Below are 117,351 nucleotides of genomic sequence, written 5' to 3'. Positions count from 1 at the left end.
CAGGGGATAGTGACTTGCTACAGTACATCTTCACGCCAGCTCATGTCTCTACCCCTGCCACTGCATGTCATGGATATTAAACTCCAAACTTATCTCTGTTCTCCTTCACTTCCTGATCTATATCAGTGTGTATTTCAGGGGTTATTGAACTATTTTCTCATGAAGGTCAAATGCTTTTTAAAAATGGTGCCAAACATTCCTCTATGTTGTCCATATAACAATGTGTGAATAACACAAGTGCATATGCGTAAATAAAGTTGATTCTTTCTCAAAAGAAGGGTAGCTATTACTCATTCTTTTGCTCATGGGAAGCATGCTGACAGTGTGCAAATTCAGCCCTGGACACTTGACAAATTCATGCATCAGGCAGCCAATCACAGAAGAAACTGTAAGTGTTTTTTGACTAGACTGAGCAGAGCCAGCCCAATCCAAAGGATATAAGCAGCTCAAAGGCTATGGCTGGCTTTGGTTTTGACGTAGTCATTGGTATTTTTACATATTTCTAAAGTTTCTTGAAAATCGTTTATGCTTCCTTTTAACATCAAGCCAGTTGATGACTAATGTCTCCTTTTCTGTTTGTTCCCGCAAGCTGTCTGTTCTAAAGCTGCCTCACAGCTTCTCATCCTGTCTCATCTGTGACCCACTTGCAAATGGTTTAAATTTCCGTTGCTGTCTAACGCGGCACATTCTGTCATTATTCTCATATCTATTGTAGCACATCTCCATTGTTTGATTTAGAAAACAATATACAAATAACATCTTAATGTGATATCTTTCTACCAAATTGCCTACAAAAACATTTGGAAACTGATGGCTCTTTTTAAAGACATGCCGTTTGCAGGCACCCACAGTGTTTCTTGTACTGTTTACATAGTGTTTACACATTTCAGAGTGTATTACCTAAGAATAATACAGTAAATATGATATAAATTTCAAATATATGGCATATCCATAATGTTTGGGACAAAGACATTTTTTCATGATATGGTTCTGGACTCGAACAATTCTACATTTGTAATCAAACAATTTGCATGGTTGAAGTGCAGATTCTCGGCTTTTTCCAACAGGGGATTTTTACACGTTTTGGTTTCACAATATAGAAATTGAGCACTTTTTGTACATAGTTCCCCTCATTCAGGGCACCACAATGTTTCAGGACAAATGGCTTCATGGGTAATTTTGGTTAATTCAGTTAAATTCCTTTGTGCAGGTATAAGAGAGATTTCAGAATATAGACATGATTATAGATTTTCTTATTGCCTTTGGAGTCTGTTATTACCATTTGTCAACACAAGGACCAGTGTTGTGCCAGTGAAAGTCATAAGAATAAGAAAAAACAGCCAGAGAAATAGGCCGAACATTAGGCTTACCAAAATTTATTGTGTGGAATATCATTAAGAAGAAAGCAAGCACTACTGAGCTCAGTAATCGCAAAGGGCCTGGTAGACCAAGGAAGGCCTGTACAGAGAAGACTTCACAAACAGAACTACAGAGGCTACACTACAAGAAGCAAATGGCTAGGTAGCTACATTGCCAGGTTACAGTTTGCTAAGAAGCACTTCAAAGAGCCTGCAGAGTTCCTGAAAAAGCTCTTATGGACCAATGAGACTGAAATTCTCTTCACAGTGATGGCAAGAGCATTGTGTGGAGGCCAAAAGGAACTGCCCAAGATCCAAAGTGTTAAGCACTTAAGCGCTCTGATTGGGTCTTTGTTTAGTCTAAACAACTTTCTTTCCCCATGTTTTTGCAGGATAAGGCACTCAACTGACTTCATGCTTAAAGGGCCTTCACCTACCAGCATCATAGTGTAGGGGAACCTGCTGCAATCTACATTCCTTCAAAGAATTAGATGGCACATTTGGCAGATTTCATGAATCAACTTTTTCAGGGTCTACAGTTTTTCAGGGTCTAAAATGTGTAAAGAGCTACTCCAGTGCTCCAGGCCTCATTTCCCTTGTTGTGATGTTAAATACAATCCACTCTTAATCCAAGAATATTGCAGTGTCAGGTATCTCTCAAGCAGATCATGATCTCCAACTTCACTTCACTGTGAATATATGAAAATGTAATACTATGGTGTCAAAAATAATTCAGCTAATTTAATTTCATTAAATTTCAAAGTAATGGTAGTTGACTACCAGTAGATCAATGAAAAGAGTGGATAAATCTGAATGCAGCCCGCTTTGAGAGGGACAAGGATGACAAAGTGATCTTTTAGAATGTTGGAGATGAGAGCTGTTCCCAGGCTTCCCCATTGGCTGTTCTTGCTGTGAGAGACATAATTGCTTCTTCCAGCAAAACAAGCACGTCATTGCTCAGTGAACCAGCAGACCACTGAGTTGCTCTTTTGCACAGAGAAATGGACACAATCACATAGAAAGACACACACATGCAGGGAGTGATAGGAGAGAGAGAGAGACAGAGAGAGACAAAGAGAGAGAGAGCATTGGTTAAATGTTTTTCTTCTCTTTTATATATTACTGTGACCGCCTATATTACTAGGCGAAAACAAATCATTTCAAATTTGCACATCATTTGGATAATCCATAGAATGACGGTGCAATGGAAAAATATCATTGGCTCCTCTGAGGTCTTTGTTAAGTCTGTTACTGCTAAGCCATACATAAATGTGACAGTGTATACTTTTGAGCAGTTACGCTGAAATGTGCAAACTGTAAAAGTGTCAATTTAACTCTTATTTTAAAATGAATGCAGTACGTATGGTCCCTATTGCACTCATATAAAAATATATTAATATATTGCTAATATAAAAATATTAATTTAATTTAAAATTCCATCCATATGTCAATTAACTAGCAACAGGTCTAATAGCTTGAGTAAGGAGAGGGCAGAAGAGGTTGTCAAATTGAGTTGAAATCTGTTCAACTGTGCAATTCAAAATTTAGTTTCATTTGTGTACCCATATAATTAAAAATACAAGTCATCTAACCATCTGCTCCTGTTTGTATTTGAGCATCTGTGCTTAAGCCATGCAATTTGCTGTGGCTGTTTTCTAGAAAAGTTCCCTAATTTGATATGGGGAGTTACTGTATGAATGCAGCGTGTTCTGTATCATACTACTTGGAATATATATACCACACAGAACCATAATCAGTGATTAACTTGCACTCTTGCTCCTGGAAATAGCTCAGTGGCTATAGGCTTGTAGCTGGCTATCACATACTCCCCAGAATGGATAGTATTCACAGGAGATTTTAGAGCTGGGTCTCATAGTGTGTAACCATATATAAACTCTGACTCTGGTCATCCACCGCACCTAAAGAGAGTAGGACACACCACTGCCTATGTTAGTATTTCAACGTTCCCAGAAGGAATCTCATCTATTCCGTGGGCTTTTTTTTTCATTTTGATAAAAAAAGTTAAAAGTAGCTTTCTTATTTTGATGCTATGGTTTGCAAAACATTTCCTAGAAAACATTCCTCAAGTTAATTTTGTCATTTGAATAATATTCCCCATGGAAAGTTATACTGTTGCATGAAACCTGCTCCCAAAACCAGTATCTAGTACTGAGTTTCAGTTTCTAAGTGCTGAGGAATGAAACATGTTGAGACAAGTGGCATTTGTTTTAAAGAAAAATTCTCAGAGAGTAAAATCTCAATATATATGAGCAGTCCTGGTATGTATTTAATTATTGTCAACAGACATTTCCATGGGTGATTGCTATTGCCAACCGCCCAGTTGGGTTCTTTCAAACACATAGCTCATGCTGGTTTTTGTTCCAGTTGGGGTCCTTTTCTATAGGTTAGACAGCTATTAATTGAACAGTAGCATTGATTTAATGTCACTTGACAGGCATCTGTTTGCCTGGGAGGTTTCGTGAAAGAACTGGGTGGTTGCAGCTTACAGGAAGACATGAGTACCTGTAAACGCATTGTTTTGCCCTTCGGTTATTGTCGGTTGGCACTGTGCCTATGTAGCTCTCCAGCCTATATAAAGTGGTAATCACTGAGGATTAAAGAGGATTAGCCCTTAGATATTTTCTTTCAAAAGCCATGATTTATTTGGGTGCCTTGGGTGATACAAGGATACCCAGATTCAAATAGAGAGCAGACATTATGCAGACCATCATGCTATCAATGCTATTTACCAGGCTACAGCACACCGTCAATAGGAGTATGTCTGTAGCAGTATTTAAAGATATTCCGCATTTGTGTCCCTCAAATGAGTAAATCAAACTAATTAAGGTTAGTTACTTGTGCCAATAATTGCTTCAGGACCAAGAACAATTATTTCAATAAATCAGCTTTTCAAGGATCACAAGGTCCACAAGGGCTGGATAAAATAAACAAACTTTGTCCTTAATTGTCTTTAATCTAGTACAACACACTATCACTGAAAATCTTTCTCAGAGGATCAAAATGATCTGAGGGATGGAGAACCCAAAGCAGTAGGCTATTTATTCACTTTTCTTTGCAGATTATCTGTGAAGAGGTCATGTATTCTAGTCTGTGCTGAATTAATGTCTCAATGAAGCCCAAATAATCAAAATGTTGGTGGAGCAAAGTACACGCGCTCACGTGCCCCGGGTTGAGAAAGATTGCTCATCATTACGGAGGAGCAATTTGTTTTGCCTGGTTTAGGCAGAAATACGTCCATTACCAGCGATGGACAGTAGATGGCACCCAATCCTTTCTATTAATTTGCTGTCTCGACTGTCCATTTAAAGTAGGCTATTCGAAGTTACCCTTCATATGTAATTACGATATGCTGTATATTGTAAAGTGACATACATACTTTGAAAAATACAGTTTTATGTTTGGCCCAGTTGTAGGACTACGTCGTGAATTCGTTATGCTTTGAAGATAGACTAAACAATGATCTTTTGTCTAAGTCAGCAAAGAGGAGGAGTTTAATAGCCTATTGCGACAATTGTATGACGAATCAACGCCATTAGAAGCCACAGATAGTAAAGTTATCTCACTTACAGTCAGGTAACTTGACATAGTATTGCCCTTACAAGTTTTCAGACATGCTACGGATCCAATTTTTGCTATTCAGTATTTGTCCCCTTGAGACAAGACTGCATTTCTTCGCACAGCCTACAGCACGATACAAAGAGATAATACCAAATGAAAGCCATGCAGAATTCACTGACAAATAAGACTTGACTGATATTTTATGGCCTAAGCAACTTTGACGTGTCTCAATAGTCTATAAAACAAGCTTATATTTTTTCTATCTGCTTCACACAGCAACGATTTACAATGAGACGTGTCTATTTTTAATTTACGACTAGACATACGTATCCATTAAAGTAGACTGGCTGCTGTATTCAAACTTCACTGTGTAGTTTCGCCTGTGTGTAACTAGGTGTCGTACGCGAGTTGTTGTGTGTAGCTACATTGGGCAGCGCAGAGATTTTTGTTGAGTAGTACGGGAGTTGCATTTATGAAACCACACGCTTGAACAGATAGCAAGCGCCTCATACACGCTGCAAGCCATATTCACACACTGTCCACGATCCGAGTGTTTCTTGGTCGTGGAAAGGAGGAAGAGTACGCATTATCTAGTCATTAATTTTCCCCTTATTTTTTATTTTGTGGGGACGGAAGAGCAGAGCGGAATATTAGGGTCGGTTTCGTGGACTTGTCGGAGCGATGTCGGAGTTTCTGGTGAATCTACTCGGAGAGCGGCTTGTCAACAGCGAGAAAGCCGAAGTAGACGTGCAGGCGCTGGGCAGCAAGCTGTCCTTGGTCGGGCTCTACTTCGGCTGTAGTCTGAATGGCCCTTGCAAACAGTTCAACGCCAGTCTATGTGAGTTTTACAGCAAGTTCAAAAAATCATCGGAACACAAAGACAAACTGGAAATCGTCTTCGTCTCATCCGACCAGGACCAGAAACATTGGCAGGACTTCTTACAGGAGATGCAATGGCCGGCGTTGCCTTTTAAAGACAAGCACAGGAAGGTAGGCAGAGCCGAAATACGGTGTGAATTAGATCAGAGTTACTTTCCTTGACATCTCACAAATCTGATACCTATATGTGTCAATTAAGTAGCTACGCTCTTCTTATGGCACGCCGCACAAGATAAACTTGAATTTATTTATGTTAAACAGTTGGCAAATTTCTGGGGTTGTGTAGAATTAGTTGTTGTATTTTCATCCATTATTGAAAAATTTTCCTCTCGAAATGGTAACAACCAACCCCTGCTAATTTTCCCTAACAAATATTAGCAAGTTGTCATTTTATTTATTTATTTATTTATTGAAAGGGTGGCGGCGTAGGCCTAATTGGTTACATAGCCTACACTTTCTGGTTTCCAAGTTTTTGATTTCGGTTTGCAGTAGGCTATTAATTGAGTAGTCTTCAGATAATCGCCTACCGTCTTATATCCTTAAGGTGACAAAAAAAACTTAATGCCGGATATGCCTTTACTCAATCGTGTTAATTTTGTTGTATTAGTAGCCTACCGCTTTTATTCGCCGTCTTTATGTTGGATTAATTTTTTATTTTACATTTTACACAGCTATTGATTGGGCATATAATTGCCCGAACTGTGTATTGGTTAAATGCAAAGGTCAGCGGTTTACATATATATTTTGAAATTATTTACATGAAAATTAATGCATAGGGTATTTGATGTAAATGGATAGGACTATTATGGGAATTGCCCATTCATTCAGTGGTGAATTTTCATACTTGTCATAATTCGGAAGTATTCCCCGGGAAACGCCTTCGTTATGCGATTATGCTATTGTTTTACCGTAATAGCATTGTTTGTTTAGGCTATGCAACAGGGGGTAAATATATGTGCTCTCAAAGTTCCAACCCAATCGAAATGTTTCATGGATCATTTTTTTTATCGAATGATTAAATTAAATTATAATTTTAACCAAATAGGCTATTACAGGAGTGTGTCTGTCTCGTGGAGGATTGCATTAAGCTTTAGCCTATTTCCAAAAGCTGACAGTGATATTTGGGCTTTTCATTTTTTTGTTTCGTGGCCTATTTCTTTTTTCAATTCGATAATATAACAGATATTGAACAGAATTGTCGTTTCACTGCAGAAAAGTAAAATGTATGGTCAGAAGTTGCCATTTTGGTCCTGACGTAGGCTATAGGTATGCAGCATTGTTAACGGTTGTTGTGGTTGATAACCCGTGCTCCTTCAGGAATGGCCAGGATCGGCACCTGGCGTAAAATGCCTGACATAGAAGGCTGCAAATTACGATCGCGGTGTCGCCTTACAAGGTCGAATTCTGACATACACCGTAAATACTCCCTGGGTCCCAAGCATCTTTCAGCAGTGCTTTTTTTTCGTGTAGTAGGGATAAACATAGCTACCAACACACAGATATTGAAGAAATTGAAATTAAAATGGCAATATATATTAGGCTACTGAACGTGGAAGGGACAGTTTGTACTATGATATGATATCTTATTCATAGCTATTTATGATTTTAATTATGACAAGGGATGGGAAGAAAGATAGGCCTCGTTCTTGGAAATCGGGTTCATAGGTCACATTTTGTCAGAATTATGGGATGTGAATAACTTCTTGATGCTGCTCATGATTTTTTAAAATTTTTATTAAAGATCTATACTCAAGCGTTTAAAACACTACTGATATTTAAACTGCGGTTTTTTGTTAGTGGGCTTGCATCAGTTCTGAAATATGATTTGCTGGCATAGCAGGGATAGACTGTGCCATTGGAATAGACTGTGTAGTAGGCTACGGCCATTGCATAACGATGTGTGGGCCTTCACCATCACCTCCCCTCCTCCTCTCCATTAAAAATGCTGCATAACGCTTTTAGCCCGGAGCAAAGATACCATTTGAGAAAGATAAACAACGCACAAGCTGTCCCACCAACATGATGTGTCACAGGAATTCATTAGGTGGTGCATTCATGCTCGTGCATGCATATGTGTAAGTGAGAGAATACCTACGGCTGTAGCAGGAGTGAATGTTTTCCTGTCTTTTTTCAGTATGAATTCTGCATGGTGAGGACTACGGCAGTTTTTTTTTTTTTTGGCCCTAGGCCTCGACCTCAGCTGGCTGGCCTCCCCACTATGACAGGAGCTCTCCACAACCTGAAGCTTTGCTATGGCGTTCCATACCCCTACAATCACACGAGGAACACAAATCCCATTCTGTAGCTCGACCCATTTGACTGCCAGACTCCTTTCATGCTTTTCTCTAAAGCCACCAATAAAGCAAAAGTCCAGGGATAGATTCTGTACAAGGCAATCCAGATGGACTGTGCATACACTGATTCAGAACAGGTTTGGAATCAGTTGCACATGAGTAGGTTTTTTTTCTTTCCTCAAGGAAGCATTCTCTACATGAATTGTTTGCATGTATGTTTCCAAGCCTGTGCTGTAGCGAATTACAACACAGGAGCTATAAAATAATTTTAATGGGCTTTTATTAATTTAAATGTTTTGACTGCTCTTAGCCAGGTAGGAACTGACCTCTGGCCTGTGAACATTTTGTATATGTCCAATCGAATGATTTTTACAGTTTCGGATTCTATTGTTTGACGATACATCTGCAACTAATATGACACATCATCAAATGTATGATTATAAAATGGCAGAATATTTGAACATATGCCCAAATCCTCTACGCTCCACTCCCAGCAATCCCTGTGGGCCTTTCCTGGGGGAACTAAAAATGATGTGTTTTACTCTTTATGAACTGGGAGTGAATTTTCTTTAGAGATTTTTTTTCGGTTCATGAATAGAATGACTGAGCGAGAGGGAGCTGGGGTCTCTTGCACTCTTAGTTTTATGACTGTGGGCTGATGTAGGCTGAAGCAAGCCCGCGGTTAATGCTTTGCAGGTTCTCAGTGAAGGTGTGATTTTTATGTGCAGCATCGGCCCCAGGTGTAAAGACGAGAATAACAGAGAGGTCGAATGCGGAGCAGGAGAGGGATTAATTTTTTTTTTTATCCATTGGAGCCAGTAGGTCATACTGTGCATCATTAACAGAGAAGGACACCGTGCAAAGTCTTGAAAGAGTGTGTGTGTTTGCATAAATGAGTGCATGCATGTGAGAGTGTGTGTGTGTATGAAACTGTCCTTTATGGTAAAACCTTTGACCTGGGAGGTAAACCACACTGTGCAAGCATACAGACAGTGGCAGACAGAGACAAAGACAGACAGACAGAGGCAGACAGACAGAGACAGACAGATAGAGGCAGACTGAGACAGAAAGATAGAGGCAGACAGATAGAGGTAGACAGGCAGAGGTAGACAAAGACAAACAGATAGAGGCAGACAGACAGAGGCAGACTGAGACAGACAGATAGAGGCAGACTAAGACAGAAAGACAGAGGCAGACTGAGACAGACAGATAGAGGCAGACAGATAGAGGTAGACAGAGACAGACAGATAGAGGCAGGCAGAGGTAGATAGACAGTGCAGGCTCAAGTTCTTGCATGTGTTGTACATTTGGTTGACAGGAGAAAGAACAGGAAAGGTCTGGAAGCCGCAGTGAAGCCAGCTGTTGTTATAGGCTGGAAACCGTGGCATGTGTGAGGGCCTGTACTGTATAAAGCAGCACGTTCTGAATTCGCACACTTCTTGACTCCCATAAAGCAATGCTGCCTCCACCCCTCCCCAGGGTTCTACTGGTCTTTAGGGTGCCTAAGGGGTCACTCAATTACCCCTGTCACACTGTGAGGAAAAATCCACCTTTAATGTGTTATGGGAGGACACAGTCCTTTCGCACCACACAGAAACAGTAAGATTGTAGATAAGCCCTCAGTTCTATGACTGTCACAATATAAATGACAAAGCACACTGGGAAAGTGAGGCCTTCAGTGAGAGCCTCTGTGAGTAAAATGAATTAAATAAATGAGCAGCATCAGTAAATTGACAAACAAGTTTTTCTAATTGGGCCCGTGCATTTGCTACAAACCTTAGCTTCTGGATATTTTTATCAATTCAAATGGATGGGAGGGTGGGGAGTGGTGCTAGTTAAAAACTTAAACCGCGGGCCGATTTTGGCTGCCTGTGCTAAGGGTATTGGAATGAAACGTATGTGTGTAAATGCCAGATCCCTGCAATTAGCACTCCGCGGGTCCACTGATCTCTCCTTTATCTGCCATTCCTGGCATTGTCGAGGGAAGTATAATGGATTCATGAAAGATATGTCGGGAGGGCACGTGGCTCAGAGCACGATGGCTTTGCCGTTAACTTTTTTCACTCTCTTTTCCTTTCTTTATCTCTCTTTCTTTAAGCGTTCCTCGTAATGTATGTCCTCCCTACATTCACATCAAACACACGTCACTGTCCATTATCGCCAATGATCTATTCATGCAGAGGAGAGGCTGAAATGCAAAGGCCCAGACTGTCAGCATTAACCCTTCCACAGCCAAAGTGTTGCTTTATACATCATTGCCATTCACTCTTCCTGTATTATTACCAAAAACAAAATTTCACTCACCTCCAAACATTGAATTGAATGAAGAGATCATTTTTGTAGTTACACTGATTTTTTTTTTGGTGGGGGAGGATAGGGGGGAGCAGATGGATTGGGTCAAATACTTTCCATAATATTATCTTGAAAGAAATGTAATTTTCACCATTATTCAGAACTAACTTATTTAATGTAATTAATTATCTGGGGGAGTTACTGGGCTGTTTTCAAATATTTTACCAGCATCTAAAGAGTTAAAGCATTTCAACTGTGTATTTGACCCCGATTGCAGTAGCAGCACACCCCTTCACTACTTTTGGGAGTAGTTGGCAATTTAAGAGCAAAGACATTAATCTTTGCAACAGATTTCACTTGGTTCTCATATAAGTCCTGCCCACGCCTTATGTATCCCTTGTAAAGTTCCTTTTCCACAGGCCATTTTATTTGCGTTGGTAGATATTTCCCAGCCATGTTTCAGAACGGACAGAGAGGGTGGCGGTTTCCCCTGTTTCGGAAGAGAGATGACAGAGACCACTGGTGGGCTCTCGCTGGGGATGTGGCATCTTGGCTGGCATGGCTTCACAAGGAGAACTTAAAGCTGGAGCAGGAAACCTGTGCATAACCCAGCTAGCGTTCACCAAATCTGCAAATTCCATCTCTGTCAGCGTCAGAGGCTGTATTCACAAACACCTCCTAGCTCACACTTATAACAATGAGACAATACATTTTCAGAATTTGTACTTGCACTTTTTTAACATTTTTATATTCCCCGGTATTTTATTGTTTTATTGATAATTGGAGTGCCTAACTGAATTTTGGCCTGTCTCATCATTGCCACTTCCTCCTTCAGTTCAGGAAGGCGTGCACTAGTGCGCTCAATTGCAGTCCTGCTTCTTTTTCTGCTGCAGTCCACCAGCTTAGCTGAGCAGTCGTAGCCAGGGCTGGATAACTGCATGTTCAGTGCTGCTGAAACAGGCACGCCGCACACATATTATCCACCAGAGGGGTCACTGTTGAGTAGTGAGTTAGAGAAGGCCTTGCCAAATTAACTCACCATCTCTGAGTGATGCTTTTATCCAGTTATACCTTCTCTCTTCCTGCTTCCAGTCGTAATTGGCACTGACACGATAAGAGAGTTTGATTTTATGTTGCGGAGCGAGCCATTGCACCAAGGTTTAGTGCAGGGATTCACAAGTCCAGTTCCGGGGAACCCGTTTGTGCACTGTGCTGGGTATTTGTTAAAACCAGTTATTGAGGCATAATTTTATAAAGCCGCAGTGTAATCTGGCCGCAGTTAAGCGTTTTCACCGAGGATGCGCATGGAGTCTGTAGCTGCATGAGCTGCGGCTCGTGACATGATCAAAATGTCAGATGAAGTGGGTGATTGGATCAATTAGATAATTAAGTGAAATCCTGAAACGGATCAGCCCTCTTTGCGCACCCCCCACGTACAGGATGATCAGATTACCCGTAGAGTGCAGTGTTGTGTAGCTCCAGCGCTGAATCCATCCGTCCCCACAGCAATTGTGCGCGTGTAGATAGAGAGCGCTCTGATTACATTTGGGCCTGCCTTTAGGCTGGCTGTCAGTGGGGTGCTACCGATCTGATGGGACTGCAGCTCAGTACACAACAAAGCCACTGTCTCAGTGCGGAAGGTGAGCTCTCACTCAGGTTGGGTCATTTACTCAAAAGGCTGCTTTACTCTAAAGCAATTTGCAAAAGGGGAAGTTTAGTTTACAAAAAAAGTAAAAGATTAAATAAAACGTTTCATATATCATTTTTGTTAAGCTTTAACAAAGTCGTGTTTGTTTGGCTTAGTTTCTCGACCTTAATTAGAAAGGACTCTACATTCATTTCGATTTATCAGGTTTTTTTTTCCAGGAATGAATCTTGAACTCACCTCAGTGTATATGTCCCAATTTTTTGTGGCTTTTATATCCATACAACTGGCAGATGTCACTAAACCATACATACACAGTCTTGAGAAAAATTTGTTTCCATTTCCACATGTCCATCTGTTGATTGGGATAACTCCATAGAAATGTAACCCAAGCCATCAGTATGCTTGCAGGGTTTGGGCCTCTGCTTTTGGCGGGAGATCAAATGATTGGCTTGCTTGCCTCTTACTCTGATTGGCCATATGTCTGGTTCAGTACCAATGGGGGAAAACCCTAGCCCAGCTCTATTCTTTTATGTTTCCGTGACACTCCTCTCAGCAACCGCAAGGCAAAGTTGGTGGAATCTTTTCTCATTTCCATGGCAACTCAACAGAAATCCCTGTTCCAGTACTGGATTTTCTGTTGAAGTGTGAACGCACCATTCAGGTCATAGTTTTGATCCGCTTAGCCTACTCTAGTGAATTTTGCCGTCCCTCTGATTGTAGACGGCTAGTGAACAATGATGAGCAGTACTAGTTCATCAAATGAAAAACCCCATTTTAATCTTGGCCTACTGGTTTGTTTATGTTTTTTCATTTAGTTGCAAGTATTGCTTTAGGAGCAGTTAAGTCATATGAGGTGACCAGCCCATGTTCCATAGAGAACAGGGAACAGGGCTGTGGCCCACAAACAGTTAATGTAAATCCTTTACTTTAGAGTTAATTGGCTGAAATTTCTTATAACTTTATGGAAAAAGTGCACACTGCTCCACCGGGCTTTTAATAACCAGAAGCTGCGGAGTTTGTCAGATTTGTGTGCTCTGTGCCCTGTACTCTATGCTCTGTTCTCCACACTATGCGTCTGTCATAGTTCCTTTGGGTGGCCACTGGAGAGGTGTCCCAAACCGGCCCATTGTGACCGCACAATGGAAGTGAGATTCTGCGGAAACCAACTATGAAAGAAATATTGGAACATTTTGGTTGCTCTTTTCTGTTATGTTTACGTAATTCTGTCCTTCCTCACTCAGAGAACCACAATTACCAAGACACTATGTGATATATAGGCTACATTGGCTCGGTCCAGTGAACCGCTGTGGTTGCCGGAGTAATTGTGCAGACCAAGCCATGGGAAGTGTGTTTTTTCTGGTCCTCTGCGTATTCGGGAACCACAGTGTTCAGTTACTGACTCACATAGTGCTGCGGTCACGGGTAAGACTTCCCATGACAGAATGACGTTAGAACGGTGGAGCACTTCCATAGCTTCTGTACTTACTCTTGAATCAACATTACGCGTGATTAGTACGATGACATACTTCATTTCAAATCAATCCATATTAGCAGACGCCCAGCGCTGTATGTCTGTCCTAAGATTCCTTTTTTCCATAATGTAAAATAAAATGTACTGTTTCGTTGGTTGCAGTTTTCAGAGGACACTGTGGTTGGAGTATGTTAATATGGAAGTTTATGAGTCGAGAGAGAGAGAGGCTAGGACAGATATCTAGTTTATATATCTGAGAAGATAAGATAAGAATTAAATAAAAATAATAGAATATTGGGATTGCTTCTCCGTCTGCGAAGCGTGTGTCAACTTTAATGCCTTGCTCTCTTTGAGATGCTTTGGTCAGCATGCGAAGCAAAGCTTTCGTTACCCTGCACCTCTTGTCTTAAGTGGGTTTATGGGGGTGGGATTTGGGGTCATGTCCCCCAGCCTCTAATTGCTCCCAAATGCTGGGCTACAGCAGTAGCTCCCTAATAACTGCAGAGCCCTGGGAGAATTACCACAAACGGCTGCCGTGTTGTATTCTGTATTTTTTGTTCCCCACAAAATTGACTGTAACACGTATAATTAGTCAGGTCCTCTGGGCATTCTCACCTCTCCTGCATTTCCAAATTGGAACAAATGGGAAGCGTGGGAGAAGTGATGGGTGGAGGGAACGAATGGATGTAAGTAGATTTTCCTGAAAAAAAAATTGGGTAGCTGATCGGAGTGAAAGACAGGAAGTTCAGCCAAGTGGAAGGACAGGAAATGCTCTTAAAACACAAACCCAGCCCTCTTTGGTCCCGTCACCACAGTCTCCCTGCTCCTCGCTTCTGAGGGTGGTATCTCAGGCCAAGTCTTTTTTTTACGAGATGCCTGAGGTGAAATTATGGGTCTTCTCCGAGGGAAATATTGACCCCATTGTGGCCAGGCCTGCGGAAGCGCTTGGCCAGCTACTCACTGCCACGTCCAGCTCGTGAAACCAACAATTAATGACCCCCTGCCCTTCCCCATCAGAGAAATGACTGTTCTGCACTAAAAACGTGCTCAACTCTCTACCAGGCGCTCAGCTTGGTTGTTGTTGTCTTCAGTTTTTCCTGCAGGGGAAGTTAAGTGGGCGTGCGGATGCGTTTGGTCCCACAATCCTTCGTAATCATCGTGTCAGACTTTAGCGTATCACATTTATAACTAAAATAAAGGCCCCTTGTTAGAAAGCCAAATGAGTACGTAAGCTGAAGTGGCCTAACAATACTTATGAGTGACTGTTCAGCAATGCGGAACATCTAAAAAAACACATGCACGCACACTTTGTGACCGCAAACACGATCTGCTTTTCAGTTCGTCTGTTTCCTAATTTTTTCCCACCTTCACCTGAAAAGACTTGAAGATACCTGAGATGTGGTATGCGTGTCTCCTGTTGTCCTCGCGCTGAACGCTTGCCAGGGAAAAGCGAGCCCGGCGTTTGACCGAGAGCTGCTTCGCGTGACGGCGAGTCTGGGCCAGCGAGGCAGCGGCTCCGCCACCCGTCCGCCAGCGGCCCTGCCCAGCCGGAGCGTTGGCGCGGCAGCCTGTCTGCCGCGCACGTCTGGCAGGCAGGCGGAGAAGGGAGGCGGTGCCCTGCTGTGGTGGCACAGGAATGACATCACCGCCAGCCCAGCGTGACCCAGACTGCTCTGTGGAGAAGCACTTTTCCCTGTGGGTGAGGAATGGGATTTGAGCAAGACTTGAAACCAAAAGACGGTGGAAAACCTGCAATGTTGGCTGCTCTTCTGTGGGTGCTAACTTCTACCCGTCTTTCTCAAATGCGTTGCATTTCACACGTTTAAAGCTATCACGTCAGGTAGTTGTTTTCTGTGGTAATGGCAAAGAACATTCCTGACAGAAACCATTACAGATTTTAGAAGTTAGAAGACTAATGACTTACCATTTCCTTTGACCCATGGAGAGACGTGCCTTTTTGGGGCGAAAAGGGATATTTTTTTGGGAGATGGGATGTTTGTGTGATTTAGCAGGGGTTGGGGAGTCTGTTATGAACTGTGAAACGTGACTCTCAGCAATTTTCACGATTGTTAGCCTGTGTGGAGAGGGAGGGAGAGAGAGAGAGGAAAAGATAGGCAGAGAGGGAGGGAATAAATGAGAGGCAGGAGGGGAAGGAAGCGGCAATGGCTTCTGCTCTTTGCCTAGACCTTTATGTGTGTACTTCTGGATAAGAGCATCTGCTAAGAGTCTAAACGTTAATGTAGATGGAGGGTGAGAAGGTTCAGAAGGCAGGGTTCCAGAGCTGCTTGGTTCCCCCACGCAGGGCTGGGCCGGGCTCTCGCCAGCGAGTCTGGGGTTTCGGGCCTGCTCTACTACAGACACTGCGGTGGCATGAAAGGAAGGAACTCGCGTTATCTTTGCTTCCCTCGGAGCTGCGTTCCGTTCAGTCGAGATCCAGAACTTTCCATTCCCGCCCATTTCCTCCGCGTTCCCGCTGGCCAGAGCGTTCAGTGCAGGTCTGTCAGTGCGCTGTCGTTAAAATCACTTACAGGTGCTGCCGGCAGGGCTTTCCTTTACAGATCAAAGGTTAACCAAAGACTGGCCTCTTACACCAAGAGTTCAGAAGCGGTGAAAGGCCTCCCGCGGTTTCTCCGACCATCCAAACGCAACGCATTGGCCTTTCAGCTTGAGCGAGGCTGAGCCACACTTGCCTCGGCCTGAGGCTTAGAGCTAATTAGCACCCCCTCGAAGGCACCAGAAAGAGCTGCCCTTGTACCCTCCTCAGGGTACAGAGACGTGGTGTTTCAAGGGGGCTGGGTGGTACATGTGTCTGTTACCCTTCTTGACCTGCTCTAACGGTCTGCCCCCCCAGGCCTCCAGCCCGAGGATTAACACGTCCTCCCATTAGTTTGCCATGCTTTACGGGTGCCTTCTTCCATTCCTTCACTTTCCAGAACAGATGTGAGGGACAGAGGGGGTCCCCGCTAATCACCAGCACTGGAGGAGCTGGTGTGTTTCTAATGAGACTGGACTACACCACATTGCTTTAATCTCCTTGCCCTTCAAAGTGTTGATGCGTTGGACCAGTGAAGTCGGCTCTTTTCTCCTTGCCTCTCCCAGAAGCCCACAGTGTTTGCCTTCTATCTCTCCCACACTGCCCATCCCTAGATGTGTGCGATTAAGGATATTCTAGATACTAGGGAAAATGTACTTGAGGTAACTTCAAAGTGGCTCGTACAGTGACATTTGCGTGCCTCCAGAGGTTGTGCATGTGTATATAACCCAATTATTCTTCAAGAAATTATGTTTAATCTTTTTTCAGTTGGACCAGTTTTTCTATGGCTATGCACAGTTGTTGCACAATTTCCTAAATTGTTGCACAATTTCCTAAAGCAGCAGGGTCCTTGGGAGCTGAAAGAAAAATATACCAATACAATATGGAAATTGTTTTTATGTTTTGTTGAGAATTAAAGTTATGAAATTAATCTGGTTAATGTTGGTGTACAAGAAGCTTTGGAGTTTCTTGAAGTGATTTTCTTGCTTTAGACCACAAACCCCTGCATGCTTTGATACCTGATCCTGTAAAGTTGTTCTAAGCAATTTTCTCATTCTAGAAGATATGGACATTGATTAATAGAATAGATGTAATGTGGGTTATGTTAAAACATAACCTTTGGGGGCCCCAGGCAAATGACTTTGTTGCTTAATAGCTAAATACGCCCCAGATTGTGGTTTCGGTTTCAGAATCATTACGTATGATACTTTAGATACTTAGGTGGCGTCCAGAAAATTCTGTATGTATCTAAAAAGATACTTCTTCATTGTACACAAAAACCATCTTGGCCAATCGAAACGTACACTCATAAACTAATAACAAAGAAAGCGATCTATGCCTTTAATCATAAAATCTGTATTTTTAGCTGCAGAAAGTCTGGGACGTAAATTAATTTTGACGACAGGGTGTCAGCACTGTTCATTGTCTAAACCTACATGAATGCATTTATACAAGTCACTCGGGGTAAGGGTGCTTGCTGAAGGCCTCAGTATAATGTAAGCGTGATTCACGCTGCCTGACATTGTGCAGTGTTGCACTATAAATCACTACAGCTGGCAATGGCAGAATTACGAGTGCTTGTTTCTTTATCTGGCCGTCAGTGACCTGGATTTGCATGCGTGCACACGCGCGTGCATGGAGTGCATGCGTGCACACGCGCGTGCATGGAGTGCATGCGTGCACACGCGCGTGCATGGAGTGCATGCGTGCACACGCGCGTGCATGGAGTGGCCAACATGCGTACGACTGCTCAGAGCCGGTATTCATTACATTACATTACATTATAGGCATTTAGCAGACGCTCTTATCCAGAGCGACGTACAACAAGTGCATAGGTTTCATGATGTAGAGGCGCAAAAGAAACACTAGAGTCAAGTAAGGATCGTAGTGCCAGAAGTGACCACATCGATCAGGATTTCTTTGGGTCAGCATAGCCTGTGTTTTATGGATTAACTCAACCTGTACTGTAATAGGTATCTTAACGTGTTCCTTGGGGTTAATGTACAAGGTTAACTCAGCCTGTTTCTCAATCCTAAATCATTCTATACTGAAAGCATACTTACTTTAAGTGTTAGTTTAGCTTGTGTCTTTGCTAAGCCTGTATTGTAAGGGTCAGGTTATTTTGGCCATGGACTATCTGTTCTGTAATGTTAACTGTGTAGTGGAAAGTGTAGCCCATGCTCTTTCTCAGGGTTAACTCACATTGTGCTGTAAGGGTTAGCTCATCCTGTTTCTCCGGGTTTGCTTTGCCTGTTTCCCAGGGTTGACTCTTTACTGCAAGGTTAACTCAACCGGTTTCCCCGGGTTAACTCAGGCTATATTGCAAATGTTAGCTTAGCTTGTTTCTCATGGTTGGCTCTGTATTCAGTGAGGCACACAGAAGACTCCTCCACTCCAGAGTACTTCATTAGAAGGCTTTTCAGCGGGGGAACTTCAGCTGCTCGAGGCAGATTGGAGCTCCAACCTCTGGTGTGAACTGCAGCTGTGAGGCTTTTTTGTGTGGTAATAAAGCGGTGCTGTGTGACGGCATTGTTCCGCGCTGACTTCAGATCTGCAGAACGGTCGAATGTAGGCAAGAGCGCGAGAACGACGGAGGTCGAGAGGGAAGAATGGGCGGAGGACAAGAGAGGAGCGGCAGGAGGGGAAACGACAGAGCGTGTGCAAGTGGGGTCAAAAATAGGGGATACACAAAAGGGTGGTGATTGATAATCAGATGGCGGGGGTGGGGGCGAACACTGCCGGAGAAGCTTTGTGTTGACTGTCTGTTAGATGGGAAGAGATGGAGATGGAGTAGGGGAGATAGAGTGGCCATAGCTGGGGAAACCTTTAGTCACAGCCCATGCTTGCTTATGGAGTGACAGGCGATCGGCTGAACAAAGATATGTGCTGGAGCTCCTCCCCATATGTGCCTGTGCGCATGCTTCTATACATTGTGTGTGTGTGTGTGTGTGTGTGCGCGCGTGCGTGTGCATGTGTGCATGCACACGTGTGCCTGGGATGCGTGTTCACATGCAATGTGCAGATCGGGTCGCGTGTAAGCAACGCGGCTGCTCCGTGCTGCTAGCACACACCGCTGAGGGGCCGCACCGAATGGCCTCCCCCATTGTAATGCAAAAATCTGAGAGTGTGTGCAGTGGAGCGATGTGAGTCTGCAAACATGCACCTGTGGGCCCCCCCCCCCCTTTCAGTAACCGGCACGGCAGGGGCCTGGGAGCAAGAGGTCTGCTGTAGGTCTGCAAGGAGCTTTTAACGGGGGTCCTGTCGGAGAGCGATCCTCTTGTACGTGTCACAGCATCACCCCTATCGGCTCTACAGTATCGGTGTCCTGCGACAATGTCACCATTCACCACGCCTTTGTTTTGAAATGCTGTTCAAAGCTCCAGGGAAAGGGGGTGATGGGACTCGCCTGCCTGGCCGAAAGCGAGGTCTGCTGCAGGTGGTCCGGAGTGAGGGGGGAGGGGGTTGATGAGTCATTGTCGCTCGGTGAATCTTCATCCGTTTTGTTACCGAATCCGACGCAGAATGTGCCGTGCTGGTTCCCTTTAACGAACAAGGACCTCTACGACGCATTATGCCGAGAGTGTAGCAGAGGCAACCCCACTGCCCCCTGCTGGTTTTCTGTATAGCGGCAATGTGCTTCAGCTGTTAATACAGAGAGGAAAGGAATAAACACAGATGGATAATTGCTGGGTTGAATGGACCATTTCACGTAAATCTGCCCTGTCCAATATGGTGCGTTCAGCCCACGCTGCAGTGCTGTCTCTGTTGGTGGGCCGGCGCAGTGTCCGTCTGTCCGACCGTGTGATTTGTGGGCCTTCTGGCGTCCTGCGCCGGTTCCCTGAGGCTTTAAGAGCGGAGAGGAGCAGCCAGGCTGGAACACAAGATTCACTGTTGACTTCTAAAGGGAACACATTGTTTGAAGTGTCAGTGTTGTTGCCAAGTGCTGGTCCAACCCCTTCTCTAGATCTAATGAAGGGTCATGCAGAGAGGAAACATGCCATAAAAATAGCAAGAAACAATTATGTGACAGGGAGAGAGGGGTGAGGGAGGGAGAGAATGGGGGAAGGGAGAGAGGTAGCAGGAGGGAGGGAGAAAGACGCATTGGCAGAAACTACGGCAGTAAAACGTGCTTTCCTCTTGGCAGGGACTGAGAGATGGAAGGATGGAGAGGGGGATGTGAGCGGGCCGCGGGAGGTGATTAAGTCACAGGGTGATCTGTGTGACGCCCTAACGGCAGGATGGATTGCAGAACAAAGAGGCTACGAATAGCACAGGGAGGGGAGGAAAGCCGGGCCGCATGGTGTGGATCTGAGATGGGAGCTGAAACAGAGAAGATAAACCTTTGAGCCATGCTCCCTGGAAGGACTGATGATGTCATTTTTCCCTAGGAGGAGGTTTTCTCTTTTTTAGGAGTTGTAATTTTCTCTGAGTTTCCTCTCTTTTTGTCTTTTTTTTCGGTCTTGGTGCTTTTCCCTCGTTTGATTTTTCCCCTGTCCTTTTTTTAATTCTCTGCTTTTCCCTCATGCCCAAATTGCTAGGCTACTAGGCTGAACGACTGGCCCTACTCTCACAGATGAGGATGTTTTGGAGGGAAACAGCAGGTTGGTCAGCTACTCTCACAGATGAGGATGTTTTGGAGGGAAACAGCAGGTTGGTCAGCTACTCTCACAGATGAGGATGTTGATGTCAGTTCCCGTACACCAGCTGCTTCTCAAGTAGCGGTATTGAGGACCAATGTGCGTGCTTTCTGCATCAGCATTCGTTTAGACACGATGCGCTGCACGTACCCATTGTTCGGGTCAGCCTACGCCTTCTGGCTCTTGCATCCCAATCATTTGCATATCTGCAACTCCACAAGATGACAAGTTAAGCAGCCCCTTATCATTTTATCTTGATTTTGTACATTTAAATTTTATTTAAATGTCTGTCAGAGAAAACATGAATGTAAATCTACATTCACTGTAAGGATTTAAATGGATTAGATGGATTAAACACATTGACCCTGAACTGTATTAGTATATCTAGTCACGGCCAGATTTAGGAGGAGGTGGGTTCCTGATGTTCTACCCTCCCTACTCAAAGTGCAGAAGTTTACTGCCAGGCTTCCATCCAGCACTATAACATGATAGTACATATGAAAGCATTCAAACAAATGAAGATAAACACGACACAGATTTCTCGAGATTTTGGCTAATGTCGCATGTCGCCTGTTTGTCTGTCTTTTCAACCCATTGCTCTGTAGAAATGTCTTAGAGGTATTTTGAAATACTGTAAGCAGAATATGTGTTTGCTCTAAAACAGTTTTTTTAAACTTTAAAGTGGAAAAATGCAAAAATCTTAAATTTGTGTGTGTCTCAATTGAGATGGATGAGAAAGCAAAGAAGTAAATGAAAGAAAATGTGTTTGAAGATATTTATGATAAAAAGTAGTACTCACTGGAAAAACAGGAAAATATGTAAGACATAGGCTTGCATCCATAAACGAAAAATATAGCTAAGTCCCTGATACAGTTAAATAGGTTTTTTACTTGTTTAAAATACTAATAAAATTTATTAGCTCCTTGTAAATTAGCACTTTGCCAAAGGCTCTTAGCCCTGTAACTTCCATTCAAAATGGGTAGCAGGTAGCATTATATTCATGTATGTAGCAATATCTTTAGCTAGCTAGACATTGTGGCTTTACTTAAAATGACTGTCACTTAAATTACATATTGGTACAAATCTATCGAAACCACATCAATCATATTGTCCATTTGGGTGACCAAAATATGATGATTGGTTGCCCAGTTGGGAAACCATATTTAAAAATAAGTGTTGGGCTCTGAAATCCTCAGGGGAAGCTATGTTGTGTGTTTTAGAAGTGGTTTGCATGTATAAATACGCTTTGAGGGGGATCTCAGATTAAACACTGCCTGAGGCACCAAAATTAACGCACCGCTGACCACAGTTCACGCCCTTGATCACTTTTGGGTTTGCTAATTTTTTAGACCACAATCTCCATCTCTTGTTCCATCTTGTTCCTTAAATATGTTTTCATACCCTTCCACCCTTCGAATAAGTGGAAGAGGGGTGGGAATATAATGAGCAGGGGATTTATGTGCATAGTAACGTGGCGTCACTCAAATATGCAGAATGACATTTGAAGTATAATAATAGAAGAAGCTCAGCAGCTGCTTTCTCTGAGGAGGAGCTGGCAACACCGGCTTCATTTCTCTAAGATGACTCAAAAACCCACAGCAGGGGACCTTGTTACAGCACAGAGCATATCCACAAGCATATGTTTAGAAATTGTACAAACCAACACAACAATTCCTGTTCAGTTTCTTTTCAATGAGGATTTTTTCCCTTAGTTTTTAATGACTATACAATTACTTTGTACTTTTCTTGGTGTAATAAAAATAAGTGAAGCAGTTACTTTTTTAAGTATGGTTAGTAAATGTTCTTTATGTTCTAAGATGTAATGAATTTAATGAAACATTAATAAATGAGTGTTGTTGTTTTTTTTCCTTTTCTTTAAAAAAGAAAAAAAAGAAAATGGTGAACCATGGATTAAATTCCAGCTATAAATCGAATGATGGATTTTGAGAATCAATTTACTCTTATAGCTATGTGTGTGTATCTGAAATTCAACATTTGTTGTTTCATACTCATACTCTTCTCCATACATCCTCATGCTCAGAAAATGTATGTGTTCATTAAAAACTGTAAATAATTATTTAAATTTAAGGCATAGCCTAATTAGTTTTGGAGTTTAGTAATAAATGGCACTTAATCCTTTATGGTCTAGCAAATTGCTACTTGCATTTTATTTTAAGGTTTACTCATTTTACATGAAGGTAAAATCTTACTGCTTTTGTGTATCTATGTTACACATGCAAAAATGGACCGTTTTCGAAATTGAAGGAAATAAGCTTTTCAAAGTACACATTTCCTTCAAGCCCTCCTATGTGAATTCCCTGCCTTCCTATGTGAATTGGTACTCTGTATTCATGCATGCGACCAAAAGAGAACCCATAATGTAATTTCTAAGTACAAAATTACAACTGCGTAGGCTAAGATACTCTTTCATTGTATGTGCTGACATTCCTAGTTGAAGTATAGCCTATGCGATGATGTCCATGTGTGTATTTCTCTGTTTCCCCAGGAGTGGTATGTTATTGTGGAAACCAGCTCACAGCCAAGCATGTGGTGAATGCACTCAGTAGAGAAGTGGGTTTGGGTTTGGGAATACCTAGAGTACCACTTGGTGGTGGGCCTGAGGTTAGAGCCAAAGGATATTATGGTTTAGGGTTGGCATTGCGTATGATCGTAATAATTCATTTGGAACCCTTTGTAGCATATAGCGAGGATGTAGAGGTTGTGAAAAGTAAAGGAAGCCTCCGTGGAATCATCTTAAAAAGCAGTCCTATTGCTGCGTAGGTTTAATTGTGCTGTTCTCATATGATGTCAGTGCGAGGACCCGTCAGGATCGTGCAGTTTGACATAATGCGTCTATGTACTATGATACCAAATGCTAATCTGTGCCTGGTTTCCATAACTTGGCCTGATGCAGTAGAGGGTTTAATAAAATTGTGTGGTTGTAGTTTGGGGGTGTGGTCTAATAATGATTGTGATGAAATGTGGGCGTGTCAGTGCTGCTAATTCATCAGTCTTGTTTGTTTCGTCAGTATAAAAAGCGAGTTGCACCAACCCCCCATTCCACAAGTGAAGCATGTGCTTTTTTTTTCTTTTAAAACTAACCGCTTCCTCGGACACAGTCACGGTCGAGTCATGGATATTTATTTTACCCTGGAACTTAGTTTACTTTGGAATTTCAGTAATCCCGAGTGTGTGTCTGGTAATTAGTACCATGTTGTGCTTCCACAGGAAAAACACACAGGTAGGGTTTTTCCTCTGTGCAAAACGATGACAAGGTGAACCGGTCTCCGTGCAGCAATCTCGTCATTGTGAGGGAGGACTTCCAGCAGGGGAGGAGGGTTGTGTGTGTGTGTGTGTGTGTGAAAGAGAGGGAGAGATGGTATGTGTGTGTGAGGGTATGTGTATAAGTGAAATCAGCTGAGGAGACAGACACAGTCTTTTTCTCTCTTTACTCTATCTGTTTCCAGCACTCTCACAGGACCTCTCCTTCTGTCCTTCCCATTTCTCCCCTCCCTCCTTCCATCTGCCCCCTTCTCTTTCTGTCCTCTCTCTCTCACTCTATCCCTCTCTCCCTCCTCTCTCAGGGGTGCAGTAACTACAGGGTAGTGCCCCTACCTGTGCTGTAGTGTTCCTGTAATTGTAGTGGAGAGAAAAGAGCAGCAGGAGGAGCAGGCTGTGCTCAGTCCGTTTTCCTGCTTCTGGATAAGCCTCCATGTCCCCACTTCCTCTCTCACGCTAGTAAGCTCATGCTGTAGTGGTAAGGGGTGGAGGAGGGTTGTTGTTGGTGATAAGGGGTGGAGGTGAGTTTTGGAGTTGGTAACATTCTGAATGACTGGTATGCCAGTGAGAATCCCATCACTGCTCAGTATAACATCAAAATGAGTTGCACAGCTCCCCTACAAAACATGGCTGCAAGATGCTTTTACTGCCTGTGGCTCCAGCTCAGCGACTGTGGGGCAATTGTGTAATGGCATTTACAGACCCCAGGATCTCTCTTCAGAAATCAATGGTATGCCATCTTCTGAAAACAGCAAATAGAAATGTGTTCCCTTTAGGCAGTGTCTTTCTGGAGGTCACATGATCAGCTGCTCTGAAGGCTGCCAGGTGGTGGCTGTGGCTGTTCCATGCGCTGTTCTCTGTGCAGGGTGGCAAGCGGATCTTGTTTTTATGTCAGTCTGAGGCTCCCACGCGGCTGAGGTGTCTGCTGCTGGTCTGATGTGCTTTTTACGCTCTGCTGCTCTGACAGTGCAGACCCTTCAATGCTGCTGCTGCTGTCCTGTATTTGCCTGCCCACCACCTACAAAATGTACTCCTTTGTGACCTACCAGCACTGACCACAAACGTGTGTGTGTGTGTGTGTGTTGGGGGGGTGGGGGGGGGGTTGTTTGTCTGGGAGCGTTTGTGTGTTGGGAGGGGGGGTTGGGCGGTTGTGTGTCTGGAAGTGTGTGTGTTATGTGTCCTCAGGCCAGCGTTCAACTGACACGCAGTGGATCCAAGCTGCTGAAAATCCTTGGCTTTCTCCCAGAGACCCCAACCTGTGGCTCTGCTTTTCACTCGGATTCCTGCACGCTGCTGCAGCTCCCAGGGAATTCTGGGAATTCTGAAGCAGGTCTGCCCAGGCAGAGAGGGAGGGGGGATGGAGGGAAACACAGGACCGCAGAAGGATAGACAAGAACCTAAAAATAATGACAGTGTCGTGTGAGGAGTGTCCACTCTTCTTTAATCTAGAGCTTTAATTACGTTCCTCGTTTCTATCTCTGTCCAACTTTCACTCACAGTCTACCAGAGTTTGCATTTTATAACTTCCTTTGGATTCAGACCATTTAGTTTGGCCTACTGGTACAGAAGTGAAGAACATGCCTTGGTTATTTGCTTTCTCACCCTCTCTCTGGATTATTTAACTCGAAATATTTAGCAGGAAGTTTTATGTGGAAGTTTGACAGTTAAAGTGCCGTAACTGCTGGCCCAGAGAGAAACTCATGTACTAAGCCTGCGTTTCTGACTGTGCGTTTGAGCCGGAGTGGACTTTTCTTATTGTCATGGTTTCACAAAAGTGCTTGACCAGCCCCCTCTAACTCCCCTCACACACTCACACACTCAGGACTAAACTCAATTCCCTTTAATTTGGGAGTAATTCCAAACGAATGGCAGACGTGTAGGTCATCGTTGGTGTGCGGCCTGTGGCGGGCGAGCGGGTGCATGCGTGTCGCAGGATTAGCAGCAGTCTCTCGCTGTGCGGAGGCCTCGCTGGGGTTAAGCCTCTTTCCAGTGGCGGCTGCTTTTATTGAATTGCGGAAGGCCTCTGCAGTCTGGGTTTTTTTTTTTTCTTCTTTTTTTTCTTTTTTTTTTTTTTTTGTTTGGAATCCTATTTTGTCCCTTTTATTTCCTATTGGAGACGTTCTTCTTGATTGAAAAATGTAATTATTCAATCAGTTTTTCTCATTAAAATAGTCTTCTCTGCGGTAATAAAACTGTGAGTGACAGGTGGTAATTGCAGATCAAGGACTGAGGGGCAGAGGGGACTCTGAGAGAGTATGGAAGGGATTACCAGTGTGGTGGATGTGCTAGGGGCTGAAATCCTTGTTAAATCAGCTCAGTTAACTTAAGTGTTGTTCCTCTCCTTAGAGCCCCCTGAAATACATCTGTCCCCCTCCTCCCCAATGCTGGGCTGAGGCATCTGTAGCAGTCTTGGGCGGGAAGCCAGCCTTATAGTAGGACAGGCAGAGGCAGAGATAGGCTTCCATGGGCCTGGAATCTGCATTATTAGAGGCAGGCTGTTGTCTGGGACACCACGGTCATCATGGGCAGCCATGCCGGGTGCCCCATGGGTTCAGAGTTTCTGCCCTATCTGCGTCTGTGTGCCACACATTGGTGGTGGTACAACCGCACAGAGGCAGTGGTACAGCCGCACACAAGCAGTGGTATAGAGTGGTACAGCCGCACAGAGGCAGTGGTATCAGCCGCACACAGGCGGTGGTATAGAGTGGTACAGCCGCACACAGGCAGTGGTACATCCGCACACAGGCAGTGGGACAGCCGCACAGAGGCAGTGGTATAGAGTGGTACAGCTGTACACAGGTAGTGGTATAGAGTGGTATAGTTGCACACAGGCAATGGTACAGCCGCACACAGGCAGTGGTACAGCTGCACAGAGGCAGTGGTATAGAGTGGTACAGCCGCACAGAGGCAGTGGTATAGAGTGGTACAGCCGCACACAGGCAGTGGTATAGAGTGGTACAGCCGCACACAGCCAGTGGTACAGCCGCACACAGGCAGTGGTACAGCCGCACACAGGCAGTGGTACAGTTGCACACAGGCAGTGGTACAGCCGCACAGAGGCAGTGGTACAGCCGCACACAGGCAGTGGTACAGTTGCACACAGGCAGTGGTACAGCCGCACAGAGGCAGTGGTACAGCTGCACACAGGCAGTAGTGCAGCCGCACACAGGCAGTGGTATAGAGCGGTATAGCCACACACAGGCAGTGGTATAGAGTGGTACAGCCGCACACAGCCAGTGGTATAGAGTGGTACAGCCGCACACAGCCAGTGGTACAGCCGCACACAGGCAGTGGTACAGCTGCACAGGGACTGAGCGGGGCGGTAAGAGACTAGCTCGATGTTCTGTCTACAAGCAGGCTCCCTGTGTGGTGACATCACCTCACAGCATTAGATCACACTTTCCCTCTGGCCTCCACAGCGATTAGCAAAGTGCTGCTTCCATTGTGTGCAAAATGTACCAAAGATTTATTGTTTATTTATTGATTTATTTTTATTATTATTTTTTGCTCATTTTCCGCACATCTTGACTGTTTGGTAAGCACTTTAGTATTCACAGTAGGATTTTAGATTTGCAAAATAAGAAGACAGGACTTCACAGAAAGGATACAAGCCGAGACTTGGACCTATGGTCCTCCTGTTCAGTCTGGCTCCCTGTGGACTGAGCCGCACGCTACCCCCTGCCGGTCCCTTGATTTTGGCTAAACTTGCGGAACAGCTGCTCTTGACGTCTCCGCGAGCGAGCGCCCGGCCCGGCTAATCCTCCGCTCGTCGGCGATCGGCCGGGGGAGCGCTAATGGTGCGTTACTAAACCGCGTCTCGGACTGCCCAGCGCACGCTGGCTCCGCCAAAGCACCGGAGGGGAATGCGGCCTGCGTGGCTGTCCCGCTGTGAGCTAATGAAACGCACCGCCGCTGCAATTATGCAGCTATTCGGGTTCAATCTAGTGAGCCGGACGCTTCATTGGAGAGAGACGCTGTCTCACTTATTTATTTGTTCTTCCCAAATCCCAGAAATGAAATGAAGTGACATGCAGAAGTAACTGTTCTCGCAGGCAGTCTTGGGGCAGGGTTGCATCAGGGCAAAGTAATCGCTCCCTGAGTTCACTACCAGAGCTGACTGGGCTCTCTGCTATTTCCACCACTCTCCTTGTGCCCCTTAGATACAGATCAGCGGCGCTTAACCGGGCTGATCCCTGTCTGTCTGAATGCTGTTATTGTGATATTATTCCTGTCAGGCCACTGTGTCAGTCCAGGAGAAGACAGGTTATGGTGACAATGTAACTCTGCATCGTGTATGAATGACAGAATATTATCTGCCTTAGTTAAACATTTTGAGAGCTGGATGAGTCTGTGAAAGAAAGTTCCTGAGATATGGGTCCAAAAGGCAGAATTAAACCATTCTGTCCATTCTGCCCTGTATAAATTGTCATATTCAACAGGAGGCACATATTGAATGTATAAAATCTTATATTTAATGGTACGAACCCGTCGTGGTGGAGGCCTCAGTGGGGTTCAACACTTCAAGAGGTTTTGGTTTTTGTTTATTTCACGTTAGCCTGTTTTTTTTTCTCCCCCTTTCCCTTTGCGAGACTCTCCGGTATAGAAATCTGTAGTCTCCAACAGTGCCGGGAAGCAGCAGCTCTTTTTCAAAGGGGGTGAACTTCTAACAAGTTGAACAATGCTGCTCTCATCATCCGCCCCTCGACCCCCCCATACCCCCTCCCGCCCTGCCGTTTGTGATGAATGCAGGGGCCTGAGCATTGCAGCTTCTTTAAGACGGAAAAGCGGGAACATTCCTCTGTCGGGGTGTGTTTTGTCACTGGGGCCCCTGTGCTGTGAGCGCATGCTGCTTCGGTTAGCGTAGCGCTAGCACCCGCGCGGAGCCGCAGACTGATGCAATAAATTGTAACGAACGAGGGTGCAGATAAAAGCGGGCCAGCAGCTGATCCCCAGATGATTCTGCTCCAGCGCAGGCCTTGTGTGAATCTCTCGCATTTTATCTCCGATTTTCCCTCGTATTTTCCCCCTTATGCAATGAAAAGAGGACGTTCTCGACGGACAGCGGCAAATACTAGTATGCTCACCAGTACAGCGTCAGCTCATCTTACGGAAGTGGAGAAACCACCTTGAGCCATTGCCTTGGAAATGGAAGAGGGTATTTTCATGTTGTTGCCGATGCAAGTTCAAGTTTGCAGCTGAGCTGTAAATGTAGAGGAGTGGCCTTTATCGTCTCTAATGGGCCCTGGCGCTCTTGGCGCTTTGTGAAGAGCCTGGCCGATCAGGCTTTTGTCCAGGGCCCGGGTCTTTTATTCAGCCCTGACAGGAGATTGATAATGCTGTCGTTATTGCTTAACCCACTTACTGCCAGTGGAAATTGGGACGGGCTGTACGTACGTGCATGCGTGTGTGTGTGGGTGTTTGCATGTGTAGGTACGTGCGTGCGTAAGAGGGTGGTTGTGTGGGTGTGTGCATGTGTGGGTTTGGGTGCGTGCGTGTGTGGGTGCGCGTGTGTGTGTGAGTGCGTGGGTATGTGCATGAGTGCGTACGTGCGTGCGTGCATAGCAAACTCGGGAAAGGAGGGAAATTGCAATGGGGAGAAAGTGCAGTGGGGAACCCTTGGGAGAGGCCTGTGTAAGATTTATGGGTTTATGTGGAAATCTGGACTCCTGGACAAGGTGGAGCGTCTTGGAGGAAGTAGGTGATTTATGAGCCCTATATTCTTTCAAAAGTTTTTTTTTTATTTATTCATTTATTTTGTGGACTGCGAGAGCCAGTTTTTTTTTTTTTTGAGCTTTAGGCTTTCTTGATTTGCGAGACAAATCCTTTCGGGTCATTTCTTTGTCTTAAGAGAGGGAGAAAAGAATGAAAGTGATCAGAGGGGGGAAGAAGGGAACAGATGAATGTGTGTGTGAAAGTGTAATCAACTGAGGGAGTCCTCGTCTGTCCGTTAGGTGATTAGTGGGATGCAGGGAGCAAAGGATGCCCATTCAATTAAGCTCCAAAACGAAACTCATTTAGATTCAATTAAGCCCTTGTTGCCGTCCCTTTTTGTGGTGTGTGGTCGAGGGGATGGGTTTGTTTTAGGGAGAGTGGGGATTTAGCTCTGGAGGACAGAAAAACTTCTCACGGGGTCGGTCGGTGCAGTCCTAACAGACTCCAAACAGAGATGATCCAACCCAGACCCGTCCATCCCCAGAGAACCAGAGCAGACCACCAAGGAAGAGGTAATGGGCTGAACAAGTGAATGCTGTTTTCTGCAGGGGGAAAAAAAACAAATGTGACCATTGTCTCTCCGAGTCCGTTGCGTGCCAAAAAGTGCCTAATTACTATACTCCTGGTGTGGAGAAAATGAGGGGTAGAGGGGGAGCAGCAGCAGCACAGTGCTTTTCTGTGGTGTTGGTGACGATGCTCATATTTCCATTTGGTTTACAGACTCCGGCTGTTTGGAAGACTTTTGTTCAGTACAGGTTCTCAGAATTATGCTGCGGCCGCAGAAATCAGTGTTGCAGTTTTGCATCCAATTTATATTCAGTATTTGCCAATTTAAACTATAAATGCAGCCAAGTGAAGCTTTTGTATTATTGCAGACTTGTGTTATTTCATGCTTTTGCTTGTATGATATCATGTATGATACAGTTGCCTGTTTTTGTATTTTGCATTAATTTGCCAAATTAACTCATTTAACTAATCATATTTTTAACTAATTTATTAGTGAGATATTTTGTTGGTTTGTATAATTTTTATATTGTGTGTTGGAGGCCTTCATCTGAAGAGACTAGACCTAAAAGGGAGGTTGGCCGTTTTAAGAGATGTTTTTGTTTTTTTTAATGACGGTGATTCCTGTAGAATTAATGAAATTGAGGCAAATGAATGCTTCGCAGCAGAAATCGCACAGAACTAGGGCTTCTGAGTGAAGACTGGGTCCTGTCGTAGGTGGGCTGTTGGAACCGTGTAAACTGTTCAGCAGTGCGCATTCTGCACCCAAACTGCCAGCCCATCTCCTGGGACGAACCGCAGAACTAACGCTCTGGGTGTCACAGAAATAGCAGTTTACCAAATAAACAAAAAGCACCGGAATGTTCCCACGACAGCTGCTTTACTTTTAACCTTCGGCTCAGCCGCCATGCCGCGTCCGCCACCGTTTACATTTCAGCGCTCCGTGTTGCAGAGCCTCGTTTTCACTGTTTATCGCTTGTCTCGTGGTCCGGGGAGTCGCATGTTGTATGTCAAGAACGTGCCGGCGCGGTCAGCCTCTGAGACTTGGCGGTTTGTGAAGCGGTTTTGTTTTCAGGGGCAGTAGCCTCGCTTGTCAGTCTCGTAACTTTGCGGTTCTTGCCGCTTTCGCGCATGGAACGTAGGCGTATTGACTTTTCCAGAATCGGCAGTGGCTGGTCTCGTTCACACCCCCGGCGACCGTGCGCTATTTTAACAGGTTGCTAGCATTCGCGCAACAGTGGTGGTCAGGTACTATGCTGTCAATGGCGCACACTGTGTAGCTACCTAGTAAAGTATTTATTTGGTGTGTTCCTTACACTTTCTTACTTTTCCAGTTGGAAGAAATAACACAACTGGATCCATTAATATTTCAGTTTATATCACTAGGGCTTTAGCCAGCAAGTTGCCACAGCACAGCTGCATCATGTGGAAACGGTCACTAAGGCCGACCAGGCTGACTCGGCTTACATGGCTGTGCTGTGCCATCAAAGCAGTGGTCAGTTATTCCTTTTGACAACTTGTGATCCTGTGTAGGTGGGGCTCCAATCATGGATTTTATTTCCTGAATTGTGTGCTGTTATCTGGAGTGTGCCTCAGAATAATGATGAAGGCGTGGATAGCCTCGAACGCACAGCGTTTTAAGAGTCCTGCTGGGTTATACCTGTCAGTCCTGCTCCCATATGCAGAGCAACTCTGGCTAGCCTGCTGATTTTCTTGTTGACGTCTTTTGAAGTGCCTTCAAAGTAATGGGCCTCTGCCAGCTTTCTGCAACTCGCATTTCATTTTTTATTCCTCTTTTATATTGAACATAATTTGCTCTCTAGTCCGTCTGGTTTTCGTTTGTAAAACTCGACGGGGTTCAGTGGTTTGCAGTACCGTCTGTCCAGCATGCTCTCCTGCATTCAGAGTCTGTGTTGGTGTGGATGAGTTGGGTCCCTGTGGTCAGTAGAAGGATCACCACCATTTTGGATGTGTTTCCAGGAGTTCGGTGTGAGTGAAGGTCCATGCGCTGACACTCTCCTGCCCATTGAGAGTGATGTCTGGGGTCTGGCATCTTCACCTGTGTGCTTAAGGCTGAATAATGGGGAGACCACAGGTGTAGAGTGCACATTTGTACATACGTGCACTTGGGTGAGCATTTGTGTGCACATTTTTAACTGGAGACTACACGTGTAGAGTGCACATTTATGTGTAAATGCACTTGGGTGAGCAGTTATGTGCACATTTTTTGTGCATGCATGTGTCTGGGGTTTTTTTTCCTCATTTTGCAGATGTGAGAGCACTGATTTGATTACCGTTGTAACTATCTCTAGTTCTAGTGGTGTTTTTTTTTAACCATGCTAAATACAATTTGCTTTGGCTAGAGGTGTCTGCCGAATGCCTAAATTCCATAAATTTCAATGTGATCGAGCGGTGTATGCACGACTATAAGGAAAGGGGAGTGTTAAATTTGCTCAGGGATCGAGGAGTTCAGAATCTGCACCCGGTGGCTGAGCAGTGACCCGGGGAAGGACAAGGAGAGAGTGCCGAAATCCAAAACCCGCTGCAAACTGACGCCAGCGCATGCGAGATGAAAGGACTGATAAAATCCCAGGGAGCGGGGTGAGCTGGAAATGATTCCAGCTTTGAAGTCATTGCGTAGATTTCGGTCTGATGAAGGTTTACCAGAGTTCAGCAATCATCTGATTCCTCTCCCCCCAGTGCGGGTGCTTAACACCTTCTGTCTCAGGCGCGGATGTGTCTGACTGTGCTCCACACCTGACTGTGCTGTTAGCACCCTAAAAATGGCGCATTAACCCTCCCCCAGCCAGCAGCTGAGTTGTGCGGTTAATCAGTATAAAGCAGTTCTGCTCTATGACATCGCCGCCATAGCAACTTCGTCCCCCCCACCCCACCCACCCACGCACCCACCGAGGTCACTGCCGATGCTGGTGTCCATCTTTCCCTTTTTGCACGTGCGGAACGCAGCCAGGAGTCCTGAGCCATTTCATTCCAAGCTTGTTCCCGTTACCCAGAAGCTACTCTGGGGTCCCAGAGGGCCCAGCAGGACGCGGCTGTGTTACCCGTGTTACCCTCTCCAATCCTGTTACGTGGAACGGCCTGTAATGGGATCGGCCCGTCGCAGTGGGACCCTGGCGGACAGGGCCCCCCGAAATCAGGGGCAAGTGTAAAAAGTGTTGGCCTAATAAATGTGGAATTCTTACATAATTTCAAATTATTTCCGTCTACCCCTGGAAATGCACACCAGTTAGGATTGAAATGCTGTCCGGTGGACAGATGTGTTGTCATCAAACACGGTTTCCTCTTTCTGTTTGCTCTCTGCCTTATCTGCATGTGCTGGGTATCTGACTACCAGCTCGCACTGCCTCTCCCTGTCCGTCTGCCTCTCCCTTTCTTTTTGTTTCTTTCCGTCCCTCTTTCTGTTTCTTCCTCCCTTCTTCTTTCCCTTTGTCTTTCCCCCCTCTATCTTTTTTCTGTCTCTCTCACCCCTTACCTCTCTTGCACTCCCTCTGCTTCTCTTTTTCCTTGTTTTTTGTCTCGTCATCTCTCTACCTATCTGGTTTTTGTAGAATACATATGTTTTCTCCAGTTTCGGTCTTCAAAGTTCTCCACTATGGATCATTTGACACCTTTGACCCCGCTGACCCTTGACCCCCCCAGATCTGTAGTGCAAAGAGTTCATTAATTCACCATGACTGACCATTGTTTGCTCTCTCTCTCATACTGACCGCTACCCCGCCAGCCCCCCTCAGTCTCTGCCCCTGTCCACACAAGTTCATTTAGAAAAAGAAATAGAGGGAGGGGAGAGTGGAGGAGGGAAGAGTGAATGAGGGATGAAATTCAAGGCCGCACTGCCACGGCCCTCACAAGCAGCGTGGTGGAAAAAGAGAGCAGTGATTTGCTGAAGCGGATTGTGTTTTCTCCATTACCCCTCCCACCCACCCCTGCCCCCCTCCCCAGCCCCCCTCCCACCCACCCCTGCCCCCCTCCCCAGCCCCCCTCCCCTGGACAGACAGATCCGTGTCGTTACAGATTTATTGCACCTCTCCGCTCTTGTCTCTTTCACCACGGGCGGTGTCCTACATATCCACTCTCAAACTCACAAACAGGCATCCTATACGCTCCACCACACAGCTCCACCTCCTGAACTGGCCTGCCTGCAAAACACTATAGGTACATTGGTATATGAATTGTACATTAGGCATGTGCACATGTATGTCTGTGTGTGCGCATGTGCATGCGTGGTCATGCATCTGTGTGCATTTCTGTGCATTTCCTCAGACCGCAGTATCCACCAGACCACAGTATCCCTCAGACCACAGTATCCACCAGACCACAGTATCCCTCAGACCACAGTATCCACCAGACCACGGTGTCCCTCAGACCACAGTGTGGAACGCACTCGTACTCTCTGTGCTTTCTGTCAAAGCAACTGCAAACGTGCAGAATGGGGAAGCTGCAGCTCACTGATGCTATCATTGCAGTCTGTAAACTAATTTTCATGAGTGCAGAAGCCTGAGTCGTGGTGTTGGAGGCTGTTATTTGTTTGGTTATTTTTAGAGCACAAATGTATCAGTTATCAAATTGACCATGAGTTTTGAATTTCTGTGAAATTCTGCCCTGTCACTGTACACTGGCTGCTGCTCTTAGGTATGCAGAAATATACATGAACCTCAGTATTCATAATATGTAAAATATTTACATTCTACGAAATGATTATTACTGGTGTATGTATTATATTTGTGTGTGTGTGTGTATAAAATATAGTTATGTGCTTTAAATGGTGTTTGATGATCGTGAAGTCCTTGATATGGAAGCAGTGATGACCGAATACTGTGGATTTCATTCGTCTTGCATTTGTCTGTTTGGATTCGATAAAGAAAGCACATTTTTCAGTGTGAAAACCACTTCAAAGCGACACTTTGACAAAGCCGTTGAATGGATCCCTTTCTAGAGAGAGTGTGGTTTTCCAGCCGAATAGGACTACCTACTTAAAATCCGATGTGTTGGCAGGTTTTTAAACGGTTACTTTCCTCCGCGGACGGATTGCACGACACTATCAAACGCTCACCATTGGCCTTCACCACTCTCCTCATCCCCGAATGTTGGAATTCACTTTTAAGGTTTAAAAATAGTGAACTCTGTGGCTGACATGCCTCAGAAATCTACTTGCTGAATTATTATTTTTGTCATTTTTTGCTTCCACTCCACTGCATTAGTCTTTCTTATTAAATGGCAGAACTGACCAGCAGACCGGCCATTATTTTACAGCAGGACAGTTCTTGATAGAAAGTCTTTTATCTGTTATCTGACCACAGTGGAAGGGACAGTAATTTGATGTTGTGTTATCTCCAGCTGTCCTCCATTTCTTGTCTTATCTGTACCACTGAAATGCAGGGCTGTTCATTTTTATTGATTTAATTTATTTTGGGCGGACATGTCTGACAAAGCCCAGAGCCTCTGAATTGGGACCAGATAAGTCCTAAATTCAGGGCTTAGTCCTGTCTGGTGACCTCTTCCCCTCCACAGTGGGAGGGACTTCAGACATGTTGCCTTTTAGGTCCTCTTAGTTCACAGAAAAATGACACAACGGGTACACAATGTAGAGCAGGTAAAATCTTCCAGACTTGTGTGTGCGAAGAGGTGTGTGTTTTCCTGGTCCGGCTGTGTGCAACCATCCATCGCGTGGCAGTGTGTGTGCGTTCCCCTCTCTAGGAGGTGGGGAAGGCCTTGAAGAGGAGGCCAGTCTGGTGCTTATTTAAAGGTTAAGTGTTTAAAGATTTCTCTTCCCGTGTCAGTTTTTATTTTGCTGAGCTGGGTCTGGGGGGTCGGCGGGAGCAGGGGTTGCTGGGAGTCGAGCGTGCAAGCCATACGCTTCAAGGCCGCGTTCCGGCTGGCTACGAGCTGACCTCTGACCCCCCCCTTCGCTATAGATGTGCCGCGCAGGTCACGGGCACAGACACTGCTGTCCATCACTCAGCCCAGAGGTGATGGGAGCCCGATGGGCCCCGCCCTCAGCTGTCTGCACCCCTCCGTTTCCCCCTCACCAGAAAGGCTGGCCACGCCCACGCAGCCCAGCCACGCCTCAGAGTCCAGGCCCGCCGCCTGACACTCATAAATCACACAGACACAGGCCTAACACTAGCCCTGTGTTCCCTCTCTCTATCCCCCCCCCCCATTTGCTTCCAATACTGATTTTGTCACTGTGATGGTAAATGGAGGGTAGAGTTGAAGTGGGGAAAGAGACAGGAATGTGGAAACAACGTGTGTAAGGTTGTACTTCACACGACTGACATTCTGTCAGAGGAAATCTGAGCTGGCGGCGTGTATTTTTGAGGGTAAATTTGCGGATGTGTGGCAGAGAGAGAGAGAGAGAGAGAGAGAGAGAGAGAGAGAGAGAGACTGAGAGAGAGAGAGAGAGAGAGAGGTGCGAGGCAAAACACTTTTTTCCCGACTCGTTCGGATTTAGGCGTCTGCGAAGGAGTCGGTGGGGAGCAGATTTGAAGATCAGCGATAAAGCCGCGAGCGTAGCTGTTAGCGTGCTTCCTAACGTGTGGGAGGGGACCGGAGGAAGCGCGCCACTGGAAGGGGACAGTGTCGCAGCGCGGCGTTGGCGTCGCACTCCTTAATTATGCAGTGGCAGCGATTTCCCGCCCTCCCCAGAGAGAACGCCTAAACGGATCTGGAGGAGATTGTGGTCTGACATCATCGGTCCGTTTGGAGGGTTGCTGTGCAGTGTCTAGAATGCGTTAGCCTAGCGCGCGCTGAAGAAAAACAGAGCTCTGGATGACATACAAGCTTCATTTCTGCTCGCATGTGGAGTTGTGCGTTCACAGGACACGGTGTTAATGATGACTTGCGCCTTATATAGCCCCTTTCATGAATCCCAAGACACATTACAGTGAGGGTGGGGGAGGGGCAGAGTAGCTTCAACCCATGCTGATGCTTAGCACCCACTGGAAAGATGCAAGCCACCCTTTTTTCTACTAGAAACCTCACCACTTCAGCTAAGCATGTGGCAGACTTACTAAGCGACTGAGAGACAGTTAGGCAGGAAGATCAAGAGGGCTGTTCAGGAGGGCACGTGTAGCACAGACTTAAGGTTTTTTGAGAGATGATGAGGACAGAATGAAAAACGAACACACCGTATTCTCCATGTTTGTTTAAATCCGTTGCCAGGCTGCCAGACAGCGCATCAGCAGACTGGCTTCTCCCATCCACTGTGAAAGTGCCTTGTCTCTGTGTAGCCTGTATATGTAGGCCTACGTATGTGTATGCAGAGTGTATTTAGGCTTAGGCCTATTGCGTGTAGTGTTTCAGTGGGCGTACTTCATAGCTGTTGAAAGTGAGGAGATATAGGTCTGTTTATAGGGAGAATGGCAGGCAGCGCTGTGCTCGCTGTCAGGTCTGCGCCGCACGCTGGTTTCAGGGCGACGGGCTGAATTCCAGAAGACAATGGCTGCTTTCTCATTCTCTCGCCGCCGGCGACTGCGCGGAGAATGTGCTGACGGGGCGTCCCGCGCGGCGCGGGGCTGCTTCGGCGTACCGCTGTTACCGTTGCGAGGATTAACGTCCCGCGCTCTGCCAGGACGGAATAACTTGGGACCACACCAGACCAAAAGCTCGTAAGAGGGGGTCTGAAAAACCAGGACCAGACCAAACGCTTGTAAGAGGGGGTCCAAAAATCCAGGACCAGACCAGACCAAACGCTTGTAAGAGGGGGTCCAAAAATCCAGGACCAGACCAGACCAAATGCTCGTAAGAGGGGGTCTAATTAGGCACAGAGTGTGGAGACCAGGCCATGTGGATCGCTCCCAATCCACCCAGTAATCTCCAAGACACAGAATGTATCCAACAACATGCTTAGATCAGGGGTGGGCAAGGAGGGTTGTATCAATTTTTGGGTTTCATGTCAGCCCGTTGCCCTTAATTATTCAGTTATCCCAAACATTTACATTTGATCTGACATTTCTGTGAAATTTGTTGATAATTTCATGGATGACTGCTTAAATCTGTTCTGTCTTGTGGCCCTAACTGAAATGTTTACTGTGGTCTGATCTATGAGTGACTTGGCGTCGGTGTGTGCACCCGCGTAGCGAATTCAACCACGGTAACTATTGGAAACAAAAACAACTGCCTGCCCTGGCCTGGCCTGGACCGCTACTTAACCGCACTGAGATGTGATTTATTTTTCCGAGCGGTACGTGTGTGCTAGTGGGATGTTCCTGAGTTGATACAGGCTAGGCCTTACGGATCTTTGTTATTTAGCGTGTGCTCTTGCTGTTTTTCACTTTCGGTTTATATTAGCTGCCAAATTGCAGACATGTAATTTGTAATTATTGTTATGTATTACATAAACATGCAATGTGTATCAAACGTGAAATGTGTGTTATTAAACATGCAATGTGTGTTATTTATTGTTATGTATTCACCTTGTTGTTCATCCGTATACATTTTAATGTGTTTTGATGTGTAATGTAACTGGGTCTGTGAGCCAAATACAAATTACCATTTTTTAACCAACGTGCACAATAAAACTGAATGGAAATGAATGTGAACGGATTCATTTTAAAGGGCCGTGTCGGTCTGTGCGTGCACGCCTGCATGTTTGTGTTTGCGTGCCCGCGTTTGTGCCAGAGGAAGGGAGATATTCTTTGCGGCCCCGCGCCAGGCTCCGCTCTGTGAACGTGTTAGATTACCTTGTCTCATGAAAACCTGAGAGATATGAATTATTTTTGGCCAGCGCTGCAGTCTGTGTTTTTTTTTTTTTCTTTCCTTTTTTCTTCACGCAGACGTGAATAGGACTATTGTGCGCGAAGTGATGCCAATCTCGAGCGGTGAGCAGCGGCAGCCCGGGTTGGTGGAGAGCCAGAGCCAGGCAGGGACGGCCCGTAGGGTGGTGTCTCGGCTTGACGAGCGCCTGCGAGAATGCTGGGAAAAGGCATGTGAAGAGGTTGCATTCACAGCCAATGCTCCGTGACTCTCAGTTCACTCCTGCTTGTAGTTAAACAGCGCATGCAGTGAGTCTCACCTGTAACAACTGCTTGGGTGTAAATATTTACTTCGCTAGCGCCGCGGCCTAATGGAGAAGCATGCTTTATGAGCCACCAAGATTTGTTTTGTTTTTTGTTTTTTGGCCTGGAGGCCTCAGAGTGAGATTTGTCAGTTGCCTAATGGTGAAAACCCTTAATATTGTGCGTGTGTGTGCAAGCATTCATGTATGCAAGTTAGGTCTGTGCGTGCGTGCCTGTGTGTGCGTGCGTGCGTGCGTGCGCGCGCGTGCGTGTGTGCGTGCGCGTGTGTCCGTGCGTGCGTGCGTGCGCGCGCGTGTGTCCGTGCGTGCGTGTGTGTGCGTGCGTGTGTGCATGCGTGCGTGCGTGCGTGCGTGCGTGCGTGCGTGCGTGCTGGGCCTGTCGTAAGTGCAGGAAGCACAGCGGCCCTGGATGGGCTTTGGGAATGCAGGCAGAATGCTTAAAACCCCCCGGAGGAGGCTGAACCCCCTGTTGTTCTGACCTCTGACCTGGCTGTGCTGTGCAGGGAAGTTTGATAGTGAGTCCAGTGCATCCAGGGCTCCAATCTCCCACTGAGGTTCAGCGTTTTCTTCCTTTATACAGTTTAAAAATTCATGCTTCACCCGATCCCTTTGGAGTGTGAGATTTACAGCCCGGCAGATTATTTGCGCATCGCCCTGAGGGGGGTGGGGTTTGGGCAGAGGGGTGTACATGGTTTCCCTCCTCTCTCACCCCAGTGACCTCCCCTAAATCCTCTGACACGCTGACACCCAATACCCCACACATCTGACCGTTTATCAGTCAACTGTATCAACTGGGAGGCCACAGTGTGCCGTGACATGCCCTGTCTGTGTTAGTGACCAGAAGCGACAGGCCATTCGATGTCTGCCACGAGCGCCACCAGCTCTTGAACCTTGTTGACCGTGAACATTTTCTGCGGTTGAATAGGATGTTACAATAACATTGTCGCGGAAGAGGTGTGGTCAAGATCTGTATTCCGGATGCTGGAGGTTTTTGGTCTTCATTCTGTCCGTATATGTAAGAGGTAAACAAAGTGCAACCATTTCTGAGACCTGGTTCAAGGTTAGGGAGTGTCCGAAGACGACAAAGCAAGGCTTCCGTCCAACAGATGTGACTTTCATTTCACCAAAATGGCTTTCCCATGAATTCCTCCAAGAAAGCCGTTCAGACTTAGAATACTGCTAAATAGATTAGCAGTCTTGAACTGTGTCATGTCTCTATGGTTTGAATAAGTATAGCTAAGCTAAATACATAGTATGATATTTGATCTATGTTTTTTTTAAATGAAATCTACATTGCAGAGCTTGGTTTGCTAGGTCTCATTTCTTTTCCTAAGGTCAGGAAAAGTTTGGAAAAAACGCTAGTTCTTCACTTGTTTCCCAGAATTCTTTGCAGTTCCTCGCCTCTCCTCCTCTCGCTCTGCTTAGCCTAGCAGACCTACAGGAGTTAGAGCCACCTAGTGGTGTGCTCTGTAGAAAAGAAAACCAATAAAGAAAACCACTGTAAAGTTACTGACTTACAAGATTGTTGAAAGTTTCATGTGATGTGCATAAAACTGTCCTATCAAAAAATGACAACCCAAATGCACATATGCATACACGTGACTGCCCTGGTGTTCACAGCAGACAGTTTGCACTGGATTCTAAGCTGTGGATCTGATTTGGTCTGATATAACTGTGCAGTTTTTGCATGCAGTCAGGAGCTATTCCGGTCAGTTTGTTACTTTTCTTGTGGAACTTGGTGGAGCTGTCTTCCCTCATAGCTTCCTGATGGGATCAGTGCGTCACGGAGAAGCTTGACTGGACCATTAAGGAGGATTTCTTGCCAAGTTACTCCACAGTGCCGAATGTGGATCATATTATGGGTCCTATGAAGCATGCACCAGTGCATAAGAATGCAGATTGTAGTATTATCGTTATTATTATTATCATCATTATCATCGTGCGTTAGTTATTTCCGTTGCACTTGTAAAAATAATGTCTAATTCAGTTTTCCTTTAATATTGAATGGTTTCTGTGGTGCAACTGCTTAATAACAATGCAGCTGTTTCATAAATAACGCTCATCTAGCTGTGAATTTTTCTCATTCTGTGAATATGACAGTGAAGCTGATGCATTTGAAGCTGAAATTAGAAACAAATTTGCATTAGCCCACCTGCTGGCTGGCACAAATGTAGCATCACAGCCAGGCATAGGCTATATCTGGATAACCCAAAATTTGCTCCGCAGTAGGATGCTGGTTTTCTTTCTACAGTAAATATCCTATATATGATATGCCCATGGGGTCTCACTTTAATCTCAGCAGCCATTGGCTGAATGCTTCAAATTGAGCCACTCCTGTAGAAGTGGGGCACAGTGAGGGTGGGAACAGTGGGAGCTGAATGGTGATTGGAGATGACTAGTGAATAAATTCTGTCCATATGTTTGCTGTAAATGCAGGAACGTGTTATTTCCAAGGTCTGTTTAGAGTAGACCTCAAATCTATTGTTGCGCATGACCTGCCAGTCAGACAATATGGAGACAAGACTTGTAACCTTATATCCTTCTCTGTTTGTTTTGTGTGTGTGAGAGAGAGCGAGAGAGAGTATGCTTGTGTGTGCATGTATTGTTTCTACATTCAATGGAATGAGTGTGTGCTGGATCTGTTGTCATTACATATGTTCCTGTGACTGCTGGGTATTGTTTGAATGTATGTTCACTGTGCGTGCGTGTGTGCACGCGTAGGTGTGTGTGTGTGTGTGCATGTGCGTATGTATTTGTGGGGTCTGTTTTCATTACGCAAACCACAACCGTACATGATCTAATTAGTTTGAGAAAAACTGTAAACGGTGGCTAATGCATGCTGTAGAGGGTAAATGCTGTGTGAGTGCACCGTCTGTTTTGCTCCCTCTTCTACAGACCATCAGCAAGGTCTCTGTGGGGGGAAATGAGTGCATTTCATCCACACTGAATATTACAGTGTGTGTCCCAGCAGCGTTGAGCCATTAATAAAGTCTCATGTGAAAAAAGGCCATTGACTCCCCTGCGTATACTGCACTACACGCATGCGCAGTGTCCTGGCAGTCCGTCTGGCTTTCTGTCTGTGCATGGCCTTCACAGAATTAGCGGTACATTTTTCCACTTGCTCAAAGAGGATAAAATGGCTGTTCCAACTGATCGGCTCCAAGTGTTTGATCGCAGAATAAAACCACAAGTGAAATGTAATTATTACATTTTTTCTGTAAATTCAATAATTTTGTTTTGGAAAAACATTTCTGGAGGTGTGTTAGCCAAAGGTATTCAGAGGGTGAATAATACTGAGTAGTGGTATTTCATGGTTTTTCTATGACTGTGATCTTATCACTAAATTGTCCTAATGCATGTTACATGTGGATGTGGGTGAATTTGCTCATGTGGGTAAGCTTGTGTGTGTGTGTGTGTGTGTGTGTGTGTGTTTGCGCGTGTGTTTCTGGTGTCTGGTTCTTCCATCCAGATGGATTAGAGAAAGCCTCATCCGCTCTGCTGTGGAAAAGCTTTTTCCAGGGAGCCAAGCAGGAAGTGTGCTCTCGCAGTTTTTTTTCCCAGGGAGCTATGCAGGGAATCGGATTCGGACAAAAGCAACCACCGCTGCTTTTCAGCGTTTAAACCTCAAAGTAGGTTGTTTTAAGAAGCTTAAGCGCGCTCGTAAGGACGCGCGCTGCTGCGCGCTCGATGGCGCTCGGAGCCGGCGCCGCCGCTGGTTTCCAGCCAGGCCCATTAACGCGGGCCGGGGGCAGCGCAGGCCAGGGCCCCCTCCCAGTCATAAACCTGCTCGTTAATGACGAGCGACAGCTACGCAGCTGCTCCAGTCGCGCGCTCTGCCCCTGCCAGCCTAATGCTTTCTGAATGACTCGGCCGTCCGCGCTCTGAGTGATTTACCGTCCCTGCAGCGCTCCTGAGCGGCGGCCAATGGCTCCTTCCCTCGGCCCGCTCTTACCTCGCTGGCCGCTCTGGCAGGCGTAGGGCCCGGGTGGGCAGGGGGAGGGGGGGGGATCCTACATGGGGCGAGGCGAGACGCTGGCGCGTGCTCAGAGAGACGGGGCGAGGCTCAGCGGAGAGGAAGACGCCTCCATTGCGATGCCCGCCCGCCTGTGTGCTTTATGGAGGCGCGTCCGTGTTGTGGCCAGCTCCCCAGACGTTCGAGGACCTTTGAGTGGGACTGTGTCATCGTGCTTCCCGTTTAGTGATGCAGATTGCTCTGAATAAAACTGTGCCTTTCTCAGAGAGTCCTTGTGAATAAGCGGATCTGCAGTGCTCAGCATTGCAGCCTGGCTGAGATGCGGACATCTGAGCTGTTGGGAGAGAGGCTCCTAGTCTTTTGTTTGCTTTGTGGAGGTATGAAATGGAACCTGCCGGCTGATATCTCTTAAATCCCCCTCTCCTAGCCTGCCCTTCACATTGGAGAGACCTCCTTGGCCTGCCCCTATGTATTCCTCTCAGCCAATCCCATCAGTACCAGCACTGTGGTCATTTATGTGTCATCCCATAGGACCACTGGACCTGGTGTGCACTGGCGTGGTCAGAATTTGATTCCAGACTAGGCGCATTACTGCACTGAGAATCAGTGATTTAATTAGAGTGGAGGGGCTCATTTTCGCTGTAGAACTGCTGAGAGTCTCGTAAGCCTGGTCTGAAGAAAATAACCCTGCTGCCTGTACAAATTGCTCCAGAGACATCGGTATGCGTACGTGTTTAAGGAACGTCGCGTGGGCTCGAGCCAACAAAAAGAAGCACATCGATTTGAACATATGTTTTTGCTCCGGTGTATTATTTCTGTCGAGTGATTTTCGGATACGCACACCAATGAAAGGGAGATTATGGGACACCCTGTAAATTCTTAACAAGCGCCATTTAGCTGGGGCAGTCAGCCCCTATGAACATCAACAGGGTCTGTCAGGAAATAACTTGACTGTGTAATAGGGCAGGAGTGCAAAGGAAACAACAGGCCCAGTTTTTTTCCCCCAAGGGTTTGCTAATCGTAAACCAAGCTATGAATGAATCCTCATCTGGTGTCCTTTGGGGAATTGAAGATGTGAACTGCATATAGGGTACCAAGGACATGTATACACTGGGGGTCGAAATTACCATTCAAGTTTTGGTAGATAAACAGAACAGGCAGCGGTACTCTGGTTTAGTATTCACGTCTTAGGGTTTACTGCAAAAAGTAAGGATGTGCAAGAAGAAAACGTTTCCAGACCAGGTTGAGGAATCCTGTATTCTAGATCATAATACAAAAACATAAAAGGACATATTTCTGAAATTCTGATATTATTTGCAAGACAACATCTTGGTTAAGTGAGTCTCTCTCAGACCTCAAACTAGCAGGGAATTTCTTTAATCAGTTAATCAAACCGGACATTACAACCACAAACCGGACCTGTACAAATAATTTTGAAACATTAAACATTCTAGTCGAAAACACAACATCTGGCAACCCTAGTTAGCCCTTGTCCGATCATCTGTGTGCTATCAAACGCATGTTTATGTTTCTGGTACTAAATATGACTTTCTCACAGATCCGACCTGACGTTTCTAGAAACATGTTTTTTTTAGCACATTTTTCTTTTCTTTCATTTTTTTTTTGACTGCTTAACATTTGTACCATCATTGTACTAGGGGTTTGAAAGCTTGTCTTTAGCATCTGCTGGAGCCTCTCTCGCTGAATTATTCACAGATTAGCTCTCATCAGAGTGAGGGTGAGAGAAAAGCAGCCACAGCAATACAGAGCGGGGGCAGCCGGTCAAATGTCTTTGTGTTGAGTGGATTTTCCAGTCGCCCTTGCTTTATGAAGAGTTTTAAGAGGACCGCGGGGGGTGTGGGGGGGGAACTGTCCTTTCACATTGCACGCTGCCGAAAGATGGCCTCGTTAAAGTTGAATCGTAGCAACAGATGCGCAGCTAGCTCTCGGAGCGAATACGCTTTGGCCCTGTGCTCTGCTGTTCTGTTGAGCCTGGCTCGTTTTTTAAAGCCGCCTTTAACCCCTCCATTTGTACGGTTTCTAAATTTCATCAGATTCTCTGTAACCGTCTCGACAAATCCCCAGGAAGGACTGGGAAACGCAACAGGAAAAATGCTGGGTGACAATTGGCAAGATTGATATGATGGGAAAGCTTGTCTAGTGTAGGTAATTGTTGGCAACCTGCTCCGCTGTTCAGTTGTGAGTCATATCTTCAGCTCTTAACCGAAACATAAATTAAACATAATGAACTTCAGCTGAAACATAATGAAGGAAAACAGTTGGCAGGTTTTAATGTACTGATGATGTTCTGGATTGAGCAAAATCCTGTCTTTGTTTTCTCAAGTGTTGGCACGTTTTCCTTTTTTTCTCTTTTTTTTGTATAGCTAAGTGCAAAATGAAACTATGTATTTTTGATGAGCTTGTTTGAAGAGAGATGTGCTTTTCACAGCACAATTTCCCCCCACCTCCCCATTTTAAAGTTCCAGTTTTTCTTTTATATGTGTAAAGAATAATTTAAAGACACAGTTGCAGTTCGTAATTTTATGACTCTAGTTCACCCTTAATATTGTGGTGTGTTCGTCTTTAAGAAGCACGGCATGTGACTTATCTCGGAGGGCTGGTGTTCTCCGGGTGAGCATGCTGTAAGGGCGGGGGCCTGGCCCCGGCCTCGTTAATGCTGGGCAGAAAGGCGATGACGGCACAGCTTCATTAGTGAGCGACAGGCCTGTGTCTGCTGCAGCTCCTCTCTGTGAACCGGAGAGGCTTTAATGAGGCCATTGCCTCCTGCAGCTCTGTGCTTCATAAAAACCCCGCCTCGCTCTGGACCTGCTCCCGAGAGCCTCTCATTCACAGGAATTTAACCCCCTCCGCCCCTCTCTGTCCCGCCTTCTCCCTCTTCCTCTCATTCTCTTTCCCTCTCTCTCTTTCTCCTGCCTCCTCTACCCCCCCCACTCCCTCCCTCTCTTCTCCCGCCCACCTCTCTCTCTTTATCTCCGTCTCTCCCTCCCTTTCTCCCTCCCCCCTACCTCTCTCACCCTCCCTCTCCCTCTCTCCCTCCCTCCTACCTCTCTCTCCCTCTCTCTCCCTACAGATGAAGCTGTGGAATAAGTATAAAGTGACCAGTATCCCGTCCCTGGTGTTTGTGGATGCTGCCACAGGAAAGGTTGTCTGCAGAAACGGTCTGCTGGTGGTCCGGGACGACCCCAAAGGTGGGTGTTGGCCTGTATTTTTTGTCACCATCTTGGTGGGAAAAATGGGTGTCAACCCTTAAGGGGAAGGGGGGGGGATAACACAGGGGGATAGGGGTGGGAGGGACCACTCCTCTCCACAAGCCTCTTGTCAGAGCGGGGATGAAAAGCAGGAAAAGCTTTTCACTCAATGCCAAATGCGGGGTATATTCTGTAACCAACATCTTAATATTTTGACTCAAGCTGGTGAAGCCGTACTAAGACTCTTCCTGTGCAGCAAGGAACCGTAGCGTTCTTCATCTCCCCGGGAACAGCAGGAGAACAGGGAAGAGGCCTAGCGGGATGTCACCCGCAGTGCAGATTGGATTTCACATGAGCGCAGTGACACACTCGGACCGATTAATGAATACCATGCCTGCACTGTACTGCAGTGTTGTTTCCGTTAAAGATGTTACACGTAGATCTGCAAGAAACCTAGCTTAAGGGAAATTTCTCCACATGCACACAGACACACACACAGACACACACGTATCTTCTCTCTCTCACTCACACACGTATCTGCTCCTGTCTCTGTCTCTCTCTCTCTCTCAGGCACACCATGTATCTATTCCTCTCTCTCTCTTATGCGCACCCACACACACACGCACACACATTTTGGAATGTTAATGTGTGTAATGGTAGGATAACCTGATACATGGGAGCAAGCACAAATCCTGCCCTTTTTCTTGTCTCTAGTTTTAATGTAAAGGTCAGAATTTTGTGATAGAGTGTCTGACTTTGAGGGCAGGAATTCACACTGAAGAGATTTTCAAAGCTGTCATTACTGCTTTTTGTGAATGATGGGCCTGGTTAGTAGATGAAATACAAAAAAAATGTTGATTCTGGGGTTTTTTTTTTTAAGATGTGTTTAAAATTGTGATGAACTAATGTATTTTCATATCATCTTCCATAGTCATCTAACCCCTTCCCCTCCAATCTCCTCACCCCTCCCTCTCCATAGGCCTGGAGTTTCCATGGGGACCCAAACCGTTTGCGGAGGTGGTGGCGGGGCCCCTGCTCCGGAACGGCGGGCAGACGATAGAGAGCAGCTCCCTGGAGGGCTCGTACGTGGGGGTGTACTTCTCAGCCCACTGGGTGAGTGTGTCCCCCGGGCCTTCGGACCCGGAGCAGCAGGGAGAGACGGGGGGGGCTGTGGGAAATTCCGCTAAAACATTCCACACTGCTGTTCCCCAGCAGATGGGAGGAGGCGCTGACTTCCTACGACAAGACGCTCTCAGCGGCTCACTGAGCAGGTGGCTTTGCAAACTGCCGCTCTGGTCAGAATGTATGCCCTCAGGAAACCCAGAAATGCAGAAATCCAAGTTTTCTACCTGTTTAGCTGACTTGCCTGCAGCAAGAGCATGCTAACGCTAATACTTCTGCATCAGCTGTGACTACTTGGACGGTGACTTATTGGTTTGAGCAGGCCCACAGTCAATGCAAATGAGTTCCAACTGTGTGGAGATATCCTGCTTTCAAGTGGAGCTCTACCACCAGGCTGAGCAGTTTTGCCAATACAGCAGCTTTGGCAATGATAGATGTGTTCTCTAATGTCTGTCAATCGGATGCCAGAAAAATCTCTGTCCAGCCAGACAGACTAACTAAATTGACTTTGATCTGCATTGTCGTGAATGTCTTTGAGGAGTCTGGTTTTGAACTGGTCGAAGATCACAAACGGATGTCTCTCTTTCCTGGTCAGTTGTCCTAGCTGATGACAAGTTTGTTGTTTCAAGTATCTTGAGGCCCAGTTGAGGCTCTTTAGCGCTCTCAGTTATGGAAGGTCTGTTGTGCCTTTCAACATAGGACAACACCCTAGAGATTATGTCCTTACACTGTTTGCAGATCTTGTTCAGAATATGGATGTATGGCAGCCAGACCAGGGGGTATAATCACCAAAATCTTAAACCATGTTCCTCAAGCCAGCGACATGATGCACTTTCAAAGCTCAGAACTATAGATGATGAGCTGGGTGCTTTCTTTGAGCCTGTGTCAGGCTTGCTCACAAATACCGAACCACCAAAAAAAACAGTATGTTGTCTAGATGGGCCAAAACAATGCAATTTACAAGTTACTTTTACTATTTCTCAAAATAAGTGAGGTCTTGTACTCATTTGACTAGGCAGTAGTGTGAGGAGTGGTGGGGAGGGAAAGCGGAGGGGTAGGGGGGGCAGGGGGGCTGAAGAAAGAACGCTCTGTTGTGGAACGACGATGATGATGAAGATAATGGTGATAACGATCTTACAGCTTGTGTTCAGCATTGGAAGTTCCCTTCGCTGAGCACATCTGAGGAAAATTGTTGTGATGATGGTGGTGATGAAGAGGATGATAACGATGGTGAGGTCGACGATGATGATAGTGGTGGCGTGGATGACCATGATGATGGTGATGAAGATTATGGTGGTGATATTGATGGAGGAGGAAGGCAGTCGGTAGAGAACAGTAACCCTGTAGTCCTGCAGCAGCAGTAGTATAGTGTATGTAACAGTAGAACAGAGCTGGGACTGTAGCGGGGACATGGCTGGCCAGTAGAGCGTGTAATGGGCACAGGAAGAAATAAAACACTTGAGTCAGTAACGGCAGCGAGTGAACGGCAGGAAACGCTTCACCTCAGTGCAGTTATTCGGGCTGCGCCCCGAAGGCGAGGCCCCAATCTCCAATCTCACGTCCCTGGCCCCGCAGGCCGTACACTCTGCTACGGGACATTAAGCTCTGATGCCCCTCCCCTGCCGCTACCTGCAGCAGGAAGCCCCCGGGCCCTGTCACTCCCGCGCAGTGATCCCTCTCTCCTCTCACACATCAGTCACACGCTCGCACTCGCAGAGCGAGCGCCGTCTCGCCGCCCTCGCCGTTTCCCCACAGCTTTACGCGTTGAAAAGGATGAACTGGAAAGGCCATTGTGTCTGTTTCTGTGCATAGTGTTAATGCCACACTCCACAGCTCTGTCAGACTACCCCACCACCCCCCACCCCGATCAGAAAAGAAGCGTCAGTCATAGGATACCCCGCATCTGGCCTTGGTGTCCAGTTACTGTCAGTACTTTTGTCTTTTTCAGGACTCTGAATGACCTGAAGCAGTTGGATGAACTGAATAGTGGGGGGTTAGAGTTAGGGTTGGGGGGGTTGTTCCCAGAAGTGTTCTGAAAGAACTGCCCCATAAGAGCTATATGTGTTTGTGTGTGTGTGTATGTACCTGGAATCGTTGGCTGTCTCAGCACGTTTACATGTGTGGACCTGTGTGTTGGCAGTGCCCTCCCTGCCGCAGCCTGACGCGGGTGCTGGTGGAGTCCTACAGGACGGTGAAGGAGTCGGGCCAGAAGTTTGAGATTGTGTTCGTCAGCGCAGACAGGTGAGACCATTAAACACATCTGTGTCAGCATGCAGTCTGGTTAGATGGGCCTGTATACAACGGCCAGGGAAACTGGACCCAGGAGGGGGAGTCTCTTCCTGTTGGGAACTGGGGTGTCTCCCTGTCAGAGAGATTGGGTACAAAGGGAGGGGGGGCGGGGGGTTTTCCTCATAGGGGAACTGGGTACAAAGGGAAGGGGATGTCTCCCTGTAGGGGACTGTGTATGGAGGGAGTGGGGGGGATTTCACATGCAGCTAAAAGACACGGCTTGCGTTTCCTGTGTCCTTCACGCAGGTCAGAAGAGTCCTTTAAGCAGTACTTCAGCGAGATGCCCTGGGTGGCGGTTCCATACGCTGACGAGGCCCGCCGGTCACGCCTCAACAGGCTGTACGGAATACAAGGTACGCCCTGGCACCGGAGGCGGGAGCGCGGCCAGGGAACAAAATGGACTCTTCAGTCTCGGTTCTATCCGACTGTGATTTCCAGTAAAAATGAGCTGAGTGTTCCTGCTGCTGAAGCGGAAGCTTTAAAATCTTGCGCTTTTAGTGGTTTGCTAAATGTTGGGTTTTTATCTGATTGTGAGTTCCGGTAAAAAAGGAGCTAAGCGTCTTCGCTTGTGCGCCTGGGTCGTCAGGTTTGATCGTTTTCAGCGAGTTCTGGTGGAGGCAGCGGGAGATGCAGTCAGTGAGCTGTGGCTCGCACCCTCCCTCCCTCTCCTGCCTGGAATGTCCGGAATGCGTCCGGGCTGAGTCTGCCCCCCCCCCCTCCCGCTCGCGCTCTCACCCCCCCACCTTGCAGGCCTGCTGTTCACGCCGCCTCCCCTCTCACACACAATGGACATTCTGTGTCTGTTTTTGATAAGCCCTTTAATACTGGAGCAAGATTCTTATCTGGTTAAAAAAAACAGTTGAAGGAAAAAAGGGAGGGGGATGAAGGGGGGAGGAGAGGGGGGTTTGATGGGGGGAAGAAAGAAAAACACTAGAACAGTAAACACAGCAGGAGCTTGTGTCCTGAAAGAGCTCAGAAGCCCTGCTGCAGTAAAGGCCTGGTCAGGACCTTAACATGCACCACCCTGCCGCCCCCCCCCCAGTACTACCCTCTCTAATTAGGCCTGTAAGAACGGCCCTCAGTCGCACTTATAGCTCTCTCTCTCTCTCTCTCTCTCTCTCTCTCTCTCTCACGCAGGCATCCCCACCCTCATTCTGCTGGACACGGAGGGTCACATGATCACGCGGCAGGGCCGGGTGGAGGTGCTGAATGACCCGGAGTGCCGGCTCTTCCCCTGGCACCCCCGGCCCGTCCTGGAGCTGAGCGAGTCCAACGCCGTGCAGCTCAACGAGGGGCCCTGCCTTGTGCTGTTCGTGGGTGAGGACCCGGGGGGCAGGGCTGGGGGGTAGGGGTGTGGCCTGTGGTTTTTAAGAGAAATTGAGCAAGTGAGGAGTAATTACAATTTTCTATGTAGGCGTTTAGCTGGCTCTTTTATCCAAAGCGGCTAACAGAGGTATCTAGGAAACATCCCCTGGGCCTAGATTTAAGTAACACTATAGTAAAATCAGTGCTGTCGTAGAGATTCAGGCCACAAAGGCAGAAAAGGGTTTGGGCAGGCTGTCCAACTCATTGCACTGATCAAGAGGGAGAGGCCTTCTTTAATGCTCTGCTACTAATAGTGGTGAAGTATTATATTCATATACATACAAGTGTTATATGGGGTATTATGGCTACAAATCTGATCTTAATGCTTATAAATCCAGGGTCAAATTCAGTCAGATCACTAGATTACCGTTTCTAGATTAAGCTGAGCCTAGATAGTGAAGTTCTTAAAATAGACTCATTATGCAAACGTTGCTGCAGCGTCTTTAGAATATTACATATCTGCACTGTGGGAACTGCTAGGCCCAAGTCTCCATTTGTTTAATCTCTGATCATTGGATATATGCTGTGAAAAACTGACATCATCGATCACATTCTTTCATCCCTTTCTCAGCCGGTTTGGTTTACATTGATTGGTTTGAATTGGTGTGCTGTGCATGTGGTGAAAAACTAGACTGTGGTGCGAAAGGCAGGCTGCGTTCGCTTGAAAAGTTGACACAGCCTGCGTTAGGAACCGTGGGAATACCATAGCCCTGCCACTGACCCATCTCGCTCCTACATCCTTCCCCCTTTCCTCCTCCTCTTCCTCCTCCCTCTCTCAGACGCAGAGGAGGAGGGCGAGCTGGAGGCAGCCAAGGGGCTCATCCTGCCCATAGCGGAGAAGATCATGGCCAAACACAAGGCCAAGGAGGAGGAGACACCTCTGCTGTTCTTTGTGGCTGGAGAGGTCAGTGGAGTGGGGTGGGGGGTGGGGGGGTGGAGCAGAGGGGGCACGTGGAGGAGACCCAGTGCTGTCCTGTTACCTTAAGATCCGCCCCCAATAATGCTCTACACAGGCCCCAAGTCCTGGGCCATGTTCGAAACAGCCTCCTACTACTGTGTCCTCAAAATATCTGCCGTCTGCTAAAGATACTGCCTACTGTTTAGTGCATATTTTTTGTCCTCAATGGGCAGTATGCGAAAAAATATGCATACTATTTTCCAACAGTACTGTGGAAGTGTTGCAGGACATCCTACCTTTGTAGAAAAAAGGCCCCGTCTTTTCTTCTGTGATTTATGGGACCCAAAGGTGGATCCGCCTCTTCCTCTCTGTGGGACCTCCTAAAAAGTATGGTTTACTTCCTGAAAAGTGTGCTCCCAAATCAGGAAATAAGTATATGGTCCTACTCAACAACTTTCTCATCAAGTGTATTCAACTTATGTACTGAATAGTAGGAAAGTACGCTGTTTGGGACACTGCCCTGCACTCAGATGCAAATGCAGAAGAGGTCCCTAATAGCACCCGCTGCTGCCTCTAATGGAAAAATGAGTAAGTGCCGCAGACACAAGAGATCTTGCGTGCGCATCTGTGTCTGCGTGTCAGTGTGTGAGCTGACTTTACCATCTGGCCTGGCTTCATGTAATCATATATTGCTGAGGATTAACTTAAGCTGAGTGGGGCACCGTGTAACTGAGTACCAGAAAAGGAGAATTTCACCCGAAAATCAATTTTTTTTCTTAATAGTAAATTGATATGTCCACTGGTAATATGGTAAAAAATATCATAATTAAAACATACCAGTTGTCTAGATGGCAGCCTCACTTCCCAGATAAATCTGCTGAAGTGGCCTGTTCTGCTTCACCACACCCACTCTCGGTGTCGTAGCTACGCACAGCTGGTTTCAGAAGCAGGATGCAGCCAGTGTCTAGACGGCTTCAACTGTTTTTATTTAACCTTACGGCAGCAAAGGGATCAATAAAATAAAATAACATGGAATTAGGGTGTAGTTTCCCCTTAAAGCCTGGCAGGTGAAGCACGAGTTGACCTGTCCGGAAGTGAGCTTATGGGGCCCAGTTGCCAGGTGGTGACTTCCTTTCTCTCTCTCTCTCACACACACATGCACACACACACACAAAGAGCAGTTTTACTGGGGGAACCACCCCTCCTGTTCCAGGCAGGCCGGTGTTTTGGTACTCACCGACTCTTGTTTTTTTTGCTCGACCCTTTTCCGATCCTGTCGAGTTAGCGACGAGCGGTAGCCGTGATTTCCTTCGTGAGCCGGTCCCTCCCGTGGGCGGCAGGGCACGGAAGCCCCCTGACTGATCCCTCACGTCACCGCACACCCGCGCTGCCCCGGGCAGCTCCCGGCCCGCACATCTGTTCCATACCGACCCCACCTCCCACGCTCCGAGCGGCCCAGAGGCCTGGGGCTGGGCTCATAGACTGACAGAGGAGCTTGTGGCTGACATAGGGACAGTTGTCTTGATGGACAGATGTATAGACAGAGGAAGATAGGGACAGGTGTGTGTGTGTGTGTGTGTGTGTTTCTTTGTGTGTGTGTGTGTGTGTGTGTGTAGACACACAGACAGACAGACAGACACAGGTGATCATAAGGCATAGGAACAGTAATGTGTGTGGTCAGATGGACAGACACTGTGGGATGTATAAGGCATACTGTACAAACAGCCGTGTCTGGAGATGGACAGATGTATAGACCGAGGAATATAGGGACAGGTGTGTGTGTGTGTGTGTGTGTGTGTGTAGACACACAGACAGACAGACAGACACAGGTGATCATAAGGCATAGGAACAGCACTGTGTGTGGTCAGACAGACAGACAGACTCAGAGAGACGGATAAGGCATATTAACAGCTATGTGCAGACAGACAGACAGACACACGGATGCATACAAGCCACTGCAGCTGCGTGGTCTCTTTCATTTGGTGGTTGTCATGGAGACCAAATCTGTCCAGCAACTTGCCCAATGCTCGAACTTTCCGAGATCCAGGTCATGTCTGAAAGACTAGATGGGCCTCTGCAGAAGGGCAGCACATGGAACGCCACAGGGCCTTCACACCACCCACTCAGCACTGCCCTACCCTGCAGGGCTGCCCAATCAGAGCCTCTGGTCTTTGCGGGCCTGTATGATGCCCGTTGTGTGAGGAGTCCTACTGTGACACAGTCGGGAAGGTGAACTCGGCATTGTAAATCTGCTTAATCTGGTAAACATACAAGCTCTGATGAATGGCTTTAATTCTCGCCCCCGCGTAATTCGACTCTGAAAAGGCGACCTCCTCTTGAAGGAGGGTTTAATGCTTGGCTGTGAAGGAAAGATTGGGTTTCTTTCGTGCGCTGTTGGATGCTGCGAAGGCTGCTGCTAGATCAGAGTTTCCTTATTTCCGTCCACTGGCAGCGTTCTCTGTTTTGAAGGGCCTCCCAATTTCTCCATCAAATTGAAAGGGTGGCTGCCGTAGCCAGAGGAATTGAACCTTTCCCGGGGGGTTTAAAAATAATTTGGCAGTATGGGAAAGAGCGCTTTCTTTTTCTTTCTGGTAATCATTCTGTCATCTGCCAGATTCACGGTTGAAAAGGCTTTGCGTTTGTGTTCTCCCCTTTTGAGTTTCACGCAGCGTGGGATGTTTTTGTGCTGCTACCCGAGCAGTTAACAGCCCTCATTTCTGTTCTTTCTCAATTCACAATGAGGTGTGCGCAGACAAAGGAATCAGAAACGTGGAAGTAATTATTCCAAGAAATGGCTCATTGCATAGTAGACATTTACAGAAGCACTAAAATCTTACTTTTTGTGCTTAGTCATTCAAAACTAATGGCTGAGCTTCTAACATTGAAGAGAATTCTGTAAATTTGGACTTAAATTTGATAACTACACTGTTACAACCGCTGAATGCTTTCCTTTTAGGTTTTTACATATTACCGCTTAATGTGTTAATGTGTGTATGAGTAAAGCACAGAAAAAATCACTGTGGCACCGGAAATACTTCCACACTGAAGCTTTCAAGGACAGGAGTTTTGGCCTTGTGTTCCAAACACTAAAACACTCATGCCTCACCATCTGCAAACAGTTTCACAACAAGTTGAGGTCATACTTTTTGGTGGTACGCTTGTCCTTTTAAGGTTATAAAGATGCCAAAACGAACCGTGAACAAGTTAGGTATGTGCAGTTTTGCCTATTAGGCTGCATAGCTACCAGTTTCTTTTCCCTGAACACCAAGACCAGAATCAACCAGAAAAGAGCCACCAAGATTTTCAGTCCTGCCTGTGCCACCTGGTGGTCATTGATGGAACTGTGCTCCAGTGGATTCTCTGTGTGCATACTCTCCAAGATGATCTGTCCAAACCCCTGCCACGCCCAGGGTTTAGTAGATCTGCAGATGTCAAACTGTATAATCTTTTCATGTTGTAATGATAATACTTTATTATTTTCCTGGTTGGGTTTCTCTGGCTCTGATATGAATTCATTTGAAAGGTGTGATGGTGTAAATCCATATGTTTTCCTTGCCAATGCGTTCAGCCTGGTTAATTTAGTCTTCCAAAGTCCTTTTTAAAGCCTGTCCAAGAAATACATTCTCTTAGTTTCTAAATCTTTTCATCCTTATGTTTATATATCCTAAAGGTGCAATGGTGTGTTTGTCAAGGTTACTGCTGACTGGAATAGCAGAGTGTAATCTGAGTGGTTTGAAGGTAAAAGGTTGCATTGAGCCTGGGGGCCAGGATTTGTGAAAGGGACAGGGTGAAGCATACAGAGAGCCCTGCTCTCACCCCCCACTACGGAACTAAAGCTACTGTGAGAGCACACACACCTACACTAATCTCACACACACTCCTGGATTGCCCTGCCCCCACCCAACTCCGTCTGTTTTCATCAGTCACAAGGTGCATTCAAGAGCAACAAAACTTTAATGTAAAGGATGCTGAACTGAGAGCCTGTTTGGGGAACATTGCAGGTACGGAAGCAGAAAGGTTAAGAGAGTAAAACAAACGGCACTTCATATACTGTGGCCAATTACTCATTGACATACCCCACCACCAGCTTTGCAGAGCCGATGTTCCCATCCCAACGACACACCCACAGAACATCTCCTGAGGAATGTAGCAAAGCATACCAAACCGTTAAGAGTGAACATCCTGCTCAAGACCGATCAGAACGAAATGGAATATTCTGGCTACTGAACGAGTTTCTGATCTCTCTCTTTACGCAGGACGACATGAGTGACTCGCTGCGCGATTACACCAACCTGCCAGAGGCGGCGCCTCTCCTCACCATCCTGGACATGTCCGCCCGTGCCAAGTACGTCCGCGACGTGGAGGAGATCACGCCCGCCGTGGTGGAGCAGTTCGTGAGCGACTTCCTGGCAGAGGCGCTCAAACCCGAGCCCATCTAGTGCAGAAGCGGAGGGAAGGAGAGTTTTCAGTTGGACTGCAACCCATTCCTCCCCCACCCGCCATCCCCGCTCCAGAATCCTCTTCCTGTCACCTTCCCCAACCCCCTCCATCTCCCTCACCCCCAGACTGTTAGAACAGAGCATCACTTTTTTTTTTACAGACATGTCAACCTTTATTTTTAAACCTGTGTGTCCTTCAGTCCTGAGGTCCTTCTCTTCTGTGATGTATTGCGCCACCTGCAGGACTTTTTCTTCTCGTTTTCGGGTGAATTACAGGACTTAAGCCAAGAACCATGCGCCGTCCCCAGAGGGCATCACAAACTTAAGTTCTTTCTCTCTTGTTGCCTGTTAGTTTATCAGAATTTTTTGTTTTTCTTTTTCAAGAATCTGCTTTCTTGCCAACCAGTTATGGAAAAAGTTAATTAAAGCAATAAACAGTTAAACTAACAAACTGAACTTGATATGGGTATCCTGGTCTCAGCTTTTATGTTTGATATCTCTGGCTGTTCTGTATGATTAAAAAATGCTGCTGAGGGTTTTCCTAGTAAAAAGAACATATTTCTGCTTGTGTTTGTGATCTTGACACAATTGGCAGCATCGCTTGCCTGGTTAATAGCTTTACGGTACTAGAATACACCATTGCCAGTACCATAGCAGGATCAACATGATTGTGCACTCAGCAAGATGCATCTGGGCATTTTCAATACTTCATTTATTCTAAGTTATTTGAGATCATTTTAAGTTACACAAAACATGGGCACGGATATCCTGTTTTGTTTGAATCTATCTTCCCTAATATTTCAGACTACTTATCTTGGTTTAAATGTGCCAATTTACTTGCGTTATTCTGTCTGGCAAAACCATCAATCTGAATAAATAAAGCCTTACTGATAGTTTTCAATCAACCTTCCAAGTCAGATCAGAATGTCCTGGCAGAATAATCTTGATATGTACTGAAATATTTTTGTCAAGTAAAACTTGAAAGCAGCGTGTGGCTGCAAACAAATGTAATATCAGATTACTGAATCCAAATCCCGATCAGAATTAAATTGATCCTAATTTAACTTTTTGACAACTGGTATTTGAAGATGTAATCCGGATTGAGTGACATATCTGATTTTCAGAGTATGGATTAATAGAAAAGAAATTTGTGTGGATTATTAGGTATTATTGGGGAAACCCCTCATTCATTATATATCCATCCGTGATCATTATTTGGCAGTTTTTATAGTCTTGGCAGCCTTTGTCTCTTCATGTAAGCGCCTCTAGCTGCTAATCGCTTCAAATCTGTGGTGTCAAGCCTGGGCAGAGACAGTGAACGAAAGGAGGTGTTACCAGAGATTTAGAACTGCCCGGTTTCATATGCAGAACACCATGACAGAAAGCTGCATGGACTAATTAGGGATTTTATATGAATAACCCCTGCATGCATCACTCCATATTAGACAGAATCTTGGAATAAAGATGGTGTTGCTGTGTCCGATCTGGAAATCCTACATTAAGGATTGCATATTCCATTTTGTAATGTTAAATTCACACAATATAAAGATATACGGATTTTAAAGCTAAATAAAAACACTTCCTTTTGATGTGAAGTACACTGTCATTTCTAAACGAAAGCTTAATTTGAGTTAACTTGTGATTGGCAGGGCATTTAACCGACGCAGTTTATTGGTTCTGGGCAGTATAAAAAATAATTGCTTTCAGGATTTTTAAAACTGAACAAAACAGGCTTAATATAATTGTATTTGTTTTCTTCGATTCTTTATTTCAGGGGTAACAAAGTGTAAGTGCATATTTCATGATGTCACTAAAATGTCCAAATTGATGTTTCTCTGAGTTTTCTCCCTCATACGTCCACAGCAGGGGACACTGTTTCAGCAGAGCGCAATCCTCAACTGAAAATGCAGAAATTCTCCTTCTTAAAAAAAGAACTCCAAGCTTAATTGAAGCATATCCACAAACGTGTGGTTAGTAACTGAGCGCACTGACACAAACACAGATCCTTTTCTGTTTCTCCTCAGTGAGGATTTTTTTTTCTTAGTTTTGAATTAATATTTTTTCTTGGGGTAATAAAAATCTAAGCGAAGCAGTTATTTCAATATACCATGGGGAGGCTGGACTGTACACTGGGAGCCACAGCCATCCTGTTATTGTGAGATGTACCATGCCTGAAACTTGGCAATGCAGACATTTTCCAGCAGTAGAGTTAACAAGGGAGGAAAGCGATTACTTTTCCAAACCCACTGGCTGGATTCAGGAGGAATTATGAAGTGAGTGTGATGGCTAGTACACAAGGGGACTTGCAGTGCCTAAAGCGGGAAGCAAATTTGGAAAAAAGCACACAAATATAAAACTGGAATATTTATAGCATGTAATTTGGCCTGCAGTTTACGTAGTCCCTTTAGCTAACACATGAAGACGTATTGTTAGCACATGATTCAGTTCAGGGAACAGAAATCCTTGAAGTGAGTATGGAGGCCTTATTTCTCTGAAAAAATAGATTATGAGGGAAATGGTGAGATTAACAATATAAACAGACACAAACCAATACAAGCCCTGAAGCTGAGTCAAAGAATTTATACACAATCATGATGCTGAATACAGAAAACGCAAAAACACAAATGAGTCACGGTCATGGCATTTTGATTCTTGATTTCTCTCCAGCCTGCCCTGCAAGTATTGTAAGCTGTCGCTTGCCCTCATACAGAATAATGCCAGCCGCAATAGCACAGTTTAGACTGTCCACCCCTGTAACCATGGGAACACAGAGCCTTCTGCCATCAGTTCTCTCAGCTAACTGAAGGGCTTCCAGGCTGAGTCCGTGAGTCTCTCCACCAATCACGAGCGCGGTGTGACTCTGGACCCAGTTTGCGTGGTAAAGCTGGCTCTCTACGGCTGGGAGAGAGAGCTTGGGGCGTTCCTCCTCCTCCTCCTCGTCAGAATCCGACTCGTACTCGGCACCGTATTCCTCGTACCGCATGTTCTTGCGGTTGGGCCTGCTGCTCACCCAACCGTAGTCCCCAGCTTTTTTTGGTGGCCCGGATGACTCCTTGTCTCCATCCGTCTCCATTCCACTGCAATTGTCAGCCAGGTGGACAGTCACCGTGGTCGGGAGGTACTTGGGGATAACTTCCCAGTCCAGGTTGGGAATGATGGGAACACGAAAGTGGGCGCCCATCGCTGCTCGTAGTACTTTCGGCTCCCAGACATCCACGCAGCCTGTGCGGGGGTAACAGCACATAAGAACAGCACTGCAGCCAGGAAATAAAGCAGGATCTTTTGCATTAACCTCCTATGTATTGGTTATCAGAGATTTAAGAAAAATTGAGAGGGGAACCATTTCCTTCAAAGTTCAAATTTTCAGAGTCAAATTGTTTTACAACATACTCAAGCAATAAAAAATGTTGCATTGACAGCATTCAAGTATAAAATGACAGTTGTAGTAAATGTGAAATCTAGACTACTGTGTGAGTTTGTGTGAATGGAGTACATTCATGAAGGACTAAAGCAAAATATAGCATTTGGCCCCTTCTACCAGTTCTGTGGTGGGCAAGAACTGCTCCTTGGTTTGTTGCATATGCTCCAATGGTTGTACATGACACGTTGCTATGTTTACAGTAACAATGGTTCACTAAGGTAAATCTAACCTTCCTCACCCCAGGGGCTGGTGACATACCCTTGGTTAGCAGCACGCTTTGACAGCCTGCAGCAGCCGCACAACGCAGAATGGTGCCAACGTTTCCAGGGTCACGCACATTGTCACAGATCAGGTAAAGCGGCACCGACTGGTTGCGCTGTTCTGGCGGGAAGACTAGCCTAGACGCATCTGGACGCGCAAATATAGCTGTATAAAAACAGAGATGCAGGTCGTAAATTACTGAAAGGAAACGCTATCTCAGGTCCAATATCGCTGCACTAATTCACTGTCACAATTATTAATACATTCAACAGTTATTTACCAGTAATGAAAAGCAGCAGTGGCACATGGTGTAATTCATTAAACATTCTGATTTATAAATTAATATATTAAGACCAATTAATACATAAACTCGTAGATTTTACTCCATTGTTGCAACTCCAACATCCGAACGGTGTAGCCTTCCTTCCAGGCGACAAAAAAACTTAATCCTTAACGCACCCATAACTCCTTGCGGTGTCACAAGGTCGGACCACATCTTGATGTCCTCGAATTTCACTTTAACCAGGCTGGCGCGCCGCAGCTGTTCCAGAGGCAGCTCACGCAGCCGCTCCACTGTGCTGAAGAACAGAATCTGCGGAATGCCCCCTGCCGCCAGGGCGTCACAGATCAGACGCTTCCCCTCTAGGAGCACCTTTCCCTGTTGTTCCCGAAACTTCCTGGAGCGTGCAACGCTCACAGCTCTCCTGTAAAGACAACAACACACAGTAAGAACCTAAATGCCACTAAATTAACGGAGTCCTTTCATCCTAAAGTGGAAAAACTAAATGTCAAAAGTAGTGATCATTTGAAGAGATTAACCTGCCTGGCGCAAATGATTACTGAAAACCATTTGAGTTACAAACGGAATTATGTTTTAAAGTGTCAAATCATGATGTTTCCAAAAACTGAGGTGTAAAGGTAAGTAACGCTTACAAATTAAACGTTTAAAGTGTACTGATGTGATGGCAAGCCAAATACAATCTAAAATGTAGACAGTGATCAAATTACCTAACTGTATGTGACTGCCTAACAAACACATTTTCTTTTGCTATTCGTGAAATCCAAATAGCCACGATAATGTGGCTAAGTAGCCTCCTTACGCCAATCTCTTGTCGCCAGGGAAGGCCTTTTCATATCGCAATCCGGCCAGCTCATCATCAACAGAGATTTTGTCTGTCGTCGCTTTCACGCTTCGTTTAGGATCCCTCCAGACATCCGAGTTTACAAACTCATTGATCTCTGTTTTCTGTTTGTTTTTCCCACCCGATTTCATTGCAACATAGGTCTGGTGGCGCTCTGACCGCTGGTCAACGACTCTGACATTGTTTTGTTTTGTTTCTGTCCGCTTTTCGACTTCATCCTCTGGGTGCAACACCTTCACTGGACGGCGTCTTAATGCGCGTACGTATCTCTTCAAGTCGATACACGGGTTCTGTTTACTTGTAATGAATGTAGCGCTAACTTCTGATGCCAAGAGACGACAGCCCATGCTTCGTATGAACGCCGCCATTTTATTTCGAATAGGCATTCGATTGATTGTGTCTAGTGTGTATACAGCGCCTACCAGACATTGCTGTCCGACCACTGAACTGTTCATTGTGCCCACTGAGTTTATGCAGTTCTTATCGTCCCCGACCCACAGACAGTTCTATGGCCGATAGGCCGACCTTATCTTTTAACCTCCTTGTACCCGACAGGCAGAAACATATTCTATGTCTACCAATTTAGTGCAACCACAGTTCTGCGAGTGCAACTTCCTAATGACATTGAGGGAATGAGGAATATATTATTAAACAGGAACCAAAATCAGGCCAACAAGTAATTCTGTGTTGCAGACCTACAAAACGAAAGAAATATGTAATCATAACCAAAGTATGCCTATTCGCCTAAAATTTCACAGTTCCATTGACTATACTATGCAATGCATTTAAACCATATGCCTACTATTATAGCCTTATACTTTAAAAATCTTTTTTTCTTTACAGACTTTCCTTTCTCATTTTCCTAAAGAGAACTTAAAGAGCCCTGCACTCAATTTTCTTCAAAGACAGAATGCATTTGTACTCAAGGCTGGTATAAGCATGTTGCTCTTCAGGTTGTCATTTTTCATCAGAGAGAAAGCTGCAATTACATTTTGGAATCAATTCAATGAATATATTGTCAACCTCATATGTTCTACAACACAATGCAAGCAATGTTTTTAACCAGTCTGTCAAAAGGTTGGTATGATGTTTTGCTATCAAGTTGCTGGTATATACATACAATGAATTAGGAACTGGAGAATGTGTCTGCACAAACACCATACTTTGCGAAGCCACCCTTTGTTACATTACATTACAGGCATTTAGCAGATGCTCTTATTTAGAGAAACTTGCACAATGTTTTACGTAGCATTTATATTGCGTCCACTTACACAGCTGGATGATTCAATGCAGGTTAAGTACCTTACTCAAGGGTACAACGACAGTGTCCTACTGCTCACCATAGCTTCCCCATTTTAAGAAATTTGTATGTGTCAAAAGGCCATAGCTTTACAATGAGGCAAATTTACTGGCCACTTGGCATCAAAGTATTTAGCATATCAAAAATTAAAGGCCAATTATGAATTCAAAAGTTTTAAAGTGATACTTTGCTTTCATTTAAAATATAATTTCAGTTGAAGTGTATGATATAAATTGGCCCAGACATTGATGTAGGTAGGACATGGGATGTAGACCATTTTAGACGTTCAGAAGATTTGACAATCTGTCACATTAAAAATGGCTGGTATTGGGGCATTTGGAGGCTTGTGGTGTGAAGCAAGGAAACACTTCAGGTAACTCCAAAGCAGCTTGCACCGTGCTATGCGTCCAGAGGTTGTAGATGCGTATATTGCCTGATTATTCAAAAAGTACATTTAATATTATTTTTGGTTGAAACTATTTATATTCTATGACATGCAACCACCCAAGAAAAGAAGTGCCAGCACGAATGCCCACACACACACACACATACACACAGACTACATCTTGCTATTTTTTATTAATGATATTTTAGGACGGCACATACAGTCATACATTCCATAAGTATTTGGACATTGACAAAGTTATTGTTATTTTAGCAGTCTACCACAGCATATTGAAGTTGAAATTAAATAACATGAGCTCAAAGTGCAGACCTTCAGCTTTAATTTGAAGGTATTTACATCCAAATTGGTTGAACGATGTAGGAATTACAGCACTTTTTATATGTGGTCCCCCCCTTTTTAAGGGACCAAAGGTAATTGGACAATTGGCTGCTCAGCTGTTCCATGGCTGGGTGTGTGTTATTCCCTCATTATTTAATTAACAAGTAAGCAGATAAAAGGTCTAGAATTGATTTCAAGTGTGGCATTTGAATTTGAAATCTGTTGCTGTTAACTCTCAATATGAAGCCCAAAGAGCTGTCACTGTCGGTGAAGCAAACCATCATTAGGCTGAAAAAAAAAAAAAAAAAACCCATCAGAGAGATAGCAAAAACTTTAGCCAAATCAACTATTTGGTATATTCTTAAAAAGAAAGAATGCACTGGTGAGCTCAGGAACACCAAAATATATAAAATGTATAAAAATGGTTCTAATTCCGACATTGTTCATACAATATTTTCGAAAAAACCCTTAAATTAAAGCTGAAAGTCTACACTTAAATAACATCTTGATTGTTTCATTTCAAATCCATTGTGGTGGCGTACAGAGCCAAAATGATGAAAATTGTGTCACTGTCCAAACACTTTTGGACCTGACTGTAAGTAAACAATTCATGTCAAGTGTCATGCATCCATGATGAATAAAATATTGTGCCTCTCGCAGTTGTGACTGAAAAACACATTGTATTACAATGTAGATGCCTATTTAAAAGTTAAAACTACTATTTGGTGAACAGCTGTAAAACAGAAATCTCCCTTGAATCCAAAACAGTGTGGGATTAATTGTTCGATCAAGCCTAATTCATTAGAATGTCAGTTGGAATGAAAACAGGTGCATGCAGTGGGTCCCCAGGACCACTGCTCACATCTATATAAAGATCTCTCATCTCTCCTGTGCCCCTCTATGTCAAGGTATGGGTTCACTCACCTACACACTGAGACTGCATGCACCAGGGAGGACCATATGTGCCTCCACTCAGTTTGCCTTGGAGGCCATACAAACAGCAGATGCACATTCACTCAAGTGCAAAATCAGCATTTGACAAGAAGAGGCCTCTGATTCACCATGGAATATTGTTTGGCTCTTGACCAAGCACCCCATGCTCTGCTCTGTATTTTAGTCAGGTTAGCCCGGTCACAGTCCTGATTGGATCAGATCCTTGGAGTATGTTGAGTTTTTTCTGCGTTGCACTACTCTGTATTAGGCAATGGACAAATGGGCCTGTCACAAATGTGTAACTCTTGCTTGACCTATGGAATGAATTAATTCTGCATATGAATGTAACCTAGATTAAATCCCAAAGGACATGTTCACATGTTGTATGTGGAAATTAAAGTACAACTGTGAGCGCGACCGAAATTTGCGCAACTGAATTATTGTTGGCACTGCTGAGTCTTATAAGGAACCTGCAAAACTGGATTTGCATAGGTCCCGCTACACCAAGCAAGGCACGACAATCACGTGTCATCAGTATGAAAGCAAGAGAATATATTATGTCAGACATGGAAAGGGGTGGATCTCTGAAGAGATAAAATACCACAGTACAGGTTTTTAAAAAATCAATACTGAATTTGATTATGTGCTTGGTGAAAATTGATTATTTAAAAAAAATTTTGAAATAAAAAAACATGCCTGACATATATTACTACATAATATTGCCAATGTAACATGTATAACCAGTCCTCTATGACCAATGTCCAATATGTGTACAGCTGACCCATGTGTCAGAGAGACAAGGTAGCATATTGGAAAATTCTGCAGCCCATCCTGCAAGTGCTGCGTGCTCTGGCCCAGCAAGCGTTCAGCTGATGAGCCCCAGGGTAACTCTCCTGTTTATTTCATTCAGTGGGAATTCTAGAGATGTGCTGAAGAGAATGGCCACACCCTCTGCTACATTTTTTACCCAGATGCTCCAGATTCACATCCTCCTTCATAACGTGCTTTTCTCTCTTCATGATCTGCAGAATACAAGGCAGTGAATTATTTCTGCAATTTAGGTGATGGTTATTTTCATGTAAAAAGAGAGATTCAGTCATGTCCTCTGTTGGTTTTTAGACAGATCTGAATAAAGACATTGCTGCACAGTGCTTTCGCTGCGTAGCCTAGTTATTTGGTACTGAACTGGTTGCAGTTGTTTCATCTTCCCGTGCTTTCGCCGGCATATTTAAATATTCAGCAGACATGCATGCTCAGGGAATAATTTATTGCTCTTCTGAAATTATTCATTATTCAAGGAAGGTCAGTGGTCGGTGCTTTTCGGATATGCCTGCATATTTAACGTGCTGGAGTAGGATGGGTGAAATGGTCGTTACGTAGCTCTACGTAGACTATTGGATAGCAACGACGTGGGCGGGTTTGTGATTTACGTCTGCACTGTTGACTACACAAACGAAGATTATCTTGTTTATGTCGGTGCATTTAGATAATAGGAGTGATTTTAGACGAATGATTCGCCCTATAGATTACAGTTAAACCAAGTTTAAGTAGCAAATAACTGGAAAGATGTTTTCAAGTAGGTCATAGCAAAAAGATAGTCGCCGTGAATAGGAATATCGTGCACATCGTGAACTAAAAATGTCACTGATTGACAAGGCGATGAATGATAGAGCTCACAAAATAAAAACTTAACAAATCAGGTAAAGTGATGGGAGCCGACATTAGTAAAAACAACAAGGTAAGCGTTGTGGAGCATCCAGTATTTTGTCTGTGTTTTGAACTTCACACTTTCCTGTCCTATTTTGCACGGTATGAGCGATCTGGAGACGTATAACGGTAACGTTAATAAACAAATAGGGACTGCTGTGACATTTTTTTCGGTTGCAAATCAATGTTAGTTTGGTATATAGCGCCGTGTCTTGATAAATATTATATTCTAGTTGAAGTTCTTTTCTTTAGAAACATTGTATCGATATCAAATGCACTAAAAGGTCTATCATGCCTAAACATTTTGTTGTGTTTTAGTCCTTTTTATTTCGATATATTTCAATGGCTTTCGTTTCAACCCTACATTTATAGTGGTTTCTTAGTCTTATGCGATTTAATCAAACTGACTAATTCCGCCTGTTTAATGCGGTGGAATGTTTAACGTGATGACGCGCACAGCGCCTCCAGCGTTATGGGCTCTCACATTATGTTCACATTGTGCTCACTGTATGTTGTTTTCCATGATGTCAACTTCACTGGAACTCACTGGACAAAGCAGCGTAGTGTGATGCAAAAAGAGATCACACGCCATTTATATCGCAGTACAACTGTAATAAGGAAAACGGTTCACTTTGGTTTGGTTTATTATTGTGAAACTGACTTGTTTCAAAACTGACTGGATTCGTTTTTAAACTGGTATAATTTAATTTGCAGTGGTAAATTTGGTGTTGATCCTGTGGGTTCTATGTCCCACTGCAGGAGCAGCCTCCGTCCGAGGAGGGGCGCTGTGCCTCAGGGTGGAGGGGCTTCCTGTCCAGTGTGGGCATCTCCGTGTCATCGGGGCTCTGTCGCCTGGGCGCGCGACGCATGATCCGGGAAAAGGGTGCGCCTCTCCCGGATGATCACGTGTTCCAGTCCATCCCTGGCCCAGAGAGGCTCCGGATGGAGTGGTCACTACCTGGGTTCATCTCCATGTTCCTGCCTGAGTTTCCACACCGCAACGTCCCAGGACACGAGCATTTCCAGGTGTCCTGCTATGTTATCCCTACACCCCATTGTAATAGATATGCACACTGACTATATGATTAATTTCATTCATTTAGTGACAAGAGACAGTTTGCAATCTGTGTAACAGCTTGCCAGATCATATAATATAGACAGAGATCCTTGGGGTATTTAAGTCCAGGCTTGACACAATGCTGGATTTGTAGTGTAATTGGTGAGCCTAGATTGGCTGGATGTCCTATTTTAGTCAGTATTTCTTCTTATGTTGTTATGAATTTCCACGACACTGTAATGTGTTATCTCTACCCCCATTCTACTAGAAAATGCACTGCCCATTTGATGACAGCTAATATTGAGAACTTTGAAGGTGACTAGGGGGGACTTCATAGAAGTCATAGGGTTGCCACACTGGTCTTGGATATTCAATTGACTTTAATGCGCATGTTATTCTACGTTGTTTCCTTGCGATGCATCGGATGTACAATTTAAAAAGGCCTGTGATTTTCTGCTTATAAATCTGCTTTGTGTAAACACTGGCCTGGAAACTGGCAGATGGAGAGCCAGGATTTCTACAAATAGACCAGCAAGCATTTGGCTTTGGCTGGCACTTGTACTCTTAAACACCTTGCTGATCTTCATCCATTACATTACATTACATTACAGGCATTTGGCTGACGTTCTTATCCAGAGCGACAACAAAGTGTATAACCATAACCAGGAACAAGTATGACGAAACCCCTAGAGAGAAGTACCGGTCCAAGTGCAGGGAACAACCGCATAGTTCAACTTGGACCCTGATGGTTAAACTGATTAACACTAACAACGAGAACGGCAACAACGCAATCTATGGAAAAAAAATACAAGTAGTCGTTAAGACAGTTAATGCACCTAAGTCACTTACGAAACAGCTGCCTAGTTTACAACCCTAAGCTTAGTCATTTACAGGGGGGAAGGGAGGGATGGGGAGAGGTGCAGCCTGAAGAGGTGAGTCTTCAGTCGTCGTTTGAAATGGGTCAGTGTCTCAGCTGCTCTGACCTCCACAGGGAGGTCATTCCACCATCGTGGGGCCAGAACAGACAGGAGACGTGTTCTGGAAGTGCAGGTGCGAAGAGGGGGAGGTGCTAGGCGTCCTGAGGTAGCAGAACGGAGGGATCTGGCTGGCATGTAGGGTTTGAATATCTTGTGGAGGTATGCTGGGGCTGATCCCTTGACTGCCTGGTATGCTAGGACCAATGTTTTAAATTTGATGCGAGCTATAACAGGCAGCCAGTGGAGGGTAGTGAGCAGGGGAGTTACGTGGGAGTGTCTGGGGAGGTTCATCCAGTCATTTGTTTTGTCTTCTAGGTTCTGGGCTGCATAGCCAAAGGCTCCTTTGGCCCTATACTGAAAGTGAAGGACAGGTCTAAGCAGAAGACTTATGCGGTGAAGGTCAGTTCATATTTTTTCCAGTCCTGGGGTTTATTCATAAAATTATTCATTTGGCATTTTGTAGCCACTCTTATTCAGAGCAAGTTGCATAATTTACACACCATCCATTTCTGCAACTGTGTATTTACTACATTCAGATTATGTACCTTACTTAGGGGTACAATTACAGTCTCCTGGGATTTGAACCCCTAACCTCTGAATTGCAAGATCAGATCTTGTAATTAATTTTACAGCACTCACACACAGCTGTAGCCTTCTTAGCCACCCTAGGCGGGATTGTGGACTGGGGGTGGGGGGCGGGTGGTGGGTGCCTTTGACTGTCATGGATGCAGTGCATGGATTCAACCGCCCCCTTCCCTTCATTTGGTGCCCCACTGCCCACCTAGATGGATGGCCTAGAACCAGCTCTGACTGCACTGAGGGCCTGAACAATGCGCAACAGATTCAGCCGGTTTTTAACCACTGTCAGAACTACAGTTAATGGCCCATACACCTTCTCTGGGTGTTGTTTGGCCACGACTGCGGCTAAATTGGGCCAGTTATCCTTGTGGATACCGGTGGTCATGCCCCTATGCAAGAAGTGGACAGCAACCCAAAGTGCAGTATTATGGGATTTTGTAATGTTAAGCAGTTGCCATTTTTCAGAAGAATTGCAAAGTGCAGCACACATGCCTTCCAGCAGATAAAGGTATCTAGATAGCCATTAATGTTGTGAGATGTCATTGTGTGTATTATCAAAAGTAAAGAAGCAAAAATGCACATGCAGGAAACTCCAGCACTAAGTCATGCACTAATCATAATAAGGTACAGTAAGCCATTGCCCTGGAGGGAATAATTCCGTCTGATGTCACAAGTACAATGCAGTGTAATCCGTTTATTCAATGGTGATTCAAATCTATGTCCAATCACTGGCTCCCATGACGATAGTTAAAATCCTAAATGAAATTGAAACCATAACCCCCTTTGGTTTGTCATGATGGCTACTTCAGTTCAAGAGGGATCTAATTCCATTTTTGTCATGTTAGATTTCTTCTTTATTTGCTTGTCTTCTATTTGTCCAAGTTTTTATTTGTGTCTGTTTGCTAGGTTATTCCCAAATCTGAAGTTTTAAGACAAGGGGTGCTAGAGCAGTCGAAAGAGGAGGTCATCATTCAGGTACGTCCCAGTTTGGTGCTGATGTGTTCTTCCTCCCTTTCTGACCGGTCTTACAGCTGGAAGGTTACCGCCCGCTCTCTTCCGTGGGTGTTTAGTCTTGCAGGTCCTGAGTGTCAGGAAGACTGTTTACACACCATGGGCATATCTTGCACTGCCCTGAATTCACACAGTTACAAAAAAAAGAATACATCCTGATTCCACAAGGGAACTGGCAGGCTTTTCCCAGACAATGTAGCAGCCCTAAAAACCTGTCATTGGACTTGGGCCATTAGAGGGAGATTTGAAATGCGTGAATTGAAATGTAATGCCCTGTGATTTTAAATGGGTACATGCGTTCTGCAGTTTACCACGGCCAAGCCCATCAGTGCCCATCATTCCCACTGCACTGAGGTTTTAAATATTCCTGTGACTTCAGGCATTTTCTATTGACGTGTAGAATAACAGGGTTATTTAAGCACCTCTTTTGTTTAAATGTATATAATCCTCGACAGCAGAATGGGAAAATCTAGCACACTCATTACAGGAGTGAATTTCAGTACACAGTAAGTTACTTTTGGCACAAGGGTGATATTTTTTCTTAGTAGCATATTATAATAAAGAGAAGGTTTACAGTACATAGGGCTTACTGTATATATTTTGATGGATTATATAGAAACCCCTTGGAAGCCAGAGCTGAGAAGCCTTCATTGAAGTCTCCTTGCACTCGGGGCTTGGCTGGTGTTAACTGCCTGTGTTGTTGTTGTACTGACTGTTGCTTTGCAGAGGCAAGTGCGGCACCCTTTTGTGCATGACCTGCAGGACTGCTGGCAGACACAGCGCCACCTCTACATTAGTGAGTGACTTGCGGTGCTTGTGGCCTAGTCCAGCCCCGCATCCCCCCCCCTCGCACCGTCCCACCTGCCCTCCTGTGTGCTGGCTTCTATCCTTTCCGTGGCTGCCACCAGGAAGGGGTCCCTCCCTCCCCTCCCCAAAGCAGCTCTGTCTGACCCCCGCCACAGCCCTGCCTCGCCAGTCACTCCCGTCATCACTCCGGACACGCCCTGCTGGGGGGACAGTCAGGCCGCTGATTCGCTCCAATGTTCCCGGAAGCAGAGGACGGAGATGCGGGGCTGTAGCAGGGTGGTAGTAGCGCTGTAGTAGCTTAAAGGTGCAGTAGCTCTGTCATGTGACTAGTGGGGCTCCTCCGTGCCCTCAGACGCAGCGCGGCTAGGTGTTCCCCCAAAGCTCGGCGCACACCTCGAGAGCAGCTGCCTTTGTGCCTGTGCCTTTCTGTCCCCGCTCTGATTTTTCATTTTTCCAGAGTAAAGCAACTCTCCTCCCTGTGTCGGCACCTACACCTAACGCCCAGTCATAGTTTGTCGTCATTGTGCTGAGTACATTGGCAGTGTAAGAGTTGGATAGTGTAATGTGATGAGTCATTCCTGATTATGTCAGAAAAAACATTATGAGTGAAGGGGAGTGGCTGTGCTGTTGATGTTAATTCATTTCATTCTCAGCCCACAGTCAGTTAGTTCCTCCTCCCCCTTTGCGGTCCAGGGAATAACAGGTTCTTTGGGCTGTGGAATAAAGCTGTCAGTAAAAAACCCAGGCGAAGCCATAGCAGCACTTTTTCCAATGGGTGCCATGTGTTATGTGCACAGCCTCTGCTAATCCCACAAGTCTAATACCCGGCTGGATTATCTGCCGGTCTTGGCACTTAAGCCACAGTAACTTTTTCCATTCAGGGCCATGCTTAGATTTTCTTCCATATGTTATTGGTTGGTAATCCTACTGTGCCTACCCATAAGTGGGTTGTTTGTGAATGAATCTTCTCAGTGAAGAAGGGAGAATATCTCCAGCACTTGTGATATTGTGAAAGGCAAAGTGTCGCCTAGCAACTGGCGGGCCAGAGAAAGGATAAGAGTTGCTTTCAGCTTTTCTGTGTTTCGCGCCTTCAGGTGTGGCCAGAGGTTGGTTTGTGCATTTCTCAAACCCTGAGCACTCCTCTATGGCCCCCACTGCCCCCACCCCACCTCCTGATGCCCCAGACTGACCACCGAAGGGCAGCACTCTGTTTCCCCACACTCCCTCACTTCAGTCCCTCAGTGATGACGGCATTATCCCTCGACAATGTCACCTCACCCTGTACCACACGTAGCATTGCAGGGACAATGCTAATATGTCAGCCTGTGGATAAATGGGTAAGAGTTTACTTGACCTATATACCACAAAGCTTACATAACACCACTATAAAAATGACATTGCTGCATGCTGCATCATCAAGTATGCAGCATGCAGCAATGATTTTTCAATCAATTATGAATCTCTTTTATAAAATGCACATAATACATTATGACAGTGTCACATGCTGTAATGCTCTGATGACTGGTTATGAGGGCTATGCCATTACATGTATGACATGTTTGTGACAGTGTTTTTGTAGTCTTTATGGCATTTAGGTCAAGTTAGTGTTAACAATAAATGGTTGTGACTTTTGGCACATTGATATGAAGACCAAACAAAATTTGTGAGCATGCAAGATACAAACTAGGACACTATCCACAAACATTTTTGTCTGCAAAATCACAACCAGAAATCATGATACTGCAGAAATAAAATCTTGAGGAAAAAAGTCTTACCTTTATAGGTTAACCTTGGATTCAGTGGTTGTATGTCTGGTGGTATCATAAGTTTCTAACAACAATAGTTCATTAGGAGGGATACAGTAGACTGCTGCTTTTGAGGATTCAACTGTAAGGTATTTGGCAACAGATGTGCAGACTTGCCGAAGGAAATGTAAAATCACAACCAAAGCAATGTTTTAATCAAATGCCTGCAGTCAAAAATGAAAGCTTAAATGAGTAAGTTGAATATTTTTAGTGGATCAGTAGAAAGAGGTTCACAGAGCAGAATGCAACAATAAATGTCAGCTCTGATAGTGTTTCGAACTCAGTGAAATTGCACTCTTATGTCTGTTTGAGAGAGTGCAGCTTCTTATCACACACAACCTCCGTTGGCAATTCGGGCTTGCACAGACACAAATCAGAGGAGGACGGTTTTGCAGGCGCAGCAGGGGTCACCGGTCCACCTTGAGACCCTGCAGTTCATCAGGCTGGAACCTTTCTATCATTGGGTGATGCCACAGCCAATTGTGCATCACCTTGTGGTGCTGCTGGCTTTAGGCCAGGCTGTGGCACACTTTGACTTACAATTATGCATACAGTTTGTGGCTATTAGACTGTTAGACCTTTAGTTGTGGATACAGCATGTGACTTTGATCCTGTTAATCTATTGGCACATGGCTCTGGAACTTGGGCCTATAGGTATTAATGCTGTTTGTTATTGACTGGTTTTCATCAGCAGTCTCACAAGATGCCAGGCCAGTTTTTACTTGGGTAGCTTCCATTTTTTCCCCTGTGCGGGTTTATTTTACACCAAGACCACAGACAGCAGAAGAAGAAGAGAGGACCCATGCATGCAAGTGATCCACACTTTCCATGAGACAGAGGGGGCAATGGCATGGAAGATGGATTTGAACCATTTCTTTTAAAGATTTTGGTGGACTGTCTGAGCTGTTGGAAGACAAGATCAGGACATGATCAACACCGCAAGGAAGCTGATCCTGTTCATCCCATTTTTAATGGAAAGCTAATAAAACCAGATCCTCTGCAGTACCCTTTCGCTAACCCAATGGCACCTGCCAATGGGTCAGGGTATGTGCTTCCTCTCCCGATTGGTGTGTGACTGTGCGTCTTCCCCCACAGTGTGTGACTACTGCAGCTCAGGAGACCTGTACACCTACTGGATGCTGATTGGACAGTTTGACGAAGATGCGATCAGGGTGTTTGCAGCAGAACTGGGCTGCGCTCTCGGTGAGTAGAGTAGCGCTCTTCCTGGAGATGAGATTGACAAGCGACAACCCCAGTGAGCTTGTGTGTAGTCTCGAGTATTTAGGTATACCCACGGTCTGGGAGACTGCAATCTGGCGTTTCTGTTCTGCTGTTAGTGCAGATACTGCTCTTTATTTATGGGTTCTTTGCCTCCTTTCACCCTTTATTCTTTCATGACTGGCAGGCTTCCTACATGACTTTGGAATCATTCACCGGGACATCAAGGTGAGAGTCGCATTGGAAGTACAGATTGCTTCGAACACTGGAATAAAAGTATTGAGAAAGCATTTTGATGAAAGTTATGATTTATGTTGTGTTTTGCTATTAGCATGTGAGTTAATGCATTCTGTGTGGTTTGTTTTTATGGAAAACACTTGTCTGAGCCTTTTTTCTTTTTTCAAGATGGAGAACATCCTCTTGACTGATCAAGGTAATAACACATACACTAAAACCAACACTAGAGGGCGGTGTAGCCTAAGAATTATTGAGAAACATTCTGGAACATTCTGACTCCATGGTCTTTGGAATCGTCCATACAATCACAGTGCTCATTATTAAAAACACACAGCGCAAATATAGATATAAAATTATTAATAAAGCTGATTCTACTGAATTGTAAAATGGTGGTGTCTTTGAAAGGAAACTGTCATTATTTGGAATGGATTTAAGCAGAATTATGAATTTGGTGAAGGCTTTGTTTTTTCTGTTCTGTGTGGTCTGATACAGGACACCTTCGATTGGCTGACTTTGGACTGTCCCGTCGGCTGGAGCAAGGAGGAAGGGCTTTCACTATCTGTGGAACAATCCAGTACATGGGTGAGAATTTTATGGGCTGAAATGATAATTCGCTCAATAAAAACTTGAGTGTCAGTATATTCCCCCCGGTAATTTATTTAGGAATTATATTTCTCTAAATGGTCATGTAGATTGTGTGATGCATTTAAATATCAGCACAGTTCAGACTGCTAAGTGTGCACTCTGCTCTACTGGCACAGCCCCTGAAGTCCTGGGTGGGGGTCCCTACAGCCATGCAGCTGATTGGTGGTCCTTGGGCATTCTGCTCTTTTCATTGGCTACAGGAGAGGTAAGGCCATACACAGCTGCATGCCATTTTGCATTGTGTATATGCATCTTTTCAGTGTGTTTGTGCTTTCATACTGTTATACATCCGTGGTCTTCTTACTGTTATTCTTCTTATAATTATTATAGCCTTAATCATTATTTAGGAAATAAATAATTGGCTATTTGAATTAGCATCCGGTTCTGTCCAAATATATGTGAAAGTCTTCACCTGTAAACGATGAACTCTGTTACAAAGTCACATTTGAAGTGAATAGTAATGAGAGATTTTGAGATTTCAAAGTAAGGACATGGTTTCTGGGCTCTCTGCTACCCCTCTATAAAATACATTAATTTCCCCCTCTTTGAATTGTTGGCCTGGCTCAAGGTTAGGCCCAAACTGAAGTGAATTGTAATGAGTTGTGCTGAAGTACGTGTGTTCTGTTTGGCCTCTCTGTGATGCTCCCAGTTCCCTGTTCCCCCGGAGCGTGACCACTGCAGCATGCTGAGGAGGGTCCGCAGCTTCTCCTACGAGATGCCCCGGACCTTCAGCCCCCCGCTGGCCCTGCTGCTGACTGAGGTGGGCACTCCCTCTCTCCTGGGCCCTGGTGGCATTGGGGCGCAGATTTGAAGACGCATACAGTGAAATTAGTTGTTTGTTGTTTATTAATTAAGTCTGAAAAGCATTTTGAAATGAGGGTAAATAAATGAGGGTATTCTCTGTCTTTCCCTAACCCCCCGGCTCTTCTCCGTTGCCGTGGGCGACGCAGCTCCTTTGCAAGACCCCGACGCGGCGCCTGCGAACCCTCGAGCGCTTCAAGAGGCAGACGTTTTTTCGGGGCACCCCTTTCGACTCCCACCTGCTGCAGAAGACGCCCATGGAGCTGATCCTGGAGCTGAAGGAGCACCCCGACCGGCCGGTCAAAGCGCAGCGGGGCATGAATCAGGACGCCTTCCAGAACTTCGACTGTGACCTCCTGGACTCCCCCGTCAGCACCACAGACCTGTCCCCCGCCCTGGTGAACTTTGACCTGAGCCGAGCCCCCGCCCTGGCCACCGCCACAGATGCGGCCTTTGTGTAACGAGCGACTGGCGGTGAGTGAGTCAGCAGGCCCAGCCAAAATTACAGCTGTGTGCTTTCAGGAGGAGGAGTGAAAATGCAGAGGTTCTGAGTGGAGAACATTATTCACTCTTTATTATTATTGTTTATAAGTTACTAGATTAGTCTCAATGAGTTTGAAAATCTCTTATAAGAGAAACCTAGCTGAAATAAAAGCACAGTTACAGTGACCAACATAAAGCATAAACATGGTATGATTAGTAGAAAGCACGAGTTGAGGTTCCATAGTTGTTAAAGTCATGAGTAATTCTTTGTCCATGATGGACAGTGTACTGATTCTATAATGTTGGGAAACTGTGCCAAGTGCTTATGTCCTGTTTCTTATTCTACTCGATCCCAGTAAATTATTTCAAATTTTCCACCTCATTTGTCAGAAATAAAGCTGAGATTACATTTCCCTTTTGCAGCTTTTGTTTGCAATAAAATCACTAATCTCAGGTTATAAGGCTTTTAACCTTCAATGAAGATTTAAAATAGTTTTAGAAACATCACTACAACATTTTTGTTATACACACAAGGGCAACATTTGCACAGAAACAATTATTTTATATACAGAACAGACTTTATTTCCAGGCATAGATTTGTACTTTGAATCATTGCCTATGCTTTACCCTAAATGTTTATGTACAATATATTTAGTGCATCTAATTAGAGCTTGAAAATTGAAGTTTTTTGGAGCAAGCACCTTACTTTTTAAGTCAATGTACTATAACGGAGGATATGCAAAGCACAGAAATTCAGGTATCTTCATCCATCGATCAATCCAGTCTTCCAAACCACTAGATATGTTTGAAACAAGACTGTCTTGCATTGCTGCTGTATTTCTGCTAATTTTTCAGGCTGTTTTATATATGAGAGAACCGTTTAATCGTTTAGTAGTGTCTGAATTTGGAATTTTTAACAGAACACTGCCTCCTTTTAGTGCCAGTGGATGCAGATTGGAATACTGTCTTAAACAGATTAATGTGTTGTTATTGTATTAAAACCAAAACTTTTGTTAATGTTGTTAATGTTATGCAGGGAAATATTCATAGACATTCCTAATCAAGACCACTGCCTTGCTTTGTCTTATTTTGTATCTCTGTCACAGGCATGTGTCTCTGTTAACAGCCTTTTGACATAAATTAAATTTGATATTATGTAGCAGAAAAGGAAGATGATGCCATTAGCATGATTTTTCATGTATCAACTGTGAAATTTTTATAATTACCTGTAGAGAAGTACCTCCCTTTCGATCAGATCTCATCTCAAATGTCTGTCTCTTCGGTTTAACTGCCAGATGCTTTTTAATGTGAATTATATTTGTGTCACGTGTCAGAAAATATTATTGAATATTATTACTGTATGTGTCAAGTTGTTGCCACTAGGAAATGTCATCGTTTGTTTTGACAATATTTTTTTTAGTTTGTGTCGTATTAAAACATTAAACATGCACATGAATTAAAAGATTGTGTTTGCTTGTGCGTCAATCAAGGGCATTTTATGGCTTATATAGTGTATTTTGACTATTGTACATGTTGAATGTTTGAAGCTATTGGGTACAAGGTAACTAGGTAAATTGGATGGACGTTAAGCATTGCGACCTGGAACCCTGTGCATGAACGCTGGTTACAAAGCAATAAGGGTACATTGGAACAATACAAAGAACTGTCCAAAGATATATAATACATGCTCAGGGTTTTACTCGTGGTCCAGTAGAATTATCACTGTCAAACCTACAGGGTACTACTGCAACATCCAAGTTCAGAAGCTTCCAGGAATGGGTGTGGGGATCTCCCATCTATAAAAGTCCCTGTCAGGCTTTGCTGGCTTGGATTTGCTATTAGTTCAACAGAAACTAAAATCTGGAACTAAAATCTCTTGGATTGAATTGGGAGGGGGGAGGGGTCTTATAGAAAGTTAAATATAACTGCAGAAGAGCAAAGCTGAGTGGTGCTTTCTATGAAAGTGTGTGTGTGTCTTTGAAATGCTCGCTCTTTTCTCTTGTTGGTCTGATTTTAGTGTGACCTATTTTGTGGGAACAGCAACACCCCATAAGGGAGTGAAATTAATAGGTATTAAAATAGAAAGTTATATAAAGCATCTTCATTGTTATCATTTTAAATTGGATAACAAAGGAAAAATATATCACCCACATTCAAAAACATATTAAAATATGTCACATCCCGAAAGGAAGTAGCTAATTATAATGTAGAACCTCTACATTCTATGTCTAAATTTAAAATTCTTGAAAGACCAAATAAGTGTTCTTTGAGTACCTGGGTTTCTATCATCATGCCCCAGCTTTCAATTTGTAAGAAATATATTAAAATGAAAATTTTAGCATTTAGCTTCTCTCCATATATTTATTTTTCCTCATAACCACGCACCATGCATCATATCTATTGGTGGGAAAATGAGGTTTAATCAAAAATGGGTGGAGCAACATATGCCAACAGTCACTGAATTTAACCAATCATTGTATTTGGCTATAGAGAGGACATACTTTTGACTGGTTCAAAGTCGATGATTGATGGTTCATTGTTGTTGGGTTAATGAAACATCACTCTCCAATCACCAGTTGCAGCAATTGTTGCATTATGAATAAAATTACTTGTAAATATTACAGTTGAAAAAATGATATCCAATGAGTCTTCCATTTCACTTATCAAACATCACACTAGCTTATTTAAAGCCTCTCTCTGTCCTTTGAGCAAGTATTGGCTGTTTGGCTTTTATTCTGTTTGCATAATTAATATTTCATACACAAAACACTGTTGTGAATGGGTCTGGTCTCTTTTCGAACTTCATTCGTGTGGGAGCTGGACAGTGTGTTCCTTTGCTGTGATTTACATCTCTGCAATGAGTCAGCACACTCTACAGCGTGTGGAGGGCCCAAGCATTCTTTTACAGGATTTTCCCCCTTTAGCTTACATTAGTGCATTATGTCTGACTTCACGATTTATCCATTTTCTCTCATTATTCATCAGCTTGTGTTTCAGTCCTTTCTCAACGGTAATTTTGTCTCCGCTGCTGATCGTTCTTTTGACAGATTGGTCATAGTAATGACCTTTTTTTCCTGTCCTTGACAACAAATCGCAGTGATCTTGATTTCAGCTCTTTAGATCCAAGAAATCCTATTCCTGCATTGATTGATTTGGCTCATTAGTTCATGTGTGAGAGAGGATTAAGTTGTATGTACATGCCACCAAAAGACAGAGCATAGTTTTATATTCATGATTTCATGTACATTTCGGTGTCGTAGCCTATTTAAACTCCTTTAGATGAGTGATTGAAATGACTGAATGGGAAGATGGGAATTTGTTTTTGACAAGAATTTCATAAGAAACATTAAAATAAATCGCATGGACACAGAAATTGCATGATCGACGTGAACGATTGATTGATTCCGTGGACATCTGTACACAAAGTTGAAATAATTTTGGTTCGTTTGTTTAATGTTTGTTTGTTTTTTTGTTTTGCTTAATTGAAAGCAATCTTGTTAAGATATAACGATATCCTTAATCATGATTAGTTGCAGATGGTTATAAACTTTGCTGCATGATTTGCTAAAGAAACTGCTTTATCATGATTCAACCCATGCCATGTAGCCTGTTATTTCACTCTGGTATCAATGTTGTTACAGCCCAACCCATATATCATGAATATTTAGTAATTCTAATGAGGTCGTGACTGTACGCCCCGCCCTTGAATGGGAAGGTTTTGTAAGAAGTCACGTAGCTCTGCAGCATTGAAGCAGCGGTCCTTCCTCGGAGCATCTTGTGCCTACACCTCATTCTGCAACGCATTGCCCAGATCGACTCAAGCACTTAAATTCTCATCGTCTCAGGTAAGACGATATACATCGGTCACTGACGAATGAAATGCACTGCAATTAGTAATGGTGCATGTTAGAGCAGATGTGTTGATGATGGATTAGCTAGTCAGGTAGCAATAGCTCGGATTTGATTCATTTAAAAAAATCAGGTTGGAAACAGCCAATCAAGGTATCATTTAATAAGACAGAACTTGTATATATAAACAATGTTTATTACTTACAATGCAATGGCCTTTCGAAAAACTAGATGTAGCCGCAATTTCGGTACCTCGAAGATGAGAGATGAGTGACTCATACAGGCTGTCATCGAGAGGAAGTCAAAGCGAACAATCTAACTGTGCAGCTATAGTAATTGCTAGTCGCCGGCTTGCTACACTTATGTGGGCATCTGACCTGCATCATTGTTTAGTTGTTTAGTTTTATATTTTCGTGAAATCGAAGCTTTTAGTATACTAAGCATTAAGCGAACATATCGGCTAGCTATCAAGCTATTTTCTTTTGAAATACGGAAGGGACATTATAGCTGATATATTTGTGCGTTACTTGGTTTCTTATTTTGCATAACTTTAGGGCAGTTTAAGTTAACACATCACAGAATTTCAAACCTCAAGATTTAATTTTTTCGCATGGAGTAGGCTATATGTTGTGCAGCTCAGTGATGATGGCGCAGCAGGTGTGCATACTCAGACGGGTCTGTGGAAAACAGCACGTACACACGACGTCACACTTTTAACATTCGATAGCCCTCATTTCTTGATGTGGTCTAATTTATTTTTATTTTGGTGGCGTCTTCATTCGAAATTTACACATCTCACAGTCCTGTATTATAACGTTAACGTCCCTTCGTTAAGGATCAGAGTGATGTTTTTGAGGAAGACGCAGCATGAAAATAGCGACGCTGCGCAGTATCATCTCGAGGCTATTTTACTGACTCTCACGCTTTATGCCATGTACGGAGCATGGGGTTTACGAATAATTAATAGCATTCAGTACGAATTCAAAATGGTAGTATGTGTTGGAGGAGCTCTTCGTAGCGCTCTGTGAAATCATTTCAGTTTTAAATGCAGTAGGCTGTGTCACATCATTAGCTACATGTTTAAAACACGACGTCTGTGCTGTTTGTCTGGTACATAGGCTACTATCGACTTTCAGCGACAACCCCCTGGACCGATACTCATCCATTCAAGAGAAAATGTCTAGATTCTTCAACAACAACAAAACCCCGAAGCCAACCGGTTCTCACATTACCTATTACACAATCGACCATTTTCTCCATTCATTTCTTTATTTTTTAAATAAATTTAGTTTGAAGGACCTACATTTATTGATCTTAATGGGCTGCGCCCAAACTGTTTGAGATTAATTGAGATTAATTCAATCAATCCAATATGGGTGCTAGCACAATTGCATCCACATGAAGACCTGGTTGCCAGGAAACTGGCAGTTGTCTGATTTAACACTAGGCCACAGATTCCTCACATTGCTTGTAAGTGAGGCTTACAGCTCAGGTTGGTGGTTGAAATCCTTCCCTTTCTGTCTCTTATTTGATAATACGCTTCATGGTTCATCAGATTTTTCTTGCTCTTTCCACTTGCTGCATTTCCTTGGCTTCAAATATATATGACCCAGTCCTTGCTGGGATGTGTGCATTTTATGACCTGCTACCATATGTCTGTTAGCATATTTCTGTTTCTTCTGTAAAGCATCAATGTGACAGTGTCTCTACAATTTTTTTTTTTTTTAAACCATTGCGAATTGAGTGTCCAATGACAGCAGCCCACTCTTTCACCCTTGCACTAGACACTATACCCAATAATTTAAATACAGTAAATGTATTAAAAAGTAAGCTGTATAAAATGCTTGAATAAACATATATGCAAATAAATTGTGCATCAACGTGGAACTAATGTTATATTGTACAAAAGTACTGAATTTTGTTGTAAGAAAAACCTGACCGGTCCAAATACTTTTGGTTTCTTGTGTCCATTGTATGGCACAAGTAAGTGTTTACTTGGGAACCAAGAAATGTACATTCTTGCTTACAGTGGTCCTCAATGTTATATACCTCTGTTATTAGTGGTACCATGTAACTCTGCGCTTTCTAATTAAATTAGTTTGTTTAGAGAGATATGATTTTTTCAGATGAGATTGCGCAGAGCAGGGATCTGTTGGACATCCTGATGTGCTGGTCTGGTCTGCAGGGGCGTGGTACGGTTTGGGTGGAGGGAGAGGACAAGGGGGCAGGGCGGGGTGTTGGTATTTAAAATTTTCAAGGGCGCGAGCAGCCGTCCCGCCTCGCACATCCCCAGCTGCAAAGCTGACGCAGCATACTGTCTCCGGTCTCACCAGTCTGGCAGGAAACAGGACATCGAGTACTGCCATGGTGAACTGGGATAAAAGAGTGGGGAATGAGCCGAGGTTCTCCCGTACTCCTCCCTCTGTACATGCCTGCCTTTTCTCTGGATTGAGCGGGATTGCTGGGATGTGCTCACGGTGGGAGGTGGCAGGATGTGGTCCTTGGGGGGAGGGGGGGAGGGGTTGGGGGGGAGAGCAGGCACCTGATTTCAGATTACGCAGTGCAGGGCAGGTCGGCATTACAGCCGCGGTGCCATCTTCTCCGAGGCGGGAGGGGGGAGGGCTCAATCATGTGCTCTGTGCTCATGACATTGATTGGGAGGGATTCACAGAGATGCACGTATAACTGTGTTTATGATAAATTGTACGTAAATGGTATGTTATATGATAAATTGCATGCACACACAGGCATGTGCACTAACACCTATGTACATGCAGGCACTCACACACACACGCACACACACACCCGCCGGTACAAGCGAAACACCATGCAGGCCTACATGACATACTAGGGGAAGTTTACCAGTTTAACACAATGTCAAAGTCAGACTATCTTGCTGTGAAATTACACTTACAAAAAATACCACTCTGGGCATGGATTAAAAAACAACTAATGTGTGTTGTGCTTACACACCCATGATGTCCGGGGCTTTCTAGAAAACAATGGTTTTAAACCACAAGTCACATTTGATTAGTTACCAGATCAGTGGTCACTGACAAGCCTCAGCCTCACCCTTCTGTAGGAAATACACTGTATGCTAATGAATAATACAAACCATCTGAAGTTGTTAGGATTTTTGATAAGTGGTTGTTATTGCTGGTGAGATTAATGTTCCATGAAGTACTCATTAAATTGGAATTAATTTTGCATGAAGTATGTCCTTTGTATATTTTACCAACAAGTGCAAATGTCACTTAAGATGCACTTTTTTATTTATTTGCAACTCGGTTGGGATTAGCATAAAAGACTATTAAAAATCGTCATTGTTTACCAGCCTGATTTTGCATTGAAAATGAGAGAAATTTAGCTTTTGAAGAAAATTGGGGGGACAAAAAAAATCATCAAGAAATAAATATTTTTTTAAATCAAATTTTGAGAATGCCAACAATTCTGGAGAGCACTGTGTGTAAGATTATCACAGTATAACCTTGTAGATAGAAAACAAATTATCTTTTGTGGTGCTGGTACAGTATATGTGCAATTCAGCCATAGATGCTGTGCTACTGTTGGTTTTTTTTCCAAAAGAGTGCATCTGTACTGCAGCATTGTGTGCAAACGCACTCGGGTCGGTGGGGATTCCTACCCTTGTGGCCCTCTGTTTACCCTGTATTATTTTCAGCCCTCAGCTTTCAACAACAGCAACAGCAGCCAATCAGACTGCATTGAGCGCTAGTGCCTGTGTCGGTGTCAAAGCATTGTTAATACCAGTCAATGCAGTGGTTCTGGTGCCTTGTTGAAATGTACGTAGGGCTAATGTAGTATAGCAACTCAGTCACTATACGTATTGCAATTACATGCTCCCTTATGCACTGAAAATACTTTTTTCATAAATGGAGTACAATATGTGCACTCTTGATTTGTCATTTGTGACACTGGACAGCTAGTCTAATCATATTTCCAGAATTTAGCTGAACTGCATGTATGAGGACACAACCGACTTACTTGTGAAATAAGGAACTGTTGTCATATGTTGAATAATATATCAAAATTTCATAATATATTCATTATTTCCACTTGTTTATATTGAGGTATAACCAACAACATGTATTAAACAAAAATAACCAGGTTGTATACAGTATTTGCATTGTGTAGTGTTTCCCATACCATTAAACAATGATGCACTGCTATTCATGGAATCAAAGCCACCATTACTCAGTATGTAACTGGCCCTTGCATTAAACTAACCAATAAATCAGTAAGGATGATTTATTCAGAGGCTATCATTTGACGCAGTTGCATTTAACTGCATTGCTGAACACTTGCTATTGCGTTCTGAAGTCCACCAAATGAAAACAGATTTTATTACTGTCAGACGTATTGAGATTGAGCTAGGTAGGCTTTCATGGTTAGAAATTTGATATGTATTTACCTTTCAAAAGTCACATAAATGTGTGAAATGAGCTCTCATGAATTGAAAAATTGGGCCCACATGTTATGAGTCACTACTCCAGAAAAAACCTAGTGGAATCACTGGCATTTATTAGAAAATATATTTTGGTTGCCTCTGTATAGTCAAACGTATTATTCAATGTATTACAGACTACTTTTTGATATATGGTAATATGTATTTTGTGCATAATGGTTTAAATTGGTGTTTTAGTTGGGGTGTACAGTCAAACATATTCCTCACCGTCCCTCTTAGTAGCAGTCATAGCCAGGTCTAGGCAGTCATACTTAGACCTGGTTCAGTCACCATCATTCAGTATTAGGAGGTGTAGCTTAATCATACTGGGTCTACAGAAGATTTGTGGCTTGTCATCAGTGGTCATAAGCAAGGTAGGCACACAGATTTGACAAGTAGCAACTTGCCACTGTCTGCTGCCTTGGTTTCCTGGCTCTTTGTGTTTTCTCCGCTGGGAGTTTGCCGGTACAGTGTGTTCTTGCAAAGGGCGCTGCAGTCCGCGCCTCCGCACAGCTGACCTGTTTTATTGCCGAGTGCTGTTCTGTGTATCAGCATTGGGTCTGAAGTCACGCTACACCATCCCAGCTGAAGGAGTAGTGTAGATCAAAGCTGCCTCGCATGTTCAGTCAGGTGGGTGTAATCCGAGGAGGGCAGGTTCGGTTATAATACCTTTAACCCTAATTTTCACCTTGGCTGTGGTTCACACATGTAAAAAACATGCAAAAAAAAACATACAAAAAAAATATAACAAACATAAAATTGACAAGCATGAAGAGTAACAAAGCAAATAATAAGGCTATTGGTGTTCAGTAGGTCTGAATTATGAGGTTTTTAATGACTGACACAAGGAACTTACAGTGGGAGATTTAGGAGCATTGCTGTTGCCTGGTGGAGGAGGCTTCGGCCTCAGTGGGAAACACAAGGCCAGAGAGTGGCCTGCAGAGGGGTGGGGGCAGGGGTCTTTTCACAGCCAATAAACTGACTCTGTTGCCAAGCCAGGTCAAAGTTTTCAATGGAAACTTCCATGTGGATCGCAGCCAGTGGAGTGTAACTGATGTTCACGTTCTAGTCCTTTTGTGTTGAGGCTTATGTGAGGCGAGGGGAGATGGGGAGGGGGTGGTGGCCAGATTGGTGATATGATAAGCACATATTTGAGGTCCCATGCAGACTGTGTATTGACAAGGCCATTGTACCTCTTCAACATGGTGGTGTCACCAGAGAATTGTCAGCAAGATCAATGCTTGTTGCTTCTTAATCTTGAGTTCTCATTTTAAAATGATAATTTTAATTTTGTTTATTTGGCCCTATATTATTAACAAAACAGCTTCCTGCATTGTGTTTTAATCTAAATAATACTTTTATAATCAAATAACTGATTTCACATGTGTAAATCAAATTTAGGAAAAAGGAAACTAGCTCTGAGGCGGGATCCTTACTAAAATTGGCAACCCTTTTATTAACGGAAAACCGGTTCAGAATAATTATTAGGGTCGGGGTAATGTGTCTTTACTTCTGTGTAGCTTGCTGGCTGGTGCAACCTGAAATGTGCCAGTTGTTGCCAGGGTAACCCCACTGTAGCCTGAGGCCTGCTTTCTGGCTTTTTGTACCGCCTTGAGGGAGGAAAAGGGGAAATAAACCCAATTTACCACTTTCATTTACATTGAAATTACCTCACCATCTTCATTGTGCCCTTCTCACACGATTCAACTTGGCCATTGCAGGATTGGTGTTAAGAGTATAAACGACAATATGTCATCCAATCGGCATTGTGAATAATGCATGACTCCTCCCTATTCAGGGAGCCGGAGCTCTGACCAGTCTGCACCGGTTTGTGCTCGTTCTGCTCAGCAGAATCGAGTCAAAGATGGGGCTAGGGCTGAGGGTGGGTAGAGACATTTGGAGAGAGAGGACATTTAGAGAATGGCAGGGTTCCCACGGTCTGTGAAAGTCCTTGAAAATATTTATATTCTGGAAAATCATGAAAACTGTTCAGTACCCATCTTCCTTGGAAAATTATCCCTAATAGAAAAAAGCAACCTTTACGAGCAGAATACACTGATTTGCACAACACTTCCATTAGCAAAGCCATTGATCACTTGAGGCTGAAATGTGTATCATTGTGAGCACAAAATATTTTATGATGCAGTAATAAAAAATAATATAATGTTATTAATAAGTATAAATAATGTGCATCAAATGTAGATCTTTCTCACAAAAGTAGCCCTCATAACTGCTCAAAATGTATCCTTGAATTGTCATTGAAATGCCATGGAAAAGATAGTTTAAATTGGTGATTCCCTGTTGGCTGACGGTAGGATATCAATAGAGGAGGAATGTGTGAGACATTGGCAATGCCAGAAATGCACAGAAATGCACATCTCTTATGAGAGCTGACAGTGGTTAAACAGGACCATTTATGTAATCGTGTCACTGTTTATCACCATGACAACAGAGGGTGATGAGCATGCTTGGTTGGTCACAGATGTTACATAACACTCACTACCCATTTCAGTGGAGGGAGAAGTAACCTGAAAATAAATTCATGCTCATAATAGCATCTTCCTTTTTGATATTTTAATCATTATTTTTTACAGACTAATGTCAAGTCGCAAACCGGTCCTGACTAAAAAAACTCATAATTTTCCTGCAAAACCATTGAAGTTCCATCTTTGGTGACAGCTGTGTGGTTGAACAGGAAGCTTAGCCCTGCCAGTCTTGATTAATGAGATGACCCGGTGAACAATATCTGCTCAGTAGTCTAGAGCCTCTTAGCCTCAAAGTGTTGTTTTTGTCTTCCTGTAATGGACGCTGGCCATGGCAGATTGTGCCAGTTAAAAAAATGGCTCTGCCCAGTGCATGATCGTTAAAGCCAGTGAATAAACGGCTAGTGCATGTCTGTGTCTCTCTGTCTGTCCCTCCCAGGTTGTGTGAAGGCCAGCAAAGATGACGCACCAGTACCCAGCCCTCACTGCTGATCAGAAGAAGGAGCTCCAGGACATCGCCGAGCGCATCGTTGCCCCCGGGAAGGGCATCCTGGCCGCCGATGAGTCCGTGGGTCAGTAGCAGCTGCAGGGGATTTTGGGTAGGGCGGAGCCCAGTGAGGCTGATGGAGCAGGGGTGTATACTAAACGCATACATGTTCGTGATGCTACCGCTTGAATCGTGATAAAGGAATTTTCACATTCCTGTTGCTTGTTTTTTTTCATCCAAACCTCCAGAAAGGGCAGCTTGATTTTTAACCAGCAGGAATTCCCTTTACATCCTGCATAAAGATCCAGGTGTCGCTGGGTGCCTCATGGGTGTTTGTACGCGTGTGCCATACAGGCAGCATGGCCAAGCGCCTGAACCAGATCGGCGTGGAGAACACGGAGGAGAACCGCCGCCTGTACCGCCAGCTCCTCTTCAGCGCAGACGAGCGCATCGACAGCTGCATCGGTGGGGTCATCTTCTTCCACGAGACCATGTACCAGAACGCCGACGACGGCACCCCTTTCGTCAAGATGATCAGGGACCGGGGCATGGTCGTGGGAATCAAGGTACAGTATGGCAGTGCGTCGGAGAACTCAGGAGGACACTGGCTCTGTCTTCCCTGACTTGTGCTTCTCCGCTGTAAACCACCTGGCAAAAGCTGGAGTTACAAGTCGGTGATTACAGGGACATTAAGTGGTGAACTCTGTACTTCTACATGTCCTGTTACTTCTCAGGGCTCAACAGATTGTTGAATATTCAGGTTGTGGGGGAGTTAGACTGCAGTCTGCCCCATAGAGTGCTAATGCTGATGTTCCTGTCGTTGTGGGTTTATGAATACACTGCTATAGGCTGGAGAGGGGAAACTCCACAGAGACTAACATCAGCATTATAACACTCTATAGAACCGTCTGACTACGGTCGAACTCCCCCACATCCGGAATATTCTATGGTCAGATGAGCCCTGAGGAAATAACCGAATATGAGGAAGCAAGCAGAGTGTTTGGCGAGCATTGAGAGTGAATGGCTCTGTCTGTCTGTGGATGCTGGGGTTGGTCCACGCTCACGCAGCAAAGGCGATAAGAAGATCTGCCCTTGGAGACCAGCAGCTTCTCATGGAGGGCAGCTAGCTGCTATATATACCTCAGCAGGATGGAGATTAGCTGGGTTTAAGTCACACAGGCCAGAGGGCAGATCAGTGCTTTGTCCCACGCTGTGGTGCAGAGAGGCACTGCTGTGCACCGTCACCCCTCCGCCCCTCCCCTTTCACTCTGAGCAGTGACGACTGCTGAGACTGTGCATTTTACCCCCCTACAAGTTCCTGTCATGTAGTTTTTTCTATCTAGATATTTGTATTTTCACTCAGTGGAAATTCCTTCTTTCTGTCTTACAAGTACAAATTATTTGCCTCCATCCTGTAAAACTGTACAGTCACAAGCATAGGTTTTAGAATAAATGTCTTTTTTTGGTAATTAAAGTCCAAAATATCAGCCATCAGTTATTTGTTTCCCTGAGAGAAATCTGACCTAATCTTCCTGCAGGTGGACAAAGGTGTGGTCCCATTGGCTGGAACTGATGGAGAGACCACTACCCAGGGTAAGGTTTAGTGAAGCAACCTACCCCCATCCCATCATACAGTTCACCTCAGAACTCCTGCAGATTGTATACAGATTGCACTTTATGGAACGTAAGCAACAGGTGCTCTTTGTGGAAATCCCTATAAAGAATTCAGACCCTTCTTAGTTTGTTATCGAGCCCCGGTGTCCTTCATTGCGCGTCTCCCTGTGTGTAGGACTGGACGGCCTGTCCGAGCGCTGTGCCCAGTACAAGAAGGACGGCGCAGACTTCGCCAAGTGGCGCAGTGTTCTGAAGATCAGCGAGAACACGCCCTCCGAGCTGGCCATCATGGAGAACGCCAACGTCCTGGCCCGCTATGCCAGCATCTGCCAGCAGGTGGGGCAGCACTCAGCAATGCGTAATGTGGATCAGCAATATGTGCTTGAAAATTATTACTTGTTTATTAAATAATAAAAAAAATACTATGTGTAAATGTAAAAATATGTAAAATGGTAAAATGTACATTTTAGACTAATAAAAAAGATAAAAAAGCATATCTACCTTTTACTTTCCTCTTCTTACCTATGTACTATGGTAGGGATACTGAAATCTGACCCACAAGGGTAGTAGTATTGCAGGTTCTCATTCTTCCCCTCTAATCGGGTTGATATAGACCTGGGACACCAGATGTCTAGGAGACTAATCAATCAATTTACTACTACTGTAGGTAAGAAGGAAAACCAGGAGTACTTCTGGACTGTGCTGGATACTCTAGTTTAAAGGGATATGATGTGCCTGAGAAGACTGAATGGCCTGTTCTCTTCATGCTCTTATGATATCACTTCCATGATATAGTGTTTCTGAGTGCCCAAATAAGAGTGCTATGTTTGGGTGTCCTCTCTTGTCTTTTTAAAATCCATTTAAACTTAAGTAAAAAAAATATACCTCTCTTCGCTGTTCTGCAGAACGGAATCGTGCCCATCGTGGAGCCAGAGATCCTGCCTGACGGAGACCATGACCTGAAGCGGTGCCAGTACGTCACAGAGAAGGTGGGTGCCAGTGGGAGGCCATGTTGGATCCAAACTGCTTCTGTTTGCACTGAGCACTGTGTCAGTCTGTGTGTGACGAGGCCCGCCAGCCCTACGTGTCTGAGTTTAATGTGCCTAATTGACTTTCCCTTCTCCTTGGTCCGGCCCAGGTTCTAGCTGCTGTGTACAAGGCCCTGTCTGACCACCACGTGTACCTGGAGGGCACCCTTCTGAAGCCCAACATGGTGACCCCTGGCCACGCCTGCCCCACCAAGTACGGCTCGGAGGAGATCGCCATGGCAACGGTTACCGCCCTGCGTCGCACGGTGCCCCCTGCTGTCACAGGTAAGGTGACCGGACCTGGGCAAAAATACCCCAAAAAAACATTGTTCCCCAGACACTCATATTGTAGATTGACTTGGTTCTTGTGATGCTCATGCATTTTCCCATCAGCCTGTTCTGCTTGCTGCTGAACTAGTTATAAAATGCATTCTCGATTTTTGACTTGAATGAAAGATCAATTAAATGAACAGAGTGCCAGATCCAGATATCCATTTTATTGTTCTGCCATGTCTAAGACATTGAAAGTGAAAAAGCAAATATGTTAGACAATAATATATTTGGTTTTATTAAACCATATAGGTTAAATATCACCTGAGAACTAGGTTTTATCCTACAGTAACAATTAGGAGACTCAAGTCTGCTCCCTGCAAAGGGAGTACATAGCCTGTATCCGCTGCAGAGTAAGATTTGATTGCCAATTTGAGAAGGATAGATTATTCCCAGGTTACTAAAGTTAATACCAGCGCATTCCATTCCATTACACTTATACATTTAACAGATGCTCTTATCCAGAGCCACTTACAAACATGCACACAGATAGTAAGCCCTGAAGTGCATTTGAACGTGGACAAATGTACGTGCACTCTTTAGACAGTTATAAACACGGCATGCGTCTGCAGGGGTGACCTTCCTGTCCGGAGGCCAGAGCGAAGAGGAGGCGTCCGTTAACCTGAACGCCATCAACACTTGCCCGCTGGGCAAGCCCTGGGCCCTCACCTTCTCCTACGGCCGCGCCCTGCAGGCCTCCGCCCTCAACGCCTGGCGCGGGCAGAAGGACAACGAGAGCGCCGCCACCGAGGAGTTCATCAAGCGCGCGGAGGTGGGTTACCGGTGATGTAAAAACAGAAACCTGCACAGCCTCAGTAGCAGTGTGTATGAATTTAAAACTGTGGACGGTAACACAATGAGGTTTAAGACTTATGTCCATTGTGTTCCTCCTTCTGGCAAGATGATGTGGTATGCTTAGCATAACATTGAATTTGATGGAAAGAATACATCAGGACATTGATATGAAATTTCAAAAATAAGTTACACTCACTTACAAGTAAGGGTGACTCACAGATAGCCACCCACTCAGGCACCTTATCTTTGTAAGATGCATTGAACAGATGCATTTGTGTTGCTGTTAGATGTTCCACATCTAGAGTGGTTGTGCTTATGTAATATGGAAGCTTTACCAGATGCCTGCATTCTCATCTTTTTTTCTAGACTGTAACTTATATTTTTTTCTTCATCCTGTTCGGACTCTTTGATAATTGACAAATTGAATGTGTGTTATCCTCACAATACACCCAATCAGGCTCTACCATGCAGATTAATCCTGGCCGTATTAACCAGACAGCTTGTTCACATTTCTCTTTCGCTCTCAGCTGGATGTTCCAATGCGATACCACCTCTGTGCAAGGTGCAAATTCTGTGACTAATGTGACATTTTCAGATGCGTTTGATTGCTAGCCACGTATCGAGGAGGTGAACTGAAAATTATTTTCGCAATAAAAGCAGTTACCTACTGTAAAGAGTCAGAGAACAGTTTGTGCTCCTTAAACGTAGTGCCAGTGTTGCACTTTGCAACCCTCCAATTGATCTATGAAGAAGACACAAAATGATGTTGTGCTGTATATAACAGCATTCTAGTTGGCAAAAACTACAAATGACAGTGGACCTACAGGGAACCGAGCGGTGCGAAAAATAGCAAGGGGGTGCCATGGAGCGGGCAATGCCTGGATGGCAGCTCTGTGGAGAGAGATTCATGTAAACTTTCAGATGGAAAAAACCATCCATAAGAGTCAGTTTAGAGATTTTCTTAAGACACAGAAAGCTGTAAGAAAGAAAAAGCAAACTTCTGCATTAGTTGTGTTCAGGGTAACAAACAAATATCTTTGAACTAATCTGAAACCACATGCATTCCTGACACATTTTGCATTCAGATGATAAATGTTTCCTTGGTTTCTCCCCACAGGTGAACGGCTTAGCAGCACTGGGCAAGTACGCCTCCAGTGGTGGCAACAGTGGAGCGGCTGGACAGTCTCTCTACGTGGCCAATCACGCCTACTGAGCACCCAGTGTTACCCACATTCCAACCTCTGCCGACCAGTAGTTTCATCCGCTGGTACAACCTTCCATATCACCAACCAGTCACGGGCCTGCGCTGTCTTCTGTACTTTAGGATTATTATGATGTACTTAAATATATGTATTTAAATAATAAATATATATGCTATAACAAGAAGATGTTGGTGATGGCATCAAAGAACAGAGGGAAGAATGTACAGGAAACAAATTTATAATTATAGACAACCTATTTTTTTTCTCAAAAATAATTTCAGATATTGAAAGACAATTCTCTCCCTTTTATTACCCGGGATTTTTTTTTGTTTGTTTATTGTCTTAGAAAGGGATGGTCTTCAGGAATGGTATTATTGCACAGAGTGTGAAGCTTTTATGGAGTATTATGGGTAATGCGGTCTTGATCAGGCATGAAGCAAATGGTATCTCCAGTCATTGTCCATTTTATCTAATGTCTTTACATTGGCAAACCCTTGACCCTGTATTTGAGGGCTGTTTGAGTTGACTTTTCCACAAGTACAGTAAACGGTCATAAACAGAATTTATAACCTATACGTGAGGAGGTAGATGCATACACAGTACAGTACGCAACTGTCTGTAATCGGACAGCCTTGTTTAACATTCGGAAAGGGTTGACCGTTCATTGAAATGATCACTAACAACCATTAGGCAGTGTTTTTTGTCTCACCCATCTTATGATCTATTTTGAGAATGTATGTCTAAAGGCTATAATTATATTAAACATTAATTTAAAGAAACAAAAAAACAAAAAGCAAAGTTGAAATAACTGTTGTGTGATGGTGCAGATTTCTGTGAAGCCTATGTGTCCTCCCGCTCCTGCTCCTGCTGCTCAGAAGTACACAGATGATGAAGTGGGTTCTCTGGTGTCGGCAGACCTTACTAGACAGCTGGGCTTGCAGCAGAGCAGTCACTGTAATGTTGTGATGTTAGTGTCGTTCTCTATGCACCAGATGTACCAAATAGTGAAACAAAAATAAAGAAATGTAGAAAATGTTGGGTGTCAGACTCTTATTACACTCTTTATGGCTGCACCTGAATACACCACCAGTGCATAGAAAGCAATGGAAATTGTGCTTTAAGGTGAGTTCTATATGTGCGGTAAGAATAATAATTACATGGTTTGTTGTGTCATATTTTAACAACTGAGTACTTGGCAAAAATTTGACTCATAGTAGATGCATTTTAAAAACATATTTTGTTTTTATTTTAGTCTGGCTTAACTTCAGCTCTCATGCTCTTATACATCCTACACATATCCCGTGCCAACGGTGGTAGTTGTCCTTGCAGTGGAGTCTGCAGTTTTTTTTCTCCAGAGTAGCACTTCTAACTAAACCTCATAGTGGCTGCAGTCTATATGATGATGAAAACACATGCAAGGCTGTAGTCTCAAATACTCAAGAGAGTTAATAAAGCCAAAAATATGAACAACATGGATTGTCTTTGATTAGCTTGTGGGAAGAATTGTAATGCTCCAACACAGGGAGATCATTACTACAATTCCTTCTAATATAGTGCCTGAAAATCCTACTATAGCAACGATTCACCTTTGTTGCAAGTTTCTTGTAATGGAAACATTGGCAGGAAACAGGCCATCTGTGTAGCATCATACTCTAACGGCTGTTTGAAGAATATCTCCATCTATAGGCCATTATTTGAACATGCAGTTATGCTGTTGTTTTTAATTTATCAATAATACTATAAATGTTCCCAAACATCCGGCTACATAATATAAATAAACCACGATATTATTAAACCCATGTAAATAATGTAGCCTAATACTAGGGCAGGTGAAATATATGGGTCAATTTGTTATAGAGCCTTAACATTAAATATTTGGTTAACTTATTTATTTACATATGTATTTTACATGATAGAGTATTTTGTAGGCGTAATAATAATCATAACAATAAATAATTAATGCGGTTACTTTGTCTTGGAATATAGAGTGGTAATAACATCTCGCGAGTGCTTGGACCTTTGAAGCTTCCGTACCTTGTCGTACTCAGGCAGAGCGAGGCGGAGCCGGTAAAAAAAAAAACTGAACTGTTGAATTTTTATTGGATAAATTGTGTTGGGCTGCGTCTCTCATTGGATAGAGTTCCACCCTGTCGTCTTCCTTGAGAAATGGCTACCGCGGAAGTCGGTAAGAGAAATACTGACAAATAATTAGCTTTAGTGGTCTAAGTGTTTCCAAAATTCGTATTTTAAAACATGGATGACAATAAAAAGCTTTAGATCGCAATATAATTATCTGATCTTTATCTGATAATTTTAAAATGAGGCGTAACCAATGTTATCTTATTTATAAGAGATGTACTAGCTGTTTCAATCTGTAAATCAGGTGCAACCATATGTATTTTGATATTAACCCTTTATCCCACAAATATAAATGTAACTAGCCATCTGGCTAGTTTGTGTTTGATTTACAATAGCTTTTGGACTACCGAAGAGAAGTGAAACATTTCAACATTGCTTTAAATTAAAGGTCCTAAGGGCATATTTCTAAGGGTTATGCGTGGTGAAAATGTTTATTCGTCTAGCAGTTTTACTGTTCTTCAGTAGCTACTTGGCTAGTAATATTACATATGTTTTCAGAAAAGCAACGAGGGCGGTATGCCGCTCTCTCCATTGCCGCAATGGTGATAGCAGTGGGAATTCCACTTTGGTGGAAGACTACTGAGACCTACCGTGCATGGCTTCCCTATTCGCAGATCAGTGAGCTGGACTCCATGAATGTAAGGCTTGATCTACGTCCGCAATCCTAAATGAGAAATTCCCTAAACGCCTCTGTTGTTCGTCCAATTGTGTCTCAGTATGGACACTATGGACTCGTGTGTGTCAGCTGATTGAAAGATGGTAAATTCTAGTACAAAACCCCAGTGTATTTTGCTACGACCGCCATCTTGGTATATCACCTCAGAGGAGTGTTGGGAGTCTTGTCATTCTGTGAACTGTGCATCATTGATTGTTACACTTTTCTACAAACCTTTTTTTATTTATCTATATAATTTGTTTTGAGTGAATGGTGTACCAGGCCCAAATGTAATGGACAAAAAGCAAACAAAACATTTTTCAATTAGCAAAATGTAAAGTAACTACATAGTGTATTTTTATACTTCTGCAGTCACTTTGAATTTGACTATGATGTTGTAGTACTTTTTATGAGTTAGGGTTAATGCAGCTTTTCTTGTGCTTTCTTATTGCAGTTTTTTTAAAAGGCTTTGTCATTGTGTTTCAGCTCCAGCTTAGTGTGGAGGTGGAAGTGGTGTTCTCCAGGGGGACCCTGACTCCTGAGCAGCAGAAGAAGATTCCTCTGACCCAGGCCCGGGAGCAGGAGCACCAGGTGCATGGTGAGCTCAGGGGGGTCTGGTTCGGGGGGCCTTGTGGGAACTGGGGGGCTGCAGTTATACTGCTGTATTAACAAAGGAGCACAACTGCACCTTGAGCCAGCAGAAAAAATAGGAGTGGAAAAATGTGCTCTCTGATATGGGTTGGATTTTATGCTTTCTTCCTGATGTTCCTTTCAAAGGGTAGATCCCCAAAACACCTTGGTCATGATTTATGAAAGTGAGGGAGCAATTGTATTTTTTTGCTCCCTTGTTTTTCCTCCCTCCCACTAAGGGCATGTGGGGAATCCCACAATGCAGTGCTCCACATGCGAAGAGAGGATGTGTCAGTGCGCAGCTGTCATAAGGAGGAAGCAATATTTCTATTGTAGGATGAGTTTGGAAGTCATGAATAATTTGTGAGTGTATATTGAGGCATTGAGTATTGAGAATTGAACATTGCCAGATCCTTTTTTTTTTTTTGTACTTTTACGTGTGGTTTTCTCCATGACTAAAGGTGTCGAAAAGCCCAGCGGTAGTGTTTTCAGTTATTTTTTATTATCACTTCAGATAAACTAGGACAAGGTTGCTATGAATTATTTATGAACATTCCAAAGTCATCCTACGAAAAAAATATTTTTGCTCAGAACGAAGGTTGCGAGTGCTGTTCAGTTCCGTATTGGTTTGTTCCTCATCTGTCCTCCCTTGCAGAGCACCTGTTAAGTTCACTTGTTGAATGTCACAAATTTTGACGCAAAATGGCTCACTCGAGGAAAGGTAGCAAATGAAGGGAATGTGATAAAGTGGAACTGAATCCAGCCATGAATTTCCATAGTCAACACTGCATGTTGCCAGGGAAACTTCAAAAGGACTAACTGTGAAGAAGGATAACATTTCTGTGTTTTATATGCTGTGTGCTAGTCCTTTTGAAGTTCCCCTTGTTAAGGGTTTGCTAGATGCCTGACTGACTGTAATGCTCCTTCTTAATAACTGTAATGAATATTGACCTCTGATGTAGTTTCCAAATTGCTTACTCTGTTCACTCCTCAGCAAACACACGCCTGAAGTACAGGTACGAGACCAAGTACCGCACAGCCACTGTCATGGAAGAAGATGCTCTGGGCCAGCCCACAGCTCAGGGTGAGAACTGTTTTATTCTTATCGTCAGGACAACTGTTTTCCGAACGGCTGTAAGAAAGAGATCTTGGAAAATACATTTATCTTATGTTGTTAAATTACGCAACTAGCCAAAAAAAAACAGTTGGTTATTTTGTTTTGTTGGGATACTCCCTGTTCTTTCTAGGAAAACGGGTCACTGTGACTGCTGTTGTTATCAGCACGTCCAGTGACATTATCTGTCCTGTTTCTGTCTTCCTCTCCCCTTTGCAGAGGCTGACCTGGCTCTCCACAGACTGAGTGAGAGCCCATGTGGCTCAGTGGTGGTGTATGTGATCCCAGAATCCTCCGCGCTATTGTCAGAGGTGCAGTCAGACCCACACCCCTGTCAGAATACTGTGAACGTTTGATCCCTCAGGCTATGTTCTCTCATGCCTGATCAAACTGAGAACAGAATGTTAGGACTCGTGTGCATGCTATCTCTTATTTGTCTTCTGTGTTTGAAGACTTAACAGGTTGAATGTAAAATATTTTAATGAAGTGACACACTGCACAGCTTGGCTTCAGTGCTTTTTTTTTTTTTTTTAAAGCATATTTTCATAAAGCCGAAATGTGGAGATAGCTGGCTAACTATCAAAAATATTTGGAATTTTGATGAAAGCCTGTTTCAGTCATAGCAGTGGAGGCAAAGTTCTTGTTCCCCTGTTCTTTTTGGGGGTTTTTCTGCAGAGAAAACATTTGCCTGGCATCAACCTTTTGCAAATATTTACCTTAAATGTGAAAGAATCAACATTGCCATGGCGTTCTGTCCTTACATGGGAATTGCACAATGTATTTTGATCTGTGCCATTTTTCCTCTGCTAGCAGTGACCCTTGTGTTGGTGTGAGAAATTGTGTGCCATTAAGAAACAAAAAACATGTTAGTTCTTATTGCCTTTTGATTAATATTTGATAAAATCAACAATGTGAATTGAATGACACCACGAGGCATGCACCAGAACCTTTGGCCTCCACCAGTTCATTTGCCAAAAAATGGTGTGCATGACAATACGTGTTCTACTTTTATCTTTACAGCACAGGCTGAAACAGGCATATTAATTACAGGGTTCGTACGGTCATGAAAAACCTGGAAAAGTCATTGAAATTTAAAATGCAATTTCCAGGCCCTGGAAAAGTTATGGAAAATAATATTTTTTGAAAAGTTTTGGAAAAGTAATGGAAATATAGCTAAAGTTGCATCAAATATAATTACTAATTAATCCAATAATAAAAATAGTATGTATAGTAATAAAACGTAAATTGGCACGTAACCTTCGCGGTATTTTGGTGGTGAGAGAAGTTAATTCGGTCTGGCTCAGTCTGTTTACAGGCACGCCCAACAGGCACGCTTCTGCTAATGTAGCAGTTAGTAAACGTAGGCCCTACTGTGCCGACAATATGCCAGGGAAGTGCAGCTTCAATAATATATCAGGGTTCGAAATGAACTTTTTCACTTGGTAGCACTGGTGCTCCCAACTTCAAAAAGTTAGGAGCACCCACCAAAATGTAAGGAGCACCATCAATATATGCAATAGATTTTTTATTGATAAACGACAATATAACAGTACGGTTTACAATAAACAGTTAAGCTGTCACGCCTAAAATGTGTCGACTCTTCAAGCAATTGCGTGTTATGCATTCAAACGACAAAGCGCTTCTCGTCACATTAATACCGCTAATTAAATCAACCGCCAGTAAACTGCATCGGAGAAATTAGCTGTTTCAACCAGGTCGCTACACAAAACACTACGTTAACGTTTAAAAAAATGCCGTAATCGTTTGCTTCAACTTTTCAGCTTTCGATAACGCTAATAAATTCAACATAAACTTTTGTCTTCAGGTAACATTAGTTAACGCGTTAGCTCTCTATGTCGCGTGACAGTGGAGTGCAGCGAAAGGGAGTGATTGAAGGCTAATATTAACCTATTTAAAATCAGCATTAAAGGTAAGAATGTCAAACTCACGATTGGTTAGAAGGGTCACTGTCAGCTCACAAGGCACATGCTGAGCGAATGTACAGAGAAAGAGACGTTCGACTGGAAAAAGAAAAAAAAAAAGGTTGCACCAGAACAATTATTTGCACTCGCACAAATGCTCCCAATTATATTTCGAGGTCGCACAGATTAAATTTCGGGAGCATATGCGACCAAAATCGCAATTTTGAGCCCTGTTTCAGACATTGACAAAAATGTTAAACTATTCGAATTAAAATTTGAGAGAATGTATCTGTGTGTGTCTGTCTGGTGTTTATTTGTTTTAGAGAGACACCATATGTTTCAGATGCAGACCTAAGTTTACTAAGTGTTACAATAAATCATTTTAAATCGTCCCGCTGAGATAGTCATTTGCTTTGGTCATGGAAATTCAGTTAAAGGTTGTGGAGAAATCATTGAAAAGTCATTGAAAATCATTGGTGAAAAAGTGTATGAACCCTGTAATTAAATAAAGCAATACTTTAATGGTCAGGTCACCCTGATTGCATTTCACGCTGTGATTCAAGTACCTATGTAAACATGTACATGTGCACTGCAGTCACCTGAGTGGCCTCATTGTGGTTAGCATGTCAAATAATAAATATCAGACTTTCTTTTCTCTCTCTGCAGGGTGTCAGAGTGTACGTAGGCCAGCGCCGGACGGCCCTGCTGCGAGGGCAGTCGGGAATGGCCGGGGGTCTGAAAGAGGTTTTGGGCGCCCTGGGCCCCCAGATTGAGCAGGTGGTCCAGACCATGTCCTTCAGCCACAGTGACATCACGGCTGCGCTTAGCGACCGGGTCAGGGGCAGCAGGCTGAGCAGGGATGGGCTGGCCGACAGCATGAGAGCATTCAAGTCCAGTCCAGGTGAGGATTCTCTCACCCCTTCTCTCTCTCTCATTCTGTCTCTCTCACCCCTTTTCTCTCTCTCTCTCACTCTCTCTCTCTCTCTCTCAGTGCGTCACAGTTTGAAACTCAGAATATGGTCTCTTCCTCCACCCTCTCAGGTTATGAGATCACCTTCAGCCTCTTGAACCCAGACCCAAAGTCCCACCGGCTGCAGTGGGACATCGAGGGAGCAGTGCGCAGCTACATACAGCCTCTGCTGGACAAGCTGGCCCCTGTCGCCAATTTCTCAGTAGATTCACAGGTATGAAAGCAGAGGGAGCCGTGTACTGACACATTAAATAATTATAATAATGTCATTCCATACAAATAATTATAATCTTTAACTAATGTGACTAGAATAGTTGTAGTCATCCACAGCAAAGGGGTTAAATGGAGGCAGAATGTTGGATTTTAAAATAGATTTTTTTCCTCCTTTCTTCAAATGGTTTGCACATCTTCCTTGTACTACAGCCATTGAGTTGCAGGGAGATGTGTGTAAAAAAAAAAAGTAGTGTTCTCTAAACATTTTTCTACACATCTTGTGCATAAAATGGATACGGTGCGCTTCATGAGAGTCTCAAAAAATTGTTGATACATTATTGATACATTCATTCAGACCCACTGAGATTTCACTGAAATCAAACTTAGTTTAGAAACTTTCTCATAATAACACATCTACACATAATAGAGAGTGACTGTGATGCACCTTCAAATGTTCCATATCAGAGTAATTTACTGTATTTATTTATTTATTTATTTACCAATGAGTCATTTGTTTTCATCGATGTGTTTGTGGTGTAATAAGAGCTCTAAATGCCATCAGAGTTCTGTATGTAGATTTGGTTGTGGCTGAACTGATTTTTTTATTGACTTCTGGGCTGCTGTTAGATCCTGTACTACGCGGTCCTGGGGGTGAACCCGCGTTTTGACAACGGCGTTTCAGCGTACACTCTGAGCGCAGACAGCCTTGCACACGTCATCAACCCTGTGGAAGCCAGGCTCGGTGAGTCTGTCTCCGTCTGCGTCATTAATCCCCGCCCGTTCCACATATGCTTAGGTGAAAGCAGAGATGTTTCATGCAAATGGCCAGAAGCTCAACTCACTGCATGATTGCAGCGCTAAACACCAAAAACAGCAATGGTTCGGTAAAGTAGCATGAACTTCAACTACAGACAGTTCTGTGACTTGGACAGATGATGAACTTGCTGTAGTTTAATTAGTGCTGCAAAAAAAGAAGAAAGTAGGCTTAATTACTTACTTAATTACCCTAACATTTACACTATCTGACATTTTAGCTACACCTGCTTATTTTTTGATAAGCGTATTAATGACAGCCGAAGATTGTGTGTCACTATATGAAGTGTTTTACTGTGATCGTTATCCTGCATTGGTGTATACAAGCAGTTAGCTCATTTGTACATTATAACTGGTGGAAACGAAAACTACATAAACCCCGGCCCTCCAGGACCAGAACAAGGGGTTTTGTACAAAAATATATGCAATATGCAGTGACTCAGAGTTTTGATTAAAAATGGACTTGTACTGAACAAGCAGCACGTTCCATTTGCGTGATCTCTGAGGTAATGAAATGATGCACTTTAGCTCAGAAATGCCACTTTTAAGGAAAGTGCCTTGTGTGCGACAATGTATAATTGTAATTCCCCTTTTTAATATTTGATGTGGAATTTGCACATTTGTTCTTATTTGCAAGTTGCATTTTCTAGTGCATTGTTGTTGGAGCTGTCAGCAAGGCCCTTAGCCTGGTTTTTCTTAAATAGGTGTTCTGTTGCTAAAATGAATGTATTCCTCTAATTTGCCCTGAGTTAGGCAGCTAGCGAAGCAAATAAATAATGTGAACAAATGCTAGCGGTACAATAAGCTCTGCGTGCCTAATCTGTGAGATAACTGGCAGCTGTTCCTGTTGTAATGCAGTTCAGAGGTCTAGGGCTTTAAAACTGAGGTTTAAACTCCTGCTAAATTGATTGCAATTGGGCCCAGGAGGTCTTTCGTGACACCAGCGATATCTCACTCCTCCATTCTGATTGTCGGCCTTTGTCTCACTCGATTTGTTGCAGTTGTCTCCTTTGTTGTAGTAATTTCTATCCTTTTCCCCGCTCCTTTTCTCAGTGCTGTCTCCTCCTCTCCTTTTCAGGGTCCAACGCAGCCTCCTCAAACCCTGTGCTGAACTTCCTTTTGTACGTGCCTGATGCTCAACACTCTCCACTCTTCATCCGGAACCACAATAAACACACGGTGCCCACCAATGCCTTCCATAGTCCCCGATGGGGTGGCATCATGGTGCGTATACACAGGGTCCAGGCTCTCTTGCTGGAACTACCTGTTGATGAACATTTAATATTTTACTTTTAGATCGTTCATTTTAAAGCTACTTCCTTTTTTTGTGACCGGGAACTTGTTTATCCAAATACCGTTGAGTTGATTTTTACACATTGTGTGTTGTTAGTTTTTATTATTTTCTCACTTTGTCTTTCTGCTATTAAGGTGTACAACGTGAATGACCACTATGGACCAGATGCCCAGTTCCCCGTCACCATTAACATCGACATGGCGCGTGTGATGGGCGTCTTCCTGGCCCAATTACGGTCAGTCCCTCCCATTGCTTGGCCAATCGGGCGAACGGTGTTTGTGAAGCGCCCGCTTCATTGGTTGCAGCGTATTCATATGCTCGTTGTGTGCTGCCCCGCCCCCCTTTTCTGTGTGTGATGGTTGCAGGCTCATGCTGGGGGTACAGCAGACCCGGCCTCCCCCCGGCTTCGCTCTCCAGAGCCCGGGGAGCGCAGGGCTGACGGACTGGGAGCTGGACCGCCTGCTCTGGAGCCGCAGCGTGGAGAACATAGCCACGGCCAGCACCACCATCACCTCCCTGGCCCAGCTGCTGGACCAGATCGGCAACATCGTCATCAACGACAACATCGCCCAGCAAGTGAGCGCTGCGCCGCACTGGTGACAAATGCTGCTGCTGCTTCAGCCTTATAGAGCGACAGCTGAACGGGCATTTTAATCTTTATGCTTTTGTTATGTACTGGAAGGATATTGTGCTACATCACTTGAAAGTATTACTAGATTACATAGCATCCCATGAATGTAATACAGAGGTTAAAAATAATAACTTTATTTGTAAAGCGCTTTTCTTCCAAAGTGTTCAAAATGTATTACTATAAAAATAGTACATGGAAGGAGGCCATTTGGCACAATCCATAGGGGGCCAACTCGACCTATGAATCTCCCCTGTGTGGTGAGATTAAATATAGAAAATATAAAAAGTGGGATAAAAATCAATTCACATACACAATGTTATAGACGTGTTCTAGTTCTGTGGTTTACAGTGCTGGTTCTGGAGAGCCTCATGGTCTGTTAGTTTTTTGTCATCATCTGAAAATCATCCACCAGTTCAGGCCCAAGAAACCAAAAGCGACGAGTAAATCAGCTATGTGCGGAGTACCCAGCACACCCTGTGACCCTGCAGGCCCAGGGTTGCTGGCCCCTGATCTAGCTGTGCAAACACTGTATGGTGATGCCGTACTTGGGTCTGTGGACCACAGTCCTTTCTGACAGGACCGTAAGAGAAGTATCTGTGGAGCTGGTTCTCACCTCCTGTGCTTCCGCTCTTTCGTGTCTCAGGTATACAGCGCTGTGACATCACTGCAGGCTGCGGTGGCGGAGCTGGAGGCGGGAAACCTGGCCTTCGCGCTGCAGTACAGCCGCGAGGCCATCCTGGCGTCCGAGAGGGCCTTCTTCGACCCTTCCCTCCTGCACTTGCTGTACTTCCCCGACGACCAGAAGTTTGCCATCTACATCCCCCTCTTCCTGCCCATGTGCGTCCCCATCCTGCTCTCCCTGCTGAACATGGCTGGGGAACTCCAGCAGAGACGCTCAGAGCAGCGCGCCAAGAGAGACTGAGATGCGCTGCTGCGGGCACGTGCGCTCCTGACAACATACGCACAAACTCTGACCAAACAAATGCCCTCTGACAACACACAAACGCTAATGCACATACAAACACCTACAAATGAACGCATGCAGGCTGCAGGGTAGCTCATCCTGTTGAGGCACTGTCGTAGTGCGTGGGTGGGTCTGTTATCAAATCCGGACCGTGCTAATTGGCTGATGCCCCCCACTAAGGCTACATGCGATTGGCTCCAGCGCTGTCCAGAGATGGGAGGGTTAGAGTCAGCTGGGATGATGGCACCTCATAGTGCACCAGTGATTTCTGCTGGTTAATCACTGTGGTGTGATGAGTGAATACTCATTGCATTACATTTCAGAATTTAGCAGACCCACTTATAGAAATACGTCTGGTGTCACATGCTTTGATGGAGGCAAGTGCTGATAAACACAATGGGGTATTCCAAATTGGGAAGGGGGCAGGGGGCAGGGGGCATTAAAAAAAATGAACACACATATGTGTGGAGTCTGCATGAGTGCAGACCTTGCAACCACGAGTCAAAATTTGAAAATTCACCAGGTTGTGCTTTTTGTTCATTGCTTTTTCGCTATATTGTATTTATTTGTAACCGTTTTAACACTGGACTCCTGTTTTTGTTCTGTTTTTCTGAAGTCATGAATCTGGACAAATAAGTGATCTGTCAAACAAAATAACCACATATTTCTGGTCTTTGTTGAGCCAATTTGCCTTTAAATGTCTTTGGGAAATCTAAACCTTGTTTATAGACCTTGGATGACTGCAAGGATTTGCAGATAGAAGGAGTGAATGACATTGCTTGCACTAGAAATAACAGTCTAGTTGAAAATGGCCATTTGCTCGAGAGCCATATTGAGAGGGGGTTACCTTTCAGTCAGCACAACAACAAAGCAATCCGACTGCCTTGCAAATGGGCTGATAAAAAGGGTGCAAGGAGTTGGCAGGTCACAAACAATAGGCCAGAAATTTAGAGTAAGTGGGGGATAGGAAGTAAAAGATGGCTCTGAAAGGGAGCTTCAAACTGTATGCCACTTGATGAACATTTCCCCTAACTGAAGATGCTTGTTTGCAAAATTTGATCCACAGAACTTACACTACAGCTACTCATTCTGACATTAATTTGCACCAAGTTGGTTCACATTTTATCCTGGTAACTTCTGCCATGGTGCCACAGTTTACTTTAATGGTTGTAACAGTAACTAATCTATTCTATAAAATATAATCCAGTTTAATACATTTATGACCGTTATAAAATCGATAACTAATAGTTACGGCAGAATAATTCTGATTTGAAAAACATTTCCCATGTGTTTCTATTTTACGTTTCTGTAAGCAAGATTAACGTCTTGTTTTCCTCCTATGAAACTAGTTGAAACTTTGTGTTATCTCTGTAGTCTAGGGAAGGCACATTCTAAATCATTACTAGTTATTTTCCACTCCCGATCAGTCAATGTAGTACTGCTCCCCAAATGACAGTATAATAGCCGTTCTGGGTATATCGCAATACTTCGCTTGTGCATTATGATACACGATTGTACACTGTTTCAGCACGTGTCTGTTATTTCTTTGTCACGTGCATGTAGCAAGATGGCGCAGACTAGGCATAAACTGCGCAGATGTCCCGGACCCATACTGGGGAAAGTAGCGCGAAATGTATTGAAAAAGTGGTTAGGGTTCAACAAACTCCGTAGCATGTCTGCCAATTGTTCAGCAGTGTGTTGCAATAAATACATTAATTCGTTGCTTATATTATATAGCAAGATACTAATAACCACACACTTCATTCAGTATATAATTTTGTATAAATGTACAAAAGAACATAAGCCTATAACTTCCCGCATATACAGAAGGACGAAAGCTCATGCTCCGCCTTCCACCCTGATACTCGGTACATGCACGCGGTAATTCAAAACCTGGTGGGCGGGGCATGAGATTGCGGTTTTGGTAGTTCTCTGTCTATTAAATGTCGCAGGCAATTCTTTATTCTACAATTAGTGCACTGAAAAACGCGACCTAAATTTCGTTTACCTAGACGACTGTGTGGTGATTTGTTGCATGAAGCAGAAATTCTTGTTTAGCTGGAATTGCAATTCTTTTTTACATTAATCGATAGAAGGGACTATTTTATCGGGCGTGTTTTTTGAGCGCAAAGCAAACCGTTGTGTTGCCAGTATTCATCCGCACGGAGCACGGAGGTTCAAAAAGGAAGATCGTCGGCGCCATCTTAAAGAGAGTGTAAAAAAACTCGAAGATCGGAGAAATTCGCCTGTAGCGTTACCGTAAACTTACTCGTTACGTTCAGACAAGTCGGCAACCGTGAATTAGTTTAATTTTCCATCATTTTGTTGAGTGAACTTTGAATTGCATAGGCTGGTTAGTTCGTTTGTTTGCGGTAGTTACAAAACAAAAGATGTCTGGTGGCGGCGTGATCCGAGGCCCGGCTGGAAATAACGATTGCCGAATTTATGTGGGGAATCTTCCTCCGGATATTCGTACTAAGGACGTTGAGGACGTTTTCTACAAGTATGGGGCGATTCGAGACATCGACTTGAAAACTCGTAGGGGAGGACCACCGTTTGCCTTTGTGGAATTTGAGGATCCAAGGTAAGACGACCGTAGTACGAAGTCTCATGGAGATCTAGCGTTTGCTAGCTACGTGTGTTGGTTGCTAATGTTGACTGGTAACACGCTAACAAACCTAGCTAGCCGACGACCCGCGGAAAAGTGGATGAAATACCAGATAACTCTAGCTTTAGATCTGACACGAGCAGTCTGGCGACGTAACCCAGTAACTCTTAAGATAACCGGGGTTCCAATTTTTCATTTGTTATGTTGGGTTAGGGTTAGGGTATAATGCTACTTTAAACACCAACAATATAGTTAACTTGAGAATATGTTGACGGTAAACCATGAAGTACCAATGGGAGCGGATTGAAGTTTGGTAGCTAACCTAAGTTTGTTAGCTAAGCTAACGTTTTCGAGCGTGCCGAGTTTCGATTTCTCGTTCACGCGCTAATTTCACGCTCCTAGTCATGGAAGTAATGTCGGGGGCCTTAGTGGTGAGCATAACACTGGTAAACAGTACAGACATGCATAAAAGTATACTACTTGTCTGAGAGGGCCAAAATGGGGGGATTCATTACATTTCTTCTCTGTCCCGTGTGATTAAGTATTCATCCGGTGCTGAATTTTCACGTAGTTACCACATGGCGAAAGGCAAGGAAATGCACCATGTGATTGGAGGACAAGGGGCACCGTAACTGCATATGTACCGTAGTTAACATGGATGTTGCTAGCTTAGTGTATTTGGTTCTTCAAAGCTTAGTTTATGCGTTCTTATCGCCGCGTTTTCACCAGTGGGTGTGCTAACAGGAGGCGAGGAGTTCAAGGGGATCGGGAAAACAGGAAATGGAAGGGTGGTGTTGTATAGAGGTGAATTTACTATTGGCAGCTTAAAAACCAATGCAATCGGTGAAATGACTTTGTTTTCAGAGATGCAGAGGATGCAGTGTATGGACGGGATGGCTATGACTATGATGGATACCGCCTGCGAGTCGAGTTTCCCAGAAGCGGTAGGGGTGGCGGGAGAGGTGGGGGAGGTGTTGGTGCCCCTAGGGGCAGATACGGACCCCCATCCAGACGCTCTGAATACAGAGTGATCGTTTCAGGTAAGTATCATTGACTGACTAGTCCACCATGTTGTCTTCAAACTAGGTCCAGACTATTTTGTTACTGTAATTTGCACAGAAATGTATGCTGTTTACATTTGTAGCAGTGTGCGTGCTTGTTGCATTGGCCTCATTGGATTTGGTCAGTGGTCCTGTTAAGATATAGCTTGTCGGGTGTTCAGAGCAATCTGTAGCTGGATATTGCATGGGGACTGTTTTGTGTATGTTGCTTTAACTTGGTGTAGTAATGTTTTACCTCTGTGCTGTTTCCTGCAGGGCTTCCTCCAAGCGGTAGCTGGCAGGATTTAAAGGATCACATGCGTGAAGCAGGTGATGTATGTTACGCTGACGTTTTCCGAGATGGAACTGGTGTTGTGGAGTTTGTGCGCAAAGAAGACATGACCTACGCACATCGAAAGCTGGATAACACTAAATTCCGATCACACGAGGTAGGTCTGAGATTTACGTGGGTCACCATTGGATACACAGGGCGTAGCTTTTGGACTTTTTTTCTTTTCTTTTAAGGTAAGCAAATTAGCTGGAATGTAATTCCTTGCCACTGTTAACTGTGGATTCCTAAGGAATGTGTTCTTCACTGGGCAAGTTGATTCAAATTGTCTTTATTCAAAACTAGCTGAGATACAGAAGGAACTTTATTCTGCATGTTGAAGTCATGGCAGATCGGCATGAGTATGTAGCCATGCTGTGCTGTTCCATAGCATCTGCCTACTATTTGCTCAGGGAGTACTTGTTAGATACTGTTATGTAAACTCTGGGAGGAGTGCATTCTGATGGAATTCAGTTCAGGGAGGACTTTCAGGTGTTGAAGCTGAAGCGGTTTTTAATGTTCAGGTCAAATTTCAAAGTAATTTGGCAAGCTGACACCACAATGGCAATAGTGATTGTACTCGTAAGTTGTATTTGGAGAAGCGGTTTACCTACATTGTATTTTAACCAGTCAGTAAAAGCCCAGGAAGTCTATTACAAATTACAAATTTGAGTTTGCTGGAATTTCTGTAAATGGTCTGTCATTTGGCCTATATCATGCCAAAAACTTGCAGCTTGCCAAATTTATCCTACAGTTTGCATATGTATAATATGCACTGAGTTACTTGGACTCCATTGAAGGAGGCGGAGGCCTGAAATGTTTTGTCCATCTGTACCTTTTTATTTATAAATATACATGCTGACCATTTTAATTTCAGCTATGTGGTAATGCATATTCCTTGCTTCTGCTGTCCTGTCTTCCACATAACTGAATTGCTCATGTTTCAGCGTTAATTGCTCTGTGAAACCTCTGCTGGTGCCATGCCTGCTGACAGGGGTCTTCTGGCAATTGCTGGAGGAGGTCTTGGTGCTGCTAGTACTGAAAATGTCATAATGGACGCAAAAAGGTCTTCTAGACATGGGTGTGGGGCAAGGGGGGTGGGTGGATGGCTCAAAAGCGACCAACCAAAAAGGCAAGTGCCGCAGGCCATTTTTTTTCTTCACGAGAGAGTTTTCTTGGTGTTCGTCAGGGAGAGACTGCGTACATCCGGGTGAAAGTGGATGGCCCCAGGAGCCCGAGCTACGGACGGTCCCGATCTCGCAGCCGCAGCAGGAGCCGAAGCCGGAGCAACAGCCGCAGCCGCAGCTACTCCCCGCGCCGCAGCCGAGGATCTCCCCGCTACTCGCCACGCCACAGCCGTTCCCGCTCTCGTACCTAAGCTCCGCCGCCATCATCTTCCACGTGTCGCTCTTCTGGTGGACCCACAAGTTGTACTTTTTTTTTTTTTTTTTTCGCTTTTACCTTTTTCCTCCCCATTTTATTAAAGTTTGCTACCAATTTTTTTTCAATTCAAACCCCCCCCCCCCCCATTTCATATGCTAATGAGCTTGTTGAAGTCTAGTATGTGGATGTCCCTGTCTCTCTCCCCTTCCCCCCCATCACCCTGTCCTCCCTTGTCTGTTTATGTTCTGCATAAACTGCTTTTTAACTGGCTGTTCAGTCTTCTCCCCCCTTTTTGGTATGTACAAACTGACTGCAGGGTCTTGTTTAAATGCATTGAGTTGTCGAGGGTGTTTTTGTTTTTTTTGTTTTTCTCAATTGTGGGTGGGAGGTTGGGTTGTGGGGGGAAAGGGTGGGTGTTTGGGAGGTGGGAGCCATATTGCAAAACTGTTCTCTTTTACCTTTTCATGTGTCTTTCTATAGACATCTGAAGAGCAGGATTAAAGAATGCTTTGGAATAAAGGATTGTGAAGCAGAGTTCATTCATATTAGGATAATCAAAGCGTATTTGGAGGAGGAGCAGTCAGATCAATAAAGGAGGCAATGGTATGACAGCAAGTGCTTCAGTCACATCTAAAAACTTGGCAGTATTGATTTTTTTTTTTTCTATTAAACGATATCCCAACACTTAACTCGCATAATACGGAGCCTGACACTTAAGTACTTTGTTTACTTTCTCACCCTCCCCTTTTTCATGGATCAGTACTGCTAAGCATTGCATGTCTTCATGTACGACTGAATGTGGGAATACCTGTGTACAATTTAAGGCAAGGATTACCACCCCTCCCCCATCCACCCTTCTATTAAGTAGAAATTTAGTGGGTTTTTGGTTATTTGGTTAAAGGCCTTGGACTGCCCTTTACATTGTAAATTTACAGAGAAGATTGCCATTTGCTATAATGACACTAACGACTAGTGTTATTTCTGATTGGTTGATTGGGTTTTTAATGGGTAGCAGTTTTATTGGCCTGAGCTGTTATATAGACCTTTGCGAGGAAACTATTGTCCCGATTGAAAATTGTTCTGAGTTGCCTTGGGAGCTGATCATTGTCTGGTATCCTGCTTTTTAGTTAAACTTCGTTTTGCGAAATTGATATCCAGCCACATGATCTCCTCCTCGGTGCATAATTTAAGGAGACGTTTTTGATTAGTCCTGATTCTAACTTGTTGCCTCCTTCTTTTTGATTTGCTGGTATTCAAAGGTTTGGATTGGAGGAGGGGCCCACTGGGTCCCAATCCTTGGAGCCGGATCATTGGATCAGTTCATAATCAGGATAGGATAGGATAAGGAGCGGGATACATGGAGCGGGATCAATTTACCGGGAACCGTAGGAGTGGATTCCCCCCTCACCAAAAAGCAGTTATGGAATTTCAAAACAACTTCTTTCAATTGGCTATTCAAAATACCAAATTTAAGATTTTTTTTTTTCGTGGAACCCCAAAGATGTGCACACATGGGATTCGGCTTAATTTTTTTATTTTTGTTTGAGTGGAGCAGTGCAAGGACCGAGAGGCTGGATCATTTTCCTTGGATGGAATCCGCATGAGGAGCTTGGTAAATAGAAGGGAATTTAATGGGGAGGGTTGGGTTTTTTGTAGTTTCAGGTTTGGATAAAAAAATGTACATTTCCTGGTTGGCAATTGCCACGAGGAAAATGTTGCTGTATTCAATTGGCTATTTCTCCTTTTGTAGTTTGTAGTGGTTAACAATTCTCTCTCCCCCCCACCCCCCCTCAATAAAGTGTTACATACCTTAACCTGTTTGAGTTTGAATGACTCATCATTTTTTTCAATATTCAACCATATCAGGTGTAGTTTAGAACAGCGCATCTAATCCCATGCGACATCAGCATGGAAATGTACAGTTTCCATTTTGTGTGAACAATTTCAGTGGAATTTGTCAGATTTAAGATTGTACAACCTGGGAAAATGAGGGGTGCAACAGATCTGACCATGTCGGGGGCTGCAATCTGGAGATTGGGCTGTAGTGGTATGCATGTAGGGAATGACTACACCCATGAATGCATCATGATTCACATCAAATTTATTTGGACTGATGATCCCCTTTAGGAATGGCAATGAGCAATTTAAAGGACTCCAAATTTAGCCATACAATATTTCCATGGGGAAAATTTGTCCAAAATAGAGTAAGTGCATGGTAAGATTTCACTTAGGGCATGGGTACTCAAAATGCTCTGGTTTTTTTTTTCTTCTCCCAGATAATTAACTGAACAGTACTGGTTGGCCTGACTATGTTTGCACCTGACTCAGGTAAAGGGAGGGTGGAGAAGCAGTAGTTCTTGGCCATTATTTGATTGCAATTTACACAACAGACTTAGGGTGTCTGGCACACCATTGATAATTGCATGATAAATGTTACTTTGGCTTTCTGAGTTCAATTTCTTTAGTGCTTTAAAATGAGTGAGGCCTATTGCCAAATTTCAGTGTGAAGCAGAATTGTACATTTATAAATCTAGACCCGTTCCTTGGCTTTTAAAAGTAAGGTTGATCTCAAGGGTCTAATTGGATACAGTGTGTAGTGTAGCTGTTATAGCTCTTAATTTCTTGTAGTATTGAAAGCTTTTGATTTCAGAATTTTTAAATTTCAAGCTAAACAAAAGCCAATGTGTCAGTTAAGCCTTTTTTGGCATATCACTAATGCACAAAAGTGGGATTGAAGGAAACCATAATAGCACTAGTTGTAGAGAAATGTTTAGTAATAGCACAAACTGAGAAGGTTTACATTCACCCCCCAAAAAAAGTGAAATTGGGGAAGTAGGAGCATTCTTGTGAAAACTTGTAGGTGACTGACTACTCAGAGCATACATCTTAATGTGGGTTTACTGAGAAAATGAGGTCACTAGTGCATCTGTTAAATTATACATTGCATTAAATTAAGATATGGGTTTAAAAGTTGCATCTCATGCTATGACAGATGTTACCTCCACGTGTAACTGTAATGATTAAAGCATAATTAAGAGAAGGCCCACATTTATGTAAGGATAAGTAATGCATGGGTGACAAGTGAGAATGTAATATATTTCCCCACAGATTAGGTTTATCTGAAAATTGGATTCAGCAGGTGGTTATTGATAATGACTGACAGTGCGTATTACAGTCATGTAAGGATTTTAGTTGTCACCATGGTGCATGGTTGGGGGCTAGGGATTGACACTATGCATACATAAATATATTCAGCAATGTTTTCTTCAAGTCAGATATGGTTGAATTTGTATGTAATGCTCCCTATGCTGGCATTGAACATATAAAATATACTATTCTCATTATCCACAGGTGGCGGTAGGCCTATTTCTAACCACTCAGGAATAGATTTGAGAGCAAGTAGCAATATTTTACGGTTTAGAGCATTTTTAATGAGTGCATCGAAAACCATAAATAAATCGACCGTGAGCGTGGTAAACATTTGCTTTTACATCGGTATATTAGCCACTATTAGGCACGTCAAGAATTTGGCTTGGAAGACCATATCCCTCACCTTTCCACCGCACCCCCATTGCATTGTGGGTTGAAATAAGATGCGGGCAGAGAGGAGCAAGTGGAAAATGCATGCAGCATGCGGGGAGAGGCTGCTTCTCAACCAATAGGAGGGGTGGTATCGTGCGGCAGTGCGGTGGGCGGGGGAGGTACTTTAGCTGGGCAGATACCCGCATATATGCTACCAGCAAATCTTAACGGAGAGCAAGGCACACATCGAATCAGCAAACAAGTAACACCAACCTAACGAGGTGATAAAGGTTCTTTGTATTAGTTAAATAATATCAGCTGAGGGTGAGTGATATTATGTTTTTTGCATGTCACATCATAGAGATAAAGCGTTTGTTAGGAATAGCTAAGCAAGTTTAATAGAAATACTTTTACTTTGTTATTAATTACCGGTTTGTGATAACAAATTGGACAGGTAATGTGTTTGGTACTGTGGTCGTAGAAATAAATTTATAAAACTGTAGATAAGATCCCTTGCGTATTGACGTCGTTCTAGTAATTTTCACCATTGTGTGCGTTGCGGTGTGATCCTAAAAAACAGGCATTTCATTGAACACAAAAAACACACACGCATGTAGAAGGCCGGGTCTGCGGTAATGCACTGGCCTTTTGAATAGGCTATTATACCATTCTTATGCCTATTGGGGCATCACTACGAATAGGCTGTGCGTTTGAAATGCAGTTAAAAGTAGTCAAAAGGAAAAGGGTATACAATTTCACGAGTGGCTTGAACCCGTGCAGGGTGGGCTTATCTGTTAAAATCTTGGGCTTCACCAGGATACAATGACGCTGTTTGCGAGATTGTTGGTAGCTGACATGTGTTCAATAATGTTTGTGTCTTGTAGCCTATTCATTTCAATCCAGTCTCAGGGCAAGGACGCGTCAGGGATGAACCGCTCGTATTTTCCAGCAGGAAGAATATTAGCCTGCAATGGAACATCCCCTTACTTTGCTTGAACGCGGAAAAAATCAAGGTCGTTAAACACACGACTTAGATCTGTTCTGATGGCTGGCAGTGCAGCCCTCTATAACGAATGAATGTGAACCGGCGATTTCAGTTACTCGCAACTGAAGCATATGCCCAAGGCGTGGGGTCAGGAGGCCCATAAATCTGGAAAACTATAGCGGACTTATTTGTACCAAGTTCATATGCCATGACTTCGCATGCACTCGTGCAACTCGGGAATGACTGCGTGCGTGATTAGCCCGTAGAATGTACTATGAAGTATGCTATATAGCAAGGATGTGTTCAAAACTGGAAGGAATAGCGGATCCTCGCATTTTATGTTCGGCGAACAGGGTACACAAATCTGTCATTCTTAGTTCTGGGCATTGGTTTGTGTAGACATTTTTTTCGTGAATTTTAAAACTGAACAGTGAACAGTCAAATCCCCGTATTTAACAATGGACATTTTTTTGCGTTGTAATAAATGGATTTGCGAAAACTGGTAGACTAAGAACTCGTGTTGCAAACGTAATCAGTTTGGTTGGAGTGGTTGCAACTTGCACATGCAAAGTTTAATGTATGCACGAAAAGGGGTTCTGCAGGCCATATTAAATCTGTTAACAAAATGGATTCTGGATTTCTCACCTGACGCCCGCTACTATCGCGGAGTAGCCAAGACTGTATGTTTATCAGCGTCATGGTACACGTTTACTTATACATGTCGAACCGGCATTGTGTACATTGCATACAGTTATTGTAGTTGTGCACTTCTTTAATTGCCGACTCAGAGCGAGTAGTTGGGCTAGTTCTGCTCCATGTCAGCCCCTGACTGCACGAATGGCGATGTGAAATTACAGCTATGGGTTAAATTAATGGAGACTTGATTGTCACAGAGTGCATATCTGGAAAAAAAGAGTTAATGTGTTTAATTTACTTTTTAACGAGTGTTGCCCGCAAATGAATAGGTTCTCTGGTCAGACCTGTTAAGAATATCTACGGCCTAGTTCCTTTCATTTGCAGGCTACTCGTGCCAAGTGGTCAGTTGAGTTGTATTAGATTTCCAAAGTACACTAGTCCTATGTGAATTTGGACTACCCGATAAAGAACTTGTTTAGTTTAAAACACCAAGGATTCATTCAAATTGGCTGTTACTATTGCTTAAAGAATGCATGCCATTATACTTATTCAAAATTATGCTCCTTATAAATTCCCTTCCATCTCACAGAGGCATATCAGGCCTTACATCACACACATGGCCAAATTACACTGTAATATAAGAATAAGCCACAACTTTAACTGGTCCGTTCCAAACATTTTACGAGACAAACGCAGGCACATGATTAAGTTCAATATTATGGGTTTAGACACAACATTGTGATTATATTGAGAGAAATTAGGTAGATTTGCATTTTAATGCATCACACCTTTTCATAGTCCAAATGCATTCTAGCAACTGCCCACACAATCTGTGTATTCAGGTATTTTCTACAAAATACTTCAGATAATTATCTCATGCTGCAAGTGTAAAGAGTCGGAGCTCTGGGACTGCTGAATGGAAATTTGCAGCACCAATTGTTCCAAGCACTAACTGTATCTGAGCCTTTGGCTCCCCAACGGTTAAAGACTGTGCTCTCTAGTAATGTCGAAGCAGTAGTCTGATTTGGTTAAATCACAGTGGTTGCATAATCACTTACAAATGCAGCTAAACAGTACACTGAACATCATTAAAGCAACAATTGTGGCTGTTACCAGCAACATAAAAATTTTAAAATGTATCAGATGGGAAAAGTCATTGCTGGGGTTTAAAAAAAAAAATTTTTTTTTTATATAATGTGCTGGAATTCTATTCTCCCACCTGCCATGTAGCAGTAATCATAGAGAAGGATCATGAAAAATCTGGAGGTGATTGGTGGTAGAAATTGTAGTAATCGGGCTACATTTCAGTTCCTACTTATTAGCGATGGTAAATAATGACTTGTCGGCCATGGTCTCTGTTATCCAGTTGTCATCAAGAAATGTTTTATAAATGGCAGTGTTTTGTTGTGAAGCTGGAATTTATTCTATGACGTTCCTGGGCCTGCATCCAAGCCTGTCATTGTGTCACAGGATGCATGTTTCACTGGGGTCATTCTGATGGACTTCCAATCTGGTGACCAGAGACTTAATATGTGGCATAATTTTTAATGACTTCATCAACCATTATCTCATGGGTTAAGTGTTCTTATTCCTGGAGGGGTTTTTGATGATAATAATAATAATAAAATATGGCCTGTTTTTGAAATTACTTGTTCTAAAGCCAGGCTCCCCAGCATTGTGCAAGATTCCAGTCTAGAATACTTTAAAAATGTTATGTAAAACCTTTGTTTAAATATTTAGTATGTTTGCAATGGTTACTAAAAGACAGCTGACATGAATGTCGCTGTTTTACCTGTTTTTGTTGACAAGCCAAGAAAAGTATTGATCATGGTAGGAAAATGGCCAGATGAAGAGTAACCCATTCTGGGCCCAGTAAAAGTGTTATTCAAATTTGAGTCATGCATGATTCAAGGAATTTATTAGGTGTCTCCTGCACTTCTGTTTTTTAGACATCATGGCTGACAGGAAGGCTGTGATCAAGAATGCTGACATGTCCGAGGACATGCAGCAGGATGCTGTTGACTGTGCCACGCAGGCCATGGAGAAGTTCAACATCGAGAAAGATATCGCTGCATACATTAAGAAGGTGACTTTAAGCTTGGGCTTTAAAGTGTTCTAGCTTGTTATTTTAAGAGTAGCTGCAGATTTGATTAACTTTGGAAGTGTTTTTTTTTTAAACTGAAAACATAATTTTTGTAGGAATTTGACAAGAAGTACAATCCCACGTGGCATTGCATTGTGGGAAGGAACTTCGGGAGCTACGTAACGCACGAGACTAAGCACTTCATCTACTTCTACCTGGGGCAAGTTGCCATCCTGCTCTTCAAGTCCGGCTGAGCTGCTGGATATCAACTATAAACCAGGACTGTAATGCACTAATGGCTAACGCCACACCTCTCCACACACTGACAAAATATAAAAGATAAAACACACTACAAAACTGGCTGTGCGCATATGCATGGACCGTGTACAATATTTAATGTGTATATGTTGCAGAAAAATCTTTTGCCTTTCTTAGTTGCTTGGGAAATATGAGCAACAGATTTTTGTTGATGCTTTTATTTTCCTTTTGTTGCAGTCGAGTTGTAAAAATGCTTTAACGGTGGCCTTTAAGTGGATAATAAAATATAGTTGTACACAATGTAAAATGAATGTGGTCTTGCATCTGCTAAATATGGAAATATGGTTTTGCAGATTTAGGTGAAAGGGGCCATTCATTATTGTACAGTGTTACATAAATACCACTAATCTTTCCCTTTCTTTTCAAATTTCTCCTTTTTCCAAAGTTGCATTCATCATGAATCACACAAGCAGGAGGAGGAATTGAATAGCCTGTATGAATAGCATTTTTCTTTGATTTCAAAATGTGGGAAAACTCTAATGTATTATTGGATTAGCATTTCCTAAAACCACTGGAAGATTGAAGATGGTTAAATTGCTTCATGAATGTTTCCCACTGTGCTCTTTTCTGTGTTTGGTGGTTGGGCATGGGTGCCCTTGTCTAATTTGTAGGAGATTCAAAAGTGAATAAAATAATCACTCATTTTGTCCCTTCTGATATTGTACATGTTTTTGATCTGGAAATTTTCATTGTAAGGGCTCAAGGTATCTTATCACTATTTTTGGTTTTCGTCATCTCCCACAACGTTCTGTGCTAATTGTTTAAACTCACCAGCTTTATTTGGGTAGCAAACACCTAATCTGTCAGTACACATTTTCTCTGTACCATAACACATTTTTCCTTGTTGCAGTGTAGTGTACTTTAACTAGAATCCAGTTCAATGTAAGCTATAGAAGTATTGTCCATACAAGTACACTAAACATTTGGTTTTTTATTACATGTTGAGTCGGCAAATACTGTGTTTAAGTTACTTGTGTTATGATCACTATATATTTTTTTGAAAATCTCAGTCATTGCAAGTCAGAGCAATGAATCGTACCTCAAGTGTTCCCTTCATAGCGAGCATCATGTTTGCCAAGCACTCAATTTTTTTTTTGGTAACGTTTAATGGTTGAACTGAATCTGATATTTGACTTGGCATAAATACATATTACAGCTAGGTCTTAAAGGTCATTTACCTTGGACATCCATTCCTCGGCATTCCTATTTTCTGCATAATCACTGCTCGCA

The 117,351-nt window shown here is 44.0% G+C and overlaps 7 protein-coding genes and 1 long non-coding RNA gene across 18 annotated transcripts; 6 read left to right on the top strand and 2 right to left on the bottom strand.

Annotated features, from left to right (window-relative positions):
• Positions 1 to 5,330: 5,330 nt before the first annotated feature.
• LOC135263404 (nucleoredoxin) lies at positions 5,331 to 56,976 on the top strand. Its single transcript, XM_064351374.1, has 8 exons — positions 5,331 to 5,927; positions 46,285 to 46,402; positions 47,382 to 47,515; positions 49,665 to 49,765; positions 50,060 to 50,166; positions 50,951 to 51,130; positions 51,958 to 52,082; positions 56,333 to 56,976. The coding sequence occupies exons 1-8, from the start codon at positions 5,619 to 5,621 to the stop codon at positions 56,513 to 56,515; spliced, it is 1,257 nt and encodes a 418-aa protein (XP_064207444.1). The 5' UTR covers positions 5,331 to 5,618; the 3' UTR covers positions 56,516 to 56,976.
• On the bottom strand, positions 53,678 to 54,027 carry LOC135263405 (uncharacterized). Its single transcript, XR_010332455.1, has 2 exons — positions 53,886 to 54,027; positions 53,678 to 53,807 (listed from the first exon to the last, which is right to left on the bottom strand). It is a non-coding gene; the product is annotated as an uncharacterized LOC135263405 (long non-coding RNA).
• Positions 56,977 to 59,075: 2,099 nt separating the features above from the next.
• On the bottom strand, positions 59,076 to 61,990 carry mrm3b (mitochondrial rRNA methyltransferase 3b). 2 transcript variants are annotated; one of them, XM_064351367.1, is made up of 4 exons: positions 61,298 to 61,990; positions 60,657 to 60,901; positions 60,195 to 60,362; positions 59,076 to 59,737 (listed from the first exon to the last, which is right to left on the bottom strand). In XM_064351367.1, the coding sequence occupies exons 1-4, from the start codon at positions 61,792 to 61,794 to the stop codon at positions 59,151 to 59,153; spliced, it is 1,497 nt and encodes a 498-aa protein (XP_064207437.1). In that variant the 5' UTR covers positions 61,795 to 61,990; the 3' UTR covers positions 59,076 to 59,150. The 2 variants fall into 2 exon arrangements, with proteins under 2 accessions (XP_064207437.1, XP_064207438.1); XM_064351368.1 differs by lacking the exons at positions 60,657 to 60,901; positions 61,298 to 61,990 and adding an exon at positions 60,478 to 60,628.
• On the top strand, positions 60,783 to 77,085 carry rskrb (ribosomal protein S6 kinase related b). Of its 5 annotated transcripts, none has more exons than XM_064351371.1 (12): positions 60,783 to 60,922; positions 66,769 to 67,029; positions 68,353 to 68,436; positions 69,523 to 69,591; positions 70,354 to 70,423; positions 73,335 to 73,442; positions 73,645 to 73,685; positions 73,863 to 73,890; positions 74,187 to 74,276; positions 74,456 to 74,544; positions 74,989 to 75,099; positions 75,290 to 77,085. In XM_064351371.1, the coding sequence occupies exons 2-12, from the start codon at positions 66,871 to 66,873 to the stop codon at positions 75,599 to 75,601; spliced, it is 1,161 nt and encodes a 386-aa protein (XP_064207441.1). In that variant the 5' UTR covers positions 60,783 to 60,922; positions 66,769 to 66,870; the 3' UTR covers positions 75,602 to 77,085. The 5 variants fall into 5 exon arrangements, with proteins under 5 accessions (XP_064207441.1, XP_064207440.1, XP_064207443.1 ...); XM_064351370.1 differs by having other exon boundaries at positions 60,784 to 60,922; positions 66,763 to 67,029; XM_064351373.1 differs by lacking the exon at positions 60,783 to 60,922 and adding an exon at positions 60,934 to 61,115.
• Positions 77,086 to 79,310: 2,225 nt separating this feature from the next.
• Positions 79,311 to 92,908, top strand: aldocb (aldolase C, fructose-bisphosphate, b). Its single transcript, XM_064351361.1, has 9 exons — positions 79,311 to 79,468; positions 86,857 to 86,989; positions 87,259 to 87,470; positions 88,443 to 88,497; positions 88,694 to 88,854; positions 89,424 to 89,507; positions 89,657 to 89,831; positions 90,449 to 90,648; positions 91,789 to 92,908. Exons 2-9 carry the CDS (start codon positions 86,878 to 86,880, stop codon positions 91,882 to 91,884), a joined length of 1,095 nt encoding a protein of 364 aa, XP_064207431.1. The 5' UTR covers positions 79,311 to 79,468; positions 86,857 to 86,877; the 3' UTR covers positions 91,885 to 92,908.
• Positions 92,909 to 93,903: 995 nt separating this feature from the next.
• Positions 93,904 to 103,875, top strand: pigs (phosphatidylinositol glycan anchor biosynthesis, class S). 3 transcript variants are annotated; one of them, XM_064351358.1, is made up of 12 exons: positions 93,904 to 94,058; positions 94,511 to 94,650; positions 95,154 to 95,265; positions 96,292 to 96,381; positions 96,631 to 96,722; positions 99,000 to 99,234; positions 99,375 to 99,517; positions 100,144 to 100,258; positions 101,408 to 101,553; positions 101,758 to 101,858; positions 101,989 to 102,199; positions 102,898 to 103,875. In XM_064351358.1, exons 1-12 carry the CDS (start codon positions 94,040 to 94,042, stop codon positions 103,174 to 103,176), a joined length of 1,683 nt encoding a protein of 560 aa, XP_064207428.1. In that variant the 5' UTR covers positions 93,904 to 94,039; the 3' UTR covers positions 103,177 to 103,875. The 3 variants fall into 3 exon arrangements, with proteins under 3 accessions (XP_064207428.1, XP_064207430.1, XP_064207429.1); XM_064351360.1 differs by lacking the exons at positions 93,904 to 94,058; positions 94,511 to 94,650 and adding an exon at positions 94,829 to 94,957; XM_064351359.1 differs by lacking the exons at positions 93,904 to 94,058; positions 94,511 to 94,650 and adding an exon at positions 94,846 to 95,001.
• A 1,281-nt stretch (positions 103,876 to 105,156) lies between these two features.
• srsf1b (serine and arginine rich splicing factor 1b) lies at positions 105,157 to 110,391 on the top strand. 2 transcript variants are annotated; one of them, XR_010332454.1, is made up of 5 exons: positions 105,157 to 105,802; positions 106,691 to 106,866; positions 107,143 to 107,315; positions 108,384 to 109,180; positions 109,837 to 110,391. XR_010332454.1 is itself a non-coding variant. In XM_064351362.1 (4 exons), the coding sequence occupies exons 1-4, from the start codon at positions 105,609 to 105,611 to the stop codon at positions 108,570 to 108,572; spliced, it is 732 nt and encodes a 243-aa protein (XP_064207432.1). In that variant the 5' UTR covers positions 105,157 to 105,608; the 3' UTR covers positions 108,573 to 110,391. The 2 variants fall into 2 exon arrangements, 1 of the variants encoding a protein (XP_064207432.1); XM_064351362.1 differs by having other exon boundaries at positions 108,384 to 110,391.
• Positions 110,392 to 110,871: 480 nt separating this feature from the next.
• dynll2b (dynein, light chain, LC8-type 2b) lies at positions 110,872 to 116,775 on the top strand. 3 transcript variants are annotated; one of them, XM_064351364.1, is made up of 3 exons: positions 110,872 to 110,905; positions 115,670 to 115,806; positions 115,920 to 116,775. In XM_064351364.1, the coding sequence occupies exons 1-3, from the start codon at positions 110,887 to 110,889 to the stop codon at positions 116,055 to 116,057; spliced, it is 294 nt and encodes a 97-aa protein (XP_064207434.1). In that variant the 5' UTR covers positions 110,872 to 110,886; the 3' UTR covers positions 116,058 to 116,775. The 3 variants fall into 3 exon arrangements, with proteins under 3 accessions (XP_064207434.1, XP_064207436.1, XP_064207435.1); XM_064351366.1 differs by lacking the exon at positions 110,872 to 110,905 and adding an exon at positions 112,224 to 112,380; XM_064351365.1 differs by lacking the exon at positions 110,872 to 110,905 and adding an exon at positions 112,263 to 112,423.
• Positions 116,776 to 117,351: the final 576 nt, after the last annotated feature.

The sequence above is a fragment of the Anguilla rostrata genome, chromosome 9 (assembly GCF_018555375.3).
Source record: "Anguilla rostrata isolate EN2019 chromosome 9, ASM1855537v3, whole genome shotgun sequence".
Lineage (NCBI taxonomy): Eukaryota > Metazoa > Chordata > Actinopteri > Anguilliformes > Anguillidae > Anguilla > Anguilla rostrata.
The sequence above is the reverse complement of the archived record's forward strand: the minus strand, read 5'-3'. Positions and strand labels throughout refer to the sequence as shown.

Excerpts from the sequence above, each read along its gene's own strand:
- rskrb (XM_064351369.1), top strand. The coding sequence starts at position 66,005 with ATGGGAGCCGACATTAGTAAAAACAACAAG. Across the intron at positions 73,686-73,862 it reads TCATTCACCGGGACATCAAG|ATGGAGAACATCCTCTTGAC; the intron begins GTGAGAGTCGCA and ends TCTTTTTTCAAG. Across the intron at positions 75,100-75,289 it reads TGGCCCTGCTGCTGACTGAG|CTCCTTTGCAAGACCCCGAC; the intron begins GTGGGCACTCCC and ends TGGGCGACGCAG.
- srsf1b (XM_064351362.1), top strand. The coding sequence starts at position 105,609 with ATGTCTGGTGGCGGCGTGATCCGAGGCCCGGCTGGAAATAACGATTGC. Across the intron at positions 105,803-106,690 it reads GTGGAATTTGAGGATCCAAG|AGATGCAGAGGATGCAGTGT; the intron begins GTAAGACGACCG and ends CTTTGTTTTCAG. Across the intron at positions 107,316-108,383 it reads CTAAATTCCGATCACACGAG|GGAGAGACTGCGTACATCCG; the intron begins GTAGGTCTGAGA and ends GGTGTTCGTCAG.
- dynll2b (XM_064351364.1), top strand. Across the intron at positions 115,807-115,919 it reads TCGCTGCATACATTAAGAAG|GAATTTGACAAGAAGTACAA; the intron begins GTGACTTTAAGC and ends TAATTTTTGTAG.
- LOC135263404 (XM_064351374.1), top strand. The coding sequence starts at position 5,619 with ATGTCGGAGTTTCTGGTGAATCTACTCGGAGAGCGGCTTGTCAACAGC. Across the intron at positions 5,928-46,284 it reads TTAAAGACAAGCACAGGAAG|ATGAAGCTGTGGAATAAGTA; the intron begins GTAGGCAGAGCC and ends CTCTCCCTACAG. Across the intron at positions 46,403-47,381 it reads GGTCCGGGACGACCCCAAAG|GCCTGGAGTTTCCATGGGGA; the intron begins GTGGGTGTTGGC and ends CCCTCTCCATAG.
- mrm3b (XM_064351367.1), bottom strand. The coding sequence starts at position 61,794 with ATGAACAGTTCAGTGGTCGGACAGCAATGTCTGGTAGGCGCTGTATAC. Across the intron at positions 60,902-61,297 it reads CCTGGCGACAAGAGATTGGC|GAGAGCTGTGAGCGTTGCAC; the intron begins GTAAGGAGGCTA and ends TTGTCTTTACAG. Across the intron at positions 60,363-60,656 it reads GACACCGCAAGGAGTTATGG|CTATATTTGCGCGTCCAGAT; the intron begins GTGCGTTAAGGA and ends GTTTTTATACAG.
- pigs (XM_064351358.1), top strand. Across the intron at positions 95,266-96,291 it reads GCAGGAGCACCAGGTGCATG|CAAACACACGCCTGAAGTAC; the intron begins GTGAGCTCAGGG and ends TTCACTCCTCAG. Across the intron at positions 100,259-101,407 it reads CCCTGTGGAAGCCAGGCTCG|GGTCCAACGCAGCCTCCTCA; the intron begins GTGAGTCTGTCT and ends TCTCCTTTTCAG.
- aldocb (XM_064351361.1), top strand. The coding sequence starts at position 86,878 with ATGACGCACCAGTACCCAGCCCTCACTGCTGATCAGAAGAAGGAGCTC. Across the intron at positions 87,471-88,442 it reads GCATGGTCGTGGGAATCAAG|GTGGACAAAGGTGTGGTCCC; the intron begins GTACAGTATGGC and ends ATCTTCCTGCAG. Across the intron at positions 88,498-88,693 it reads TGGAGAGACCACTACCCAGG|GACTGGACGGCCTGTCCGAG; the intron begins GTAAGGTTTAGT and ends CCCTGTGTGTAG.